The following is a 144,179-nucleotide window of genomic DNA, read 5'->3' as shown; positions in this document are numbered from 1 at the left end:
TCCTTAGAAACAGATCTTCCAGTCCCAGAATAGTTGTCAGCTGATGGCAACCTCCTAAGAGACCTCAAACCAAAACACACAACTGAACTGCTCTTGAATGCCTGATTTGGAGAAGCCTTGAGAGTTTTAGCCACTAAGTTTTGGAGCGATTTGTTACACAGCAATTGCTACTTAGTTGAGTGTTCTTCAACACCAGGAAAATATGCCAAAGTTGCCAGGGTGCTCCCAAAGCTAATACTATCTCTTTGGGCTTGGGAGCTCTGCATTGCAAAGATAAAATACAACCCTTCAGTTATTGAGCACCCACCAACCATGATCCCAAGAATAATGTACAATATTATAAGAATAGTATACAGGAGTAGAGAGAGGAATTTATGGAGGAACTTGGGAGAGACTGATACTAAGAAAATAGGAAAGTCATTGGAGTAAAGGGAAGAATGTGTTTTGAAGAGAAACAGATGTTGGGTGGTAGAATTTCATTATTTCTCCATAATGTCAGTGTCCATACTTGAATTTTAAAAAGCACTCTCTGGACAATAATGTCAGGCTGTGTACATAGCAAATGGTCATATTAATTAGGTAATAAGCCATTAGAAAGCAAGTCTTAGACTCAATTCTCATGCTTATGATTTAGAGAAGAGGGCTCAAGAAAAACCTATCCTTTTCCACTATCAAGCAATTGCAACAAATGTTTATTCAGTTTATTATGTGGTAGGCACTGAGGGATAAAGTTAAATGTACTGGTTCAGCTAAGATTTATTGAATTACGTCTCTATATCAAGCACTGTTCTAGGCACTAAGGATTCAATGATGAGCCAAACAAAACTTTTCCTTATGAAGTTAACATTCCCAAAAGAGGTTTGGTAAGGAAGATGCTAGAAAAGGGGAGGAGATCACAGGCAAAGAAATAAGGATTAAATAATATGTTTTCAGCCGAAACCTGGTTTGGCTCAGTGGATAGAGCATCGGCCTACAGACTGAAAGGTCCCAGGTCCGATTCCGGTCAAGGGTATGTACTTTGGTTGCAGGCACATCCCCAGTGGGGGGAGGAGGGGGTGCAGGAGGCAGCTGATCAATGTTTCTCTCTCATCATTGTTTCTAGCTCTCTGTCCCTCTCCCTTCCTCTCTGTAAAAAAAAACAATAAAATATATTTTTAAAATAATATATTTTCACATCATGAAACAAATGCAATAAAAATATAATAGGGCAATGAGGAAATGCACAGAAGGGGGCAACTTTTGCTGGAATGGTCAAGGAAAATTTCTTTGAAGAGGTGATATTTCAGTGATGAGAAGTCAACCACACAAGGAGATTTCAAGGTGGAAGAAACAGCAAGTGCAGAGCCCTATAAAGTGAGTGACCTTAAGTGTTTTAGCGCCTGAAGGAAGATCAATGTGGCTAGTTCATGGTGCTGAGGACAAGAATGGCAGGAGATGAGGTTTGAGGAGATGGACAAAGACAAAGCCAGAGAAGGAAAGGGTGAGTAAGGAATATGGACTTTATTCTGATTAGGAGGCGCTGGAGGGCTTTAGATCAAGGGAATAATTTATCCCTTTAACTAAGGGATTTGATTTATGTCTGTGAAGATCTTTTGGACTGTTGGGCAGGGAATGGACCCTGAGCACCAAGTAGAGAAGACCAGAGATGAGTTAGGTTATGGCATTTTGCAGAGAACCAGGACAAAAGTGGCAGTTGCTTGCATTGGCACCAAAGCAGTGGAGATGGTAAGAAGATTCGGAATTTTTTTGAAGGCAGATTCCTCAAAACTTGCTAATAGACGAGATCATTGAGAAAAAAAGAGAGCTCAAGATGTGTCCCTGGTCTGGGGCCTGAACTCTTTCATGAAAGGTGGTGTTAGTCTTTTATACTGTAAAAATTAGGAGAACAGTTTTCTAGGAAATCAAGAGTTCTGCTTTGGCCAATAGATATCCTAGACATATAGCTATCCCCACTTTTCAAAAGTTCACCTTACTCCTCTTGGCTCTTACAAAAGACCTACAGTAGTATCTGTTTTCACTAACAGAAATAAACTCAAAATGGATTTCACTTCTACGAAAAAAGCAAAAAGTGAAAACAGCTTTTGGCATTTGTTGTGCAGGGAGCTGTTAGAGAGGCATTACATATCCCAAGCAGTAAGAGTACCACCTAAAAGCTCCTTCCCTGGGAGCTACACTCATCACCAGCATACAAATCAATGTTAGTTTCTTCTTTGCTTTAAGCCAGTGATTCCCAACCTTTTATTGGCCATGCCCCACTTAAGCATCTCTAAAATCCTGATTGCCCCCTCCCCACCGTGACATATAATTCTATTCAAAAAGTGAACTCCTATTCATGTGGAGGAAACTTAAATGGCCATTAACTTGGTCTAAACAAGCTTCCAAAGAATGTGGCATCCTTGGAAGAGAAAAATAAAAGAATGAAAGGACAGTTGAAGTACTGAGGAGAAATCACTAAGAAATTGTTAATAATAATAATAATAATAATATGAAGTGATATAAAAATATAGCAAATGAAGTTTCAAAATATAATAGAGGACTGAAATACATAAATATGTCACAATATATATTTATATACTGTATATAAGGCCCCTAGAACCATAAGAAGTGCAAAAAAAAATCACTGTTAATAACTCATTCTCGATTGCCTCCCCCAACCCACCTCCCTGACTTAAAAATTAAATTGCTCCCTTGTGGGGCATGTGCCCAACATTGGGAGCCACTGCTTTAAGCCATAATGGCTTACAAAAGTTTCATAGGTATACTTTACTTTCGAATGGCGATGGAGTGAGGGTGGGGGTGGAAACCTGCATTAGATCATATGCTTTCTCCCCATCCTAGAGAAATTCAAAACTATTTACTCCTGAATATATTGTTAGGCACTGTTCTAGGTGCTAGAGCTGACAGTGATCAAAGCAGATTAAATTCCTGTCCTCATGAAACTTACATTCTAGTAATAAAGACCAAGAAACAAGTAAACAATTAAATATAATTCAGGTGGTGATAGATGCTATAAACAACAACAACAACAAAACTTATTAATTCATCCATACACTGAAAAAGAACCTTCTTTTTATAAGTTATCAGGCTAGGTGTGATTAACCAGATTTTAGCCTAAAAAGACCCTAGCATAAAATCTAGTACACAAACAACACAAAAAGAAGTGCTACATCCTGGCTGGTGTGGCTCTGTTGATTGCAGCATCTCCTAAGCACTGATAGGTCTTGAGTTCGAGTCCTGTCCAGGGCACATACCCAGGGTATGGGTTTGATCTCCAGTTGGGGTGCCTATGGGAGGCAACTGATCAATGTTTCTCTCTCACATCAGTGTCTCTCTCTCTCTCTATCTATCTATCTATCTCTATCTCTAACTCTATCTCTATCTCTCTCTCTCTTTCCTTCCCTTCCTCTCTATCTAAAATTGAAGGAAAACATGTCATCGGGTGAGGATTTTTTTAAAAGTGTCACAGAAAAATATTTATAAAGCACTAAGTTCAAAGTAGAATGAGATTATTTCTAATAAGAACATCAAATACAAAAAAAAAAAAAAAATTAATGAGGCCCGAAGCAGCAGCAGCCAGGTCCTGAGCGGCCGGGTCCAGAGCAGCCAGGTCGGAAGCAACCAGGCCCGGAGCAGCAGCAGCCAGGCCGGGAGCGGCGAGGCCCGGAGCGGCCGGGCCTGGAGCAGCCGGGCCCAGAGCATCCAGGTCGGGAGCAGCCAGGCCCGGAGCAGCAGCAGCCAGGCCAGGAGCGGCAGTGGCCAGACCCGGAGCAGCTGGTTGTGGAGCGGACCAGAACAACAGAGGCCAGGCCCGAAGCAACCAGGCCCGGAACAGCTCGCTCCTCGCCTGCCCCCGCCCCAGGGCTGCCTCTCAGACATGGCTGGAAACTTTTGGGGGAACCTGAGGGTCTGCTGAATCAAGTGATGAAGGCTTAGATCTGGATGTGTTGAGTTAGTATAGCGCTGGGGTGTTGATCTGTGAGTGCCTTGTGTGGGGCCTGGATGAGGTTGGTTGATCTATTTGGAAATGTCTTCTGTGCGAAGTGTATCCTTGAGCATATGGAGGTATTATTGATTTGAGAAAATGCTAAGTAACTGATTCACTATCCGAAAAACTTAAAGTTCTGAAAGTTTAAGGTCTCTTGCCAAAAAGAGGTTTTAAAGCTAACACCTTAATTTTAATGGAGAAAGGGGAGGACAAGCCCTTCCCACCCAGAACAGGTAATCCAATTCCAACCAGCAGCTATCTTTATTTATTTATTTATTTATTTATTTATTTATTTTTAAAATAAATTTTTATTGTTCATATTATTACAAATGTTCCTTCCCCCCCCCTCCATTGCTCTCCTCCACCAGGTTCCCACCCCACCCTGTACCCCCTCCCCACCCCATTGTCCTCATCCATAGGTGCACAGTTTATGTTGTCTCTTTCCACATCCCCTCTCCCCTTTTCCCCAAGAATCGTCAGTTCACTCCCCTTCCATACCTCTGATTCTATTATATTCAACAGTTAATATTGTTCAGCAGATTTTTTTTTAATTTCCTTGGTTTTTAGATTCACTTGTTGATAGTTACATATTTGTTGTTCATAATTTTTATCCTTATTTACTTTCTCTTCTGAAAGAACCCCATTCAGCAGTTTATATAATTCTGGTTTGGTGGTGATGAACTCCTTTTAATACAAAGAGGAATGTATATTATCTATGGCTAAGTAATAAACTAAGCCAAAACCTAGCAGCTTGAAACAACAAACATGTATTATCACTTTGTTCTGTGAGAGGGCTGGGCCCTCTTGCTAAGGTATCAGCTAAGGCTGCAGTCATCTTGAGGTTCAACCAAGCAAAGTCAGCTTCCAAGCTTAGTCATGTGATTATGGGCAACCTTCAGGTTCTCCCTGGCTGCTGCCAGACACATCAGTTCCAGGACACATGGCCCTCTCCATAGGACAGTCCAAAGATGGCAGCTTATTTCCCTCAAAGCAAACAAGGGAGAGAAGAGGGAGCAAGATGCAAGCCATTTTGTAATCTAGTCCTGGACGTGCCAAGCCATCACCTACGCTTAATAGAATATCACTAGGTTCAATCCTCATTCAAGGAGAGAGGATTAGAAATGTGCAGGAATATTAGGAGGTGAGATTCAAAGGAGCTATCTTAGAAGCTGGCTACCTTAGGGAATAATCAGTGGTAAAGATAGAAATATAGGCTAGGGCCAGATCAAAGAAAGTCAACCTGAGAACAAAACTATGCGGATGGAAATGGAAGGTAGAAAGAAGCAAATTTAGTCTTTAAGCCCAATTCAGGGAAATGGAGATGTTGGATAAATAGAATTTTAAGAATCATCTTAAAGATCAGCTGTTTAACAAGTTGGAACAGTCCACTGAACTCCATAGCCCTCAGGAAACAAAACCACTCTGTTTTATCAGGTGGTAACAGTCAAATAATTATACAGAAGATAACTATCGGCCTTCTAACCGTCTACCTTGACAATGCATTCCTGAAAATTCAGTGTTGACAACTAGTATTTGTGGCTACTTTTCCTGTCTTAGGATAGGTTTGCTCTTAGTAGCTTTCAAAATTCTTTGATAACAACCCATAGTGAGAAATACATTTTATGTCATAACTGAGAATATTTACATACTAGAGGCCCGGTGCATGACATTCATGCACTGGGGGGTCCCCGCCCCCCCTGGCCTGCCCCTGGGGAATAGTGGGCCTAAGCTGGCAGTCAGACATCCCCCAGGGGGTCCATAGTGCTGCAGCCGCTGGGCTCACCAATCATGAGCCAGGCTTCACCAACCATGAGTAGTGATCCCCACTGTGGGAGAACACTGACCACCAGGGGACAGCCACTGCATTGAGAGTCTGCCCCCTGGTGATCAGTGTGCGTCATAGCAACCAGTCGTACAGCCCGGTGGATTTGCACATTAGCCTTTTATTATAAAGGATGCATGCATGATCAAATTAAAGTTTTACAGAATAGTAATTAGCATCACCATATATGGCATACTGATTGTTTTTAATTCTATGCATTAAAGAATAAAAACTCATGGTAATCCATTGAATTCATCACTCTCTACCACTCGGTAGTTTGAAAACCGCTGCTCTTCTAAAACATTAGCTTGAACATAAAACAAAACCGTAACACTTCTTACCAATAAGCCTTTAGTGCACTGTCGCAAAAAGTGGGTAAGGGCCCTGTTTCCCATGCAATCTAGCCCAAAGCATAACAGCAAAACCCCAAGCACATCAGGCCTCAGTTGGAAGCCACTTGAATTAGATATGCCCCAGGTTGGCCTTCAAAAGCATGAATCAAACAACCATTACAAAAAGACAGTTCGACACCTCCCACTCCTGGCATTGAAAGCAAAAATTGTCGTCATACCCAACCATTTCCTCTGTGCCCTGCCCAATCCTCTCCTCTCCCAGGTCCACAAAAGGAAAGGAGCAGTAGGTCAAGCTCGTTTGTTGATTAATTCATTCAACAAACATTTATCTCTCCTAAGAGGCCTTTTATTTCCAGCAAAGGACGGATCCTGCCTTTCTGGCAGCACCCAGCATTCCACAGCGGAGGGGTCCTCGGAGATGCCTGGCTCAGCAAGACACACCATGACTGGGACAGAAGTCTCAGGCCAGCATCCCAACGGAGGCAGTGCCTTTTGTCAATTCAGGGAAAGAAAGGCGGGGAGGGCGAGAGGTGCTCTCAAATTGTGGGGACTCCTGCCACCTCTTTAGAATAGCTGCCCCTTCTCCCCCAACCGGGAGCCCCCTATCTAGGGATCTGGCTTGCTGTTCGGGATGTAGCTTTTCAACCCTTGTAGGGTTTTCCACGTTCATACCTAAAGGATATCCCCAAACAGAGTCGCCTCCCCAACTAATCGGGGATAGTGCTGAAGAGTGAAAGCAGGTCTAGACGAAGAGGAAAGGAGAACGGAACCTGACCACGGAAACAATCTTGCTGCCGGCGTTAGCCTAAATTTGGAAGAAAAAAAAACAAAACAAAAAAACCCATGGAAACCATAATAATAACAAGCAGGAAAGGGTTGCGTGCTGGGAATGGGTCCCCCAAAATGCCTTGAGTTTAGAAAGCAAACTGCTGGGAACACGGCCCGAGGGGAAATTGAAGAAGATTCCTTAGAGACAACCGCGTAGGTTGGCCACCAATCCCGGCAGACATGGACAGGGAACCCTGGGCGGAGGGGATCCCCCAGGCTGGCCGGGGACCCGGGGGGAGAGAGGGGGGTTTGGCATTCCGGGAGCGCGGGGGGCGCCGGCGGGAGGGCGGGAGGCGCGGGCGGGCAGGGGGCGGGCCCTGCGGCCGGGGGCGGGCCCAGGTGGGTGTTGATGCACAAAGAAAAGCACCCGGAGGCCGGGCGGCCCCGCCCACTGACGCGTCCTCGGGGTGGCCGCTATAACCCGCCGTTCCCCGGCCACTCCGGAGTCTCCATACCCGCTGTCCCGGCGCGCCTGGCCCCGCACCGCCCCCGCTGCCCGGCCACGCGTGCCCGCACACCCTCGCGCCTTTCCCCCGAGACGGCGGACGGACGCCGCACGATTAGGGAGGCAACTTGCCATTTCCCTTTCTTTTTTTTTTAATTAAAATTATTTTTCCTGCTTATTGTTAGGGGGGAGGAGAGATTTTTGTTTTGTTTACAATTTTTTGTTTGAGAAAAAAACCCCACTGGAGGAGTTTGCGTGACATCCGGGATCTAGAAGCGGAGACCACCGAGGTAACAGCGCGGGGGGGACGGCGCGGGGGGTCCCCGCAAAGGGCGCGAGGCCCCGGCGGGGGTGGGGGAGGGGGACGGGCCCGGCGGGAAGGCAGCTGCGAGGGTCGTTTCCTCCCCCGGAGAGAGGCGCTTATATGGTGATCGGGGCCGGCCTTGCCCCCGGCCTTACCCCCGGCCCACCAGCGGGATGGTGGGGGGAGAGGGTGGCCGCCCACCTTCGGGCCGGGGAGGGGTGCGCGGCGCGGGGGCCTCGTGCCCGCCCGGAGCGGAGCCGCATTCTCCCGTTAGGGGGAGGGGAGCCAGCCGGGCCCGCGTCTCCTCCGCTGCGGCAAGTCTTGTGACTGGTTTGCATGAATAAAAATCATCACATCCAGGGTGTTCTGGCATTTGGGGGGCGCGGAGGAGGTGGGTTTGGATTTCCAGGGTAGCCGAGGCGGCCACGGTTTGGGGAAGACGGGCGGGCTGGAGAGGACGTTTGACAATCGGAGATCGATATTGCATCAGTTGCCTTTCCGGGCATAGGAGGGGCCGGCGGCGCCAGCAGAGCCCGCTCGCCAGCCACATGCCGGCGGATGGGAGTGCGGACGGCAGTGCTCGAGGGCACGGGCGCGCGGTGTCAACACAGCCGCTGCGCTCCCGGGGACGGTCCCTCTCCCCGGCTCCACCGAGCCTCCGCCTGCCCTCCGCGCCCCCTCGGGGGGCTCGCGGCCGCAGTGGCATCCCCGCTCTGGGGGCTCCGGGAATGAGAGGACGGGTTCCGCGGCTCTGCTGTCCTAAATGCTGCGATCGGGGAGCTCCGGGTGCGCCCGCCCGGGCGGCATGCATGCACACGGAGCCAGCGCCTGGGTGGGCTGTGCGCCCGGCGAGTCTGAGCACGACCCGGGGAGGGTGGGGAGGGAAGCCACAGACCTCCTCCCCGCACCCCTTCCCCGGACTTGGGGTCACGGAGAGGCTGAAATACTAAGATCTGCTGCGGGGCTCGGGGGTCCGGGGGGCGCGGGACCCGAGCGGGCGCGGCGCCGCCGCGGTGGGACCATCTTTGTTCTCCGCGGCTCGCCCGCCGTCGGTACTTTTCCGCCCCTCGGCGCGCCCCCGCCCCGCGCGCGCGGCTGGTACTTTTCCACTCGCCGGGCGGGGGCCGGAGCGGGGCGTCACGTGACCCGGCGGGGCGGGCGCTGCGGGTCCTGACGCGCCGCCTCTACCTTCGCCCGCAGGCAGGCAGGCAGGCAGGAGGGCGGGCGGACTGACGCCGGCGGTGCACCGCGAAGGACAAAAGGAGTCCAGTGTTGCTCGAAGCATCGGATCCCTCCCGGCGCCCAGCATGAAGAAAGCCGAAGTGGGCAGGTTCAGTATTTCCCCGGATGAGGACAGCAGCAGCTACAGCTCCAACAGCGACTTCAACTACCCCTACCCCACCAAGCAAGCTGCCCTGAAAAGGTGGGAGAAGTTCTGTCCTTTAAAAAAAAAAAAAAATGCGGCTTGTGCTTCTGATTCTTTAAATTACTGTGGCATTTGGAGAGTGATCTGTAGCATTTGGAGAAGGATGTGTAGCATTTGGAGAGTGATCTCTGAAAGAGCTTGGGGCTGTCTTAATTGCAGTGACAGTATCTGGCGTGAAAGTCGACTCCTACTTAAAACTTAAGCATGTAAATAAAGGTGTGTGACAACGAAAGCGCTGTTTTGTGTTAAAGCATCCTCTTGTCTGTTTCGATCGAACTTAAGATTTTTTTTTTTCTTTCTTTCTTTTTTTGCAGCCATTATGTAGATGTAGATCCTGAAAACCAGAACTTTTTACTTGAATCGAATTTGGGGAAAAAGAAGTATGAAACAGACTTTGTAAGTTAAAAGTAATAAATAATGTGTGTGTCTGTGGCTTTAATGGAGTGAAAGAATAGTTTTTGCTTTTAGATTTCAAATCTAAGTTGCCCACAGCTGGTTTTCTCCATTTAATTATTGTTATATGTTTGGTTATCGTTTTCCCTCTATGTAGCATCCGGGTACTACTTCCTTTGGAATGTCAGTATTTAATCTGAGCAATGCGATTGTGGGCAGTGGAATCCTTGGGCTTTCTTATGCCATGGCTAATACTGGAATTGCTCTGTTTATGTAAGTATGTGTAAGTAGTGAGTCTGCCATGCAGGGCAGTTAATACGATGATACAATGCGTTTTGGTCCCAGAAACTAACTTGAAATTCATTTGCTTAAAATTTAAAATACGAGAAATAAAAAAATATGTATTTTATTCTGGTATATAATTGCATGATATCAAGAAAGCCAATTAGGGGAAACTAGGACAACAATTAAAACTGATAAGTTAAGTCTGAAGTCTTTAAGTCAATGGGAATAGTTAAGACAAAGTATTAACAGGTGGGTATTTTAAAGGAAGTATTAATAAATCCAGGGTAGTTAGAAATTTTACTTGGCAAAAATCTGAAGCAAAAAAATATATTAATAAGCATAGTACTTCGAAATCAGTTTGGTAAATTGGCATAGACTCCCCAAGGACCTGTGGCCCCTGCATGTTTAAGGAAAAACAAAAAATGTATTTATAATCTTATATATATATATAATTGTGGGCAATGGAATTTGCTAACCTGAAATAGGTTTGTTTTAAGAAAAGTGAGTCATAAAGTGGTTTTTAAATATTTATTCTAGATCTGATTGCCATATGCCATAGCAAAAAAAATTGTTTTAATAAGTACCTGCTTCTAAATGTTTTTTTTTTTTTTTCTTAGTTGTCAAGTTAGAATTAATTACTCGTGTGCTTTCCAGCGTGTATACCTAGAATAGAATTTTGGAGCTATAGAAGATTTTAGAGCAGTGGTTCTTCACCATAGTGGGGGTCATTGGCCCTTGGAGAATGTTGTAGAAAGTATGGACCTTAGTTCTAGGAAAAAAAGCACACAACAAAAAAATACAGTAAAGTTCAGCATGCATTTTCAATGATGTTTATGTCATAGGTACTAAACTTAAGTACCTTTGGGCTTCTGGCTAAGTCAATTTCTGAGGAAGATGTATGACTGATTTTGTTGTACAGATGAAGAAACATGGAATTTTGTCCCGTTGTGACAGATAGACATTTTGTTAGCTGACAGGTGTCTTCTCTTCAAGTTATTTTCCCAGCAGAGTAAAAAGTTCATGAAAAGAAAAGGAGACCTTTGCAAAGCTCTGCTTTTTGGTGAAATCCAAGCTGAAGTTAAGCACAGTTTGAGTTTTGGAAGCCAGAATTAATCTTAATCAACAGGAGGCTTTTGAGACCTCTTACTAAAGTGAAGGACCAGACATTTACACAGAAAGGCCCCTAGAGTTTCAAAGTTTTTTAGTGAGAGAATTGAATGGCATCATTATTAAATATAACTCCTACTATAAACACTGGAAGCCATTTTTAAGTAGGGTTCTAAGTGCAGTATTTTACATGGCATCTCAGTTTCATAAGTAAAACCACAATTCTGATATGTTAGCCTTGTGCTTGGGAAATTATATATATTTTAATAGGGTCTCTGTGTTTGATGATTATGGTTAAATAGTATCAGGAGTGCTAATGTGGTTTTTAATCCATCCGTATTTTACTCTGTAGCTCACCTTATCAAGTAGAGTCAATCTTGAGGTTGAAAGAGAACCTCAGAGGTTCTGAAGTCCATGCATGCCTCATTGTCATTTCATTGTAAAGAAAGGAGGACTGGATTTGTCAGCATGCTTTGAAAACCCATTTTTTATTAAACCAGCAGCTTTGACTACTTAAGAGGTTAGGCTGATGATGTCCTTGCCCACCTCAGATTAGACCCCATAAAACATTTGGCATTAGAGGAGCAGTTTGATGTCACCACCTATGTTTAACTAACAGACATGTAAGGTCTTTGCCAGACCTTATATGGTACTGTAGTCGGTTTGCTCTTACAGAATCAAAAAGAATTTGACTGTCTTCTTGTTTGTAGAGTTTAGAGTTTTCTATAAGAGTTTACCTGATTTTGATTTGTTGTTCCTTTTGCTAAAAAGAAATTTATATTTTCCTTGGCTTGCCCTGGGGAGGAAAATAAAGCTGGATGAGAGAGAACCTGTGCCCTAAAGGGAAACATGATGAAACCTTAGTCCCAGTTCTTTTTCCCCCACCCTATTCCAGGGAGGCCATAGCCTAGGCCCTAGACAGTTGGACTAATAAGTCTACATGTTCTAAATAGCACAGGCATTGTTTAACTTAGCGACAGTGCTGGGCCTATATCCCACACCATAGAGTGTCACATTCGCTGCTTCTCTGACATATGCTATCTCAGTTGGATCTCAAAAGTACCTTGTAGGCTGGGTTTCCTGGCAGGTATTATCACCATTTTACAGGTGAAATGAACTACTAAAGTGCAGACAGGTGGCAAGTATGCAGCCATGAATGGTGTCAGAGTCAAGTTTTAAGTCCCATAACTCCACCACTTTAAAGCTTGGTTTTCCATAACTCCCTGCATGCTTGGTTCAGTGGGTAAACTCCTGCCCTTGCTAGTGCTGTAGAGCTTATTCTATTACCTGAGACATGATGTAAGTTTCTTTAGGGCTAGGAAAGAGAATATGTTGACACTCTAGCCAGTAGCGTGTCATTGTTGAGGACATGCTATCTAGCACAAAAACATTAGGACAAGTTCCATATTTAGTGTTCACATAGCAACACTGAAGAATTGTCTTTAAATAGAGCTATGCTTGTTTGTAACCTTGTACCTTTTCTCTCTCTCTCTCATCAGAATTCTCTTGACATTTGTGTCAATATTTTCCCTGTATTCTGTTCATCTCCTTTTGAAGACTGCCAATGAAGGAGGTATGGTAGCATTCTTGGTATTTCGGAAACAATTATGCCTGTGTGATTTTTGCTCTCCCGTATAAAGTACTTGCCTCACGCTGCCGCGTTCTTTAAATTACAGGGTCTTTATCATATGAACAGTTGGGACACAAAGCATTTGGAATGGCTGGAAAGCTTGCAGCTTCTGGATCGATTACAATGCAAAATATTGGAGGTAAGAATTTTTTAAAAGATGATTTTGGGTAGACTTTGCTTTGTGTAGCAGAGTGGTGACACGCTACTTTTGGTGTCACGTGCCACATTTTGCACTTGTAATGGTATAATTTCTTTCCCTCCAGCTATGTCAAGCTACCTCTTCATAGTGAAATATGAGTTACCTTTGGTGATCAAGGCATTAATGAACATTGAAGATACAACTGGGTAGGTGCTAAGTAAGGTTACTCATAAGAAACAATTGTAGTCTAAAATAGTTAGATACATTTTATCAGAGTTAGGTACAAAATTATTATCAGTAAATTATTGTAAATGTTATTGTTGAAACGGAGAACTTTTGAGAATGAAAAGCCAAAGACGGTGGCTAGTCCTGTAACTCTGAATGACGTAAGTTCTAACCTACATGTAGAAACAGGTTTTCTAAACTTTCCTCTTTATAGTTAACTCTTTAGAAATTATAGCTGAGTAGCACCCCAACCTATGTCAGGACTACAACTTTGAATTGTGTTTAAAAACCAACTCCTATCTGCTTTTTCTAAATTAGAAATTCTTAAAACTTAAATCTTTTTTAACTTTGTAATACCAGAAATATATGACCATGATGTAGACATTTTATCCTTCTAGCAAAGTTACTCATCCCAGACTACTTACATGTTTTTATCTAAACTAAACATGGGGGAGATAATTTACTTCCCCACTTATATGCAGCCTTTGAGCTCAAAATCCAGATGTGTTGTGGTAATCTTCATGCTTTAGAAGTTTATCTTAGTAACCTGATCTATAGATACTAGTTTTCTGTTGGATCTTTGTTGCTGAAGCGAGTGGAGCAGAATTCACAGGGCAATTAGAATTTGAAATAGTGATTTAAAAGAGAGGGTATAGTTGATTAAGGAAAAAATATTGCTAGAACTCTTAGGACGCCTGGGTAGTATTTTCTCTTAACTTCAGAAGGGATCTTTTGATTATTTTTAGATTTAAGTTGGATCGAGTTATTAAAATATACTCTTGACAACCTGGAATATAAGTCCTGGTTTGGGGATTGGTTTTTGTCTGTTTTGTTTTTGCCTATGTGTTTTGTCTATGTATGAAAAAATTTCTTTGTTGAAGTATTTCATATGTACGTTTGCTAACAAATTTCTGAAAATAGCTTATTTTAAAATTTCCTTGTTTCTAGCATTACAAATTACAAGCCAAAGCTATGACAAAGTTTGGTGTACAGTTTTTCTAAAAATGCTTCAAGATAAGATTACTGGCTTAACAGTGCCTCTTTGTGTTCTCTATATTAGTAGCAAGCATTTAAGAAGTGTTTTATGTTATGAATCAACTGGCAGCCTTCCCAGAGCAAACAGTGGGACAAAAGTTATACTGTTTCATGCCCCATTCCTAACCTGAGTGAACATTCATCTAGCACCAAAGTTGGAGATATTTACTCCTGTTCATAGGCTTTTTGAATAAGCGATACTTCCAAACCTACCTTTTTTGTGTATGTTTTTATAGTACTTATATAAAATGAGTCCTGTGAGATGATGTGTATACTCTGAGAATATTTGTGGCTGGTTTTGACCTTGTTTTTCTTTTCGATTCAGACAGTGGTATCTGAACGGGGACTATTTGGTTCTCCTGGTGTCGTTGCTGCTCATTCTTCCTTTATCACTGCTGAAAAATTTAGGTGAGCAAACCCATCTCTACAAGCCAAAGAGGCTAGAAATGACCCTTTCACTAGCTAATTGGCTTTCTCTTACTAGACATTGAGAGATAAAAAGCTCTAAAAACATATCTTTAGGAGTTGTAGCATGCAAACCTCTTTAGGTCTTTCACAATCCTAGCATGATCACCACCAGGGCACTAAAATATGGTATTGACATTTTATAATATCTTGTACTTTGTAAATAATAATTATAGGAAACGAATGAAAGTTTCTGTTTTAGTTATTAGCAACTATTTTTAACTAATTCTGTGGCTTAGTATGTAAGAATTAGAAACTTAATATTGTGGCCATATTGAAGTCTTCCAAGCAGAATTGAGTTATTTTATTTAGTAGAAGAAATATATTTGCCCTAAACCTATTTCATTAAATTAACATTTATCTCCCCCTGCCAGGATATTTGGGATATACCAGTGGCCTTTCCTTGCTGTGTATGCTGTTCTTTCTGATTGTGGTAGGTATAACTTCTTTAAAGCTAGAAAAAAATTTTTATATGCCCTGTCACATCATTCAGTTTAACAAATGAAAAATAATATATTTTCAGGTGATTTGCAAGAAATTTGAGATTGCTTGTCCTTTTGAAGATACAATAAGCATAAACAGCACCTTCATAGATCCAACAGCTTTAGTACCTCATATGGCATTTAACACGACTGATGATGGTTCTTGCAGACCGCATTATTTTTTCTTCAACTCACAGGTAACTAAATATAATCTTCATTTTCTGAAAGGAAAATTTTAGGGAAGAAAAGGGGGAAACTTTAAAGTAACTCCCAGGGTAAAGGAAGAGGGTGAAGAGCTGCTCTTTAGGGGGGAAAAATGATTAGCTTATTACTGAGGACTGAGAAGAAAGCATTGGTTTTGTGTCTTAAAGTAGATTAAGAAATGAGCCCTAGCAGGTTTGGCTCAGTGGATAGAGTGTCAGCTTGCGGAGTAAAGGGTCCCGGTTTGATTCCAACCAAGGGCACAGGTCTGAGTGCAGGCTCAATCCCCTATAGTGGGCATGCAGGAAGCAGCCAATTATTGATTCTCTCTCATCATCAATGTTTCTATCTTTCTCTCTGAAATCAATAAAAAAAATTTTTTTTAATGAAATATGTTACATTAATAATTGAAACATTCAGAAATTAGGACGCTAATTACACATCGTGAACAAATTAGAAGATTGGAATTTAATTATGTAAGGAAAACTATTGTAGGTTTTGATTATAACATTAGTTGATATAAAATATAAGTTGCACAACTGATAAGACATGAGTTTGTTACATTGGGATATTGAGTGCATTTTTATATCTTTTTACAGACTGTGTATGCTGTCCCAATTCTGACTTTTTCATTTGTTTGTCATCCTGCTATTCTTCCCATTTATGAAGAGCTGAAAGAGTGAGTGCTATACCTATTTTAATGTAGGTTTATTGGGAAAAAATTATGTGATTACTGCTATAACTACTGCTAATAAATGTTTTTGTGTTTTCTTTGAATTTACATAGCCGCAGCCGTAGAAGGATGATGAATGTATCCAAGATTTCATTTTTTGCTATGTTTCTCATGTACCTGTTTGCTGCCCTTTTTGGATACTTGACATTTTATGGTAAATAATGTCGGTGTTTTTTTGTTTGTTTGTTTTTGAATCACATTGTGAGATGAAATTGATATTTTAATACCTATAATTCTATTTAAAATTCAACCTGTTTTAGTATATTTCATTTGTGATAAGAAATTAAATTTAGAGCTTAGAATTTCCTATGGTATATTTAATCAGTAATTTTTAGAATCCGAGTTCAAAAGTATACCATTAGTCATTTGATGCCATTTTTTATATGACATACTTCTATCAGCATTCATCCTACCTTTTTCTTCCCATCACTTTCAAATTATACAACACATGCAAACTGTAAGCCAGATCATGGGATTTAGCTGTTTAGCTCCTGTTGTTTTTAATGGGGGTCATGTGGCTAAATCTCTACTTGGTATTTAGAAAAATTTTCCTTCAATGTTATTTTAATTGCATTAACCCTAATTCTAAATTAATCTTATTAGCCTCTTAGTTGGTAGTTATTTTGTGAGTGACTAGTAATAACTTAGTAAATTTTTTTGCTACAAGTTAGATTTTTCTACCTAATCTCCAGAGAAAACAGCACACTTAAAGTTTTGCTTTTGTCTTTTTGTCTGTCTCCACAGATAAAGTTGAGTCCGAATTGCTTCATACATACTCGAAAGTCTTAGGAGCTGATATCCTTCTTCTCATTGTCCGTCTGGCTGTGTTAATGGCTGTCACCCTGACTGTTCCAGTGGTTATTTTCCCAGTAAGTAAATCACTTGCTCTTTTTTTCTGGAGGAATGAGTTTAAATGTGAAGATTTGTGAGATTTTTATCTTCTGGGAGAAGGGAAACTCCACTAGAGCAAAGTTGAATTGATGGTTGTATTGAGGGGTCTTTTTAAAATGCTTAGTAAATTTTTAAAACATTCCAGGGCATGTTTTTCATAATTGAAGGTGTTAAACGATCTTTCAATGTTCATAAAACAGCAGTAGAGGAAGGGGCACAATTTTATTTAAATAGCTGCTTGTTTTAAATAGGTTTTCTATTTTGGTTTTTATTAACTAAAGCTGAAACTTTATCTGTTTGTTTATTTTTGCAGATCCGGAGTTCCATAACTCAGTTGTTTTGTCCAAAAAAAGATTTCACTTGGTGGCGTCATGGTCTCATTACAGTATCGATCTTGGCATTTACCAATCTGCTTGTCATCTTTGTCCCAACTATTAGAGATATCTTTGGTTTCATTGGTAAGTTTTAGAAAATATCAAGCTTGATTTAAGTATCAGGAATTTAAGGTTTAAACAATGGGTGATAAGTGGCTTATTGATCTCTCAAGAAATGGTCAATGTTCTTTTGCAGGTGCATCTGCAGCTGCTATGTTGATTTTTATTCTTCCGTCTGCCTTCTATATCAAGTTAGTTAAGAAAGAGTCCATGAAGTCTGTGCAAAAGATTGGGGTGAGTAAGAGATTATGGTTCTAGAAACTAATAATCTTCCAATAACAAATTCCTCAACTGATTTTAATTTTAGTCTCTTAGCTATCATTCATTACAGTTTCACTTTTATGTTTCTAGTACATGTTCCTATAACAGTGTGCTTCACAGTTGAAAGATTCAGAGCAAGGAGGTGAAAGACAGTTTGCCTTCTAATACATGCTTAATTTAATTGCAAGAAAGTTATTAGATATTAGAGAGATGGAGTATAAAGTGTAAAGAGATTTAGCGTTCAGCACTTGTTGAACCAGTATGTGGGGGGCTGCCTGTTGTGTGACAGGCACTTAAATGGGCCTTGAGAATATGAAAGGGAAAAAGATGGGTTGTTTAGTCGAGCAAGAAAAACCATCTTCAAAGCAAAGTTTGGGGTGAGACTGTTTGTAATAACTAATTTTTCAAAGGGTATGATATAGTATTAAGTACCTTATTTCCTGGCGTATAAGACGACTTTTGAAACGAAAAAAAGCCTGCTCAGATTGGCCAGAGTCAAAGAGGTGGTCTATTAAAACAAGAACTGGTGTTGCCTCGGAAGTGGGGGGTAGTCTTATACAGCGAATATAGGCCTAAACCTATGTTTTAACTGTAAAATTAGGGGGTCGTCTTACACGTCGGAAAATACGGTAAATGATTCTAGTGGGTCTGTTTAGGAAAAAAAGACTGCTTTTCAATTTTTATTCTCTACTACCATTCTAATCTGATTAAAGGACTGGAATTGCTTGAGCCAACAACTGTCATCTTGTTTACCCCAAGTATATAGTGGCAGTGATTAAAGGTAGGATTAGAAGTCAACTTCTGTCCATCAGAAAGACCTGGCCTTGACTCGGGCTGCATTTTAGGATGACTTGGGTTTGTTTTCGTGACCTCAATTTTTGCTTTGAAAAGATCCAGCCCAGTGCTGCTTTATGAAGTAGTTTATTCAGCAAAGAAAATGATTTGTCTTTTCATTCGAGAGAAAGAAACTTAATGGTGAAATTTTGGAAGGTTTCAGAGAGAGTTATTTTAGAAGACTCTTGGATTACTTCAGACCATTTAAATATCTTCAGCGAGGGGGAACTGTAGTTGTGTAAAATATTGCCGTAATTTTAGTAACGACGAGCCCGTTTTTCAAAGTAGAAAGGGAATGTTGAACGGAACATGTTTTGATGCTTGCTGACCAGTGTTCTCTCTGCTCATTGCAGGCTTTGTTCTTCCTGTTGAGTGGCTTTGTGGTGATGATCGGAAGCATGGTGTTGATTATCCTGGATTGGGTACACAATGCCCATTAACTGGCACTACCAAAACTTCAGTTGTCCATTTGATGCCAGTGTTGAGTCAACTCTCAACTGCTATGAAATTTCACCTGATGTTTTCAGTTTCACTTCCTTTTGAAGTGCAGATTCCTCGCTGGTTCTTCTGAGTGCAGAATAAGTGAACTCTTTTTTTTGTTTGTTTGTTTTTTTATTTTTTATTTTTTTATTTTTTTAAAGGAACTATTCTGTATGATAGAAATGGACATTAACAACAAAACCACGAGTCTCGGGTTAATGGAAGTGACAATTTTATTCCATTCCAGAGAATGGACGAACTCTTAACTTTTATCAAGCCACATGTTTGGCTGTGTCATTGTTTAAACTTGGATATTTTATGGTTTTACTTGAATGTGCCTAATGGAACCATTTGATGTGAGAAACAATTCTTAATTTACAGCAAAGTATTGAAATAACCATTGAGAAAAACACTATTATTTTTTGTACCAAAAATATTTAAAGACCTCAGAAGCACTATTTTACTTTAAAAAAAAAAAAAAAATGCTTTTTTTGAACATTGTCCAAAAACAGTTGTCAGTAAATTCCGTAAAAAAAATTTTAATTGTTTAAAAACAAATGTAAGTATTATGAAATGAATTGCCTTTTTGTAGGCATAATAAGCCAAATATGTTTTTTATCCAAAATGATTTTTAGAAAAAAATGATGTAATGAAAAATTGTACTATGAGTAGGAGCATAGTTTTTTTCCATTCAGACTTCACCATTTAAGGATAATTGATTGCCTATTATACCAAATCAGATGAACCCTGTTCATCATTTTTCTTCTCTGTTCCCAAATAATTTAGTTCATTCAGATAAATATTTATGGCTTCAGTCTATTAGAATGGAAGATAATGCAGATATTTCTGTGGGGAGTAAAATAACTAATTTTGAGGTACCAAATAGTGCAATTGGGTAAAACAGGGTTTATTCAGTTGCATCTGTTTCCAGAGTTGGGTTGACAGCTCTGGGTTTTTTGGGCCAGCCCTTTTTTAACTGCTTCCAGCAGTGGAAAATGGGCATTTGATGGCAATAAGGCCAAAACTATTCTAACCAGAGTACAACTTTTCAAAAATGCTCATCTACTACTGGAAGTGTGAATTACTTGATACTGTATGGCTTAGTCATGTTCATGTTTCGTCTGCAGTTGAGGTCTAATCTACAGTTTACACCGGTATTTGGAATAATGTAAGTTCTCTTTAAATAGGCCACTGGGTTTCATGCAGTAAGCTTTCTAAAAAACTTACTTGCACTGGACTGTCATCTCATTCTTGTACAACACAGAATTATTTGTTTACATCCAACAAATGGTTAGCTAGGGGAAACAGTGCAACCTGGGTGTAAGTTAGTTGGTACAACTGCATGTTCACCCTTCCACATAAATTCCAGTTAGAACTGAAAACAAAACAAAACAAAAAAAAAACTAGTTGGCTTTTAAGAGCACATTTATTGTATGTTACGGTGTATGGTGAATATATTATTAAATAATGTGGTACTTTGCTCATCAGGCATAATGTCTAAAATCTATTATACATAATTCCATTAGTGGTTGAGGGAAGCAAATAATGGAATCATCGATTGGTCATCTGGCTGTTAAGGTTTTCTCTTGAACTAAACATTTTTTTAGTTCTAAGCAAGGGCCAGAAATGGGGCAGACATGGTTTTTGTTACACATTCTTGTATTATATGTGACTAGCTTATAGATCAGATATGTCTGTACTTAAAAAGACCCTTGTGGAACTGGAAGACGTCTTGTAGTGCTACTTTGGTGAAACCAATGGTCCATTTGTGTTTGTTTCTACAAAAATAACTGGGGACCGCCTAGAAAGGCAGTGAGAAGACAGATTCTACAGCACTGCTTTCATTTACGGTAATTGGGCTTTGGTACTCCCTTCGAATCCAGAACCTCGCCTTTATTTCAAGACCAAGAATTGGCACTTCTGCTGGAGTTCCTGAGAAAATACCAAGTAAAGGTTTATGTCCTTTCCTGGGAAGGAAATATAATCCATCAACCAGGAAAGAATGGGAAAAAAGTCCTCATAGCTAATCAGTGTGGGGAGACATCCACTCTTCTTTGTCTGTTGGAGGTTCAAAATCAGTTGCTGAGGATTAATTCCATTGCATGATCTTGGAGCTCTCTTGTCTGTCGTGAGGTTCCTGAACAGTGAATTCCCATTAATAAGCAGTCTTCAGTATTAAAACCACTGTCTTGTCACCTCATTTTGCATTACTGTCTTCCTTGGATGTTTCAGTTATAACTGTAATGTTATTTATAGAACAGCAGTAATCCATTAAAGCTAACCTATTTTTCAATATTTATGATAATCTATGTACATACATTGTCTGTCCATATGTATTTGTAAATAGTGTTGTATATAATTCCATGGGTCAGGTTTGGGTCTTGGGTTCAAATGTATATATTCCTGTAACTTTCTTAACTGCATTTTGATGAATTCACATTATGTATATCTAAGAATTGTCCCAAAATTACCTGTACAGAGATGTCAATATAAACAAATTGATAAATTGTGTAAACACTAAAAATTTTAAATATCATTTAAATTGTATTTGCAATAAACAGACTGGTTAACCATTTTTTTTTTTCATGAAAACTTGGTGCAAATTTAGATCTCTTATTTAAATTTTAAAAAGATCTAAATTTTCAAAATGCAGTAGTTATCAAAATGTGATCTAGTGTAATGAAATCAAATGTGATCTAGTATAAGGAAAGACCTTTGAGAACCTACATGTGTTAATCTTATGTATATAGTGTAAAAAACCCCTTGTACTGTTAGAGGCCAACAATTCCAGTATGACTTGTTGGCAAAGAGTGCTACACCGTTTCAATGAAACAATGTATGTTTTAACTGAACTAAAATAAATACATGCTTAATCCTGAGTAGCAGTGTTTTCTTTGGGTTAATGGGATCAACAGTGTCTGATGTATTTTGTAAGGACAACACCTAGCATATAGGTCCATATTTGATTATATGATTTGATCATAATTTGATTATGAAGGGGAAAAAAATGGTGAGGGAAAAAGGTCTGCTTTTTAAGTTCCTGAAAGATTGTAAATTGACAGTGAGTAGGAAACAAAAACAAAAAACAACACTGAAAGTCATCTCAAGGACCCAGGTTTGAACCTGCTGCAAGTAGGCCAATAGTGCATCAGGAGGAGCTTTAGAATAGCTTTCTGAAACAAATGCCTTTCAATAGGATTCCATAGGTCTGGAGGGCTTCCCACAATCCCTACCCCTGCCCCCCACTTCTCAGAAAGCTACCCAGGTGATACCTGATGCACAGTGTAAGGGGTGCTGAAACTACCTTGGAAGAAGTCAGATTAGTTCTACTTTGGTGAATTAGGAGAGGCAGTGCTGGGGAGGACTGAGAAAGACAAACTGGTGGGTATGTAGATGCACCTTAGTGACACCTAGTGAAGAGGCTTACAGCATAGTTTAGGACCTATTTAGGGCTCCTAAAGTGAGCTGTCCACAGTGGAAACAAAACCACAGACAGCAGGTGAGCTTGGGAGTGGTTCCAAAGGCGGGGGATTCTGTAAGAAACACCCCTGATTAACCTTGGTCAAGTGGGAGGAAACTTGTGGTTAGAAAGTGCAGCAGGATTTGAGCCACAAAGTTACTCATCTGAAAAACTGAAGACCTACCATGTGCAACTAAGATGCCCATGGGAGAGAGGGTAGGGTTATGTCAGACTTTTTTTCTTCTTCTTAATTTTATTTTTAATATGTTTTTTATTTTTAGAGAGAGAAAGGGTGGGATAGAGAGAAAAATCAATGAGAGAAGCACCATTGATTGGCTGCTTCCTGTACTCCCCTTCCTGGGGATCCAGCCCACAACCTGCCTGGGAATTGAACTGGTGACTCTTGGTGAATGGTGCTAGCCCAACCAATTGAGCCACATTGGCTGGGCCAGACTTGGGTTTTAATAGAATCTGTACACTTTCAATTAAACAATTTTTTAAAAATGATACCAAAATGAACCAGAAGGCCAGTTTATTAATCTAAACATAGAAATACATTTAATGAGTAAGTCCACTGAGAAGATCAAAATACAGTTCTATAGCCAGGCAGCCAGCTATACCCAAGAAATTTCAGTAAGCCTGAGGAATGATCTGGAAAGATTTCTAACTAAACCAGAGCTGTTTGTCTTGACTGGAAGTACTCTTACCTGGAAAATTGGCTTACTTAAATTTCTGGTAACAAAATAAAGAAAATCCATTTAAATTAGCTAATGCAAAAGTGGTGGCAGATGGAGAGAACTTCTTAGGAGATTGGGGTACTTCTGAGAAAAGTTAAACAGTCTTCCAAAAGATCAAACACTAGATGTGTTCTAGAAACTTCATTATAGAACTATACAGTTCGATTCTGAGCAATTTCCTCAGCCAACTTCTCAAAATAAATATTGGCTAATAATGAGTGTTGATTATTAATTAATTAATTAATTACTTTTTAATTCTCACCTGAGATTACGTTCTCCATTGATTTCTAGAAAGAATGTGAAAGGCAAGGAAGAGGGGAACAGAGAGAAACATTGACTTGAGATAGATATATCGATTGGTTGCCTCCCACTTGTGCCCAGGGAACCCACAACCAAGGTACGTGCCCTTGTCCAGGAATCAAACCTGAGACCCATCAGTCCTTGGGCTGATGCTCACTGAACAATTGGCCAGGGCAGGTGCTGATTTTCTATATAGCCAGGTGGACATGGCTGCTAGGACCTTCCCCAGAGATTGAGAGAAGAGTTCTCAGAGGAGGAGTGAAATAGTCATGGGCTGCAAATTTGGTCATCAGCCTTGGCCAGTGTAACTAGGTGGTTTAGAGTCATGGGTTTGATTCCCAGTCAAGGGCACATACTTGGGTGTTGGGTTTGAGTTCCAGCCCCAGTTGGCATGTGGGAGGTAACCAATGGATGTGTCTCTCTCCTCCGCCTCCCTCCCTCTCTTTTACTCTCTCTAAAAATCAATGGAAATGTCATCAGGTGAGGATTAACAACAATAAAAAATTGGGTCCCCAGCTATTGCAGTTTTAGCACTGGAAATGCATCCTGGGAAACCCTTAAATCCAACCAATCTCGGGTAGTTGGTCACCTCAGTTATGAAGGCACACACACAACAAGCCTAATGAAATAGCCTAGAGATAACAATACATTCAATTACTTTTGGATTTCCCTTTTCTAGACATCCAGGTAGAACACCAGTCTTCTTTCATGTTGCCCCAACTCAGTGGATTATAGCTTCCTCAAATCACTGTTTTTTCTGTTCCCCCTCGCCCTCACCAGAGTTGTAAGCTTTGCAAGAGCAGGCATCTGTCTTTTCACTAATTTATCCCCAACAGTCATAACAGTGTCTAGCAGAGAGTACATAAATCCTCAATGTCATTTGTTGAGTGAATAAATATGCCCTGCATTTCCTATAACATGGTTGAGAGGAGGCTCAACATTTTAAACAAGAATTTACTAAACGCTTACAAAAGAAATACAACAAATATCATGATCTTAGCACTGACTTATATTAGCACCAGAGGCCTACTACCTACAAGAGAGAGGCTTTCTTGCCCAGCTTCTGATCTGCCTCCAGGTGGCAGAAGCCATCTTTAGCCTCTACCATGCATGTACGTGATTTTATAGTTGTGAAATCCTTTTTCTAATCCTAGCCCCAGATTTGGTGTCCTCCACATATAGTGAGGACAAACACTGACACGGCAAGTCTGGTGGCTTACTACTTCTGTCTGCAAGGGAACCATGAGGGAAGCTTGGCACATTCCTGGGAATGTGGTCTTTAGAATGCTTTTCATGTTCGTGATTGACGGTTTTGTTATACACATCTGAAGCAACGGACCGTGCGAGGCTGGCTTTGGAGCTTGCCTTACACAAACGCCAAGATTAATGATGTGTACCTGGTTTCATTGTCTGGGTCCTTTGTTTTGGTTGCCAAGGCTGGCTCCAAAACAGAATGTGTCTATGTGACCGACCCCACTAAAAGCTTTGGACCTTACACCTCATTTAGCCTTCCCTGGGCAGACATTCCACAGGGGTCCACTGCTAGAAAAAGAACATACCTTTGTGGAAGCCTCCAGAAGCCTTGCTGGACCTCTCTGGACTCCATCATTGCATATCTTTTTCCTTTGTGCTCTGTCTCTTTGGCTGTAATAAATTTTAGCAGCACTTATTACCTGCTATTGAGTCTGGAGAGCCATTCTGGTGAAACATGTAATGTTTCTGTTTTACTTTACATCATCAGTTTGTAAACCTTACAAAAGAAATACAACAGCCAAAACCGGTTTGGCTCAGTGGATAGAGCATCTGCCTGCGGACTGAGAGGTCCCAGGTCGATTCCGGGCAAGGGCATGTACCTTGGTTGTGGGCACATTCCCAATAGGGGGTGTGCAAGAGGCAGCTGATCGGTGACTCTCTCTCATCGATGTTTCTAACTCTATATCCCTCTCTCTTCCTCTCTGTAAAAAAATCAATTAAAAATATATATATAAAGAAAGAAATATAACAAATACCATGCTTTCACCAGGAAGAATCTATTCATGACTAAAGTCCTTAAAGCATTACTGTATTGAGCACATTTTACTAAATATTGTCTTGGGTGTGAAGGTTAGAAGGGTTAAATAGCAACGATAATTTTTTTATACTGCACATCCCACAAGGTTCAACTTCATAAACTCTCATTTGGCTGTGCGGTGAACTAAGGAGTCCCACTGTCCCCCCTTCCATACCCTACACAGCCTATCCCCTATCTTCATGATTTAGTTCAACTCTGTCCTCACATCTGCCTGTCCTTCTTAAGTAAAAAAATGTAGTCAAGTCATCAGGTCTCACTTTCTTGAGATGGCATTTTACTGGCCATTTATTTCCACTTCATTGTTGCTTTTGAGGATCTCACGTCTACTCCCACTCTCCCAAAAGGACTTAATCTTAGTATTCTTTCTTACTACTTCCAGTACTTGCCCTGAAAAGAGTTCTGGAAAGTTCAGCTTTTTCATTTGATTATGTTAAAAATATCTGCCCCTAGAGCACAGTCTGTAAAGAAGATAGAAACAAAGCTTTGTGGTTAAAACGGTGAGGGGTGAGGTCTAGAGCTGAAGAGCTAATCCCCACAACCTCTCTCCACCTGCCTCATCTCCCCACCATGGCCCACGAGATGCTGCCTTAAACTAGGGCCCCCTGCATCATGGTTTGAATTCTTCCAGGAGATTAAGACCCCACGTTAACCACCATCCCGAGCCACCATTTTCTGGGAGCAGCCTCTTTCTCCCTCTATTGACAGAACAGTGTGCCCTTGATCCCCTGTCTCTGACCCAGTCACCTGTGGGCCAGTACAACCAAAAAACCTCAAGATTGGCACTCAGGTCACATAGAAGTAAAGTCTCCTTGCATGTGAATGTATTGGTAAGGAGATAATCAAGTCCTTCTGGGTATCTCTAAGGTAGAGTGGGTAAATACACACTCATATTGAAAAATTCATTTCTTGTCCCTTCATCAACAATGAAGTCATTGCTGAGAATTGCCTTCAGTTTCTGCTGAAAGAAAGTGTACTGTTTATAAATAGGTAGGGGAGTAAACCTTAAAAAAAAAGAATGACCTTTGGTTAAATCTGGTTCTGGGGGTCTTTACTTGGATCATTATTATTTTTTTAAAAGTTTATAGTTTATTAGTTCTCTCGCAAAAAAATCTGCACAACCATCACAGATAGTCACCGAAGAATCTTTACTCCTTCTGTTGTTCAATCTCCAGCTCACTTTTTGCCAGCACCAACATTGGCCTTAGCAATCCCCCTGACTTTCTTCAACCTGTTCTTGCGTTCCTTTCTATGTTTTCTTGAGGTCTTCTTCTTCTCATATAGGCCATGTCATGCAAGTCTGTGTTTGGGTTCATTTTTCTTTGTGTAATCCAAGGAATCATAAATTATGCCAAAGCCAGTGGTCTTGCCACCACCGAAGTGGGTTCTAAATCCAAACACAAAGATGACATCAGGTGTGGTCTTATACATTTTGGCTAGTTTTTCCCGAATTTCTGTCTTGGGTACTGTTGCCTTCCCAGGGTGAAGGACATCGATGACCATTTGCTTCCGCTGAAGTAGTCTGTTGGTCATGAACTTCCTGGTCCGGATGGTTACCGTGTCGTTCATGATGAAGGTTTAGCTTCCAGCAGCCAGGGAGGAAAAGCTTGGATTATTATTTTTAAAATATATATGTAGTTTTTATTTCAGAGATGAAGGAAGAGGGAGGGAGAGATAGAAACATAAAAGATAAGAGAGAATCATTGGTTGGCAGACTCCTATATGCACCCTACTGGGGATCAAGGCTGAAACCTGGGCATATGCCCTGAACAGGAATCAAACTGGGACTTCCTGGTTCATAGGTCAATGCTCAACCACTGAGCTACGCCGGCCAGGCTGGAGGTCTTTACTTTTAAAAGAACAAGTGATTGTAAATCAGGCGTCTTCAAACTACAGCCTGCAGGCCACATGCGGCCTGCAGAGGAGTCTGATCTGGCCCGCCAGATTTTTTGGGCAGTGAGCGCAGCCGAGGTGTTACAGTAGGAATTAGTAGTTTATATAGTCCGGCCCTCCAGCTCTCTGAGGGACCGTGATCTGGCCCCCACTTTAAAAAGTTTGAGGACCCCTGTATCAATCCTCTGAATCATGTATCCCAGGGAATTTGGGGAATTATTCCAATGTCCTAAATGTATATTTTTAAACTTCCAAAGTTACATACATTCTTTCTGAAAATTTGGCAAAATCACACATCAATATAGTTTTTTTAAGTGAGGTATCTGGTCAGTAGGCAATAAAAGGAACCAAATAATATTAAGATGTCTGTTTCAAAGATGCAATTCCAGCAGCCAGCTGTTTATTTTTCTGGAGGGGAAAAGCACTCTACAAGTTTTGGTAAATGATGGATTTTCTTCATTATCTCCAATCTACTGTAGCCTATCTTGGAATCATATTGTGTTCCAAGCCAAAAATAAGCTATATTTCTTTTTTTATTTCCTTTTGTTTTCTTTGTATTTCCTCTTTAAAGAGACTGACAGTCTCCAGAGACCTGGAACTTGTGGTTCACAACCCTTCTGCTCCAGATAGAGGGACTGTATTTTTAAGCCAATCCCTGAATAGAAAGAACCAAAGAAGGAAATATGTGGAGTATAAAAATCTCTTTTCAAAATGCATGAGAGCCTCATAAATTTGAAAACATTTTTCCTTCATAAATTGTCCCAAAAAGAAACATTTAGCACTTACCACCTGTATTGGAGGCAATTAAGCAAACCAGAGAACATTCCTTCTTTCTTGTGGGGGAGAGACTAGTGGATTGCACTTTCTTCTTAAAACACACACACACACACACACACACACACACACACACACACACTCATGAGACCGGCCAATAAGCCAGGACAAGTGGAATAGGGAAACTGAGATAGCTAATTGGCTAAGCAGTTTACAGCCATCTACCGGTAGTAAATATTCGATAGTAAAATCTTATCTTCCGTAACAAGGACATTTAAGAGTAAATGGTTTACACTTCTCTCCAACCAGAAAGTAAATAGCTTAAACCACCCCAATCAGGGAGATAGATAGCAGACATCCAATTAGTACCATTTGTGCCAACACACCCAAGGATGGATGAAAATTAAGGGAATTAATTAATCTCTTTTTGGTGAATCAGCATAAGGCTGATGAATATTCGATTAAGATCTTCCCCTAAGACCTCCCCTAAACTCAGCCTTTAAAACCCTCAAGACAAAGGACCCAGGGTGCGCTCTCCCTCCCGGGAGCAAGCCACGCCTTTCTTCCCTCTCAGAGGAGCATCTCCTGAACTCCAAGGATTCCCATGAGACTTGTAATTAGGAGAGCAATAGGCCGTGGCAGCTCCTCCTGGCCTACCCCCCAACCCTCCATCCTGTTCCGAGGCCTCCTTTTCTCTCACTTTCCAATGAGCCAAAGATGCTCAGCCTAAGCTCTCCTTTTGCTTCTAATTAGGCCTTTCCTTTTATTTCACTGTCCCCAGCTTTAATAAATGTGCTCTCAACATCACATAGCCTGGTATTGTGAAAACTTTCCTGCACAAAGTCAAGAACACACACACACGTGTGTACACACACACCCACACACACAGACCAGTTCTACCCTAGGCAGACCAGCTCTGGGTCCAGTTCCTTTCCAGTAACACAAGCAAACAGTATTACACTTAAAGGCTATCACAGGCTTTACTACAATATTTGCTGAAGAGGAATTAATAATCAACAGTTACCAGTAATTGCTCCACACCAGTTGTTACTATGCCACACTGTTTTTGGAAAGCTCTTCTCCTGGCCGAAGCCGGTTTGGCTCAGTGGTAGAGCGTTGGTCTGCAAACTGAAAGGTCCCAGGTTCGATTCCGGTCAAGGGCATGTACATTGGTTGTGGGCACATTCCCAGTAGCGAGTGAGCAAGAGGCAGCTGGTTGATGTTCCTCTCTCATTGACATTTCTAGCTCTATATCTCTCTCCCTTCCTCTCAGTAAAAAAAATCAATAAAATATTTTTTTTTAAAAAGAAAAGAAAGCTCTTCTGGTTGGAGGGGGAAAAGCATGACCTTGTAGTTGTGCAGAGATGGATTCAGGTTCTGGTTTGCCGTTACAGTCACATGCCACGCAACCTGGGATACCTCCTGAGAAATGCATGGTGAGGCAGTTTCATCTTTGTGTGAACATCACAGAGTGCACTTGTACAAACCTAGGTGGTATTGCCCACTACACACCTAAGCTATATGGTAGAGCTTATTGCTCTGCAGGGAGGACAAATAATTTTCCTTCTACCTTTCTGGACTCTTGGCCAAGACATCCCTGTAATAAAAGACAGATTAACAAGATTTAAAAAAACAACAACAAAATCCACAAGTTTAATAAGATGTGTATCTCCAGTATATATGAGAGCGACTGAATAACTCACCACAAAGGCTGAAGCCACCACGCTAAATACCATCTTCATTAAAGACAAAAAAAGATGTTGGGGTGGAAGGACAGTTATGGGAGGTTACCAAGAAAAGCCCAGGTAAGGTTGCTATGCAGATTTACCGTATTTTTCGGACCATAAGACGCTCCGGACCATAAGACGCACCAGTTTTTAGAGAAGGGAAATGAAGAAAAAAAGATTCTGAAACAAATAGTGTCCTAAAATATTTTATGTGCATTAAAACCAAACATCACAGTCATAAACACATGTAATCAACCCTGTAAAGTAAACAGCAGCATTTAGAACCATTTTAGAGCCGGGCAAGCACACAGAGACCACACAGAGCTGGGCAAGTAAAAAAACTTTTTTTTAAAAGTATATGTGTAGGCTATATTTGGACCATAAGACTCAGGGACTTTTTCCCCCCACTTCTGGGGGGAAAAAAGTGCGTCTTATGGTCCGAAAAATACGGTAAGTTGCTGTCTTCTGCACTGATAGGAGTTTCTAGAGATAAAGTTGGCCCCTCCCCGCCTCTTCCTGGTACAGCCGGGAAGACACCTTATGAATGGAGGTTCCCCTTTACAAATGCAAATGTCTCTCACAAAGGGTAACTTCTGCTTGGTTTTCAGATCTTCTTCCAAGTCTGTTGTTTCTTAAAATTCGCCAACCTAAAATAATCCTTATGTCAAATAGACGTATTTTGGGTTGACAATATCTGTTCACCTATAGCTTTTAGAATGCAAACCTGCATGGCATGTTACTGTACTGAATACTGTAGGCGATTGTTATGTCACCAACCCTTGCAGGACAAAGACCCCCAAATCGTGGTTGTTCTGTGGTGGGCAGTTAGACAGACATGAGCAAAACAAGGACAGTGGGCCAGGTACAGAAGGTCCCCAGGGTGGGAAGCCCCAGGTGCCTAGCAAAGAACAATTGTAGGGTGGGACCTTGCCCCCAGGGTGACCTTTCCTACCCTAGCATGTCCCTGATCTTTCTGTTCCTCTCCAGAGATAACTTTGAGGCCTCTGTTGTATTTCATCTCCAGGCCCAGGAAAGCAACAAAACCAGACAAGTGACACAAAGCTGACTTCAGGACCAGCTTCACTGGATAAGGACCCCCTTTCGCAGACCCATCAATCAGTGGAGACTACAAACCTGAAGGGACACACCTGGAAAGCCGCTGAATATTCTTTTGAGATTTTCCCGCTGGGACCTCCCCTAAAATCTTCACCCTAAAACCCTTAAGAGGAGAACCAGGACCCGGGAGCTCTCCCTCCTGGGAGCTCCCCTGAGCCTTTCCCATTCCCCTTGCCATCATCCATCTTCCCCCAGGAGAACTAACCTTTAGCTTCCTCCCTCCCAAGCTCCTTTACCTCTATAACTGCCTCCGTGATTTTATAAACACAGGTTCTCTTGCAGTTTGGGTCTGGCTCTGATTCCTTCCTTGCCAGAAATCAAGTCCCGAGAGGTTACTGAACCCAGGTTTGGTCTGACTACACCAGCCTAACACCTGGTGCCATTCCTGCCACCTACAATAGTTCTGCCTGGTGTCACCGCTATCAGTAAGATGGGACAGTATTTGAAAAAGCAAGTCAGAAACTTTATTTCCAGGGAATGGAGAAGAAAAATTGAATGCCTACTGATTCCTTCTCCCATTTCTGTGGGATTAGGAAAGAGTTACCGGACAGGGAGTGGGCCCAGTGAGGGTCTGCCTCAAGCCGCCAGGTAGTGTGTGGGTTCTTGACTCCGTTCAGGAAGCATTTCATATTAGGAGTCCAAGTACTTGTAACTTTGAAAGTGTGTTTCTTAAAGCTGGGGACAGTAATTCTCTTAGAAATAACCTATCTAACAAAAAGGAAATATGCAAATTGACTGTTATGTCATCACAAAGATGGTGGCACCCATAGCCATAAGATGCCAGAGTTCCACAGTCCTTTCAGCCCAGTTGGGGAGAAGAGGGAGAAGGGGAGAACAGCATGATGTGGCTGGACCTGTCCTCAGCACCCCCAGTCATCCAGAGCCGGCCTGAGGCATAGGCAAGCTTTGATGGTGGCTGCCCAGCTGCCCAGGGTTGCCCAAGGCTCAGGTAACTGTTATGGAGTGAGTCCCCAAGAGATGAACCACCGAAGCCAATTTGATTAAGCCAGTAAGAATTTATTACAGATTCGAATCCGGGCTCAAACCATGGCTGACGCAGCAGCCGGCAAACACCCAGGTAAGAGCCCCGATGGAGGGGCAGTCCCTCCAGAGCGCTCACACAAAAACACAGACAAACACACACCTACCGCGGCCAGTCAGGCTCTCTGGATCAGGGTCCCTCATGGTCCTGACTGGGGATCCCAGATGAATTCGTGATCCCCAAGGACCACCAGGGAGCCAAGTCCAATGCAGTAAACAAAAGAGCCTTTTCCATGCTAGCATGGGCTCTGTCCCACTCACTCGGGCAGCATGGCGGAAGAGAGCGAATTTCGCCCAGTCCAGGGGTTTTACTCCAGTCGCTGGTGATGTCACTGCCTCGGCCAACCCTGGTTGGCCCCTCAGGACAAAGGACTGGCAGTCCTTATCTGTTCCTAAATCCTAAAGACTAAATTCTAAAGACTGGGGACAGCCTGCAGGGTTGGCTCCCAGTCACACCCTGCTGGACATTGGAATGTGGCCCTATCTTGCCCATAATACAAAAGCAGAACTCAGAGGTTAATCTCTAAAGGTTATCTATAGTTTCTACCCCTGAAGCTACTGAGTCAGTGGAAGTCAATGTCCTGTAACTACCCTATTGTTTAAGCAAGTAATCGAAGGTCGAAGTCAGATAGCAAGGTTAAAATTCAAACATCAGTTTTTACCCAACTATGGTTGCTACCATATTTCAGTAACCAGAGCTGGCTGAGGCTTTTTCTACCAGCAGTGGCAGCAGCAGAGGTGCGATGAGGTTGTCACCTTCCCCTGATCACTGAATTGCCTCCCATTCCTGTGGGCTCCCAGACTGTGAGAGGGGGCAGGCCAGGCTGAGGGACTCCCCCTTCCAGTGTATGAATTTTCATGCACTGGGTCTCTAGTAATAGGAAAAGAGTGGGCCACACTGGGCTGCATGAACCCACCAAGAAGTGAAAATGACAGTGACAGAAGGGAGCCAAGGAGGGACTAGAAAATCAGAGAAAAAAAGGGGGGCCTCAGAGACAGGTTCAGGGGATCAGCCCAGGAGGAGCTGCTGCTTCCCATTGCTCTCCTGGTTGCAAGTCTTGTGGGGGCCCTTGGATTTTAGGAAAAAGAGAGCAGAGAGACACATCTAGGAGAGAAGGGCATGGGCATGCTCTAGGGAGAGTGAACACGGGGTCTTTTGTCTTGACACTTTTTATCTTTCTTTAGCCGGTGGGAATTTTAAGGGAGGTTTTGGGGAGGGTCTTAACAAAACATTCATTAACTTTTCAGGTGTGTCCTTTGATATGTTGATCCATCAAAATGTGTCCGTGAAGGGATAAGGGTTGTTTTCTGGGTAGTTTCACTTTTCAAGAACATAATGGAAGAGGGACCAGCACCGAGGCTGGTCTGCCTCAGGATGGTCTGGAATGTGGGAACCATTTGTACCTTGGTCAGGGAAGATAAAAACTTGTCATTCATTAGTTAGCTGTAAATTGCTCAACTTGCTTAATTATTTTGCCTCCGTTTCCTTATTCCGCTTGTCAGGGAATTTCCCTAGCTTCTTACTATTCTGTCTCATTTTCTTACTATCAAAAGCGTTACAGGGTTTGAGGGCAAGGGGAAGATGTGGGCCAGTTCAGGGGTGGGGATTCCCCAGGCAGAGTAGAGAGGTCTCAGGTTTCTAAGGGAGATGTGCAGTTCCCACACATGCTTGGAACGTACCCAGCCACACATGGCATGTTTCACTATCATGTTAAACTACTTTGATTTGCATACTAAGCGATAGGGAGACTTCTGAAGCCTACAAGACCTGGGGGACTCCTTCAACTAATATTTGTGTTAAGACCCACACATGATTATCAAATTAATGAGATAGCATGTGTACAGCTGTTAGCGTAGCACTGATGCATGGTGAGTCTTCAATAAGTTATCTTTGCTACCTTTATTATTTATCGATTACTTATTTTTTGCAGGAGCTGGGAATATAAAGACATGGGGTGCTTAAAGAACTCACACTCCGGTGAGGAAAATAGGTAAGTAAGTGGACCATCAATTACTACACAGTGTGACAGAATCTGCTTTGGAGGGAAGCATCGTGTTCTAAGTGTAGGTGAAAGAAGGGTACTAACTCAGCGGGAGGGTCTGGAGAGGTTTCTCACAAAGGTGTTTGTGTTGATAATCTAATGTGTTCTCGAAGCAACCCAAACACACTAAACTTTACAAATACTTTAAAATATATATATTTTATTGATTTTTTACAGAGAGGAAGGGAGAGGGCTAGAAATCAATCAGCCACCTCTCACACACCCCCTATTGGGAATGTGCCCACAACCAAGGTACGTGCCCTTGACTGGAATCAAACCTGGGACCCTTTAGTCCGCAGGCTGACGCACTATCCATTGAGCCAAACCAGTTAGGGCTACAAATACTTTTATAACTGAATTCCAAAATGCAAAATTCTGTACTTCTAATAAAACACATCTTGCTGAAATACTTAAAAAATCATCAAAAGTTTTTATTTTTAAAGGAAGCTGGTAAGCATATATTCATATTTAGAAAGGTCTCTCTATTTATTATTTATTTATTTATTTATTTATTTATTTATTGTTAATCCTCACCCGAGGATGTTTTTCCATTGATTTTTAGAGAGAGTGGAAAGGAGGGGGAGAGATACAGAGAAACATCAGTTCGTTGCCTCCCGCACATGCCCTGACCAGGCCCAGGAAGGTCTCAGTAGCAGCCCATATTATATGCTCTATAAACTTTTATTAAATGGAATTAATTCACTTCCAGAACTAAATGATAAAGCAACTAAATTGATACTTTGTTTATTCTTTCCACTTCCAAAAAATTACAATGCACAGATTAGTTCTGCAGACATTGGAGAAAATGGAAAAGAGAGTTGCTGGGTTACCCAAAGGCACAAGTAGCACAGGGCAGGACCATGAACAAACACTAAATGCCAGTGAGGGTCTTTTATGTGTATGAATGACCTTCTCTTTACTGGTTCAGCCTAGAGGAAAACTTAGATAATTGTGGTGAGACAAAATGAAAGCACTTCTCCTGAAAATGGCTTAATTACTGATATCTACTTAATACTATAGATCACAAATGGCAGCATGCAGTTTGCTTATCTAAGGCATTTGATTTTATTATGTGTTTCAGACAGAATGCACTCATTCTAAGGGAGACATTCTCACGGACAACATCCAACTTAAAGTCTCGGACTTCTGGCAGATGTGTGTGGTCTCTTCATTGGGCGTGGTGCTCCATTATGTCTACCTTAGACTAGATGGGATTCTTCTTGCTAAATACTAAATATATACTAATATATACTAAAGTCCCATATACTCACAAAGGTAAGTTATCAGCTCTCAATATACTTATTATACACCGGGGGTCAGGAGAGTGTTACATGTGGAAGTCTGGGTCTAAAATTTAGCTAGGTCAACCTGAGGAGGGCTTCCTACCTGGGTTGGGATAAGTTCTTTAATTAGCCTCCCAGTCTGTGCCCTTGAAGGGACTCCTCAAGCCACTTGTCTCCATAGCCCTGGAATGAACTCTTTGTAGGAGTCTTCCTTTTCTGATATCCTCCTGAGCCTCACCCAAAGTGGGGATTAATGAATACATCATCCTTAGAGATTAAGAAATTTTCTACCCCACTTCCTACTCATAGAACGTTGGGGCCAAGGGTTGTTTTAAATCCTGAGAAGTCAATTTTTTCTTTTTCTAAAATAGTGGTCCTTTTAACAGTTTAATTCCCTTAAAAAAAATTAGTAATATACTCATCTGATCTCTGTGAAGTAGTCATACCCACAGTTTCCTTTTCTGGACATACTCTTTTTAAAAAAATCTAAGTTTATTCTTTGATATGTCATTAATATTTCACACAATTAATATACAATTTAAAGTATACAGTTCAATGGATTTTAGTATATTCGCATAGTTGTACAGACATCACCACTAATTATGGAACATTTTTATCATCCTAAAAAAAGCTTCATACCCATTAATAGTTACTCCTTACTCACCCCACCCAACCACCCCATCTTCTCCCACCCCAACCCACTCTACTCCCAGCAATAAGCAAATACAAAATTCTGCTTTCTGCCTCTGTGGATTTGCCTATTATGGACATTTCATATAAATTGAATCATATAATATTAGGTCCTTTGTCACTGGCTTTTTTGAGGTTTATCCATGTTGGAGCAGGTATCTGTACTTAATTTCTTTTTATTGACAAATGATATTCTATTGTATGAATATACTATATTTTATTTATCCAATGACATTTGGGTTGTTTCCACATTTTGGCTATTATGACTAATGCTGCCATAAACATTTGTTTACACGTTTTTGAATAGACATGTTTTTATTTCTTTTTAATCAAGCTTCCTGATTTTTTTTACATTTCTTTATTCTCTCTCTCTCTCTCTCTCTCTCTCTCTCTCTCTCTCTCTCTCTCATCTTTCTTAAAAATAAAAATAAAAAGATATAGCAGGTGCCACCTTAACACATACAAAGATTTTACAATATGTCCAACGGTTTTGCCTTGATTTGACCCTTGCCACAGGGCTACTTTTTCACTGCCACTTTTTATTGTTTGAGGCTCAGAAATGGTTACTTTTTACAACCACTTCCCAAATTTTGGACACTCTCTAGTTCCTAGCCCACTTCCTACTCATAGAATGGCCATTTTTTTTCTGAGCTCATCTATTTCTTATAATACCTTGCCAAACAGTAATCAGCAAACAACACAGACTACAAATATTCCATTTTCCAAACTCTTATTCTAAGACTATAAAATATTAGGAACTTGATGTACCTTCCAAATGATCAGACGCCAATTTTGCTAACCGTTTTACCACTGCATAATATGCTGTACATCCTTCCATCCTCCAGCAATAACCATTGTCTGCCACCTGCTACCAGCCCCTAAGTCAGTACCTCATTTTATGAGAATTTAACTAAAACAAAAATTTCTATGCATCAAGGATAGCTCCGTCAATGGTTGGCAAACTGCAGCTTGCAAGGCACATGCCAGTCTTTGGCCCCTTAGGTGTGGCTCTTCCACAAAATACCACAGCCTGGACAAGTCTATTTTGAAGAAATGGCATTAGAAGAAGTTTAGGTTTAAAAAATTTGGCTCTCAAAAAAAATTTCAATCGTTGTACTGTTGATATTTGGCTCTGTTGACTAATGAGTTTACCAACAATTGGCCTAGGTTATGTTCTGTCAAACACATGCACACACACACACACACACACACACACAGCTTAAAATCCCTAGAATATCAGCAGTTCAATCTTAGACAAGTTTATTTCTTGCTCATGCTACATGTCCAGTGAAGTTTATCAAGGTAATGAGAAAGTAAAAATCGCTTGGACTGTGTAAATCTGTCCCCCCACTCATCAGATTGGAATAAAAGATACAGAGAAAGCCAGCTGCAAAGTTAACCGGAAACACTCTTTCCCCCAAGGACACACTGCAGCTGTAAAGTGTCATAACAACCCCCTTCCTGGGGCGGCTATTGCTTTCTACTCACAGAGAAACTGTTCTCTAAAATCAGAGACTATCATAAATTTAAGTAATTTGATTTAAACTACTGTTTAAAATGTGTCAATAAGAATGAAACAACCCACTGTTGCCTGCGGGGAGGTCTAAGTTGCTGTGACAGAGAAGCAATCTGGATCAGCAGCCAGGTGCAAAGCTTCAGGTAAGGAGTTTCTGCGCACAGCATTCCACATCAGTCTCCACTTCCTTTTTTTTTTTATTTTTTTTTTTTTATTCCTCACCTGAGGATATTTTTTCCATTGATCTTAGAGAGAGAGTGGAAGAGGGGGAGGAAAGGGAGAAAGAGAGAAACATTGGTGTCACATCAACTGGTTGCCTCCCACATTTGCCTGACTAGGAATTGAACCTGCAACTGAGGTATGTGTCCTAGACCAGGAATGGAATCCATGACCTTTCAGTCTGAGGACATTGGAGCCTATCATCATCTGGACAACAGTGGAAGAGGGGGAGGAAAGGGAGATATGAAAGAAGGGATTTTCTGACAGGAGTTAAGGGTGTAGAGCAATGAAGCTATTGCCAGGATCACAAGAAAGTGAGGGATGGGAGTAGGGGGTAGAAAAGAAGACAAGAAGAATAAGTATCCCAATCTCCTTACTTTTGTCTTCCAAACGAACTTCTTGTGCCTTTTATTGGCCAAACCCAACTGGACTCCAAAATGCAAGAGAACCCAGGAGATGCACTGGTGAAGGTCAACCTCCAGAACACAGTACAGGGTGGAAAAGAACAGACAGTGTGGGCTGAAGTTGAAGGTGGGGCAAATGAAGACTCACCAGCACAGGTGGGTTGAAAGAAACCAAGGAGAAGATGGACTTGGGCAAATACATGAGATAGGAGCTCCTGCCCATCACTGGCTTTTATATGTATGCAACCTCTACCCGGTCTGAGCTGGCACTTTTCGGGGTCATCCAGTCATGGTCTCAATTCATTCTTCTCAATGAACCAGGTGCTAGGGCTGAACAACGTTTTACCAGGAGTCTGGTATCTTTTTTTAAAATTGAGATATAATTCACCCACTATAAAATTTGTCCTTTTGAAGTATAAAAGTAAGTGACTCATAGTATATTTATAAGGTTATATAATCATCACCACTATCTGATTTTAGAATATTTTCATCACCCCCAAAAGAAACCTCAGGTCCATTAGTAGTCATTTCTCATTCCTTCCTCCCCCTAGCCCTAGGCAACTACTACCCTATTTCCTGTCAGACACTTCATATAAATGTGACTTGTTTCTTTCAAGGTTCATACATGTAGCATGCATCAGTACTCCGTTCCTTTTTATGGCTGCATAACATTCCACTGTACAGATATACTACATTCTGTTCATCCATTTGTCAGCTGATGGACATGTGGGTTGTTTCCATTTTTTGGCCCTTCACTTCCACTCTAGCCCTCAGCCATTGCTGGGCATGAAATTCTTTGCTGACATCAGTGGAAAAGAAAGCTGTTTAGGCTCAGGAAAGAGACATCTATTTGATTTTAAAGAGGTTGCAAAGGATGGAGTCTCTACTTCTCTTTTAATTTATTTTTGTTTTAGTCTCAAAGCTCTGTTCGTAGGGGAGCCAGTAGTGGATTAATTTATTAAATAAATATTATAGATAAGTTCTGATAATAATACTGGTTGACAGGGTAGGTAGGGAGATTTGTGTGGCCATTTCTAATCTGCTTTATAGATTAGAATTTGTTTTTTTATCAATTAGTACAATTAAGTGTATGATCCAAATAAGCTCTGGATCTGATTACATAATGTATTATTTTCTGTGTAGAAATTTTTCTATTGAGAAATGACCCCTAGCCCTGAAATATCAGTTGTTGCACCTACAAGATTAAAAACATTGCATAACATAAAACCTGTAATATTATTTCAATCTAATTCCTTACTTTAGCATATCTATGGCATTGTTCATTTTAATTCTTAAAAGGGGATCAAATGGAAAAGAAATTAAAAAAAAAAACCCTCAAGTTTGTTTTTAGAATGTACTTTATCTTTGCTTACTGGTTTCTCAATTTCTGGAAGAAATTCATTGCTTAAATAAATTGGGCAAGGAGAGAACAGTGGTAGAATTTAGAAGTGGCCTCGCTAGAACTTCATTAGTCATTCTCTTTAATTCTTCATGTCAAATGAGCATGCTGTTTTAGAATCACTCTTAATAATAAGAATTCTTCTGCCTTTTCAGGAAGCTTTAAATGTTCAGAAAACAAACATTGCCTCAGAAGCTTCAACTGCTGAATGTGAATAGAGAGTGCAAATATTTCCATAATCCTGCAAGAGGGTTTGAGCAAATTTGCTATTAATGTTCCCTGCTTTTTCTGGGAAACTCTGATTTCCAAAGAAAAGATGTTTTCAGAAAAAGTTGGCTTTATGAAAACAAACTTCAAGTTATTTATGAAAATGCTATAACTCTGCTGTGGTGAAATTATATATAGATGTAGTAAAACAACTATAATAGTTCTATCGGTACCTAGTCATGCTCCCCCCCCCCCAATTCCTTTTTAGCAGCTTTATTGAGATATAATCCACATAACATACAATTCACCCTTATAAAACATACAACTCAGAGTATTTTAAGTACGAAACAGAGTTGAACATACTAATTATAAATACATCTACATAAATATATATTTCATTGCATGGATACACCACATTTTATTTATTCATCAGGAGATGGACATTTGGGTGGTGCCAACTTTTTTATCCATCTATATATATAAAAGGCTAAACCACCAGCTGACCAGCCCATAGGTATGACAGGCACCGACCACCAGGGGGAAGATGCTCAATGCAGGAGCTGCCCAGCAACAGCAACTTTGCAGAGTGCCCCCTCACACTGTGGGACCCCTTGGGGGATGTTGCACTCCTGGTTTCGGCCTGATCCCCACAGGCTAGGCTGAGGGACCCCACTCACTCCACAGATGTCCTTTGAACCCTGGCTTTGCTCCCTTATGGTCGGCTGGGGGAGGGACCACGGGAGGATGGATCCAGGCTGTGTTGTGCCCATCTCACCCAGTCCCACCCCGCCAGCCACATTCTAAGTAATTTCCTTTCAATGTGCATGAATCTGTGCACTGGGCCTCTAGTTATGAATAATGTTGCTATGAACATTCATGTACAAGTCTTTGGACATACGTTTTCCATCCCAGTCATGTTTTAAATATGTATATAGCTTATTGACATGTGCTTTTTCCTTCTGTATGCTTTCTTCTGCAAGAAACTTTATAATCAAGTACATCCTCCCATTCTCTCTCTCTCTCTCTTTTTTTTTTTAAAATATATTTTATTGATTTTTTACAGAGAGGAAGGGAGAGAGATAGAGAGCTAGAAACGTCGATGAGAGAGAAACATCAACCAGCTGCCTCTTGCACACCCCCTACTGGGGATGTGCCTGCAACCTAGGTACATGCCCTTGACCGGAATCGAACCTGGGACCTTTCAATCCGCAGACCGATGCTTTACCGCTGAGCCAAACCGGTTTCGGCCCTCCCATTCTCTTTAAGCCTGAGTGGGATGAGAGTAGATGAGAGACGTAAAAGGAAGAGTGACCTGGAACCCTAAAATCCCCTTTCCTAATGCAAAATGAAGGGGTATGTTCACCAAGGTTTCTTGCCACTTCATGTTTCTTTCTTTTTTCTTTTCTTTTTCTTTTTTCTTTTTTTGTAATAAAAAATAAAAGTAAGCAAACCAAGAAAACACACAAACACATTTACATAAGCATAAACCTATGAATGTGTTGTGTGTATGTGTGTATAAAGCTTCCTTCATCCAATAGGTAAATAAAAAGTAATTGAGAAGGAAGACTTTCAAATGAAAATATTAATGTTGTTTAAAAAGTGTCTCTTTTAAGCCTAGCCAGTATGGCTCAGTGATTGAGCCTTGACCTATGAACCAGGAGGTCATGGTTCTGTTCTTGGTCAAGGCACATGTCCAGGTTGCAGGCTCAATCCCCAGTGGAGGCGTACAGGAGGTAGCCAATTGACTCTCTTTCATCATTGATGTTTCCATCTCTCTCTCTCCCTTCCTTTTTGAAGTCAATAAAATATATATATATATATTAAAAAGTATCTCTTTTGAATACCGAATCTCTAGGTCTGTTATGGAAAACTAAATTCACCTAGCATAATATCCTTAAGGTTCATCCATGCTGCTGAATTTCTTTGTTTAAGGATGAATGAAGTCAGTTGTGTGTATGTGTCACATTCTGCTTATCCATCATTCCTCTATCAATAGACACTTGGTTTGCTTCCATGTTTTAGCTATTGTGAATAATGCTGCTCTAAACATGTGTGTAGAAATAACCCCCCAAGACTCGGCTTTCAACTTTTTTGGGAGTGTATACACTCAGAAATGGGGTTTGCTGGGTCATATTGAAACTTTATTTTTAATTTTTTGAGAAACAGCCATACTATGTTCCACAGTAGCTGTACCATTTTAGCATTCTCACTACCATGCACAAAGTGTCCAGTTTTTCCACATCCTCACCAACATTTGCTATTTTCTGTTGTTTTTTAAATAGTAGCCAGCATAATGGATGTGAGGTGGTATCTCATTGTAATTTGGATTTGCATTTCCATAATGGTTAGTGATGTTTGTTGGCCATTTGAATATATTTTTTGGAGAAATGTTTATTCAGGTCCTTTGCCCATTTTTTAATTAGGTTGTTATTTTCTTTGTGGTTGCCATGAGGATTATATTTACCATCCTAAAGTTATAGCACTATAATTTGGGTTTATATCACCTTAACTTCAATAACAAACAAAAATTGTGCTCCTTACTATTTCTGTCTCAGCCCTTTCAGTTGTCATAAAATTGCATCTTTATACATTGTGTGTCCAAAAACATGAATTAATAATTTTTAAATGCATTAGTCTCTTAAATCATGTAGAAAACAAAATGTCAATCTATAAGCCAAAGTTGCAATAATACTAGCTATTAGACAAATAATTGTTTTAAATATATTAGTCTCTTAAATCATGTAGAGAACAAAAAGTAGAATTATAAACCATGGTTACAATAATGCTATATTCTATAATTGCCCATATATTTATCTCTATTGAGCTTTTTATTTATTCATTTGATTTTGAGTTACTGTCTACTGTCCTTTCATTTCAAACTGCAGGACTCACTTCTTGCAGGAAAGGCAATAAACTCCCTTAGTTAATTCCTTTAACTGGGAATTACTTCATTTTCCTCTCACTTCTGACAGACACTTTTGCTGTATAGAAACCATAAAATGTTCATGAACACAGTTATTCCATTACATTATGTATAGCCTCAAAAGAGAATCTAAAATGTGGCAAGTTCCATGCCCCGCTTTATTTATAGTGCTGACAAATTATAAGAAAATGAATGGTCAACAATAAAGATATTAGAGTTCTTTTATCTGGTGAAATTTTATATCAATATTAAAATAATTAGTACAGGATAGGGCTATAGTAAGTTTACAGTTGATTGTATGGAAAATAATACAACAATTAATAAATAGAATAAATTCTGTTTTGCATACTCACAACTGTAAACCTATTTTTGCCCCACCCTATACTGTCTATGGAACGATATATCAATAAGCTACCATGTACTAAATGCTTACTATGTCCCAGGCCATATATCAGCCATGCCTTGAATATAACTTCATTTCTGTCTCACAATAATTCTGTGAAGTAGGCATTGCCCCACTTAACGTTTTCTTTTTTAAAAAAATTTTGATTTCTGAGAGGAAAGGAGAAGGAGAGAGAGATAGAAACATCAATGATGAGACAGAATCATTGATTGGCTACCTCTTGCATGCCCCCTATTGGGGAAAGAGCCTACAACCTGGGCATGTGCCCTGACCAGAATTGAACCCAGGACCCAGGCTCCATCCACTGGGCAAAACTGGCTAGGGATTAATATTCTTTTGAAGATTTTTCTTTCAGCAAGCTCCTCCCTCACCCCCAGCCCTCTCCCTCTCCTACTTATAAGAAGAGGACTCCTTAAAGAGGACTCAAGAGCAAAAAAACATTACCCTAAACCAAACATGTCAAGCTCAAAGGATAACGCAGGCCAAATAAACAAGTTTTAAGTTTACGTGGGCTGCAAAAAAACAAAACTCAATTTTCATAGAAACATAGGTTTATTTCAAAAAGTATCCTATATAATAAAACCCTAATATGCAAATCTACCAAACGGTGGAACAACTGGCAGAATGACTGGTCACTATGACGTACACTGACCACCAGGGGCCAGACGCTTAATGCAGGAGATGCCCCTGGTGCTCAGTCCGCTCTCACAGGGGGAGCACTGCTCAGCCAGAAGCTGGGCTCATGACTGGTGGGTGGTAAGGAGCGAGAGGTCCCAGACTGTGAGAGCCCCCACAGCGAGAGGGATGTCTGACTGCTGCCTTGATCTCCAGGGGGATCGGGCCTAAGCTGGAAGGCGGACATCCCCCACAAGAGGCTTGGCTGATGGACCCCCCCTCCTCCCCAGCACAAATTTCGTGTGCTGGGCCTCTAGTAGTATATATTAAAAAAAAGAACAAGAGCAATGAATGCAACACGATTATAGTAATCAGTCATTAGCAAACATTGTAGTTCGTTATTAATAATTATGTATGCAGAATAATGTAAAAATTGTTACAAAATTTTTATTAAACTGTTTCTTACATACCATTATATTGGCTGGGCCACAAAAATATCCATTGTGGGCTGCATGTGGCCCTATGGCCGAGAGTTTGGCATGCTTGCTCTAAACTGTCTCCTATTATATACTAGAAGTCCAGTGCACAAAATTCATGCACTGGGGGAGGGGGTGTCCCTCAGCCCAACCTGCACCCTCTCCAATGTGCGACCCCTCAAGGGATGTCTGAAACTGGCAGTTTCACAATCCATGACTGCTGGGTCCTAACTGCTTGCCTGCCTGCCAGCCTGATCACCCCCTAATTACTCCCCTGCCAGCCTGGTCATCCCTAACTGCCCTCCCCTGCAGACCTGGTCCCAACTGCCCTCCCCTGCAGACCCAGTCACCCCCAACTACCCTCCCTTGCTGTCCCGGTTGCCCCCAATTGCCCTCCTCTGCTGGACTGGTTGCCCCTAATTGCCCTCCCTTGAAGGCCTGGTCCCTCTCAACTGCTCTCCCCTATAGACCTGGTCACCCCCCAACTGCCCTCTCCTGCTGGCCCAATCACCCCAACTGCCCTCTCCTGCTGGCCATCTTGTGGTGGTCATCTTGTGATTATCTGGGGATGTCCATCCTGTGACCACATGGATGTGGCCATCTTGTGACCACATGGGGGTGGCCATCTTGAACTAGGGCATGATGGTCAATTTGCATATTACCTCTTTATTATATAAGATTGTGTTAAACAGAAAAGAAAAAGGAAATCAGATTTTTAATATTATTATATTCACTACCATTTAAAACAAAGATTTGCCTCTGGAAGAAACTTGGAAGAGAATACACAGGATTGATGACAGTTTTCTTAGGGTAGTGGAATTTTAGTGTTGATATTTTCCCCAAAAATGTAATTTAATTATTCTTACAATATAAGCATAACATTTTAAAGTCCCCAAATGGAAATAATTGGGTTCTTGAATGATGGATCATTGTCTTGTTGTTCTAAAGCATTCTTTATGGTCATTGTATTATTGTTTCAGGAATTATAAACTATGCTGAGCAATAAAAAAAATGTTGTTGGCTTTGTTCATGAAAGTAATGATGATTAAGCTTTAAAGTTTTGGAGCTTAAGGAGAGAAATACAATCTCACACAAACACAACAACGTAGTGCTTTGTGGATTTCAATTTTATGCACATTGGCTTACTTGATTTTTCTGACACCTGGATGATTAGAACTTCAACTTCCTGAATAGTGCCAGAAAGCCCATTCCTTAGAGTTTCTGTGTAGCCATTGCTCTACCATATTTACTGTGAGTCTACATGCTCCGGAAGAGGCCACCAGGGCCCCTGACATAAGCACCATCCAGCGCGCCCCCACCCCCCTGCCAGGCACAGCTGGATACACAGCTGCAGGCTGCAGCTGTCTGCTTCCCTGAAGCAGTCATCACTGAAAAATGCTGAAGAGGAAGGAAGGCTCTGTGGCAGGCTCTTCCTCACCACCACCCCCTCCTCTGTCCCTCTAGGCTGACTTTCCCACTTCATAGGAAGAGCGAGTCTACTTAGTGCTGTTAAACAACGGACAGGTGCTGAAGGATGAGGAGCCTCACCTCTTCCCTGCACCTAAGGCTCTTGCAAACATACCAGCAACAGGGCACCTGCAGAAATCTGAGGGACTAATACTGCCCTCACCTGGCAAAACACTAAGCAGAAACTACAACTTTAATTCAGATTTTAGTGCCTAACCAACCAACCAACCAACCAAACAAACAAACAAAAAAACAAAAAGCATAAACTCTAAATGTCGCTTTCCTTTTTTAAATGTCTAGTATTCTTTTAATGATAAAATTAGTATGTACTCAGTGTAGAAAATTGGAAGTAAATTTAAAGAATAAAAGAAATGCACCCAAATCTTTTCACTCACAATAACCACTAATGATGTTTCTTTTAAATAAATTCCTGGATTTTGAAAAGATGTGATATACTCGTACATATATAAAACATACATTCTATACCCTTGTTAAGTGTCATCATTCCAGAATTATACTGAATGTATTACTCAGTTTTCTATCTTATTTTCAGTTGATGTTACTTGCATCTTCCCATTTTCTTAAATGTGCTGCAAAAATATGTTTAAATGCTTTACGCATAATGTCATAACTTGAGGAAGCGTTCTGCCGCTTTGTTGTGTTAGCACCATCTGACTCCTCTTCCTGTAACCCTTCCCTCCGCCGAATCCTCCTGGGCATCTAACACGCTCCGGCTTCAGTGAGAATTAAGCACAGGAAGAGGAAAAGCAGGCCATCTGTGCAGGAAGGTAAACCCAGTGTAAATTAAATGGAGTGTGAAAGAAATCCACTTATGCTCTTTAAATATGTGCTACTTGAGAGAAATGCTCACCTATGTACAGAGCTAATCACTGAACACATGGCTCCAGGTGCATGACCAGTTGGTTCTGAGTGTTCTTTGTTCACAAAGCAAAAACAATCCTATTTTTTAAAAATAATTTTTTTTTATGGCTCCAACACGATTCAAGCAATTGGTCAAACCTTTCCAGGATGGTAAGTCAGAAATCAGAAACAAACCAAGCCTCTGGTCAGTGCCTTTCCTCCCAGCGCTGTTATTTTGGACTTTGCCTATTATCCACTGCTATTTGCTTACACACTGCCACCTCTGCCTTGTAGATGGGCTTTTGCTCCTTCCTTTCTTTTCTACTTTTTAAAAAAATATATATTTTATTTCAGAGAGGAAGGGAGAGGGAGAGATAGAAACATCAATGATATAAGAGAGACACATTGATCGGCTGCTTCCTGCAAGCCCCCTACTGAGGACTGAACCCACAATCTGGGCCTGTGCCCTGACCAGAATGGAGCTGTGACCTCCTGGTTCATAGGAGGATGCTCAACTACTGAGCCACACAGGCTGGGATCCTCCCTTTCTTTTCTATTCTTCTCCTGTTTTCCTGGGATGCCTGCAGTGGGATAGCCTGGTGGCGGAGAGCACCAGATTTGAAGTCACGTGTGCATTTGAATCCTGTCGGAGGCCATTTATGCGAGTCCCTCAGTGTCTGACAAATGGGGATAATGAGGACAGGTGTTACTTTCTGTAAGGTGCTTTTAGAACAGTGCCCAGCACACAGTGAGCCCCGATCACTATTTCTATTACGATGGCCACTGGAGGAGCTTTCCAGATGCTTTCTCCATTTTCAGTCTCTCAGGCCCCACACAAGAATACTTAAGCTCCCTCTGTGTCAATTGAGTGCTTCCTATATATGTGCTGACCCTGGTCTAAGCTCTTTGTGTGGTTTAATTTTTTTTTTTTTTTTTTTTTTTTTTTGGTGAATTTAATTTAATTTTTATTTTTTAAAAGTAAACCTTTATTGTAGAAAGTATTACATATGTCCCCCTCTCCACCCCTTTGGCTCCTCCAGTTGGCCCCACCCCAGGCTTTCACCTCCCTATTGTCTGTGTCCTACAAGGCTTACTTTTATTCCTTACAACAAGATGCACACTAGAAATGACACTTTATTTCACAGATGGGAAAACCGAAGCTTGAAAAAGTTCCAGTCCATCCTTTACAACTTCTTTTAAAAATGGCAACATCCTTGGTAGCCACACTTCCTAGCTCAACTGTCCACAAGATATTCTGAAAACTGTGCTCACATTACTTGAGCTTTCCAGTCATGAGTATTGGGGTGTGGCTGTTCACGCATTCTCACTGCAATCAGTCTGGCCATTCCAAGTTTATCTGTCTTATTGGCTCAAGTCCTGAAATTACTTTTTATTCTGCTTATGCCCCTTCCTTTTCTTTATTACCTTTTAAATCTCAAGGCAAAGATTTATATCTCCATCTTCTCCTAAAAGTACAGTGAAGTACTCTATCCCTGGACTTGAAGAACATCAATCACATCTTGAACATCCCTAAGTTTAACTCACCTTTTATAAAAAATAAAAATAAAAATAAAAACTTCATGCATCCAGTAAAGGATAAAATGATTGATATATGTTGGTAGAATTTTGGAACAAAGCATTTTTACTTTAAGATTTTTCCACCCATTGACAAAGAAGCATGGTGTATTTGCAGGTGGCTGTGATGGTTGAACACAGTGCTTCTCAGAGTGCTCATAGTCACCTAGGGATGTGTTTCAAAGCAGATTCTGATTCAGTAGGTCTGAAGTAGGGACTTAGATTCTGCATTTCTAACAAGCTCCCATGTGATGCGGACACTGCTGGTTTTTGAGCAGCAAGGGTTGAGTAGATATTCTCAAGAAAGAAATTGAAGAATTAATGGAGGACCATAAAAAGGTTAATTAATAAAGAGTTGGAAAAACAAAATCTACTGAAGACAAATACTTATCGAGAAACAGAAAGACCCAAAGTTTTAAGGGATGTCAGGTATAAATTTGACTGGATAAATCTTTCTTCTTTTATATTAATTTTAGTCTCTAACTCTGCACTCCCTTTCACCACGTAAGATTTATTGCTTGTATCATCTTTTAACACAATCTGGTCACTCCTGTATTCCATGTCTATCAGCACCTTAGGGTAGGGGTGTCGAACTCAATCAGAGAAGGGGCCAAAATCTAAAATCCAGCCTAAATAGCGGGCCGAATGGTTTACTGAACAGTCATAAACTGTCATTGTGATGGAAACGCAGTGGAGTGCAGTGATGACAGCGCAGTGCGGGCCACATTGCAAGGCCTGGCGGGATGGATTTGGCCCGCGGGCCTTGTGTTTGACACATGTGCCTTAGGGTAATGTTTAGAGTTATTTAGAGGTCAGCAACTTTTACAGACACCTCTGGAAAGTATTTAGGAAGCTGTAATGGGCTGAAGGGAGAGGAAGAAAGCAACATCAGGGGTTAGAATCGAAGAATTCGAATGTATAGCCTGGTGGTTCACAGCAACAACTTCTCTAAACAAAATCTGGGATATACCTACTCTGACAGTGGAATAGTCAAAGGGAGCACAAATCACATATGTGAAAATTTTAAGTGCAGGACATAATGTCGATACATATATAGGGAATGATCAAGGGAACTAGAAATACGCTGAGGAAGAGAAGATGAGACAGATTGCAGTGGTGGAAGGCAGTGGTGGCTACAGAGAGAATTCTCTGTAGCTTCTCCCAAATACCGTGTTTCCCTGAAAATAAAACATCCTCTGAAAATAAGACCTACTTATAGGTTTCCTTCTGAGTGAAATATAAGGCATCCCCCTGAAAATAAGCCCCCCCCCCCCCAGGCTCTGTCTCAGAATGCTATTACTAAACATGAGAGATTTGGTCCACTTATTCTGAAAGAAATGGAGTCACAAGAAATTCACCAGGAAATTCAGGAATTGGATTGTTATGATGCTGTTCCAGAAGACAACATGTTTGTCATTGAATAAATGAGTAAATTTTTGATACTGTAGGATTCACAGTTTGTCTGGTTTGTGTTGACAACTACTGTTCCGTATACAGGTAATAAATTTCCTTTATTTTCATTTAACAATAAATGTGTACTGTATTCTTCTTCATGGAAAAATAAGACATCCCCTGAAAATAAGACCTAGCGCATCTTTAGGAGCAAAAATTAATATAAGACACTGTCTTATTTTCGGGGAAACTGGGTAGCTGGAGTGTCTGTCACGTGGCAGAGGGAAGGGGAAGGTACCTTCTGTAGTGAAGGACAGAGCAAGGATAAGCAGAATAACCTGAAAACAAAATAAATAGCCCCAAGAGGCTAGAAGACCACTTATCAGGGACTTTTAGCTTCCCTGTCTTGGAATGCTGTGTTTCAATCATGCTTTTAGGATCTATCTGCTCATTCTTTTAGCTGACACCTTCATTGACACTGGCTCACTCAAGGCATGCCTAGTCTTTTCAGGGGCCTTGTCAAAGCCTTCTCTTAAACTTTTTCTCCCTCTTTGCAATGTGGCTCCCTTCTTTTTTCTGCAACTAAAAGTGCAAAAGTTTCTTGTGGAAGAAAAGTCAAAGAGACTGGCCGGATACATGGAGACAACACTTCCTAAAATGAAAATGGAACCCTTGATTTGTTTGACTCAGTCTGGGAAGGGATCAGTACAGCTGAAGTGTCCAGCACACCTTGCACATATACCCTAGCACCTCCAGAGGAGCAGCAGGTAGAGGAGATGGGTCCCAGTGCTCCACTGATGTGGACTCTCGCCATACCCTCCGACCCCTTCTGACAGATATGAAGGAGAAGGGGGAGGCATGAAGAGTGGAAGCAACAAAGCAGGCATTGACCTTTCCTCCTGTAAAAAATGAGAGGTTTCATGCCTGAGGTTATCAGCAAATACCTTAATTAGAGTTCATACTTTAGCTGGCTCACTGGTAAAAATCACTGAAATCTGGGACCGGGCACAGGAGAGGCCCTGGGGGCAGAGTTGGATGGGAGTAGCAGAAGGAAGAAATATAAGCTGATAAGGGAGGTGAGGAGGGCACCGGAGTTGCCCTTTGGCCTCAGGGTGGCTGTGCCCCAGCAGTTCAGTCCTCCTTATCTTGCCCTTAGATTTGGTTACAGAAATCCACTCCCCTCCCCAGGGAAGCTCAGCAGGGGAAGAATGCATTGCTGGTCTCCCTAGGTCTGCAGCAGCTTGGATTGTTTGTAGCTGGTGTGTGTGTGTGTGTACATACCAGTGTGTTGTGTAATATCTGAGGACTTGTGTGTTTTGCTATGTGAATGGATCTAGAGGAGCACATGTCTAATAATCTGAGCCATTGATGCTGATGATGGCGATGATGATGATGATGATAATGATGTTAGCTAACAGTCTCATGGTTCTTCCTATATGGTGATGCTCTGGAGGCTTTACTTACACAAACTCAATCTTCACAACAACACCATTAGTAGTAGTTAACATCTCAACTCTGCAGAAGGAAACTGAGGGATGATGTGGTTAAGTAACCTGTCCAAAGTCAGGCAGTCAGCACACGGCAGAGCCTGGGTTTGAACTCAGACTGCCTGAGTTCCAGAGACTATTTTTAAAATAACCAGACTTTACTGTCTCCCATATTAAATATAAAACAGAGTTAAATAAGTGTTCAAGCAAAGAATACTAAGTTCTTAACAGAACTAATCATGCTAAGCACTGTCAGGCCCTGTTTAAGCTTGTATCTCATGGAGTCCACACAACAATCCGATGAGTTAGGTTACTATTTTTATCCCTGTTTTGCAATGAAAGATACTCAATGAAATATGGTAGCAATCATAGTTGGGTAAAAACTGCTGTTTGAATTTTAACCTCGCTATCTGACTTTGACATTCGATTACTTGCTTAAACAATAGGGTAGTTACAGGACATTGACTCCCACTGACTCAGTAGCTTCAGGAGTAGAAACTATAGATAACCTTTAGAGATTAACCTCTGAGTTCTGCTTTTGTATTATGGGCAAGATAGGGCCACATTCCAATGTCCAGCAGGGTGTGACTGGGAGCCAACCCTGCAGGCTGTCCCCAGTCTTTAGAATTTAGTCTTTAGGATTTAGGAACAGATAAGGACTGCCAGTCCTTTGTCCTGAGGGGCCAATCAGGGTTAGCCGAGGCAGTGACATCACCACCGACTGGAGTAAAACCCCTGGACTGGGCGAAATTCGCTTTCTTCTGCCATGCTGCCGGTGTGAGTGGGACAGAACCCATGTTAGCATGGAAAAGGCTCTTTTGTTTACTGCATCGGACTCGGTTCCCTGGTGGTCCTTGGGGATCACGAATTCGTCTGGGATCTCCAGCCAGGACCATGAGGGACCCTGATCCGGAGAGTCTGACTGGCCGTGGTAGGTGTGTGTTTGTCTGTGTTTTTGTGTGAGCGCTCTGGAGGGACTGCCCCTCCATCGGGGCTCTTACCTGGGTGTTTGCCGGCTGCTGCGTCAGCCACGGTTTGAGCCCGAATTCTAATCTGTAATAAATTCTTGCTGGCTTAATCAAATTGGCTTCGGTGGTCCATCTCTTAGGGACTCGCTCCGTAACACTCAAGAGTAAGGAAGCTAAGTCACTGCCCCCAAATGCATCTTGCATGTAGACAAACTAAAATTGGGTATATTCAGTAGCAAAGTCCATGCTTGTAACTAGGATCCTATACCAAATGAAAACAAAACAAAACAAAAAAAAACAACGAATGGCATCTAACTTGCAATTTTAGGTTCTTCATTAAAATCAACAAACAATTCAGGAATGCCCCTCTTACTGCACATTTTCACTCCCCTAAAACCACATTCTTTCATTTGCCTCCATTAGAAAAACTGGTTGCCAGTTCTTGACAACATAACCCCCTTTTATCTCCAGAAATCCATCTCAGGGTACATCCTCTGTTTCTGGTGCCAGCTTGACATGCACTGAGATAACTTGGTGAAGGATATCAAAGAAATTAATTGGATAACTATTCCAGTTACTCTGACACTTGTAAAGGAGCAAATGGTAAAACCAACACCCTAATAATTAATGGGACTGATAAGCTCGGTGAATCTTCATGACTGCAACTCATGTCTTTTTAATCCCCCACAACTAGTAAAGTGCCTGGTAAGCACTCAGTAAATTTTCATTAAACCACTGAGTGATAGAGTTATGCTCACATGCAGGAATGATTTCTGATTGTTTTGTCCCATTCTATCCCTCATATGTATAGCACATGATAGAAACAGTTATTGGGAGCAGACAGATCTAAGTTTGAAATCCAGCCTGTGAAACCTTGACTAAGTCACATCTCTCTGCCCTTCATATCCTCCCTCTGAAATTTTAGGATAATAGTATCTGTCTCAAAGATTGTTGTGAAGCCGAAACAGGCAACATGCAAACACATGACCCAGAGATGGGCATAAAGAGGTATTCAGTCATTTTTCTTCTGTCCCCCTCCCCTGTAATCTTCCTCAGCAGGCACACCTCCGATGCTCCCCATTCTCCCCTCTACCTCTGCCTGCTTTGTCTCCTCATCCCTTAACCTCACATCATAAAGGTGAGAACATTTAGCTACTTTTATTTATATGGATAGGTTACTATGAACTCTTCCCTGTTCAAGAATGTATGGTGACCTTGGTCTCTTGTTACCTCCCCCGTCTCCCCCCCCCCCACACACCCCCCCCTGCCCAACTTCTTTTAATTGTGCTGCTTCACTAAAGAAGGGAATGGAAAGCAAAGGAAATGAGATTCAAATTCTTCCATTCTAGTTTTTCATGTTCAGGAGTCAGAGAAGTCAGGACAAAGAGAACCCTGGAATCTTTTCTATTTATCTGTCTTTATGACATGAGAACACTAGGTTGTGTGTGTATAGAAAGAATCTTCTTAAAAATTTCTTGCATTTACATGTATATTTACTTTTATTGAGTATTCAGTGCTATATGATGCGGAAATTATAAGGGGTACTTGAAGTACATACGACAAGAACACCGAGGGACAGTCCATGTCCCCTAGGACTGCTGTGAGAATTGCTGCTGGCAGATGCTCTTACTCCTCTTCCCTCTTATGGAGTGTCTCAGGCCCAGAAAGTTGATCTGCCAAAGGCCATACTCTCCTCCCATAGCAGGCAGCATCCAATATGGGGGTAAAGTATCTGCCCCCTCAGCCTTACTCAAGACAGCTCCAAAGGGCCTCACAGGCTTGGAACTCCCAGTGGGGTTGGCCAAGGCCTTCACTGAGACTATGTCATAGCCCAGCTTCGCTCTCTTTCCTGGTAGAGCTTCTCTTTCTCCCTTCCTCAAGTGTGGGTTCCAACAGCACTCCCTCATAAACTTTCTGCCCATTAAGCTCAGTCTCAGGCTGTTTCCCAGAGAACCCCATTTGTGACAGATACCTGATTGGTTGCTTTTCTAAAGCAACTTTGACCAAGATTCTCTTTTCACTCAGCATGAGTTGTGTCTTTTATTTTTATTTTATAGAATAAGAATGTCAACAACTATATTGTGAATAGTTAACACATACGCACACAGGCATTTTTATTTTTGCTTTCTTAATGTAGAAATGTCATTTACCTAAAAGTGACTGCCTTGGCTGAGAATGGTTAGCATGATACATTTTTTTATTTTTTAAAAAGGATTTCATGTGCAGTTAATTTTGTGTAAATTAATTTAGGAAAAATTGCTATCTTCCAACTGAATAGTATATTTTTCAATGTATTCAGATCTTCACTTACATATTAGCCACTTTTTATATTTTAAAAATTGTGGAGCCCTAGCTGGTTTGGCTCAGAGGATAGAGTGTTGGCCTGCAGACTGAAGGCTCCCAGGCTTGATTCCGGTTAAGGGCATGTACCTTGGTTGCAGGCTTCTCTCCAATGAGGGCCCTTCCTCTGGGTGCGTGCAGGAGGCAAACAATCGATGTGTTTCTCTCACATCGATGTTCCTCTCTGTCTTTCCCTCTCTCTTTCACTCTCTCTAAAAATCAATAGAAAATCCTTTGGTGAAGGCAATAAAAAATATGAAAAGAGAGCCTACACATTTTTTGTCAAGGGAATTCTTAGATATTTGGTGTTTCTGTTGTAAATGTTTTATGCATGTGTTTAAGTTGATTTACAAGTATAAAAAAAAAACAAACCTCTAATTCTAGTGTTTTTGTTTTATTTGTTTAGTAATGATCCAAAAATTCACCTGGAGTAATAAACAGATACAGTAACTAAGAAAAATACCAATAGACTTGTGCCCTAGTAGATATTAAAACACACAAGAAGGGTCTAAGTAATAGATTACAAAAGCATGGAAAGATCAGTGGACAGAATAGTTAGATCATTAGTAGAACCTTATCTCTATCATAAAAACCCTGTGGTCGTGATACCATCACGGTGGAATGACCAAAGACTGGTCACCAAGAGGCTAAGTGCACCGGCGCTGGTGGGGACTTGAAGCCTGTGTGGGTGGGCGGGGCTGTGAGCACAGCAAGGCCATATAAGGGGGCAGGGCCATGCAATTTCACGGGCTGGGCTTCTATTGGGTCGGCAAGTAAGTAATTGCGGGTTTCACACATATATGGCTTCAGTTGAATTTTTAGGTTTGCAGACGTAGTAAAAATGTAAAACACATTTTGTTATTTGATAGTTGGCTATTCAGCTGTTAATCAGTAAAAAAAGTTTTTTGATCTGTTTTGTAGTTTTCGTTTGGCGTTCGTTGAAAAATGGAAAATCAAAAGGAACATTTTCGTCATATTTTGATTTTTTATTTCCACAAAGGGAAAAACGCATCGCAAGCTCATAAAAAGTTATGTGCTGTTTATGGTGACGAAGCCTTAAAAGAACGGCAGTGTCAAAATTGGTTTGCCAAATTTCGTTCTGGTGATTTTTCACTCAAAGATGAAAAATGCTCTGGTTGTCCAGTTGAAGTTGATGACGCCCTAATCAAAGCAATAATCAATTCGGACTGTCACAGTACAACACGTGAGATTGCAGAGAAGCTTCATGTATCACATACATGCATTGAAAATCACTTAAAACAACTTGGCTATGTTCAAAAACTCGATACATGGGTTCCTCACGAACTGAAAGAATCACAGTTAACGCAACGCATTAGCAGCTGCGATTTGCTAAAGAAACGTAATGAAAATGATCCATTTTTAAAACGACTGATAACTGGGGATGAAAAATGGGTTGTTTACAACAATATCAAGCGGAAAAGATCGTGGAGCAGGCCAGGTGAACCAACTCAAACAACATCAAAAGCTGATATTCATCAAAAGAAGGTTTTGTTATCAGTTTGGTGGGATTACAAAGGAATTGTCTACTTTGAACTCTTACCACCCAACCGAACGATCAATTCTGATGTCTACATTGAACAACTAATAAAATTAAACAATGCAGTTGAAGAAAAGCGGCCCAAATTGACAAATCGAAAAGGTGTTGTATTCCATCGTGACAATGCAAGGCCACACACATCTTTGGTCACTCGGCAAAAATTAATGGAGCTTGGTTGGGATGTTTTGCCACATCCACCATATAGTCCTGACCTTGCACCATCTGATTACTTTTTGTTTCGATCTTTACAAAACTCCTTGAATGGTAAAAATTTCAATAATGATGATGATGTCAAATCGTACCTGATTCAGTTTTTTGCTAATAAAAACCAGAAGTTTTTTGAACGTGGGATTATGATGCTGCCTGAAAGATGGCAAAAGGTCATTGATCAAAATGGGCAATACATTACAGAATAAAGTTATTTAGTTCCATGAAAAAATTGTCTTTGATTTTCTTTAAAAAATCCGCAATTACTTACCTGCCGACCCAATAGTATATATATATTTTTCCTATATAATAGAAGTGTAATATGCAAATCGACTGAACAGTGGAACTATATATCCGTGGGGTTTTGGGCCCACAAGCAGGAGGCACCAGGCCAGGCAAGTTACATGCCAGTGGGCAGAGGGAGAAGATGGCGATGGGGGGAGCGAGATTGGGAGGAGGGGCTGGTCACTCGCCAGCTAGCACTGTGCCCTGATCAGCCTGCCCAGTCACCTCCTACAGAGGGAGTACTGGTGGCAGCAGTGGTGGGGTGATAAGGGGTGGGACCGGCCACTCACTGGCCAGCTCTGTCCCCAAATTGACCTGCCTGAGTTGCATCCCACAGAAGGAGGCCAGACTGCAGTTTAGGAGCTGGCCTAAGCTGTCAGTTGGACATCCCCTACGGGCTCCTGGACTGTGAGAGGGTGCAGACCAGACTGAGGGACTCCCCTCCTCCCCCAGCCTCCGCCCAGTGCATGAATTTTTGTGACTCAGACCTCTAGTATAGTATATATTTAAATGTAATAACATTGGATAAAGGAGACACCACAATTAAGGAGGAATTTTAACGATGGGCACTTAAATACGATATAACTGACTAGTGATTTGAACAAATCAATTTAAATTCTTAACTCTCACTAGATGGATCGAAGAATTAAATGGGCCCTGGCAGAGTACCTCAGTTAGTTAGAGTGTCATCTCCATAGCCAAGGTTGTGGGATTCAACCCCTTGGTCAGGGAACATACAGGACTCAACCAGTGGGTGCATGAATGGGTGGAACAACAAATCAATGTTCCTCTTTCTCTGTCTCTAAAATCAATCAATTAAAAAAAAAACATTTAAAGAATAAAAGAGAATTCCTTTTTGCTGTGGCTGTTTAACTCTTAATATCAAAATATTGTCATCTGGCAGGTGTGAATCAAGGTGTGAATCATCCTATATACCAAAGGATGGTGGGCTCCATTCTCCGTCAGGGCACATACACAGGTTTCAGGTTCAACACCCGGTCGATGTATATACAGGAGGCAACTGATTGGTGTTTCTTATTCACAACAATGTTTCTCTCTCTCTCTCTCTCTCTCTCTCTCTCTCTCTCTCTCTCTCTCTCTTTCTCTCTCTCTCTACCTTCCTCTCTCTCTCTCTCTTCAATAATAAATATATATATATATTTTAAATATATTTTATTGATTTTGTACAGAGAGGAAGGGAGATAGAAAGTTAGAAACATCGATGAGAGAGAGTCATCGATCAGCTGCCTCTTGCACACCCCCTAATGGGGATATGCCTGCAACCAAGGTACATGCCCTTGACCGGAATCGAACCCGGGACCCTTCAGTCCCCAAGCCAACGCTCTATCCATTGAGCCAAACCGGTCTTGGCAATAAAATATAGTTTTAAACAAAAAATAATAATAATTAAATGGGGGGGGGGGGAACCTAAGCCATAAGAAACTAAGGCCAAATCCTGGTGGGTATTATATCTGTATGATAAATTAATTTGTAAGTCTAAAAAAAACCCCAATTTTTTTTCCAAAAAAATTTATGAATATAAAAATAGAAGACAAACCAAAAAAATAAATCAAGAAAAAATAGCTATAATTATGATTTTTGAAACACCACCTGTCTCCTCATTCCCACAGTGAGAGGAAGTGGAATAGAGGCGAGAGCTTGATAGCTGCTCCAGTATGGGGTTAGTTTAATAAAATACTTTGTGCCTATCAACTTGTGCTTTGAACATTCATTGCCCAGAGCTCATTTCTGCAAAGTGTGCAAACTATTAACAGATACCATTTGTTGAGCACCTATTATGTGCTAGTATTCTGTAGACACGGAGCCGCTTGATCATCAGATGGGTATCATTACCCAATGTGGCAACCAGCTAGGAAGATACACACACAGTTGAGCTGCATAATGATGTATAAATTAATGTCAGGTAAATTAGACATTAAGCGTCAGGACTGATCCCTGGCCCTGGCTCTTAGTTTGGCTTGGATGAATAAGATTGTATTGTCGACGAGTTATAATACCTAACGAACCTTATTCCCCACTCTCCCAAGAGATAAAATATAAGTGACCCTACAAAACTGATCGGACCAAAATCAGAGACAATCGGCACATTTAAAGAGGCCCGTGCTAGGATTTTAATTTAAATTCGGTTTATTATCCATGGGAGCCAGAGCCAATTACAAATCTGGTGAGGTGGAATGTTCACCAGGAAGCTGGAAAGAGGTGCCAGTAGGTCCTTCCACAGAGCTACCAAGGGGGTTAGGACCCAGTGCCATGTATCTGCAGAAAGATGACCAAATTCCTTTTTGCTGTGGCTGTTTAACTCCTCATATCAAAATATTGTCATCTGTGGGTGAGATCCAAGGAACATGGTAAAAAAAAAAAAAAAAAAAAAAAAAAAAAAAAAAAAAAAAAAAAAAAAAAAAAAGTTACTCAGACAAGGAAATGCCAAAAGAGAACCCAATAATTTGGAAGACCATTTGTTGTTTCAGGGTAGACCCTATCAATAGAAATAGAAGGCTAACTTCAAAATAAATAACTTACTTCCTAACAAGGTAAGATTTGTTCATGGATGGTTTTATTGCTTCTGTTACAAGTTTTTTCTACTTATTCAGAAGATAGTTTTGATCCTATTATGGAAACTCATACACAAGAGGTCTGCTAGTATCAGACCAGATTATTTGGAAAGCTTTGAAAACCACAACACTTATTCTTTTTTTCCGTTAGAGCGCTGCTGGAGGCAATGCTTCAGCTTGCCCTACTGGGTAACTCAGGCAGGGAGCCAGTGCAAGCCCGGTGACTACAGCGTGAAGCTGGGTTGGCAGCAGGTGTGGCTGAAGCGTAGGCTGCATCCTCTTTGGGATGTGATTGGTCTTTGTTCACAAAGCTGTCCCTCCTTCCTGGAACCACACAAGGGCCTATGGGACTCCTGGAAACTTCCGGGTGATCTGAGGTGATTCAATTCTCCTTTTACAGTACCAATTCCTTCTCCAGCCTTACTTTCAGAGCAGAGACAGAATTTTTATTTTTTGCCGAAACCGGTTTGGCTCAGTGGATAGAGTGTCGGCCTTCGGACTGAAGGGTCCGGGGTTCAATTCCAGTTAAGGGCATGTACCTTGGTTGTGGGCATATCCCCAGTAGGGAGTGTGCAAGAGGCAGCTGATCAATGACTCTCTCTCATCGATGTTTCTAGCTCTCTGTCTCTATCCCTTCTGCTCTGTACAAAATCAATAAAATATATATTTTTTTTAAAAAAGAATTTTTATTTTCTCAGTTCCACAGGGCAGGTTACAATACAACCTGTTAATGTGTCCCGACTATCTCAGTACCATTTTGGGTACATTCAATCTATCAACAGCGCCCTTGGAGCTCACAAACCTATTAAAGAGTAATTCCCTGGACTCTATAAACACAGGGCAGTGGTTCACATCTGAAGGCAGAGTGGTCTGGGACCTGTCCCACCTCCTAGCCTTCCAAAGGAGGAGAACATTTTATTTTTCAATTACAGATTGCATTCAATATTATTTTGTATCAGTTTCATGTGTACAGCATAGTGGTTGGGCAATCATATAGTTCACAAAGTAATCTCCCTATTATCCAGGTACCCGCCTGGCATCACACACTGTTACCACAATATTATTGACTATATTCCCTATGCTGTACTTTACATCCCCGTGACTACATTGTAATTACCAATTTGTACTTAATCCCTTCACCTCTTTCACCCAGCGTCGGGGAACAGATTAGAGTCAGGCATAGGGAATCAGCTTTGGAGTCAGCTCTGGATTCAAGCCCTAGAGGTGCCAATTAGAACTGTGTGAACTTGGGCTATGTTCCTTAATCTCCGAATCAGGGATTAGAATGGTCTGCACTTCTTAGGAATGCTGTGAGGATTAAATGGACAGACCATCTGCCACTGGTATGTCCTTCTTTGAGAAGTGTCTATTCAAGTCTTTTGCCCATTTTTAATTGGATTGTTTTTGGGGTATTTTGGTGTTGAGTTTTATAAATTCTTTATAACTTTTGGATATTAACCGTTTATCAGATGTATCAGTAAATATGTTCTCTCATTAAGTAGGTTGTCTTTTGTTGATGGTTTCCTTTGCTGTGCAAAAACTTCGTAGTTTGATGTAGTTTTATTTTTCTTTTGTTTCCCTTTCCCAAGGAGATACATCAGATAAAAGAAAATGTTGCCGTGATCAACATTCTACTGCCTATGTTTTCTTCTAGAACTTTTATGATTTTGAATCTAACATTTTTTTAAATATATATTTTATTGATTTTTCACAGAGAGGAAGAGAGAGGGATAGAGAGTTAGAAACATCGATGAGAGAGAATCATCGATTAGCTGCCTCTTGCACACCCCCTACTGGGGATGTGCCTGCAACCAAGGTACTTGCCCTTGCCCGGAATCAAACCTGGGACCTTTCAGTCCGCAGGCTGACGCTCTATCCACTGAGCCAAATTGGTCCCGGCTTGAATCTAACATTTAAGTCTTTAGTCAATTTTGAGTTTATTTTTTGTGTATGGTTTAGTCCTCCCCCATTTTTTTAAAAATACATTTTATTGAATAATTGATTGACAGAGAGGAAGGAAGAGAGATAGAGTTAGAAACAACGATGAGTCATCGATCAGCTGCCTCCTGCACACCCCCCACTGGGGATATGCCCGCAACCAAGGTACATGCCCCCGACCGGAATCGAACCCGGGACCCTTCAGTCCCCAAGCCGACCTGACGCACTATCCATTGAGCCAAACCGGTCCCGGAAGTCCTCCCCCATTTTTGCATGTATCTGTCCAACTTTCCCAACACCATTTATTAATTAGTCCATCTTTACCCCATTGCGGGTTCTTGTCTCCTTGGTCAAATATTAATTGACCATAAAGGCATAGTGAACACACACACACACAATATACAGATGATGTATTATTGAATTGTCCACCTTAAATGTGTATAATTTTATTAGCCAATGTAACCCCAATAAATTCAATAAAAAACAAATAGGAAACTATCTGGAAAGTGCTTATTCTATTACCCATCTCTCAATAAGCACAAAGTGGACAGTTTTCATCGTGGCATTCTTTTCCCCATTTGAGACCAAAGCAATTGGATTTAAGAGCTGAGCTACTTACTCTGAAAAGAAGTTTCACCTACAAGTAATCAAGGAGAAAAATGCACGTGAAAGTTGTAGAGAGCACCTGGGAAGGCACATGAGCATTTCTTTAATTATTGTCAGCTGAATCCAGTGGCCACATCCTGGAAACACACCTTGCCAGAGGCAGGTGTGTCGTCAGCTTGACCTTCAGCTCAGGCTCCAGTCCAGGGGATGCGTTTCATTCTCTAAATCCAGCCGAGCACCAGGAACAAAAGTGATTATCCGGGCCCACCTAGAAGTGAAGATTACAAAGAAGCCACAAGAATGCACATAATCTCCTTTGTCTTGGGCTTTAGTAAAACTTCCTGGTTTTTGCTGTACAAAATAAATGAGCTGTCGCGGCTCTGGGTCACTGTCTCTCCATCAGAGGACAGCTGTCCCACGGGTCTCAGCTTTTTCCTTCTATCTCTGTTTCTGTTTCTTGCTTTCATTTTCTCAATCCCCAGCAGCCCCTACTCAGGAACCAGACCACTCTCTAGTCACGCTGGACTCAGAGAAGAGAGAGATATTTATAGGAAGTTACTTGCCGGAAACACTGCCTCTTCCCTCCTTACCTGATTCTCCACATAGTGACAGATCTTCATTTCAGCCTCCAGGCTGACGTGTACACTGCAGTTACAGGTTGTCAACTAAATGGGGGTGGAGATCCTTGTAAATTCTAGGCCCAAGAATGTCTATTGATAGATGCAGATGGTTATAGCATCGTGGTTAAGGCTAAGCACGGACTTTTTGAACTGAAACCTGAACAGGAATCACTCCCCTCACTTCCCCTTTCACCACTTAGTCTTAAGTGATATGGCCAATTTAGCCACTTAGAACTTGCTTTCTTGTTTATACAAAGAGGATAGTACTTAATTGAGTGGTTACAAGGATTAAATGAGAGAATATTTATATCTAACGTGCTTAGCTGGCAAAGAGTAGAAGCTCAATTCATCACTATTGAATCCAATTCAAAAAATGCCAGGTAACTGCGGTTTTTTTGTGCTCTGAAACTAGCAAGTAAGTAAAAACTATAATCAAAAGATAGTTTTGTGGGTTTTTTTTGCAAACCAACATTAGTGAATATACATTCTGCTTAATAAGGTGAACATTTCAACAGGCTTATGGACCTGTGCCCATAGTTTACCTACTTTGCCTATTCAGACTTCCTAGTTTTTTCATAAGAATTATGGTGCCATTCAGGCAAGATGCATACTACTTAAAATGAGTAATTTTATACTAAATGAGCTGCTTGTAGGACGGAAATGGGAGACGGGGAGAATCAACTTCTTGATAACCTGTAGAATATTACTATGATGTGGGTCCTATTAACCTCCCCCCCCCCTTTTTTTTTTTTAACAAAGTGGGGAAACAGGATAAGGACAAAAGTGGGTGAAAAAAGCAATAACTGTCAGACAGAATTTGATGGCAGGTCTGTCTAAGATAGGCTGTCCATCATTTTACCCCCTCTGTTGGCAATGACTGTTCAGTTTCTCAGGTTTATTCAAAAGTATTCCTCCTAAATGGGGTTCTCAGGAAGCCGTTGTTGAACTAAAGAAGATAATTTACTGCCATTCCACGGCAACAGGATTTTAGTTATGAGGGTTGTGAAATTTGGCTGTCTTCTCGCTTTTCCAGTGGTGCTAAAAAAATAAAATAAAACAAAAAATAAAAATAAAAAAGCATTAGCCACTCCATTACAGACTACTGTCTGCCCGCCTGAAACACCCAGGTGGATTAATTTATGATTCACCTTCCCTTTCCTGTTTTGATGGAACAGGGAGACTGAACCATTCCTGTCAATAAAAAGCTCTATGATGACAGCCTAATTGGTGGCTGACGCGCAGGTGGGATTTCCTGTCGCCATTTTACGGAAACAAAAACTCCCCTGCCAGGAAGGGCCCAGTCAATGAAAAGGTGCTTAAACAAAGAGGAAGCAAAGGGGAACCGGCCCGGTGGTCCAGTCTCCGCCATCCTGCTCCCTGGCTCTCACCGCCCCGCGGATGGGAAGCGCCTCTGCCCAGGTCCCTCCGGCGCGTCCAGCGCGGGGCAGCGTCACGTGGGCGGCCAGGCGGGGGCTCGCGCCCCTGCGCGCCCAGGCAGGTGCGCGCTGCAAGCTCAGCAAACCCTTTTATTTTTTTTCCGGTCTAGTCACACACAGTCCCCAAAGCGAAGCTTCAAAGCTCCGATCTCCGAGGGGTGCCGCGGCCCACGCTGCAGGTCCCGGAAGAGGGCAGGCCCCTCCCACTGCGGGCTAGAGACAAAGGCTTTCCCAAGGTGCCCCGCTGCCCGGACCCATCGCCCCTCTTCGCGCCCACCGAGGCGGGCTCGGTGCGGTCCCCGGAGCCATCGCACCGCTGCAGAGCCGTCCGCAGCTCCGGGGCTGTCCGCCGCCCGCGGCTGTCCTCCCCTCGGCGCCCTTCCCACAATGCAACTCCATCCCTGCGGCCCGGTGGCCGGACTCCCGCGGACCCCAAAGGGCGCCCTCCTCTCCTCCTCCCGCGCCCACCTGGCCTCCCCACTCTCATACCCAAGGGTTCCACCCAGTCTCCGCAGCCACCGCCACCGCCACCGCCCGGTTGTGGACCGGCTGCCGGGCTCCAGGGGGGCGTGGGGCAGGTGTCCAGCCTGCGCGCAGCCCCTGCTCCCTCGGCTTGCGTCGATGCGCCGGGCCTAGGCGCACCCCGCCACCCCATCCCTCACCCCTTTCCCGATGCTCCCTCTCCGCCCGCCGCGGCCGCCGCATCCTCCGCGAGCGGCGGGAGGGAGGCGTCGGGTTCGGCCACCAGCAGACACCCTGCTCCCCGGTGCTCCGCTCTGGCTAAGGAGCGGGCGCGCGGGAGGGGAGGTGGCGGCGCGCCGGGCCGGGCGGATCGGCTTAACTTTCCACGTTCCACCCCTTCCCCGGCCGTGGGGGAGCGCGGGCGCCGCGGCTCCGGGTAAGAGGATGACGGCGATAGGAGACCCTGCGCTCCCGAGCGTGTCGCAGTGAGTGCGGGGCGGGCGGGCGGGCAGTGAGTGTGTGTGAGTGAGTGTAGGGGGGGCGGGAAGGAGGGGGAGGCTCTGATGCAATCCGCCCCTAAAGGAGGAGGGGAGCTGGGGGAGCGCGGGCTGAGGCGGCCTCGCTGCTGGCTGAAGGTCGCCGGGAACCGCCGCCCTTCACCTTCTTCCTCGGAAACCTGCCAGACCTCCCCGCCCGGCCCTCGTGGACAGAGGCCCCGTTTCCCCGGCTGGGGCGGCTAGACCCCGGCACAAAGGACATCACCCCGCCGCCGGGGAGGACATCCGGAAGGGAGGAGGACACCTTGACGTCTTACCCCTGTGCGACACTTTGTCCCTTTTTTTGCCCAAGGTAGGGTCATTTTTCCTGGCTCCAGAGAGAGGGAGCCCAGGGAAGGGATGTTGGAGAGAGAGGTGCGGGGAGGAGGCGGGAACAGAGAGGTCCTCCGTGCGGGGCCAGGGAGGAAGGGGTGCGCGGTTGTGCCGGATGCATTTGGGTGTGTGGTGGTTTTTTTGTTTTTTGTTTTTTTGCTTTTGGAAAAGGAAAAGTCCGGGTCTCCTGTTGTTCCCCCATGCACGTGGCAGCGGGAGGAGGCCCGGAGGTTCCTGCTTTCACCTTTCCCTGGCGGCTGCTTACTTTTTTTTTGGTTCCGTTTTCAAGGCGGGAGCACATGGCACCCGACCTGGTTCAGTTACCCGAGGCCGGGGACCTCTCGGATCTGCTGGGAGAGCACTGCCGATGTGAGGAGCGTTTGCATCCCGGGCACCTGCGCAGGGGGAGCGTGTGGGATGCCCTGAGGGTGTGCGTGCGGCCGGCGGGGTTCCCAGGGCTGGCCCCGGGTCCCATGTGCCGCCCTGGCTCCAGCTCTGCGGGTCTGGGTAACGGAGAGGAGCAGGAGGATGCCTGGGGGAGATCACAAGGATGCTAGCTAACACTGACCACTGTCCTTGCCCTCCCTGAAGAGGTTCTTTCCAAAATCAAGGAGGGGATGGGGGAGGAGAAAAGTGCTGTTCTGGGAGTCAGGGTCGCTGGAGCTGACGAACAAAAGGCCGCCGCTTGCGCGTGGCCTGGGTCCGGAGTGTCTCTCTTCCCCTCCGGATCCCTGCCCCGTCCCTAAAAATGTTGCCACAAAAGGCCTTTAACCTGGCCGCGGGGCCGGGAGGCAGGCGCTCCGCTGCCCTAGCGTGCGTCCCGCCCTCCCCATCCTTATTCTATCAGATTGTCGGGCTCCTCAGCTCCCACTGGGACCCCACACCATCCGGGGCTGCCTGGGCGCTGCTCCCCTGCGGAGTCTCCCGCCCCTGGGTTCTGGCAGGACTGTAGTCAGAGAAGGTGGAAGTGCATATGGCGGCGGCAAAAAGAATTTCGCGGTTAACAGCGTCCGGGCGTTTCTGGTGCCTTTTACAGGCTGCCTTGAGCTGGGGAGGGTGGTGCTACCGTCGCGAGTCCTTTGTGTCTCGCTCTGCTGCGGCACAGACCCAGTTTTCATCGTACCTATGGGTTTGACATCTCTGCGGCGGGTTAAAAAAAATTTTTTTTTAATATAAGGGGGAGGAGAGACTGCATCTACGGTTTGCAGACTACAGGGCCCAGCAAGGCTGTAATTTGTCACCTTGGTGGAAGGAATTGTGCAGTAACTCGTGCTTGTTCTGACGTCAGAAAGACAACGGAAAGAAAACCTGAGCTAGGTGGCTGGCTGCCCTCATTGTTACCGAACGTCTCACGCAGGGCTGAGACCCTTCAAATCTATGTGAAGCAGTCTGTCCCTTGTGGGCCCCCCTGGATTTTGGTTCAACCCCAGCCTCAAAGGGCTTTGCTCTTGTCACTTCAGTTCTCAGTGTGTCCCTTAGCCATCTGGAAACCCACCTAGTTTGGTTGGAGGTCATAACCTTGATGAGGTTTATTACCTTTAAAAACACACGCTACATATTCAATTGATACTTGCGGGGGTGGGGGGAAGAGGGTGGGCTGGGCTTGTTTTGTGGTTGGCAGCAACTAATAAGACTCAGTTCCTGTGAGGCTTCTGTTCTGGGGCAGGAAGGAGATAGGCAATATGTGCGTGTATAAACTACTTTCAGATATGTGGAAGTGCACTGGAGAAGTAAAACAGGGTCACGTGGTAGGGAGGGTGCTCACGGTAGATGACCCTCCTCCGATCCTCAAGGAGTGCCTGTGTGAGAGGGTGACATTTGTCCTGAGACTCAGAGGCCTGGCATCTTAGTCTATTGCTAGTCCTGTCTTTTCCTCACTCTGGATGCTACTTGAGGCCAATCTTTTTTTTTTTTTTTTTTAAATACATTTTATTGATTTTTTTACAGAGAGGAAGAGAGAGGGATAGAGAGTTAGAAACATCGATGAGAGAGAATCATCAATCAGCTGCCTCTTGCACACCCCCTACTGGGGACGTGCCCACAACCAAGGTACATGCCCTTGACCGGAATCGAACCCAGGACCTTTTAGTCCACAGGCCGACGCTCTATCCACTGAGCCAAACCGGTTTTGGCCCTAAACCAATCTTACTCATCATTGTTCCTGTAATGACTAGCAGAGTAGCTGCTTAATAAAATGCCCGTTGGATTGAGATCTTGGCCAGTCTTCATCTCATGCACCTCTTTATGCTAGTGTTGATCACCCATTCTTTTCTACGTCTCATTGTTGGTTTTCCTTTTCCTAGGTTGAAACATTAATCTTTTTCTAGTCTGCTTCTCTCGTTCTCTCTTTTCCTCTCTTCACTTTTGAGCAGCCGCCAGGCCCTTGCAAATGCCCCTCAAACCTGTTTTCTCATCCCCAGTCCCAATGTCCAAGTTCAAGTTCTCTGTCACCTGACCTAGACATGGCGATTCAAGTAGGGTGTTGGGATACAAGAATCATGAAAAAGACATGGAGGTGCCCTGAAGAGACCAGGAAATCCTTCCTCCAGGGAGGAAGATGGAAGCACAACACGTGGTTAAAAAATAAAGTGGCTAATTAATGAGGTATAACAGCTTTCTAGTTGGTCTTCTCCATATCAAGCTCCCTTAATTCAATCTCCACACTTCCAGGAGATCTGTATTTCTAAAACAATTTGCACTTTTTACAGGTAACTTTAATATATTATATATACTTAAAAGTTATAAATACATAAATCAACACACACCACACACACACACACACACACACACACACATATATATATATATATATATATATATATATATATATATATATTGATTTTAGAGAGAAAGGGAGAGATAGAAATATCAATGATGAGAGAGAATCATTGATTGACTGCTTCCTGCAGGCCCCACACTGGAGATTGAGCCCACAACTCAAGCATGTACCTTGACCAGGAATCCAACCACCACCTCCTGGTTCATAGGTCCACGCTCAACCACTGAGCCACACCAGCCAGGCTCAGTTTGCACTTTTTAATGACCTTGCTTCTAAAATCTCCAGTGGGTTCCCATTGCCCACAATTAAAGTATAATTGACCCTCCTCCGAGGCACTCAGGACCCTCCACAATCTGACTTCTCACCTGTCTTCACCTCTTTGTCCCTGTTCACCTTGTACCCTCCCTGCCTCGTTTCCACCTCATTATCAGTTTTGATTCCAGACTGGAATGCCTACTGAAATTCTACATATTTGTGATGGCCTAGTCCAAGTGGTTCTCAACTTTTCTAATGCTGCGATCCTTTAATATAGTTGTGGTGACTCCCAACCATAAAATTATTTTCGTTCTACTTCATAACTGTAATTTTGCTACTGTTATAAATCGTAAGGTAAATATTTGTGTTTTCCGATGGTCTTAGGCGCCCTAAGAAAACACAGATATTTACAGTATGATTCATAACAGTAGCAAAATTACAGTTATGAAGTAGCAACGAAAATAATTTTATGGTTAGGGGTCACCACAACATGAGGAACTGTATTAAAGGGTCGAGGCATTAGAAAGGGGTATTAAAGGTATTGTTTTTTTGATTGTTTAATGAAATAATGATCATAATACTGATGGTGGCAGTAGTGGTACCCATCTTATTAAGGTATCCTGAAGACTTAATTAAGATAATGGATGTGAAGTGCTTGGCATGGTGTTAGCATTCTATATATATTGAATTTAAAGGAAATTTGGGTTTCTCACTTATCACAGGGAGAGGGGAAAGTTGATCAGTCAAGTTCCCCTTACCTCTGATATTCTATGACTCTATAATAATTTAAAAATGCTTTTCAGAAAATAATACCTGAGGGAAACTACCTGAATCCTTTCAGTCTCTGGGAGAAGATGCATCTGTGAAGGGTGGTGTGGGGGTGGGGAAAGCATGTGTGTGGAAGTAAGCACATTCAAAATCACATCATAGATCTCCAAAAAACAGCTTGAAGCACTGACCCTAAACTGAGTCATTGTTATACTTACTTTTGAAATTTAAACACTTTATATTAATTGGTTTTCTAGGGACCACCTATGTGTTAGGAATTTAGTGATTACAAATGCCCCCTAGTTTGGGAAACTGCAGGCACTGGGGTTGCAATCAAGGGACTGTGCCTCAAGTGAAGTTACAATGTGTCTTTGCCAATAATTAACTGGGTACACTTGGGCAATTCATTTTACGTTTTAATGCCTCATTTATCATCTGTCTAAGGCTAATAATAGCATCTGAGCTGCCTCACCCCCAGAATTGTGAAGACACAATGAGAATGCAATCTAGAAAATCCTTGAGCAAGCTAAAGGAACTATAATCATCTGAGGTTAAACACGCTGCTAATGTTTAGAAGATGGGTTTAGATTAGTGACTTTCAACTCGGCCTTCACATTGGTCTTACCTGGGGTCTTTTTAAAGCTTTGAATGCCCAGACTCCATTTCCAGAGATTCAGATTTAGTTGGCCTGGGTTAGAACCAAGACATGAGAATTAAAACACACACACACACACACAACAAACACCAGGGGTAATTCTAATATGCAGTGTTTTGGAGTTAAAAGCAGACAAAACAGAATGAGAAATTACATGAAGACCTCCATATGTTATTTGACAAAAATCTTAGTAATGTGAAATCATGATGACCTTTCCCTCGACTCAACTAAACCAACCAGTTGTTGACATCATGGAGCCACAGCCTCAGGTTACAATTTATAACCTGAATTTCTCCAGGTATAGAAGCCTGTCCAGTGAGCGATACAGCCACAGCAGCATAAAGATTTAATGTGTGGGATCTCAGTTTCCATCTCCTAGGAGTGACAAAGACGATTGGGAAAGAAGGAGACAATGGAAAGCAAAAGGAAAGGGATAGCCTAGGCCCTAGGGCCCAAGGTATTGGGGAGGCGGGGGGGGGGGGGGGGGGGGGGAGAGGGAGGAGGAGAAGGGGAGAGGGAAGGAGGATGGCTCTGAGTGGGAGAGAGACAGGACAGAGTACAGGGAAAAAGTTGTGTTTGCTTTATTGAACTGGTTTTGTTAAGGTTATAAACTGGTGGCTATGGAACCAAATGAAGCCTGTGGGTGTGTTTTGTGTGACCTACCATTTCTTTTAAAATTGTGTGGAATTAGTTGTCAACATTTAACTGGCAGAATTTCATTTAAAATCTGGATCTCTTGCATTTCTTTAAAAAAGAAAAAAAATACCTGGCTTTTTCTCTGGTTGTTTATGCCCGATCTGCTTTGCTCACTTATTTTGCCTGGGCCCTGGCTGCATTTGTTTTTAACCCTGAGTCTAAATCTATAGGTCTTAGTGCACATTAGAATCTTCAGGAGAGCATTTGAAATATCCGTGCTTGGATGCGATCCTTGGTCAATTAAATCAGAAACTGGTGTGTGTTGGAAGGGAGCTTATCACTATTAATATTTTAAATCTTTTTTGTTTTTAACTTTTTAAATTTTATTGAATTCTTTGGAGTGACATTGGTTAATCAAATTATATAGGTTTCAAGTATACAATTTCATAATACACCATCTGTACATTGTAGTGTGTGTTCACCACTCCACGTCTACTTCTGTCACCATTTATCCCCCTTTACCCTCTTCCACCTGCCCCACCCCCTTACCTCTAGGAAACACCATACTGTCTGTCTATGAGGTTTGTTGTTTTGTTTTGTTTTGCTTAACTTTTCGCCCAGCCCTTACAACTCCCTTCTCTTCTAACAGCTGTCCGTCTATTTTCTATATCTGTTCTATTTTATTTATTTTGTTCATTAGATTCCACATATAAGTGAGATGTTACTTGTTTTTCTCTGACTGACTTAATTAACTTAGCATAATACCTGCCAGATTTATACGTGTTGTTGCAAAAGGTAAGGTTTCCTTCTCTCTCTCTTTTTTTTGTTTTGACGAAAAATGTAGTATTCCATTGTCTAAAGGTACCACAGCTTGTTTAATCCACTCATCTCCTGATGGGCACCTGGGCTGCTTCCAAATCCTGGCTATTTTAAAGAATGCTGCAATGAGCATAGGGGTTCATTCTTTTGAATTAATGTTTTGGGTTTCTTTGGATATAGTCCCAGAACTGGGTCATAAGGCAGTTCCATTTTTAATTTTTGAGATAACTTCATACTGTTTTCCACAGTGGCTGCATCCATTTTTATTCCCACCAAAAGTGCACCTGGACAGGGTTCCCTTTTCTCCACATCCTTGCCAACACTTGTTGTTTGTTGATATCTATGCTAATAAAGGGAAATATGCTAATTAGACCGGGTTGACTGGCCATCTTCTGGACATCCGGCTTCCTTCCACACAAAGCCATGGTGGTGGGGGGAAAGGCAGAAGCAGTTAGGGGCAATTAGGCCAGCAGGATAGAGCACTTATGGGCGAGATCAGGCTGGCAGGGGGTTAGGGGCCATCAGGCTCCAGGGGAGGGCAGTTGGGGGCAATCAGGTTGTCAGTGGAGGGCAGTTGGGGGCAAACTGGCCTACAGGGGAGAGCAGTTGGGGATGACCAGTCCTCCAGGGATCGGACCTAAACCAGCAGTCTGATATCCCTCTCACAATCCAGGACCACTGGCTCCTAACCACTCACCTGCCTGTCTGCCTAATGTCCCCAACTGCCCTCCACGGTAGGCTAGTTTGCCCCCAACTGCCCTCCCCTACTGGCCTGATTTCACCCCCAAGTGCCCTCCCCTGCCAGCCAGTTTGCAGTCAGACATCCCCTGAAGGGTCCTGGGTTAGAGAGGGAGCAGGTCAGGCTGAGGGACACTCTCCTGGCCCTCCCTCCGTGCACGAATTTCGTGCACCAGGCCTCTAGTCCTATGTAATGATAGAGGGATATGCTAATTGGTCCAGACACCTTAGCAGTCACAACAGGAGCAGCCCCTGGTGGAAGTGGCCACTGGCAGGGCCTGTGTGGGCCCGCGGCACCACCCAGCCTGGAGGCTGCCCGGCGGGAGATCACGAGCAGGCCCACAGTGTCCCTGCCCTGTGTTGAGGTTGAGTGGCCTCCGGCAGAAGTGACCACCAGCAGAGGCATGTGCAGGCCCATTTGCCACCAGCCTGGAGGCTGCCTGGCCAGGGGGCATAAGCAGGCACACTGTGTTGCCCAGCCTGGAGGCCACCTGACCTGGGAGGGGCTCCTGGCAGAAGTGGCCACCTGTGGAGGCATGCACAGGCCCATGGCACTGCCCAATCCAGAGGCCTCCCGGCTGAAAGAGTCACTAGAGATTTTGGTTAAATTCAATAGTTAAAATCACTATGCTCTGTGAGAGCTGACATCCTCAAACACTCCAGACCCTCAATCGTACAAATTAATAGAAAACAATTGCATAATGCTTTGACCTAATTGTACACACTTTAGTATCATTTAAAAATTACTCTACATCCTTCAAGTAAATTCAGCAGCTGACTGAGAAGAACCAGTGCTGAAGAGCGTGCAGCCCTGGCTCTGCTATCTTGAGTTTGTGGTTTCCAAGGAAACAGCCAGAAGGGATGATAAACCCTCCACAAACAGCTCAGCCAGCACCTATCTAAGCAGCAGCAAGTAGCAGCTTGGTTTAAATGGAGCCGTTTTGGCAGAGAATGACCCTAACCCTACCTGGATCAGGCAGGTTCCTGTGGAGGGCAATCTCTACCCAATACAATGGGGGCCCCAGTTTCGTCCCTGGCGATCTCATTCACCTTAGCTTGGGGCATCAGGGAAGGAAGGGAAAAGGCATCACATGGGCAGCTCTGGCGAGCAAGCAGAAGGAAACCATGTCTGGTAGACACTCCTTGCCACCCCCTTCAAAATGTAAGAAGAATCAAATAAACCAGTGCAAACACCCTCCCCGTCCTGGGAGAGATCTGGGACTGAGGGGCATCCCACTCAGGCATTGGTACCTGTTTCCCACCCCCTCTCACAGGAAGGCGATTCCCTGGAACTGCATCCCTGCCCTCTGGACCTGATCTCACAGGGCCTGACCCCGCCCCCAGCAGATTTGCATATCCCAGACCCTCTGGTGTTTCCAGGCACTGGGCATTCCCACGTCTTTCCTGCCTCCCAGCCACTGACCCTCACTGTCTCCTACCCCAGAAGCACTCTGTCCTCCCCAGCTTTCAGTCTTTATAACCTCAATGCATGGTGGGCATAGTTGCTTCTCCATGGATTTTATTTGATAAGAACCCAGCGAAGTCACTGAGCAACTGAGCTGCTCAGACTTCATCAGGGACCACAAATGACACACCTTACTTGGCTTTGATAGCAAAGCAATCTTATTCATTTTTTAAAATAGATTTTTATTGATTTCAGAGAGAAAGGGAGAGGGAGAGAGATAGAAACAGCAATGATGAGAGAGAATCATTGATTAGCTGCCTCCTGCACATGCTCTATTAGGGATCGAGCCCGCAACCCAGGCATGTGCCCTTGACCAGAACTGAACCTGGGATCCTTCAGTCCTCAGGCTGAAGCTCTAGCCACTGAGCCAAACCAGCTAGGGGAAGCAATCCTATTCTTAAAGATTTGATTTTGTCATAAACAAGTGGTTTGAATCATATCAAACCAATATTTTTAAATGAAATGTCTCTTAATTTCTACTAATGCAATTCTACCTTAAAGCTCATGTTGTATAATCTATACTAATAAAAGGGTAATATGCTAATTAGACCAGACATCTTCCGGACATCCATCCGGATGTCCTTCCGCACAAAGCCAATTTGGCAGGGGCCAAGGCAGCAGCAGTTAGGGGTGACCAGGCTGGCAGGAGAGGGCAATTAGTGGCAATCAGGCCAGCAGGCAGGTGAGCAGTTAGGAGCAGTTAGGAGACAGCAGTCCTAGATAACAAGAAGGATGTCCGACTGCCTGTTTAGGCCCAATTGTTTGTGTGGATTGGATTGTTTGTTTTTTTGTGTTGAGTTGTATAAGTTCTTTATAAATTTTGGGTATTAACCCCTTACCAGATATAACAGCAGATATGGTCTCCCGTTCAGTGGGTTGTCTTTTCATGTTGTTGATGATTGGTTTCCTTGCTGTGTAAAAGCTTTTTAGTTTGATGTAGTCCCATTTATTTTTATTTTGTTTCCCTTGCCCAAGGAAATATATCAGAAAATATGTTGCTATAAGAAGTATCCAAGATTTTACTGCCTATGTTTTCTTTTAGGATTTTTATGGTTTCAGGTCTTACATTTAATTCTTTAATCTTATTTGAGTTTAATTTTGTGTGTTGTATAAGAAGGTGGTCTAGTTTCTTTTCTTTTCTTTTTTTCCACTTTTCTGTCCAACACAATTTTTCAATATCATTTATTTAACAGACTATCTTTTTTTTTTAAATATATTTTATTGATTTTATACAGAGAGGAAGGGAGAGAGACAGAGAGTTTGAAACATCGATGAGAGAGAGTCATCGACCACCCGCCTCCTGCACACCCCCCACCGGGGATATGCCCGTAGCCAAGGCACATGCCCTTGACTAGAATCGAACCCGGGACCCTTCAGTCCCCAAGCCGACGCTCTATCCACTGAGCCAAACCGGTCCGGGCTTAACAGACTATCTTAACCCCATTGTATATTCTTGCCTTCTTTGTTGAATGACCATAAATATATGAGTTTATTTCTGGGCTGACTAATCTGTTCCATTAATCCATGTGTATGTTTTTATGACAGTATCAGGCTTGATTATTATGGGCTGGTAGTATAGTTCAATATTATTTGCATGATTATTCCAACTTTGCTCTTCTTTCTCAAGATTGTTGTGGCTATTCAGGATCTTTTGTGGTTCCATATAAGTTTTTAGAATATTTGTTCTAGTTCCGTTAAATACATCATTGATATCTTGATAGGAATTAGGTTGAATCTATAGATTGTTTTGGGTAGTATGGACATTTTAATTATATCAATTCTTTCTATTCATGAACATGGTATATGCTTCCATGTAGTTGTATCTATTTCATTTATTTCTTCAGTGTCTTAGTATAGTCTTTTACATCCTTGGTTAAACTTATTCCAAGGTATTTTATTTTTTGATGCAGTTTTAAATGGGATTAATTTCTAAGTTTCCCTTTCTAATAGTTCATATAGTTTCTTATAGTTCCCTTATTGTTGTATGTATAAAAATGCAACTGAATTATACTCCCACTACTTTACTGAATTTATCAATTCTAGTAATTTTTTGGTGTAATCTTTAGTGTTCTCTCTCATATAATATCATCTCACCTGCAAATATTGGACAGTTTTACTTCTTCCTTTTCAATTTGGTTGCCTTTCATTTCTTCTTGTCTGATTGTTGTGGCTAGGACTTCCAGTACTTTGTTGAATAAGACTTGTGAAATTGGACATCTCTGTCTTGTTCCTGATTTTAAGGGACACACTTTTCATTTTGCTCGTTGAGTATGACATTGGATGTGGGTTTTTCATATATGGTCTTTATTATGTTGAACTAGAGGCCCGGTGCACAAATTTGTGCACCAGTGTGGTCCCTCGGCCTGGCCTGTGGGATCGGGCCAAAACCAGTCCTCTGACATCCCCTGAAGGGTCCCAGACTGCAAGAGGGTGCAGGCCAGGCTGAGGGAGTCCACCAGTGCAAGATCGGGGTCGGGGCAGGAAGTGATCATCTCACTCAATCCTGATCGCCAGACCCCAGCAGCAAGCTAACCTACTGGTGGGAGCATCTGCCCCCTGGTGGTCAGTGTACATCATAGCAACTGGTTGTGTGTTTAGCTGTCTGCCCCCTGTTGGTCAGTGTACATCATAGCGAGTGGTTGAGTGTCTTAAGCATATCATTAGCATATTACACTTTGATTGGTTGAATGGCCGAGCAGACAACCAAACATTAGCAAATTATTATGGTAATGGCTTTTATCCTGTAGGATTATGTTCCCTCTATTCCCACTTTGCTGAGATATTTTATCATAAATGGGTACTGTGTAAATATACCATAGTTTTCAAATCCACTCATCTGCTAATGGGCATTTAGGCTGTTTCCAAATCCCAGCTATTGTAAACAGTGCTGCTATGAACATAGGGGTGCATATATCCTTTCTGATAGGTGTTGCTTCTTGGGATATATTCTTAAAAGTGGTATTACCGGGTCAAATGGCAGTTCCAGTTTTAAATTTTTGGCCTTTTATACACCAATAATGAACTCTCAGAAAGAAAAGAAAAAAATCCCATTTACCATTGCAGCAAAAAAAAATTAAGATATCTAGAAATAACCTTAACTAAGAATGTAAAAGACCTGTACTCAGAAAACTACAGGACATTGAAAAATGAGATAGAGGAAGACATAAACAAATGGAAGAACATACTATGTTCATGGATTGGTAGAATCAACATAATGAAGATGTCCATATTACCTAAAGCAATCTATAGATTCAATGCAATACCTATTAAAATATCAATGAAGTATTTTAAAGATGTAGAACAAGCTCTTCAAAAATCCATCTGGAACAAAAAAAGACCCTGATTAGCCATAGCTATCCTGAGAAAGAAGCACAAAATTGGAGGGATCACAATGCCAGACATCAAACTATATTACCAAGCCACTGTTCTCAAAACTGCCTGTTACTGGCACAAGAACAGACATATAGACCAATGGAACAGAAAAGAGACCCAGAAATTGATCTAAACCATTATACTCAATTAATATTTGACAAAGGAGGCAAGAGCATACCATGGAGCCAAAATGGTGCTTGGAAATTTGGTCAGATACATGCAAAAAAATGAAACTAGATCACCAACATACACCATACACAAAAACAAACTCAAAATGGCTAAAGGACTTGAATGTAAGATGGGAAACTATAAAAATCCTACAAGACTCCATAGATAGCAAAATTTCAGACATGTTATAGCAATATCTTAACAGACACAGCTCCTAGGGCAAGAGAGACTAAGGAGAAAATAAACAAATGGGACTACATCAAAATAAAAAGCTTCTGCACAGCAAAAGAAACCACCAACAAAACAACAAGAAAGCCACCTCATACCTCTCAGAATGGCTATCATCAACAAATCAACAAATGACAAGTGCTGGAGAGGATGTGGAGAAAAAGGAACCCTCGTGCACTGCTGGTGGGAATGCAGACTGGTGCAGCCATTGTGGAAAATAGTATGGCGTTTCCTCAAAAATTTAAAACTGGAACTGCCATTTGACCTGGTAATACCACCTTTAGGAATATATCCCAAGAAGACAGCAACACCTATCAGAAAGGATATATGCACCCCTATGTTCATAGCAGCACAATTTACAATAGCTTGGATTTGGAAACAGCCTAAATGCCCATCAGCAGATGAGTGGATTTGAAAACTATGGTACATCTACATAGTGGAAGACTACACTGCTATAAAAAAGAAGGAATTCTTACCATTTGCAGCAGCATAGATGGAACTGGAGAGCATTATGCTGAGTGAAATAAGCCCAGGCATTGAAAGAAAAATACCACATGATCTCACTCATTTATGGATAATAAAGAACATCATAACCTTATGAATAAAAAGATAGATATAGATAGAGAGGCAGAGAAGTATCGAACAGACTGTCAGATTACATCAGGAAGGCTGGGGAGTTTTTTTTTGGGGGAGGGGTTTTGAGGGGGAGAGGTAAGAGATCAACCAAAGGACTTGAATACATGCATATAAGCATAACCAATGGACACAAGACACTGGGGAAATGGGGGAGGGAAGGGGAGGGCATATCCTGGGGTAGTAGGAGAGGTTGGGAAGGCCAATGGGGGGGGGGGGGAGGAGACATAATTACTAGTATTTGTAATACTTTAATCAATAAAATAAAATAAAATAAAATAAAATAAAATAAAATAAAATAAAATGAGAGCAGCCACCATAGTCACCATAGCTTACCAGGCCAGGCATTGCTGTAAGTGCTGCACATGGACCCAATCGTGGAATCAGTATAACGACGTATGAGGTGGGTATTACTTTATCTCCATTTTACAGAAGAGGAAACTGAGGCGAAGAGGCGTTAACCTACTTGCCCAGGGTCACACAGCTCCTAAATGGCAGGGCCAGAGTTTGCCAGTTGGGCGTGGTTTGAGGGGAATGATGAGGCCAGGAGCAAGTTGTTTGGTTTGTTGGCTGTAAAGAGAGGAGGGGCAGGTGGTAGTTCAAGGTTCTAGACACAGTTACTTTCCAGATGTAGAGCTGAGAGTGACTGACAGAGGTTGGGGAAGCCAGCAGAGATGAAATGGTGATACAGGGTCCTAGCACACCTGCGATCACTAGCCCTGGGTACGTTGTGAGGTTTGAGTGGGGATAGAGAAAACACCTTTTCCTCTTCGATTGCTGACTGGCTCCCAGCCTGTTCACCACCAAAGGCCATTTTTATTATTCCCCACCTCCTAAGAGCCTCAGGTTTTCAAAGATTTTGAGTATCCACTTTAAGCTTTTATTTTAATTGAAGTATAATTGATATGTAGTGCAACATCCAGGTCTTAACTATACTGTTTAATGAGTCTTGACTACAGTGTTAATGTATTAATTCATTTTCCGATTTTACTCCTTGAAGATATATAAAATTACCAGTTAGAACCTAGGATTATCACATCAAATTAATGCAATCTGCAAAGGCAAGCATTTTAGTTAACCTGTTTAGCCTGTTTGAGGTTTTCCAAAACACAGAAAAGCAGCTCTTAGATCCATTCCATTACCATCCAAGAACCTGTTGATTCAAAGACCGCACGTGGGTAAGGAGGCTCAGTCAGTTACTGGGAGAGATGGCAGCAAGAACGGGACCCTGCGGCCCTTACAACCACCGCCCTTGCTGTCAGGATTGCTTCTCAGAAGTTGAGCTCAGAGAGCTGTGATTTTATTGGTTCTTCAGAATTAAAAAAACAACAACATACAAACTGATTCATAATAATTAAAAAACTAAGTGAATGTGACTGGATACTTAGTGATATTAAGGAATTCTTGTCATTTTTTTTTTTAGGTTTGATAGTGATATGGCAATATTTGAAAAAATAGTTTTTCCCTTTTAGAAATATGTGTGCTGAAATATTTACAGAGATAAGGATATCTGGAATCTGCTTTAAAATAAATCTATGTCAGTGTTTTCCAAACTTTTGACATATGTGTACCCCTTCTATAATTTTCGTAATGCTGAGTACCCCCTGTACTCATGAGAACGTAGAATTAGGCGCAGCTAAGCATGGTGCAGTGCATATCCCCACCAAACTCCAGTGCAATGCGTACCCCAACCAAACTCTTCCAGTACCCCTGGGGGTATGCGTACCACACTTTGGGAAACACGGTTCTATGTGATGGTGGGGGTAAAATTTCAACCAGTCTGGCCTGAATTGATAATAGTTGAATTTGGTACATGGGGATTCATTATTCTATTCTGTTCACATTTACATTTGTTTAAAAGTTCCCATAATAAAAAATTTAAAAGGGAAGAAAAAGAAAATTATGAATATTAGTCAGGGTTTAGTGTAACAGGCATCGTTCTATGTGTGTTAAACAAAAGGGATTTATAAGCACAGGGAATTAAGTGCCTGTAAAACTGTTAGAAGAAATGACACAGCAGGTCTTAGGTCAGGCCTCTTGGAATAATGACCAGAATACCAACTGACCTGCTAAGGAAACTGCTACCTGTGCCTCCATCAGGAAGCTGGGAAACCAGGAAGCTGGTTCCTCATTGTCTCAACTGCCTGTTCCAGGAACACATCACTCCAGCCCATCTGATTATCAGGAATCCATAGACACAGTTGTTGGCTCCAGTGCTGACTGCTTCACCTGATGGAATTGGACCAGCCAAATATTGGGTAGATGCCTTGTCCCCAGCACCTTGCTCTCTGATTGGTGGAATCTAAGTCAGATCTAAAACCCAAGCTGCAAAGGGATGTGGGAAATAATAGTTTTCAATTCCCCATCCTCTGTAGTACTGGATTACAACGAAGTGGGAGCAAATATTTGAGCAGACCAATCCACCACAAAGTATATGAGCAATGGAAATTGTATTTCAGCTTATTTATCCCCAAAAGTAATTTTGGACAATGTTTAAGTTACACTACATTTGTTGGTTTGGTTTTCCCTGTAGAATCTTTAAATCATCTCCTATCAACTATAAACCTATTCCTCAAGGAATATGTACAGTACTTTGCTCTCCTTACTCTAGTTGGGCTCGTCCGAATGGTCTCACAAGGCTGTTCTGTGCACATTTGGTCTCTGTGTCTTTGCCTATGTTGTTCCCAGTACTGTACAAGAAATGCCTTTCCACCCTCGCTGGTTTGCTCAGTGGACAGAGCATTGGCCTGTGGACTAATGGGTCAAGGGCATCAACCCAGGCTGCAGGCGTGAGCCCCAATAGAGGGCATGCAGGAAGCAGCTGATCAATGATTCTCATCATTGATGTTTTTTTAAAAAATATATAATTTTTTTTATTGATTTTTTTACAGAGAGGAAGGGAGAGAGATAGAAACATCGATGAGAGAGAAACATTGACCAGCTGCCTCCTGCACACCTCCTACTGGGGATGTGACCACAACCAAGGTACATGCCCTTGACCTGAATCAAATCTAGGACCTTTCAGTCTGCAGGCCTACGCTGTATCCACTGAGCCAAACCGGTTAGGGCTCATCATTGGTGTTGCTATCTCTCTCCCTCTCCCTCTCCCTTCCTTTCTGAAATCAATAAAAATATATTTTAAAAAAGAGAAAAATAAATGCCTTTCCTATCCCCCAGTCTAAATCCTCCCTATTTTTTAGACACTGCAAAACCTTACTTGATTTCTCAAGGCCCCATTTACTTTCCTTCCTTTCCTGCCTCCCTCTTTCCACCCACCCCTCCTTCCGTTGTTCCTTCCTGTAAGTACATATGTCTGTCTGTCTGTCTCTGAAATCCGTCTGGACTTATTCTTTGTTCTGCCATATAGTATGGTTCCATCATGCAAATGTTTTATGGAATATTGTCACGTTATGTGGGATGGTGTTGCTTGTTTAAATAGGCTGTAAGCCATGTAAATCCAGACAAGTTTGCATATCCTCTCCTTTGCTACTTAACACCATGAAGAGCAGAGACTAAGTTTATGTATTTTACACTGGTCGTATTAATAACATGTACCAATAAGCAAACTAACATCATAATGTAGTGAAGGATCAGACATGTCTGTGCTGAGTAAATTGTAATTTGTTCCCTAATATAAATGTCGAGAGAGTAATTATGGTTGTGTTAACATCAAGATCTTCACATAATGGCCCCATTCAGCTTTTTAATTAATTTTATAGTCTGATAATTGCTTTGATCTTTCAATGACACTATAATTCTTTGTTTCCTGAACTCCACCTGTACCTCCTGCCTCCGTGCTGTTATCTTCTCTTTCACTGAGAAGTATCAGCTCAGGCCTCAGCTCTGCCTGTCAATCTTCTGTCTACCAAGCAGTGTAACCGTCCAGTAGTAACATGTTGGCTGTTAATTTATGGTATAGTCATGCGGCTAAACCATCATTAGTAGTAATTGTGTAGACCTGTGTTTACTGACATAAGTCAGTGGAGGAGACCGTATCTTGTTAAGTGAGAAATATGTTTTTAAACTCTGTGGTATGATTTCCATTTTTAGAAATGTATACGTATTTTTCATTTGTATTCATTCTTTTCATTTAACAGGTATTTATTGAGTGCCCACTGTGTACCAGGCCCTATCTCTATGTGCATACAAAAACCCTGGAAGGTCGTACTCCAATATACATACAGTGATCGTCTCTGCTTGCTAAGATAACAGGTGATTTTTTTCTTTTTATTTGTTTTCTCTTCATTTGCAAACTTGCTTTTTACAATTTTTATACAAAACCTGTATTTATTACTAAGGAACTGATCTGTTTTTATTAAAGATATATATATATATATATATATATATATATAGATCCTGTTTCCCCGAAAATAAGACAGTGTTTTATATTAATTTTTGCTCCCAAAGATGCACTAGGTCTTATTTTCAGGAGATGTCTTATTTTTCCATGAAGAAGAATACGGTACACATTTATTGTTAAATGAAAATAAAGGAAATTTATTACCTGTATACGGTACGGTAGTACAGTAGTTATCAACACAAACCAGACAAACTGTCAATCCTACAGTATCAAGAATTTACTCATTTATTCAATGACAATCATGTCATCATCTTCTGGAACATCATCATAACAATCCAATTCCTGAATTTCCTGGTGAATTTCTTGTGACTCCATTTCTTTCAGAATCAGTGGACCAAATCTCTCATGTTTAGCCTTAGGGGGCCTTATTTTAGGGAGATGCCTTATATTTCACTCAGAAGGAAACCTGTAAGTAGGTCTTATTTTCGGGGAAACAGTATATATATATATATATATATATATATATATATATATATATATATAATATATGCTATTTAAATATTATAAATGGTAGTACATATGTCTCTTTCCCCCCCCCCCATTGACCTTCCCCAGGCCTCCCCTACCATTCCTTCCCTCCCCAACAACCCTCCTCCCTCAGTTGATATGTTTTTTAAAAGCACTTCCACAAAATGCTTACAATATAAAGCTATATAAAAATAGGTTTAAAAAGTCTAAAATCCTAATTATAAATAAGAGAAAGAAAGAGAGAGAGAGAGAGAGAGAGAGAGAGAGAGAGAGAAAAGAAGAAGAAGAAGACGAAGGAGGAGGAGGAGGAGGAGGAGGAGGAGGAGGAGGAGGAGGAGGGAGGAGGAGGAAGGGAGGGAGGAGGAGGGAGGGGAGGGAGGGAGGGAGGGAGGGAAAAAAAGAAAAGGAAGAAAAGAGGAAAAACATGAAAATTCCACAGTGGCCATTTTTGGATGGTGGGATTCTCTTACAATATTTATTCTAAATACTCCACAGTGAACCTCTATTAGTGTTAAAATCAGAAAAAATATTTTTTTCTTTTTCAAGACCCAGTGCAAATGTGACATTTCTGTGATGCTGCCTCAGACCCATGAATCTGTCTTTTCCCAAACCTTCACATCCCTTCCTCGTCTGGTGCTCAATAAATATGTACAGTGAGTGGATTGTATTTTCTGCATGTGGCCTCAACCTTAGTGACAGGTGTCACTAACTTTGTTAATTTTCCCCATTTTTCAGTCTTCATTTTCAAGAACAATTAGATTTCAGATAGGTTACTTCACAACAATAAATATTTATTCTAAAAGAAAAAAGATTAGGGCCCACACTATACATGGACAGAAGAAAGACCATGTGAGAACATAGTAAGGAGGCAGCTGCTATCTGCAAAACAAAGAGTGGGGCCTCAGAAGGAGGTGTGGATTTGATCATGGACTGCTAGCTTCCAGAGTGAGAAAAAAAAAAAAAATGTCTCTTTAAGCCAAAGGGGGGAAAAAGTATATATGATTAACTTAGTACTGTATTTGCCCAATATTGACATAATTTTAGTGGCCAGGACTTTCTGTATTCTTTTTATTCTTTTCTCTTTTTGTCCATTTTTAAATAACTGGTTTTATGTATGTATGTTTACATACATATATATTAGAGGCCCAGTGCACGAAATTCAAGCACTGGGGAGGGGTGGTCCCTCAGCCTGGTCTGTGCCCTCTCGCAGTCTGGGAACCATCTGGGGATGTCCAACTGATGGCTAAGGTGGGGAGTGGGCCTAAGCTCACAGTTGTATATCCTTAGAGCTATAGTGGAAGTGGGAGATGCTCCTGCATTGAGGGTCTGCTCCCTGGTGGTCAGTGCACATCATAGTGATCATTCGATTTGCATATTAGCCTTTTATTATATAGGATATATATATTCATGTGTGTGTGTGTGATTTGTATAAACACACACATACACTGAGTGGCCAGATTATTATGATCTCTGAACACATAATAATCTGGCCACTCAATAGATAGATAGATAGATAGCACTCAATATATATATATATATATATATATATATATATATATATATATATTAGAGGCCCGGTGTATGAATTCGTGCATGGGTGGGGTCCAGTCGGCCTGCCTGCTGGTTGAACTCCTGGTTGAGGGGACAATTTGCATATTAGCCTTTTATTATATAGGGTGGCCAGATTATTATGATCTCTGAAAGCATAATAATCTGGCCACTCAGTGTATATTGATATAACAGTTTAAATTCAAACAGTAGACTCCTGATTTATGGTCAGTTAATCTTTCCTATCCTCAGAAAGCTTTTGTCTGGTGCCCTGCTTCCCCTGAGTTTATGGAGAGGTAAGGGCTCCTTAATCCAGACTGAAACACCATCCACTGAATCAACTTCCTACCAGCCCTGTAGCATCACTTCAGTAGCTTCTGAGCGAGCCATATAGGAGACAGCCAGTGCATTTGTGCAGCTCTCATTAAGGGGGCCCAAGGGATCAGGTGGTGTTCAGTTGTCTTAATGCAGTTCATCTTCAGCAAAGTAAAGACAGGGGTAAACCTTGCTACTGTGTGAAGGCACTAAGAGCAATTAGAAGTGGCCCATCTCTACCCTGGCTAGAAGAGGCAGCCCCACACTGCCAAGTGGGGCTTAGACCAGGAGTTCACGCAACTCCCATCTCCCTGCCCCAGCTTCCCGCTTTCCAGGAGAGACCCTCCTGCAGGAAGGTGAAGCTCCTGGCACCCGAGGTGTTAGAAAGGATGTATGTTGTGGAAGTTGTAAAGGATCCCGGAACCGGGGAGGTTTCATTCTAGATAGGAGTCTGTGTGAATGAAGAGGAGTCACGTGTGCCTGGCTGTGTGAGGAGGAGAAGAAAATCCGGGGTAGACATCCTTCTAGGGTACTTCCTATGGGTCCTGCACATACTATCAATTAGCCAAATGCTTCTTGAGATATGCAGGATGTTAGATGGGCACCTTGGTGTTTTGACACTGAACTGCAATCATCTTAATGAAATTCGGGATCAGAAAAATACAAAAGGATCATCCAATTACCATTGGAGGTAAAAAATATATATATATATTCATTGACATTCTGCTTCATTCCATGGTCCCCATCACCTCACTGAGATTCTCCCGGTGAGGCTCCTGCACATGTGGAAGCCTTACTTTTGAAACTGCATTCGCCATTCTTGACACCTATTTTTTTTTTTTTTAATAAATTCTCACCTGAGGATATTTTTTTAATTGATTTTCAGAGTGGAAGGGAGGGATGGGGGCAGAGAGAGAGAAACGTTAATGTGAGAGAGACACATCGATCGGTTGCCTCCCAACACCCACCCCGCCAGCAACCAAGATATTTGCTCTTGACTGGGAACTGAACTGGCAACGCTTTGATATGTTGGCCTACGCTCTAACCACTGAGCAAACCCAAGCCGGGCACCACCTGCTTTTTGATTTGTGATGCTATGTGTTTGAAACTTGGTTCCCTCCTAGTATACTATTGGTGACCCCTCAGAAATTTAAATCCCAGTCATCCACGTTGGGGGGGAAATGTGAGCTCTGCAAGTCTTTTGTTTCTGATGAGGAAATGTAGTTTCAGAAGGATTAACCTAAATCCCCTGAGTATGAATTTTTAAATCTCTAATTCCCTGACATGGAGTGCTTTCATTGCAGAGATTGAATTAATCTCTTGCGGTTGATGGATAAACTGCTGAATTTCAAAACACAGATTTGTCCTTTGCTATTTGACCTCTGGGTTGGGTGGTTGATCCCTCATGATGCCACTTATTGCATTTTTATTCAACTGGGAATGCTAAACCAGAGGTGCATTTGTGGCTCTGTGGTCTGTACCCAGCTGATGCATTCAAGTAACCAACTCGCTTTCATTTTAAACACACTGTTTTATAAATCAGTATCTATATTGCCTGCAGCTGACATGGTATTCCTATAAATGTGAGCATAAAGATTGTGGGGCATAACTCATTTTATAGTTAAAAATGGAGGGAGATTTATGAAAGGCATAAAATATAGAGCCTTTGTAACTTGATGTACAAAGATTACTTTTAATGCACTGAGTAGCAAAATGTAAAAGTTGCATTAACTGTTTACTTCAACCATCTTAATCATATGTTGATTATATTCATATGTTTAACTATATTTCACCGTGTTATATTTTAGGGGTGTCAAGCTTATATGTTTGCTGCTATCCACTTGTAAATACGCTCAAAACAGGAGAGTTTGGACGAAGTTTTTGACGACAGGTACTTGATAAACATGATGCATTTCAAAAGTGGACTCGAATTAACCGAGTTGCAAAACATGACAGTGCCCGAGGATGACAACATCAGCAATGATTCTAATGACTTCACTGAAGTAGAAAATGGTCAAATAAATAGGTGAGTATTTTCCTAGCACTTTATCCAGTAAAAGAAATGTCTCTGAAATATTCTGATTTTCAGTTACTCTCTTGAATTATTCATTACCAAAGTTATGCTCCATTTGAGGATGTAATATGAATTTCTCATGTGACATCTGTTGGGCATAGTCTGCAATAGCAGATGAATCAAATAGGAAAGCATTTTATTCATCCTTTCCCATCTTTCAATTGAGTCTAATAAACGTGTATAATACACTGGACCCCAACTAGCCCTCACTTCTCAGAAGCTCTGTGCTTGTGAATTAGACGGACTATTGGCCTTTCATGGCAACCCACATCTGAATGTGTCCTGTCGTCGTCTGACCTTGCCCACGTTTTTAACCAGGAAATGGTCAAAGTCCCATTTGCCAACGTTCCCGTATTAAAACTACAAATGCACCATTCCAAGCATCGTTTGCAACATGGATTTTAAATAATAATAACTGCAGTTGAGCCCAGATGGCTCTATGAGAAACTGTAGTAGAGAAATAGCACACGTAGCAGAAAAAAAAGAAAAGATGCCACAGCCCTAACTGGTTTGGCTCAGTGGATAGAGCGTCGGCCTGTGGACTGAAAGGTCCCAGGTCAAGGGCATGTACCTTGGTTGTGGGTACATCCCCAGTGGGGAGTGTGCAGAAGGCAGCTGATCGATGTTTCTAGCTCTTTATCCCTCTCCCTTCCTCTCTGTAGAAAATCAATAAAATTTATTTTAAAAAGAAAAGAAAAGATGCCACGAGTGAGAGGAGGTGGAGAGGCAGGTGGGAAGAGTGCTGGCCTGGAAGCATTTGGCCTCAGCATGTCTTTCTAAATCTTGGGTTCTGAGTTTCTTAGTTTCTGAGAGTAGGGCCCAATGTCTTTATGTTTTTGGTGATGTGGGCATTCTCTGACCTACTGAATTATAGTCCGCTCCTGTGGATCCCATAGCAGGAAGGTCTCCAGCGTGGGAGCTAGTGGTGCGGCTTGTTTGAAGCATGATGCCTCTTAAAAGGCTTGGAGAAGTGAGGGAGTATACAGTACTCCTTACTAGAACAGTAACGATGCTACACTATTGTTCTTGCTGTGGAGGGGTTGTCAGAAGGAAATTGGAGTTGAGGGAGATGACAACATTACATCACCTGACCAGGCGTCGTATTAGGAAGAGTGTCCAATAGTCTGTTCTCTGTTCGAATGGAGTGTGGACATAAGTAAGTGGAAGTCCAGCAGAGGAGGTAGCTGCCGTCATTCACACATACTCAGAAGTTTCAGCCCTGCCTCTTCTTCTTTTTCTCTTCCTTAAATGTTCTTAGAGGTTAAGTCTCTATCCAGACACTTCCTCATTATAATCCCAAGTATCACTTACTGTTTTGTGATATTTCTTATTGTTGGACTCAACTTCTCTTCTTTTACCTTTTCTGATTCAGATTATTAATAATAATGATCATTTCTTTTTCTTTTTTTAAAAAATATATCGTTATTGACTTCAGAGAGAAAAGGAAAGGGAGAGAGAGATAGAAGCATCAGTGATGAGAATCATTAATTGGCTGCCTCCTGCACGCCCCCTACTGGGGATCGAGCCCGCAACCCCAAGCATGTGCCCTTGGCCAGAATCCAACCTGGTACTCTTTGGTCCACAGGCCGACGCTCTATCCCCGGAGCCTAACCAGCCAGGGCATAATGAACATTTCTTGACTGCCAGCTGTGTTTACATATATTGCCATTTATCCTTATAACAACATCATGCAAAGCATTCTTTTGCAAATAGGGAAATTTTTTAAATTTCCATCTACAAGTAAGAAAAGTGAGGTCCAGAGAAATAAAATAACTTGCTCAAGGGCATACACAGGTTCATCTGAAGTTCTAGTCTTTCAACTCTATCCACCTGCCTCTGATTATAATGCTCAGGCGTTAGCTAGTTCACTTAAACTCTGCCATCGCTAATTTACGCTCTGTACTCCTGGACTGTCCTGCAGTCACTGCTGGCCTCCACTTAATGGCGCATGGGATCCCATCCATTTCACAAGCAGGACACTTTGGTTTTATAACACAGCTTCCATCCCAAAGCAACGCAGACCTTGGAGACCTTAAAATGGGAGTCAGTTTAATACTCAGTTTAGAGACTGGATTTGATTTTAAAGAGTTTTCTTTACTAACAGTATCCCGTTTGTTGAGGTGATGACCATCCTCACCCCTGACGTGGGCACCTGGGCACCATGCCCAGTGAACTCACCTCTTCTGGGACTGGGACCCAGACAGTGAGCTGGTCCAGCAGGTTTGCTGTTGGTGTTGACTCCTTGTTTTGTAGAATTTGGTTCATTTGCTGCCTGTGCGGTGTGATGCATTTATTTCCTCTTTTATCTAACCTCCCCTCTTTCACTGGCACAGTTCATGAGCCTTTCTTTAGTTTGGCTCTAGGACAAGTAAAATTAGAAACAACATATTATGCCAAGAAGCCAAAAAAGATAAATAAAAATCAGAAATGATCTCCACCATGATTGCTGCAAAAGCTATACCTAAATATCTCTCATTTTTATTTATTTATGTTTTAAAATATATTTTATTGATATTTTACAGAGAGGAAGGGAGAGTGATAGAGAGTTGGAAACATCGACGAGAGAGAAACATCGATCAGCTGCCTCCTGCACACCTCCCACCCCCACTGGGCATGTGTCCACAACCAAGGTACATGCCCTGGACTGGAATCAACCTAGGACCCTTTGGTCCTCAGGCTGATGCTCTATCCACTGAGCAAACTGGTTAGGGCTTATTTATTTATTTTTAATATATGTTTATTGATTTCAGAGTGGAGGGGAGAGGGAGAGGAAGAGGGAGACAGAAACATCATTGTTGCCTTCTGCACACCCCACACTAGGGATTGAGCCTGAAACCCGGGCATGTGTCCTGACCGGGAATCGAACCATGACCTTCTAGTTCATAGGTGATGCTCAATTTCTGAGCCACGCCATCTGGGCAATACCTCTCATTCTTCCTGTAGCTTTTTCACATTGATGGGAGGAAGGTAAGCTCAATTGTATGCACCTAAGGGAACCAGCCCCTGAAACAAGGAACTTCTGTGTAACAGTTCCTCTTTTTGAGGAAGCTAGAGAAAATGTTGAAAACAAATGTTGATCTCTGGTCACCTGGCATCTAGCTTACAGCTTTGCCTGGAAACTCCCCTATTCTTAGAATAATGTTTTAAGTTTAGGCAAAAATAGAGCCATTTGGGCACTAGAACACCTGCCCCTATTCCAGTTCGGTAGGTTTATTTCATGCCATAAGTTTTGGATTATAGTCACAGAAATCTATACCTGGAACAGCAAAACCTTTCAAAAAGTCCACTTAGACCAGTTCTGCTAACATTTTTGTTTGCTTATTTGTGGTGTGGTTGGAGTGGTGGCGGTGATGGCGGAAGTGGTGGAGTAGTGAGAGTTCTGCTAACATGTTAGTGTGCGTAGGAAGTATCTGGAAAAACTTGCTAAAATGCAGATTCTGGTTCAGTAGGTCTGGGAGGGGGCCTGAGGTTCTAATTTCTAGCAAGCTTCCAGGTAATACCCACACTGCTGGCCCCTGGACCGCACTTTTTTGAGTAGCAAGCTCTAGACTCTTCCCTGAGGAGTGAGCTTCCTTAGAGGAGGAATCATCTTCACATCTCATGCACCTTGAAATGATAGATGACAGTGCCTGATACAGAGTGGAAGTTATAAAATACTTGTTAAACGAGAGAGGAAAACAGAGCCAGACACAGAAGAGAGAGCCAGTAGTTAAGTGGTGTGATTTTGGACTTGTATTGAATCCCGGCTCTATCGATTAGGTCTTGTGTGATCTTGTCCTTTGAGCTTCAGTTCCATCCCTGTGAGAACCGGGATGGTAAAAAAATACCTTACTTCCTGGGAGTGTTGGAGAATAGTAGATGTGTTACTGTTTGTAGGTTAAGAACTCAGGCTCTGCCATCAGCCAGTTTGGGTTCAAATCCTGGCTCAGGGGTTTTGTTATTAGTAACGTTACTTTGGTCAAGTTACTTAATTTCTCTAAAATGGGGCTCATGATAGTACTGACCAATACAATTATTGTGAAAATAGATGAGAAGATCCATGGAAGGTGCTTGGCAAGTGTCTGGTAATAGTAAGCCTTCTAGTGTGAGATGAGTCTTTATCAATAAAAATGCATCTTCTTTCTTTGGCAGGCACTTCTTTCTTGTCTACACCAAGGAATAATAATGTTTTAGGTCTGGATGATTGCTGATGGTTGTTACGTTAAAGCTGTTGGAATATTAGTAGATTATCCTAACTGTATCTAAGCAAATATTCACATATTTTCATATTTATTTACTCTTCTCATCTGTCTGTGTGGTTATTGTTGCTGTGGCCCAGGCAGCATCTAATGAAGTTTGAGAGTCCTTCGTTAAAATTGTTCTTAAAAGGATGTGGGGCAATTCTTGTCACTACTCCCCTCTCCCCCTCTCCCCGCCTCCCCCCCCTCCCCCGCATCAGTCTTTATTTATTTATTTTTGTCCCTGTATATGCTTCAAAGTTCATGTGCTAAATTTATATCACTTGGGAGAATCCTTAAGAAGATTCCATCACCTTCTGATGATCAGTTCTTATGTCAAAAAATTATTTCCTTGCTTTCAGAGCTCCTGTTACAACCTGGATTTCTCCTGTTTTCAGTAGAGTTTATCCAACCAGAAAGGCTTTGCTTACCTCTCAGTCTTCCCTTTAAATGCCTGCTGTTTCTTTAAATCTTACGTGTTCTCCAGCCTCTTTGTTACTTGCTTCTTTCCTCCTGTTCTCTTTTCGTTTTTTTATAGAATGTTAGAATTTCAGGAAAAGAACTGGGATAGGTCCTCTAAGTACAACCATTGATCTTTTCTGTGTGAGGCAACCTCAAATAGAACACTATAATCTAGTAAGAATCTGATTGGTGGGGATTAAAATAGGAAGAATAGCTTTCTGTTGTACCGCCAATGCTTGTTCAATGGTTGTTGATGTTGATTTATTTTTGGTTTTAAATAACTGCTCTGTATTGCTCAGCCTTCCTTCACATCATTTCAGTAAAACACCTACTCCTTTTGAAGGCTTTGTCTGTTGAAGGTCACCATGACCGCCACTGTCAGTTTTTGTTTGGTTTTGTTCTCAGAACAATTGACTACCTAATAGTTGATTGGATGATTCTTTGTGGATACAGACCAACCCAGTGAAAACTCTTTTTTTTTTTTTTATAATACTTTCATCATCCCGAGACCACATGTCAAAGACATCTTCCATAGCCCATTTTTAAGTGAATAAAGATAAATTTAACTCAATTTCTTTGCCAGAAGTCCGTGGTTTTTATCACACAACTGCATTTTTTAAATGGTAAGATAGCAGAAACTGTGATAAGCTGCTTGACCTACTTATTTTGAATGGACTTTTCCATTACTAAAAAGGTTGGTTTTATTTTGTTTAAAAAAAAGTTTTCAGAAATACAAAGCAGAGATTTAAAGACTAAAGAGAAGAAAAAGTGGGTGGAGATATCATAAAGAGAATGAAGAGGATTTCTTTATTCGTTCTGTTTCCTTCTTACTGAGCCTGACTTCCCTGCAGCCTAAGCTACTCCCTAATTCCTAAATAGAAGGTGTGTATTCGGTTTATGAAAGGTTCCTCTGAGTTGCTAATCATGGGTAGGTACATTTAAGAAGGAGCTGAGGGGCTGAGAGCACTATACAGCAACTCTGGGTGGGAGATGAGTTTAGTAGCACAGTATGTGCCACAGAAAAAGTAATAAGTAGGTCGGAGTCAGGAAATTCAGCTCAAACCAGAGTATCAGAAGGCTCATGGATGAAGCTTCGAACTGGCAGGAAGGTGCTGGCTCGGAAAAGGATACAGGGTCTCTCTCCCCAGGGGCCGTGGATTCCCACTGCTGCCTCATTTTCCGGTCTCCAGGAATGCTATGATCTTGTCCCAGTCCTCACCCCCTCTTGGGAAGATCATTTTGAGTGGTGGGAGCTGAGATCGAGACATTAAGGCAAAGTCAGATTCAGCAGCATCAAGGAATTGCAGGGTGAGGGATTTACACTTGAAAAAGTCTCAGTAGGGGAGCCAGTGAAGACTTTTGGGAAAACCTATTCGGTCTTGCTGCAGAAAGTGCACTGGAAGAGGCAGAATCAGGCAGACTCTTGAGATATAACATATTTTATTTTATTTTATTTTATTTATTTTATTTTATTTTTATTTAATTTTTACAGAGAGGAAGGGAGAGGGACAGAGAGCTAGAAACATCGATGAGAGAGAATCATTGACCAGCTGTCTCCTGCACACCCCCAGTGGGGACTAGCCCGCAACCAAGGTACATGCCCTTGACCGGACTCGAACCCAGGACCTTTCAGTCCGAAGGCCGACGCCCTATCCACTGAGCCAAACCGGTTTCGGCGAGATATAACATATTTTAATGTGCTTTTTGATAGTTCCTCATTTCAACAGCCCTGTGAGTCAGTTTCATCAGTCCATCCTGCAGAAGTTCTGCAGGGAGGAGCCGGCAATCACGTAGCGGCCTTATTCTTCCTCCCTTCCCCTCCCTTTCCTTTATCTTTTTTTTTCTCTCCCTTTCTATTTTATTCCAACTCCATGCACTAGATGCTACTTTAAAAACAAACATGTCTTGCCGATACCGGTTTGGCTCAGTGGATAGAGCGTCGGCTTGTGGACTGGATTATAAGGTCCCGGGTTCGATTCCGGTCAAGGACATGTACCTTGGTTGTGGGCACAAACCCAGTAGGGGACACCACAAGAGGCAGCTGATCGATGATTCTCTCTCATCAATGTTTCTGAGTAGAGAGTCCCTCTCTCTTCCTCTCTGTGAAAAATCGATAAAATATATTAAAAAAAATAAAAAGACCTATGTCTTAATGCGCCACCATTACTCTGTTTGATTCTTTCCTCTTCCTCCCCTTTCGATGCACAGTGACACTGTTTGACCCTTCTGAGTGCCTGTCGCGTTACAATGGCGATACCTCTTTCTTCTCTGCCCACCAGTCTTCTGCCACCAATCCTGAGGCATGGGGCCAGGCAGGGGGCTTACATCTGCTCCAGGCGGTTTGCTAGTGTTTGGTTCAGATTGCTTGAAAATGTTTAGGCTATTCCATTAATTTAAAAATAATAGAAATTCTCTATGGAAAAGAAGTCCCTCCACAAGAAAGGCAAATGGGGGACTTTCTGAATAAATATTTGATTGACTTGAGTTGATTATTAAAATTAGCCTGATTAAGTACAGTCTTTTATTTAATAGCTTTTAAAAATATATATATAAATCCTCACCTGAGTATATTTTTTCCATTGATTTCGAGAGAGTGTGGGAGGAAGGAGGGGGAAAGAGAGAGAAACATTGATTGGTTGCCTCATGTATGCGCTCCTGCCAGGTCTGAGGCACGTGCCCTTGACTGGGAATCGAACCCACAACCTTAGGTCCGATAGCTGATATTCTACTGAGCAAAACTGGCCAAGGCCCAAGTGTATTTTTATTTTGGAAATCGATTTCATTTTGGTAAGTCCAGCAGCTGCATTACCTTGGGCTGCTTGTGTGAAAAGGAAGGCTGCTTTTCCTTGCCTCTCTCTAGTCAGGCCTGTGACCCTCAATTCTGTGTTAAGGGCAAGAAAAGGGCCAAACACTCTATAACTGCCAGATTGGCCTCCAAAATATTGTTTTCATCATGTCCTTCCCTGTAATCCTACTTATCAGGCCACTGGCCTTAAGTGTCTTCTGGCTAATCCCTTCCAATAATGGTTTTCCCTTCTCTGGATTCCTTATCTCATCTCAATTTTGTGCAGCCTGGCATTCCTGTTCTGGTGTTAGCCAGTGTGGTCTCTCCTTCAGAGACCAAGGTGTTTTTCCTTCATCTTCCTTTTGGTCTCTCACAGTGAGTGGCCAGGTGCTAGGCAAAGGCAGATGCTGAAGGAGTAAACCACAGATTGTGCTGCTTATACCAGGTGATGGTCTCAGGAAGTTTGCCTGTTTTGGGTTTATTTTGGCAAAATAATGCAAACTTAGAAAGGTAATGCCAGGAAGAAGCCAGATCCCTTTAGATTAAAAATGAAAAAGATAGGTAAATTAAGCCAATATTGATGACGTTTTCACTGAAAATGGTTTCTTATGAAACATAGCATTATTCAAAAAAAAAAAAGCATGTGAAAATATAATGTATAGTTTAAAGATGAATGCTTCTTTAAAATAGTTCAGCTCAAGTGGCTTTACATTGATTAGTGAAACACTTATTGTGATTAGTTCGTACTAAGACCAAATAATTAACTTTCTGGAAGAGGAAACAGCATGCCTAACATGTTTTACAATACAAGCAGCCAACAAAGGGACTTTGACAATACCACTAATTTTTTTTTATTGGTGAATTTAAAAAATATATAGTTTTGCCCTAACTGTTTGGGTCAATGGATAGAGCATCGGCCTGTGGACTGAAAGGTTCCAGGTTTGATTCCTGTCAAGGGCATGTACCTTGGTTGCGGGCATATCCCCAGTAGGAGGTGTGCAAGAGGAAGCTGATCGATGTTTCTCTCCCATCAATGCTTCTGACCCTCTATCCCTCTCCCTTCCTCTCTGTAAAAAAATCAGTAAGATATATTTAAAAACAAAACAAACACACACACACACACACACACACACACACACACACACACATATATATATATATATATATATAATTTTATTGATTTCAAAGAGGAAGGGAAAGAGAGAAACATCAATGATGAGAGAGGATCATTGATCGGCTGCCTACTGCACGCCCCACACTGGAGATTGAGCCCAAAACCCAGGCATGTGCCCTTGTCTAGGAATTGAGAGCCTGGGGCCTTTTAGTCTAAAGGTCAACGCTCTGTCCACTGAGCCAAGCCACCTAGGGTTTAATGGAGAATTTTTTTTTTTAAACTAAAGATTTAGGCCATAAAGTTCTGATGTTAATGCTAAATATGGTTCTGAGAGCATTCTGAATTCCTTCTTCTATGTATTTGTAGACAATTTACTCCACTTAGCCTGCCTGAATCTTTCGCATCCCAGCTCAAGTCCCACGCCCCCCCATGTTGCTCCTACTCTGTGTCTGGAGCTGTAGTGATGATTTTATTTTCCCAAGAGCACCATGCAATAATGTAATGGTGTTACTCTCCTTTCACAGAGGAAACTGAGGTGGCCTAGGGCCTTGTAGCTAGGTAGTGAGGATTCAAACTCGCCTTCTAACTCCCTCCTTTTCTTAAAGCCCTAGCTCTGCCCCTACCCATGGCCTAATGCCCTGCCCCACCACCATAGTTTCTTCTGCTGAACTCCTATAGCTCAGTGGCTGCATCCCATAGTACATACCCTCCTGTCTCTCATCACCTTGTCTGGTGACTTGCCTATGGCAGGTGCTGAAGCAATATTTGATGGAGCAAGGGTCATTTCCTTTTTTTCAGGGGAGAGGATATTCCCATTTAATAACTTTGTACTCCAGGAATGGGAGCTCAGAAGGAATCCTGCTTCTGCTGTTCTTTTACATGACAGCATTAGAGTGTTTTTGACATTATCTGATTTGTAGTTAGAAAAAAAATCTACGTAAACGTTAACTTACATTGCATACAATGTTTTAATGTCTTCTGATTGAAATGATTTGAATGAGATTGATAAGTTTTCATGTGTAATATGTTTTGGTAAGTAATGAATCACTCAGATAAAACGTTCTTCAATCACTACCATGATGTTAAATGTATTACACGTGTCTTTACAGCAAGTTTATTTCCGACCGCGAAAGCAGAAGAAGTCTCACAAACAGCCACTTGGAAAAAAAGAAGTGTGACGAATACGTAAGTGTCATTATAATAAGTATGCTTATTTTTTAATCACATAAATTGGGGCAGGTGTTTTTAATTCATGGAGCATAGTACCAAAGGCATAGCTATCTAGAGTCACCAGAATGTTCCTCAGATGCTATGCATTTTCTCTGGAAACCCATTAAAAATCAACTAAACCACTAAGGAAGGTTTTCTTGAATTTAATTTGTGTTGGTTACTAATAGTGCTTTAAAAGGCTTTGGTGTGATTAACATATTTGGGGACTGTTTTGCTTAGTGTGAATGTTTGTCTCTTTGTTCAGATTCCAGGAACAACCTCATTAGGCATGTCTGTGTTTAACCTAAGCAACGCCATTATGGGCAGTGGGATTCTGGGACTCGCCTTTGCCCTGGCAAACACCGGAATCCTCCTTTTTCTGTGAGTGTTGACATGGCAGCATTTTTCAGTTTTAAACTGTGTTTTCTGTATGTTTCTGTTCAAGCATAGAAGAAATTGGAAATATTTTTAAGTAGTTTTTATTTCTTTTTATGTCTTTACTAACTTTGCTAAGTTACCAGTATATACTTTTGTATTTTTATTTGAATGATTTTCCAAGATGCACCCAATGTTTAAAAGAAAGTGAAAGAAGACAATCTTATTAATTACAAATACTAAAATAGGCATTAATAAAAATAATTAAAAGCATTTTATGTAATTTTGAACTTTTCATCTGTCACCTTAAATCTGCTAAATGGTCAAAATATTAAGAGGTGTTTAATCCAACTAGTCCACCACTGTAGTATGTGGATTGCTTTGGAACATTTACCATATCCAAAACCAATTAGACATGGAATAAATATTCAAGAAGCATAGAAGCTGACAGTGTTTTAAAGAAGAGAAAATAGCATGTACTTTTCTTCTGCAATTCAGTGAAAAGTAAATGGGCAATTTTCTTTTAAAATAAGTTCATCTCAAACTGTTACGTGTGACTTTGTGCCAATGTACAGAGGGCTTATTTTCAGTTGGAACGAGATGAAGACATACCATAGAATTCCTACCAGGAAAATTCTCACCCTCTCAAACCTCAAAGGAGTCTCAGTGGTGCTTTGCCTGATAAGACACAGAAGGAATTCTCTTCTCCCAGGATCTTGCCTTTTCTCCCCTGACCATACTCACGCTCTTCATTGCCTTGCTCAGTAGTCTTCATTGCCAGATCATTCTGATGAGAGCATCATTACTTGGGTAGCAGTGGCCAAAAAGACTACTATTCCTAAAAATGGTGGGTATTCCTTTAGAAAGGCTTAGAAAACTGTGAGGGATGTGCATTGCTTCCCATCCCTGTACTCATGGATCAGCAATGCTCATCCATGCTGCCTCAGATTGGTTCAGAGCATTAGGGATTAATATTCTCACTTTTGTGGGTAAAGCCACCAGAGGTGTCCTTCCTGAGCAATGAATTCAATACTTTTCTTCCTTAATGTCAACCTAACTCAGTAGCTTCCTTTCTTTTTTGCCCCGAATGGCTCTCTCTATGTGGCCTTTCTGCTTATGTATATTTGAGCTCAGTGCCTGGTTCTAGGATATAATCACTGAACTGGACAAACTATTTCTGTGGTGATTTTGTTTGTATGTGTGACCCCCTGAGGCTAGCTGCACTTCTGATTTTTTAGTGCGATGACATGGAAACATAAATGCCTGTGTAGTCTGAAGCAGGTTAGCTACTCTGAACTTCGATTTTCTACACTTTAAAACAAGAATAGTACACTAGAAAAATCTCAGAACCCTGCCAGCCTCCTAAACCCAATGGTTCTGTGACTCTTTTTAGTCATTCCAAAGCTGGAAGTATGTTCAGTTCAGAAATGTGTTTTACATTGATTTCTTTCTTTCTTTTTTAAAATTATTATAATATGTTAAGTAGTTATATGTTAACATAGAGTAGAGTCAACTCTTTAATAATGATGATACCCAGTAGCTCTTACTTTGTGCCAGGTACCACTCTGGAGTGTTTTTGTTTTTTAAAAAAAATATATTTTATTGATTTTTCACAGAGAGGAAGGGAGAACTAGAAATGTTGATGAGAGAAACATCGACCAGCTGCCTCTTGCACACCCCCTACCGGGGATGTGCCTGCAACTAATGTACATGCCCTTGACTGGAATGGAACCTGGGACCTTTCAGTCCGCAGACCGATGCTCTACCACTGAGCCAAACCAGCTTCGGCCACTCTGAGTGTTTTAGGCTGAATCCTTACAAGTCTGAGACAGGAACTATTGTTAGCTCCCTGTTCCACAGACAAGGGAACTGAGTTATAGATAGTAACTTTTATTTTGAAATCTTTATTTGTCACTATTCTGGGAATTCCCTTCACCTCTCTTCTCTGCTAGATCCTTTATTTCCTATATTTCATTTCTTCCTCTTTCTGTATTTACTTCCTTGCCTTTGTGTTGAGAAAAAGGATGAATAGAAACTAAATGTTTGAGGTCTTCATATATGAAAATGTTTTTATTTTACCTTCATCTTTAATTGGTAGTTCAGTTGGATATAGAAATTATAGATTGGCAATAATTTTCCTTCCGACATTTGAAAGTATTGCTTCATTGTTTTCTAGTATTTTTCTGTTGTGAAGTCCTATATACTAGTACTTCTGATTCCCGATCTTTCAAATATAGCCAGAGTTTTTGTTTTTCTTTTTTCTGAAAACTTGTCAAGTCTCTACTCCCAATGTTTTGCAGTTAACAGTTTCTTAGTATCATCAAACATCCAACCAATATTTAAGTTGCTCTGGTTATCTCTTTTTTTAAAAAAACCACTTGGATTGTTCAAGTCAATACTCAAATAGGGTCCATATAGCATAAGTGGTGGATATGTGTTGCAAATCTATTTCAATCTATAGTTCCCCTTATTTCTCTCTCCTTTTTTTTTTTTAATGCACTTTATTTGTTGAAGAATCCAGGCCATTTGTCATATAGAGTTTTCATCAATTTGAATTCTGATTGTATTCCTGTGGTACAAATTGACATTGTAGTTTGTTTTGGATTCTGTCTTTCCTTTTAGAATCTTTCCTCCGATGTCATGTCATCCTTCTTTGTTATATTCAATAGTGGAGAGGGAGGGCAAAGTTAATTTGAGTCTGATATACACTGATGGAGCTTGTTGGCACTTGTTGGAGGTGCTGTTAATGGCTCTTTACTTGTGGGACCACCAGTGTCCATTTCTCTCTGGCTGTTCAAATCACCCAGAGAGCTTCCGGTCACCTGCTGGGAGAGTCTGGGCATTGCTGCCATCTTTCTGGAAACCAAGTGGTGGCAAAGGGTTGGGGTGACAATCTCAGCCTGCATGTGTTGACCCAATCCTAGTGTTCTTTATAGTTCCCCCTCCCCCACAAGTTGTGCTGAGTCTCTCACCCGGAGACTTACATTTTATACTTTCCAGAGAACGTATCTTGGGATCCGTATCTTTTGCCAGGACGGGAGAGGTGTAGTAACACAGCTTTTCAGAGTAGGTGCCTGGTCTGGGGAATCTAGCCATTTCTTAAAAGAAGCTAAACAGATCCTCTTTTATTTTAGCCCTGCCATTGTTACCTACTTCCAGTAATGCCCCCAGGGTCTATTGGGAATTCTGTGGTATAAATTGGATTAGTCTTGGCTTTCTCCACTGCCAATTTAAGATTCAGCTCTGCTACTTTTCAGCTGTTGAAATTTTGTTATTATTGTCTTCTCTCAAGTTTTACTCCCGTATAGGCTTTATATCTTAAAAAAAAAAATCTCTACTAATATATCTATGATTCCTGGAATTCAGTTGATTATTAATTATGCTGGTGCAGGGATAATTGATTTCTTATCTCGTGTCTCTTTAATTTCTGATTGAAAGCAAATAATTGGATAAATTTGACTTTCATAATTGCAGGAAGATTTCCCCTGGATAAATCTATTGTAGATCCATTGGTTATTTGCAAAACATGCAAATAGCAAGCACAACACACTCAACCTTCAGGTTATAGTTCTTGAAGGTAGTTGTATATAAAGACCCAAACTTCTAAGTTTCTCACCACAGGTAGGACCCTCCTCCTTCAGCACAAGGACTCACTCTGTGTGTTGTAAAGCCAGCTGCTCCCACAGCTGTTCAAAGCCAAGAAGCAGTTGGCAGGATCAAGACACTTCATCTGGTGCAGGGCCCAATTCCAGACTCCTATTGGCCAACAAGGAAAGGGAGTCCAAGCCTGTCCGGGCTCCTTTAGAAAAGCAGCTGGGAAGGCTCCTCTGTGTCTCTCGGAGCCTGGCTGTGGGCTCCTCCCGGGGCTCCTGTGAAAATTAGCTGGGGCGAGTTCTTTTCTTTGGATGACTTTGGGGCTCATTTTTTTCAGCCTGACCATAATGGCTGTCAGCCCTGTTCAGCACACATCTGATTCAAATAGGGCAGATTCAGGGAATTCTGCCCTGCCGTAAGAATGCTGTGAGGTTTTGTGTTTTCCTGAACTCTGAGGCCTCATCATTCTGAGGAACAGGAAGTGTAGGAGTGGGGAATCCCAGTTTACATTTGATCTGGAGGTATATGTTCTCTTTTGGAAACAAAATGGGGCTGGATCCTGAAGCAGCAATTTGGGAATATGCCGAGGCACAAATTCCGCAGGGTGATATGCACCTGTTGGGTTGAGTTCCCCCCGAGAATGGAGATCCAAGGAAAAGGCAGTGGGAAGGAAGAAGTTCCTCCCACTGGGGCTGCCTCTTCTATCGCTAATCTTCTGACTCAGCTTTCCCATAATTCCATCAAAGCAAAAGTAGAGATTGGCATGGAAGTAAATATTGGCATGGAAGTATGGTGGGTTTAGGTTTGTCTTGTTTTTTATTTACAATACTATCTCCTTTACCCCAGCCCGCAATAGGGAAGTTACATTATCTAAAGATTTCTATAACAGGCATATATTTTATAGAAAATGGATCTCTTTATAATATGTCAACTCCTCATAGTGCTAGGTAAAGGAGAGGTTTATTGCACCATACAGAATCTGTTAAGCAATAAATACTTAATATTTTTCCATAACTTCTTAATATTATTATTTTTTTTTAAATAATGTAGCCCTTAAGTTTAAAATCACACACACTAAAAAGAATGTAACTCATTACATTTTTGAGAGCTTGAAGAGATAGCATAGTTATTTGTAAACACTGGGTTTGTGAGCACTCTGTTTGAAATGCTCATTGTGAAACAACATCTGAATAAAACAATAGTTTAGATTTTATTTTGGTTCATTATAACACCAGCCTTTTGTGGGTCTTGTTTTCCATTTTTTGTCTTACTTGGGTAGTGTTTGTGAGAATAAAAAAGATAATGTATCTAAAAACACACTTTGAAAAGCAGTATGCAAGAAGACCTTTGTTAATTAATAACCCATAGCGCTGCTATGTATGAGAAGTTAACGGGGCCCTAGCTAGTTTGGCTTAATAATGGAGCATTGGCCTGCAGACTGAAGAGTCCCGGGTTCGATTCTGGTCAAGGGCACATGCCAGGGTTGCGGGCTCAATCCACAGTTGGTGGGACAAGGTGCAGGAGGCAGCCAATCAGTGATTCTCATCATTGATGTTTCTCTCTCATTCCCTCTCCCTCCCTCTCTGAAATCAATAAAAATATATTAGAAAAAGAAAAAGAAGTTAATGTGTGTGTGTGTGTGTGTGTGTGTGTGTGTGTGAGAGAGAGAGAGAGAGAGAGGGAGAGAGAGAGAGAGAGAGAGAGAGAGAGAGAGAGCGCGCACGCACCAGTAGTGCCTATATATTAACATTATATGGTAAATGCTTGTTAAAATATTCATTAGGTAGTCACTCTAATTAAAATTTATAGAATGGTACTTGTACAAGGTGGAGCAAAAGTAGGTTTACAGTTGTAAGTATGTGAAACAGATTATTGTATTATAATTTATTAATTATTGTATTATTTTCCATATGAACCTACTTTTGCCCCAGCCATTTAGTCTCCACCAGCAGCACTGTAAATATCAGTGCCATTTTACAGATGAAGTAACTGAGGCTTGATAATGACTTAGAAAGTAGGGGAGCCAAGATTCCACCCAGACTCTAGAACCTGGGTGCTCTAAGACACTACTCTCTTTTAGTGATGCCTTCTTCAGAAACCAAACTTACATTATTTATGTACATCCTGAGGGGAATTTTATTCTTATCAGTGGAAACTCGCTAGTTGATACTTTAGCTTTTAAATCATCTAGTATAACCAGTTACTATTCCTGAATTATTATACTACTGTTCCACCAACCACCATCACCTTTATTGTAATGAAAGGATTTCACAATATTGAATATACCAAATGGTAGACAAAAATGGGGAGTGCGGGGGGGGGGGGGGGGGGGGGGTGCGGCGGGGGTTTGAGGAGGATGGTGTTTACGTGCCCGGTCATGGCAAGTAGCATATGTGCCTAAAGTATATTGCAAAACCAGTGAACCTCCTGATCTGCTTCCCATGTGTCACAGCTGTGCCTGACTTTGTCTCATGTGCTATTTACAATTTCCCACTGACTTCAGGAGCCCTTGGACTTAATTTCTTCTAAGGATTTAACTAAACTTCTGTATTTAAGAATTAAAAACCAAGTAACACCAAAGTCAAATAAAGCCAAGTTTATTATTAAGGAATAACCATAGTAGTTCCATAAACTAGAAATTTAAGAGAGTAAAATAGATTTTTTCTGTGCTGGTAGGGAAAAAATTTCCCCATAATTTTATGATTGAAAACAAACTGAATGTTGGGTGAAGTGAGCGTGAGGTGAGGTAGTGTCCGTACATATGCAGAAATTGCAGACTCTCTGGGTAGAGAACCCAAGAAAACTGTTGACAGTGATTACTTTTGAAAAGTGATTCAGGGTCTGGGGATGGACTGGAAGTGGAAAGTTTATAGTCTTTAAATTACCTTTTTAACCTTGTGCTATTAGGGGGGGGAAAATCAAAAACAAAAAATTGAAAACAGCTTTTTTTTTATTTAGAGAACATAAAAGCAGCTGTATCTTAGGGAACATAAAACGAGTGCAACGTTTCCCTTTTCCTCTGACTTACAGAAAGCTTGAGGAAAAAATATTTTCCGTGTCGATATTCAGACCGTGCGTGAGAGCTAGAATGAGAAATGGGTGCCGCACGACCTGTCTGAACCACCTTACCTCCCTTCAGATTGCCTCTGCATCAGCCGCTCTTGACCTTCCTCTTTTCTGCAGGGGCCCTGCACCAGGCCTCTCAGCGCGGCCTTCCCACCTCCCCGTCCCATGCCGAGGGGATGTGCAGTCCCCTGGTGCATCCCGAAGGTCCCGGAAGGCCTGGGTCAGGGGCCATCTCCAAAAACGTTTCTCTGATTCCTCTAGAGATGATAGGCGTTATTTAGGTACATAGTTAACCTTCCCTATTAAATTGTGAGCCCTACTAAGAAAGGATTAATATATAATTCTTCCTTGTTGAATTCAATCCTCTCCCCCACAACAAGATCTGGAACAGTGCTTATAATGTAGCTGAGTCTCAAGAATGTTTCACTGAAAAGAATGACTAAGTAAGAAGAATTCAACTTTGCAAAAACGGAAAACAAGGCTTTGGGGCAAAACAGGGGCTCTCATCCTTGTGGCAAACTTATCAGAAGAAAAAAAAAATGAACTGAAAGGTTTAGTTCACCCTCAAATTTTAAGTAGGCTGTGGAGGTGTAATGATATAAAAATCACAAGGATATTATGGGTATTCTCCTGAGAATGCCTCCTTCATCTGAAAATTCAAAATAGTTCAGGGTATTTCTGTTAAGAAATACTGTTTGAGATTAGTATTGCATTGCTATGGGGGCATTTGTTGTCAAATTGCTTTTTGCAAAAAAGGATACTAGTTGTCATTGTCAGTTTATAGCAATCACCTTCACTTTGTTGACTGTTTGTTTGTAGGTGAATTCATTCTGTCCCTGTTTCTCTCTCACAGTATTTACCTTTGTGGACCACTTATCGTTATTCTACCACCAAAAATATACAACATTGTGTTGTCTATAATTACATTGTTTACAAAACAAGCCAGTGAATAGCCATGCCGGTAAGGGTAAACCTAAAAAATAAGCTCAGACTCTCTGGTGCCTTCATGCTTTAAGTTCAGTGTTTTACCGTTGGGCCTACACAAGGGATAGACAAAAATGGAATTGGAGCTGTAGATCCATCAGCACTGCTCTAAGTGCTGTTCGTTTATTATGGGTATTTGATCATTACTGTTGGGTTGCAGAAATGGGCTTCTCATTATTAGGAGGTTTGTTTTCTGCGTCAATATAGCTTTCTAAAGCCAGCAAATTCTACTAAATGGGAGTGAAATTGCAGTACCTGTGAAAATGCTCTACAATAGTCCTGAGCTATGATTGCTTTATTACTATATATATATGTATATATATATATATTCCAGAAAGTTAGAATTACACCCACCAAGATGATAATTTTGCTCTTAATGTCGCAAAGATGATCTGGGTGATATTTCTCAAGTTATTCCCTGTAAATGTTACATTGTTTTTTCTGTGCATTCCTAAGCCAGAAGTTCTTTGCCTTCCAAGGAGAGACCGCACTGTCATAAAAACGGGGCAAAAGAGGAAAGCGGTAAGGAAACCCTGCTCTTCCGGATGATCCTAGGAGGTCCATGGGTTGGGTGCATTCATCTTCTGTCTTGTCCATCAGTTACTTGTTTTTAAAATTCTTTGAGTTATGGTCACTGCTCCCTAGAAATGATCTGAAGAGAAAATTGTCCTTCAGCTGGCAGCAAAAACCATGGGCATCAGAGCCTCTTGTTTGGGGATAATCATACTGGGAGGGGAGAAGTGGCACATTCAGGCTTGCCAGCATTTGGAATACATGTAAAAAGGACAGTGACAGTGCCACTGAACTCTATTGAAATGCCCCAGGATAAGAAGCTTTTCAGAAACAGGCAAGTGAGAAAGTGGTGAGCAAGCACACTAAACAAAACGAGTGCCTATTTTGTAAACAGAAAGGGTTGGCAATCATAGGCGATGAGCCCCACTCATTGTTTTTAAAAAGTGAGCAGCGTTGCCTAGTTGGTGAGTCATCTAAGATGTCCCGATAAGAGGTTCCAAGAAGTCAATTCTCTTGGCCCCAGAGAGGTAGGAGCCTGTGTCTGCACGCACATGCGCACGAGAGTGTCCCCAGCGCAGTCCTCTCGGTGGGGAGGTGCATCCGGTACATTTTGGAGCTGCGTTTTTCTTCGCTTGCAAGAAGCACCTTAACTATACTGAGGTCTTACTAGGATGATTCACCTCCACCAGGCATAGGAAGCCTTTTCCGTTCCCTGTTCTGGGTGATAGGAGGCCAGTTCTGGGTGATAACTATCAGCTCAATAGGTCAGCAGAGTCCAGAAGTTTGGGTTTTCAAGGTTAACTTGAACTTTATTACTCCCGGCGTGGTAGTTGGTCTAGTACACATGTGTCAAACACAAGGCCCGCGGGCCAAATCCGTCCCGCCAGGCCTTGCAATGTGGCCCGCACCGCGCTGTCATCACTGCACTCCGCTGCGTTTCCATCACAATGACAGTTTATGACTGTTCAGTAAACCATTCGGCCCGCGATTTAGGCTGGATTTTAGATTTTGGCCCCTTCTCTGATTGAGTTCGACACCCCTAGTTTAGTAGGTCGGGAAAGCTGGCCCTGCGTGGGCCAGTTCGTTTTTGCTTTGCTCCATGGCCACAGGCTTCACCTTACATCAGACACAGAGCATCACTGACCCACATCTGTATCAGCCAACGGCAGCCTATGGGCCAACACCACCCGCAGCCTCTTTTTGTATGACTTGCTAGCTGAGAATGGCTTTTATTCATTTCTTTTAATATATGTGTTTTAAAAGATAGTTATAAAGTACACATTATTTTATGGGATCTTTAAAAACAATCCTATGTATTATCCTCGTTTTGTAGATAAAGTAAGATTCGTAGAGGCTAAGTAATTTGCCCTGGGAGACACTACCTGGTGGTGGGCAAGGGAAGACACAACAAACCCATGGAGTCTTCCTCTTAATATGCCCATCTCTCCTTAAATGTGCACCGTTACCATGGAAACAGGAGGAAAGTATGAAGGAAGACCAAACCCATCATTCCTAATGGAGTGAAAGTCCAAAATATTCACCAAGCAGAGCACATTCCTTTATTTAATGATGAGTATTGTGCTAAGAATGAGTGCCTATTTTGTAAACCGGAAGAGTTGGCAATTGTAGGAGATGGGTCCCACCCATTGTTTTTAAAAATTGAGCAGTTTGTGTTTACTTGGTGAATCATCTAAGATGTGCCTGATAAGTCAACTCTCTCCACCCCAGAGAGGTAAGAGTGTGTGTTATCTGCGCACACATGCGGAAAAAAAAACAAAAAACCCCACATGGAGTTTTTCTGTCACTGAAGGGGCACATGTTTACAGTATGATAAAGGGGGCATCATTTTAAAATGATGGAAAGGTTCTAGATTCGAGAGAAGGGAAACTGGTTATCCTTGGGAATGGAAGAAGAGGAAGGATACGTCAAGAGTTATAAATGGAGAGCCCACAAAACCACGCAGCTCTACTAAGGACTACAGGCAAAACAGGAAGTGGTGGGAGCAAACTTCCTCACTGAAACTCAGGCCTCCTCCTAACTTGTTTAACTTCACAAAGTGTCAACTACACTGAGAAATTATATTTCCATCTGCATACTTCTTTTATTTTTTATTATTTTTTTAAAATATATTTTATTGATTTTTGTACAGAGAGGAAAGGGAGAGAGATAGAGAGTTAGAAACATCGATGAGAGTCATCGATCAGCTGCCTCTTGCACACCCCCTACTGGGGACATGCCCGCAACCAAGGTACATGCCCTTGACCGGAATCGAACCCGGGACCTTTCAGTCTCCAAGCCGACGCTCTATCCATTGAGCCAAACCGGTTCTGGCTGCATACTTCTTTTAAATACTTATTTCTTTTTAGGAACAAATATGTTGATATTATTTGATTTGGTCATCAGCAATGCTTGATGATATTTCTTTCTCTAGACAAAATAAAATATCTAACCAACAGTGAGGGTATTTTTAGAGCAGCCTTGCACCAAAGAATTTAGATTTATCTACAAGGAAACACATAGAATAAATTATACAAATAATTGACCATTGCTTGTTCCCTGTACAACCTTTAAAACCATCCTTTCTTCCCTAGTTCAATTGGTAAATATTATAAATAGTCACATGCTATCAGATCCCAGGGTGCTGGGCCTCTGACCCTCACAGTGTTGAAATTTAGTCAGAATTTAATGACTAAGAAGTCCACTTCAACACTGAATGGTTATATGTGTCTGCTTCTTTCCGTATTTTGTGAGCTCTTTAAATGAAATAGGGGCTATATTAATGTGCTTAGGATTTAACCACCCTCTCCAAAAGGGTTTGGAACAATAATATATCATTTGAAAGGCTACTTATAGTTTTTGTTTCAATACTTATTGTAAAGGTAAGATCATTAAAGACTTTTTTGAAAATGCAAGAAATTAATTTAAAAAGTATAAAGAAATTATCCCCGAGTGTCACTGTTAAAACTTGAGCTCTGTTAATAGTTTGATTTATTTTAATCTAAGTTTTTGTCTTCCGCTGTCATTTCCACACATTCTCTGCACATTGCCCTGGGCAGACAACACAGCGTGGTGGTGGCAGGACTTTGGAGTCTGATTCCCAGGCCTGAGGACTGTGATATGGACCTAATATAACGAATACCCCTATATTTAATTTTAGTAAAGATCAAAACAAGTGTTTTATTGGTTATACTGAATTTCCCATTAAAGTAAACCAAAGCTCCAGGAAATGCATTTGTATGGAAAAGGTAATTCTGAAATTTCACATGAATCAGAGACCCGGAACACCTTATCTCCTTCCACTTGAGCTCTCAAGAAATGCACCATTCTTCCCCTGTGTCCTCTTTCCTCTCCACGTACGCTTCCCGCCTGTCCGGCTTCCCCGGGGCCAGGAACCACGCTGCACCACCCTCTCTGCAATTACCCAACTTCTGGCCACAATCTCTTCTACTCCCAGCATCCAGCCTTGCCTCCGTACTCCCACTGTCTCTGTCCCTGAATGTCCCTGAGAACTGCTGGCCTGCGTTGCCTTCCCTGCTCGGGCCCTCACCGAAAGCCGTCTCTTTCCCCCACCCGCTGACTTTCCTTTCCCACTGGCCGGCCAGCACCCTAGCCCGGGAAACCCCCACATCTGACCATTCTCAGTTGGGTTCTCCAGGGCACCCAGAGCTCCCTTCTTCCCCAGCTAGCACTGTGCCCCGCTCAGCAGTGCTTTTAAATCTTTACTCACTTCATACAGAAGTTTCCCTTGGAAGGAACCGGAGGTGGAGTTAGTGGCAATAAAAGAAGAATGAAAAGGTGCAGGAGGAGGAGTTTGGAAATGTAGAAGAAAGGTAAGAGGTAGAAGAGACTGAAGGAGAGGTCACAGCAGGAGGAAGGACTGGAGGATGGTTGGCCGGTAAACAATATGTCTCCTTGTACATTTTTGTGTAGATATTTTGCCTCAACCAGCATATATGTCCTTGAGTTGTGGAGTGCAGGCCTGGGCACATCCCCGGTCGGGGGTGTACAGAAGGCAGCTGATCGATGTTTCTCTTCATTGATGTTTCTAGCTCTCTATCCATCTCCCTTCCTCTCTGCAAAAAATCAATAAAATATATACATACACACACACACACACACACATATATATATATTTTTTATTTTTGTAAAGTAGGATGGTGCTAAAGATCACTTTTCCTCCAGTGCAGGGAATTTTTATGCGGACTTTCTGCTCATTGGGTGGAGGGTGGTAAACGTTTTATACCTTTGACCAGGTTTAGAAGAGGAAGAGTTATATAGGGCGCTGAGCCTCACAACATGGCTGGCGGAGGAGCGGTGTGGAGTTGAAAATAAGAAAAATATACCTTGGAGGACATGTATTTTATTTCTAAGTACGGAGCCAGATACTACTAAGGCTATGAAAAACTGGCCCGAGGCCATGAGGACAAAAGGAAGACTCGTTGGTCTGGTGCCTTGGGAGTGGACAGCGGGAGGCAGCAGCACAGGACTCCAGCTGCTGTGTATGTGAGGGAGGCCAACCTGCCAGCCCCAGCAGAGGGCCCAGCTCTCCGCCCCGGAGCCTCCCAGGACTGGGGACTGGGGACTGAGGTTACTCCAGGCCTTTGGCGTCCCTGGCTGTCTGGCCCAGAGAGCCACGGGAAAGGAACAGGCTGGATGAGGCAGACAGGAGTGGGTGGGAAAATAAACCTTGGTGAATATATACCTCAAGGCCCTAATGCCCCAAGGAAGTCAACCAAAGGAGGCAGATAAGACCTTGCCTTCACCCTGAGGGCAGGTCAGTGACTCAGGGAATGATGATCATTCAGCTCTCAACGCAGTCTCACCCGCCCGCGCAGCTGTGGGCCCACGTTACGGGTAATCACGCTGGCACACTGGCCTGGCACCCACCTGCAGACGGTGTGGCGGGCAGTTTGGCCCTACGTCAGTGGTTGTGAGGATCAGAAACACTGAGATGTACAAACCACGGGGCCAAAGCTCAAGAGAGAGGGGCCCATGGACCGGCATCACTGCATCACCTGGGAGCCTGTTAAAACGTCCCACCCGAGACCTCAATCGGAATCCTCACTGACAAGATCCTGACATCATTCACTCACACACTGAACTGAGAAAAGCTGCTTTACCCATCACTGGCTGGGAGAGGTCAGGGAGAGGCGTGCTGGGACGGCCGGCGAGGGTTCTGGACTTTGAGAGGAGTGGGTCCTGGGAGAGTTGAAAGCACTCACTCACCTGCGTGGCAGCCTCATCCGAGCTGTTTCTGGATCCGCAGGGGTGACTGCCGCTTCACCTCCACCTCTTCCAGGGGCTCTGCTGCCAGGGCGGGAGCACCTCATATGATCTCATCTTATAGGTAGGCATGTGTGTGCGTGTGCGTGCAGGTGTGTTAATTTATGTGGGTGACATTGGTTAATAAAATTATATAGGTTTCAGGTGTACAATTCTGTGATACTTCATTTGTTTATTGCATTGTGTGCTCACCACCCAAAGTCTAGTCGCCCTCCTTCACAATATATTAGACCCCCGTTACCTTCTTCACCCTCCCCTACCCCACTTTCACCCTCCTGTTGTCTGTGTCTTTGAGGTGACTTGCATTTAGATGTCACAATTTCTGTGTCTCTGACATCTCTGACTGGACCCTCAAACTTTTCTAGGATCCATTATAGCCCACTAGACAACATATTGGTCCTTTCTAAGAACCTACTCTTTAAAAACAGAATCCCATTAATGCTAGAGTCTGTTATAGCCTAAAGCAGTCTTAGAATCTTACATGTAGAATTTGGATCCGCAGGGGTGACCTGATAGAAAAATATTTTTGTTCTTATTTTAATCTTTGGAGGGAAGATCTGTATTTTGGGAGAGAAGAGAGGCGAGTCCTCAGAGATTGGGTGACCAAAGGCAGAGGCTGTCATACTCGCATTGCGCAGGTCCTGTTGTCTGGGGTGTAGGGTTACAGGGTTATGTCTCTTAGGCACATGAACAGGGAATTGTTCTCAACACTGCGGGAGGACTTCATTCGGCTGTTAAGTATGGGGAACAGGATAGGTGAACTCCCTGCTAAAATATTCCCTGATCAACCCTTCTCTTACCTGAAAAGGAAAATGAAGCGCCTTGGCTGGTATGCTCAGGGGTTAGCCTGTCGTCCCCCACACCGAAGGGTTGCGGGTTTGATTCCCAGTCAGGGCATATGCCCAAGTTGAGGGTTCAATCCCGGGTTGGGGCTCGTGTGTGAGGCAATGGATTGATGTTTCTCTCTCTCCTCCTCTCTCTCTTCCTCTCTGTCTGGAATCAATGAAAAACTTATCCTTGGGTGCAGATGAAAAAACACACACCCATCATTTAAAAAAAAAAAAAAAAAAAAGAAGAAGAAGCAATAGTTCATGAAGAAATTCTTTATCTCTTGCCAAGGGCCATAGGCCAGCTGAGCATCATGTACAAAGAGACTCAACCAAATAGAATGTGTGAAAGGGGACCAAGAGCAGTTTCCAAGAAGCTTCCTTAGAATATTTCTTTTGCTAATAAGTAACCCATTTGCCCAGATGTAGGGCCTTTGGTTAATCATTACGTAGCTCTTAGTAATCATCCCTTCTGCTGGGCACATGGCTCCTACAAGGTCATGCTCTTTGCTCATTAGCTTGGGGCCCAGTGTAAGTCTCCTCTTCAGGTCAGTCCCAGGAGAATTGACTCAGCAGGGTACATGGTCACTCCAGCGTAGCACATGGCTTATCCTAAATTGCCTCCATCCTACCTCCAACTGGGGTTCGGTGGCCTGTCACATGCACATGTCCAAGTTGCCACTTACTGTGCAGTGCCCCTAAAATCAGGTGTGAACTCTGAATGAAGCTCAAATCTTACTTCTTCCACATAAATACTGTTTATCTTAAAAGATGAAAGAAACATCAGACCACAGCCGTCTCCTATGTCTTCCTCTCTGGCAGAGCATATCACATCATGTTCCCTTCCATATTCGAAACTACTGGAGTGGTTAATAAAACATGCTTGCTCTCAGTTTCTTGTGTCCCTCAGCCAGAATAGATAATAAGGGACTTACCCTCTTGATCACCCTCCTGTTCAAGGATCTTCCCTAACTCGGTCCCTATATGAAGGCACTTCCTCAAGGCCATATCTTTATTTAAATTCTCCGTTATTTATTAACCTCCATCCTAAGGACTGGGGTTTCTATTCTTTCTCCCAGTGTTTGTTTTACTTCTGCTGAGCTCTGTTCTTCTGGTGTGTTCTGGCCAGCTCTGGCAGCCCACCTACTCTGCAGTTGATCATTTTGTACCCCCGGTGGATATGGGGGAAACAAAGTGCCATAAAACCCGAGCAAGCTAAGGACAGTCTTTCTGTCTGGGGCAAGGGAAGGCACCCAAAGAGGTGACATCCGAGCTGGGCCGACGGCACAGGTTCAGCAGGTGTGAGAGGGTTTGGGAAGGAGGCAGCCCATGCAGAGAGAACTGCAGGTTGTGCCAAGGACCTGTCAATAGTACTCGCTAGAAAAATAATTGCCTTAATTACTCAGACAGAGAATCAATTACAGTAATGTATTATGCTGGGGATGTATTTCCCTACACCAGGACGTGAGTGGTTTCATTGGGGGGGGGGGGGGGGATTGGAAATGTTTTCTTTTTAATAAATAGGCTCTCGTTTCCATGATGATGTCTGTTTTAACCAAATGATAAGGAAATAAATCTATGTAATCTGCCACATCCTTTTAACTGCTCTTTTTCTTGAGGAGGATTTGATAATGAGCCAGAAGTACTAAAACAAAAACACGAGTTCATCATCCAAAAAAGTATTTTCATTGTGCTTGGTTGTCAAAAATTCCCCCCATCGGTTAAAAGAGGTGCTTATTCTTTCAAGAGGAACCAGGTGCAAAGAAAGTGAACTATCTCAATGGTCCAATCTACAGACTCATAAATAGCCATAGGACAATTGGATGAAAAGAATGCTAGGTATTATTTGGCTTGTGTCTTTGTATTCTAGGTGAGGGATCTAGAGGTGGGAGAAATCGGGCCAGTTGCCCAAAGTCACAAGGTCACTGACCTAAGTAGGGTCATAGCAAGCCTTCCCCCAGCCTCCCCAACCCCCCCCTCACCCCCCTCCCATTCCTTACTCAGAGGGAACAGGGCAAAATCTTTCTCTCATAATGTTGTTTTAGAGTCATCCCAACCGAAATGACCTCAGATTACTATTTAGGCTTTGAATTACGTAAAGGATTTGAACTGTTCGTTACTCAGATTCTAATGGGCAGTTCTTTATTTGGTGGAACATTTTGATCAAGGATTTTAGAGAAGGTATGACTAATAGGTTCCACAATCCGGATACCATCTACAAATAGTGTTAACCGTATAAACAAGCCTCTGACCTTCTAAAACATAAGGTCAGAGTATGTTCTTTTACAGTTATGACAACGACTTCTTTGCTTTGCTTCAGGGTACTTTTGTCTTCGGTGACACTGCTGTCTATATATTCAATAAACCTTCTGTTGATCTGTTCGAAGGAAACAGGTAAGCTACCGTTAGGTCTACTTTTGTTAAAGCCAGGAGCAATGATTTTGACGGTGATGGAATTGTAAACAAATGATGCTCTCCCTGCTCAGAAACTTGATTATTAAAGTAAAAGAGTACTTTGACCAACAATCCCTGGAAGACCTATAGTAGTATTTACCCGGAGAAATAGATACAGCAATTAAATTGTCATGAAGAATGCACAATGGTGTCGTCATTTAAAGTTAACCCTCAATTATACCTCTTTTTTTTTCTTTTTTCTAGTTTAAGATGACTTCATTCTAAAGGCTTTGGTTCCCCCCCCTCCCCCCCAGATCTTTATAAATGCAGAACAAGGATCCCATGTTTTTTATATTATAGCCTTCAAGTTCTAAAAGTAAACAGAGCTTTCATTCTCTTCCGTGCCTATTTCAAGGAGAAAAACGTTGCTCCGGAGGGACGATGGGAGTGAATGTGCTAGGGAAAGGTTTCAAGTACTCTGGGCAGTGTAATACCTGAAGTGTTTATTTTCTATTCCTGGGATCCTGGGTTGTGTTTGTAATACTTTGACTGCATTCGCTAAAACTAGCTTGGCCGACTGTTATTGTAAATAGACGACTCCATTTAACTGGAACATTCTGTAATAAATTGAGGGTCTAACCATTGTCTAGTTTAAACACCAGTCTTATGAGAGATTAAACAAAAGATTAATTTAGCCTGACCCATATTACTTTCTGCGAACCTTTTAAAAATGTGAGCTGAGTTGTCATAAAGAAATAGAAACACTTTAAAAAAAATGAGTGGCTTTGAATCTTTAGTATTTCTTGAGAAAGGCTAGTTGAATACTTTAGAACTTTGCTCTAGCCAAATTATTGTTTAGGGTAGACTTCTCGACTGCTCTCCTAGGTGAGTTGCTTATTTTTGAACTAAATTTTACAAACAATCAGAATTCTGATGGCATGACTAGTACATGTTTCTGAACTTGTTATTCTATTTAGAATACAGGAGACATTGATGGGAAATGATTAAGATAGTTCTTTGTTAGCCTACACATTCAGGTTATTAATTCAAAAAGAGCCTTTTATCCCAACTCCCAGGATTTTTATTTTTTAATCAAATCTTTATTTTAATGATACTCACCAGACCTGACAACACCTCAGAGTGGGGATTTCCCCCCAGTCAAGTGTAAGGACTATTTAAGGTAGTCAACAATACGCATTATGACCTAATGGTTGAATTATAATGCTTTGGTAGCCAACCTGAAAAAAGGAGAATTTGTGGTCATGTCTGACATTTAAAAATGTCGAGGTTGTTTTTTTAGTTTTTTTAATTTAAATTCTTTATTGCTTCAAGTATTATGTAAGTGTCCCTTTTCCACCATTGACCTCTCCCCAGCCACTCCCACCCTCCAAGTGAAATAAGCCAGTCAGGGAAAGATAAATATCACATGATCTCACTCATTTGTGGAATATAATGAACAACATAAACTGATGAACAAAAATAGAACCAGAATCATAGAAGTATCAAATAGACTTCCCACCTATGAGGGAAGGCGGGGTGGGGGGTTAGGGAGGCGGTGAAGGGATAAGAGATCAACCACAGGACTTGTGTGCATGCATATGAGCATCACCAATGGCCAAGGTTGTTTTATAACGAGAATGCCTTAGTCCTTGCAAAGTCAAGAAGGCCTTCTGTGTGGTTTTGAGAAAGACATGAAATAATTTGGGGAATAGTCGGTAGCATGATGAATCTTGGCTAGTTTTTCCTTTTAGAGTCCTGACATTTCTTGTGTTCTCAAATGTGACGTCTAAATAGGTTGCATGGTTTATGAGAAGCTGGGAGAGCAGGTCTTCGGCACCACAGGGAAGTTTGTCATCTTTGGAGCTACCTCTCTACAGAACACAGGAGGTAAAAACAAGCACAAATGTGCTTTTATGCTTAACACTAAGTGGGTGGCCCTGCTGGTGTGGCTCAGTGGTGGAGTGTCGACCTGAGTCAGGCGGTCACGGTTTAATTTCTAGTCAGGGCACATGTCCAATCCCCAGTGTGGTACATGCAGGAGGCAGCGACTATCTCTCTCTCATCATTGATATTTCTCTCTCTCCCCCACCTTTCCTCTCTCTGAAATCAATAAAAATATATTTAAATAAAAAACATTATGATGTTTTCTAATTCTGGTGGTTGGGTGGTCACATGAATTTTAACGTAATTCCAGGAGTTATCATTCCCATTGCTAAAATGGAACATGGAAAGTAAAGCGGAGACAGCAGGCACTTATTTAAAACCAAGGAAACTGAGAGTATCTAACGCTGTCTTTGTGTCTTACTGAAGGTTAGTCTAAGAACAGGCTGGTAACCTTTTATAGGGCTTGCAACATGAACCTCGGTATCTTCTTTCTAAAATGTTCTCATTTTCCTCTAGCAATGCTGAGCTACCTCTTCATAGTCAAAAATGAGCTACCCTCTGCCATAAAGTTCCTAATGGGAAAGGAAGAGACATTTTCGTAAGTCATAGACCCTTTTATTGTAAGATAATTAAAATGTTTTTAATCGAAATGTGAGCTAACCAAAGTTTCTGTTTTATGAAAATTGCTGAAGCAGAGTTTTCCCCAGGCTGATTTTTTTTTTTTCTGTTTGTTGTTTCAACACTTTTCTCTGGAGTTATCTAAATAAAAGAAGCAGAGAGAATCCCTTGAATATGAGCATTTCCAAGGCAGATTCATCAGTCAGGCTGCAAAACGGTAGATGCTGCATTTTCTCAAGAGCCTAAAATCTATGTCTAGTTTCTGTGAAATGGAACAGAAACAGAGTATTTTTTAACACAGATGTAGAACATGCAAAAACAACAACAACAAAAACCAAAAACAAAACAAAACTGAGACCATTTTTTAAAGAAGGGATGTAGCATTTTGGAAGCAAAACTTACATGAGCCACCTTCATTAAAGATGCAGTTAACCCTGGAAAACTTTGCATCTGTATTTGGTCCAGCCATTATGTTTTGACTCCCTCTTGTTTAATAGTCTTTGTGGGTCTTAGTTTCTCTGTTTTCTTTCAAAAGGGAATCATCGAAGCCATAGTCCCTCGTGTTCTATAATCAGGATTTTAGGTCAAATACAAGAGATAAGGGAGAGAGCCTGTGGTGACTTGTTTTTCGAGGATATTAGGGAAGCAAAACAAAAAGGAACTTTCTCGTTAAATAATTGATGATACAAGCTGTAATCTGACAGAAAGCAATGTGTGCATTCAACTTTGAAGCCACATAAATAATTCAGAGGAATGCCACGTTGGCCAATAGAGGAGGAAAAGAAAACATTATCCCTTCTTCCGTCACCCGGGGAAAGACGGCAGTGAAGGAGGAGTGGTTGTGTTAAAGTGTTTGGGTAAAACCTGAATAATTGTAATTTAATAACAATAAAACATTATTAAAAACATATTGTGAAATTTTACTCTTAAAGGGAAGAAAGTCATTTTTCTAAGGAAATATGACCTCCCCGCTGAAATGTCTTTCAGAGCCTGGTACGTGGATGGCCGTGTCCTGGTGGTGATCGTCACCTTCAGCATAATTCTCCCTCTGTGTCTCCTGAAGAACTTAGGTAAGAAAAGATCTTGCTTTTGTCGTAGTCTCTCCTGTGCCCAGATAAATCAGAAGCCTAGTAAAATGAGCAACTTTGCCCTCAACTTTCACTTGTACAGTAAAGATTAAGTAAATGATAAATTATAAGTATTAATCAGTCTCAACTTTAATATGGGATAAAACCACTGGCCAGTGTGGCTCAGTTGGTTGGGCCGTCATCCTGTGCACCAAAAGGCTGCCAGTTCGAGTCCTGATCAGGGAGTGTGCCTGGGCTGTGGGCTCAATCCCTGATAGAAAGTGTGCAGGAGGCAGCCGATTGATTTTTCACTCTCTGATATCTCTCTCTCTCCCCACCTCTACCCCTTCTCCCTTTCTCTCTCTAAAACCAATAAAAAGGCTTTTAAAAACAAAACAAAACACCTGTCAGTGTGTGACTTCCTAAGCAATTATTCTAGAGAGCGATGGAGGCATCTTCCCAGTAGCTCACACTTAGAGGCTATTCCGAGAAAAAATCCAAAAAATGGAATTCTCCTGATTATTTAGAAAATTCAATTTTAAAAAAATCTAATATCACGACCAAAAGTTGCTTCTGTTTATTCCCAAGAGTATAGCGAATTACTCTTAAATGCTCAAAGTCTAACCAACCTCAGTTATTTGCCTCATTAAAGAGAGAGAGAAAAGTGAGCAGTCGAAAGTGGAAAACAACCACTAGGTCATATCCATTTGGTGTTTCCAGGTGTGCTTACGATCAGAGACTAGTGTGTCTGATCTTATGGGAGCGTCACCCATCGAACCACGTGGCCACACTGCCATCCAGCCCACACCTTCTAAAACACATGTCCTTTCATTCTGGGCTAATTCCAGGCGGACATTTAAAGTTCTTCCCAAAATGATTGCTAACCATGGTTTTTAAATTTTGTTTTGTATGAAAAATACCCAGCCTCTGTAGCTGTTCTGTATCATCTATAAGTAGACGTTTAAAAAAGACACACCCACACACATACAAAGCACCACACCCAAACTACTTAATGTTCTGGTTTCTGGGTCTGTGTGTAGGCTTTTGTATGTTTATACCCATACGTCTTTTCAGTTTAAGTAGAGAAGGACTTTTCTCCCCCCAGGAATAAGAATAGTGAAACCCCCATAGGCCACTTAAGTCTGCCTCTCTGGAGGTCACGGTAGTTAGAGATCTGCCAGACAATCTAAGGGTAAAGATCCCCATATGCTCCCTAGAAAAGGTTATTCCTAGAAATCACCCCCTCTCTGTGCATGCCTCTCATTTGGGAAGAGAAGTATTGTGGCTGATAGCATTACATATACAATAGGTGCATAATGAAGAGGAGTGGGTTTGGCCACAGGTTTCCATCAGAGGACAGCAGCAGAATTCCATCACTAAATTTGGAAGGCTCTTTTCCCCTGAATTCTGGGAAGCTGCTTTCCAGTGTGTCAGGGAGAACTGGAATCAAAACTCATAATAATGTTTTTTTTACCTAAAGTCACATTTTTGCCAAATAAAGTAGCACTAACAAGGAATAAATCTTATATGCACATTGGCATGTATATATACTATTTGAACTACAAACTGAGCTTGAGAAAATGCATTCCCTGGGCTGGGGTGGCTCAGTGGTTGAGTATCATCCCGTGTCCAGAAAGGTTGCCGGTTCCCAGGTTGCAGGTTTAGTTCCCAGGATGCAACCAATTGATATTTCTCTTGCACATTGATGTTTCTCTCTCTCTCTCTCTCTCTCTCTCTCTCTCTCTCGCTCTCGCTCTCGCTCTCGCTCTCGCTCTCGCTCTCGCTCTCTCTCTCTTTCTCCTCTCCCCCTTCCTCCCTCTCTAAAATCAATAAAAACATTTTAAAAAAATCATTGAAAGAAATAACTGATTGATGAAATAACAATAATTTTAATTTTTTAAAACTTTTTTTAGGGTACCTGGGCTATACTAGTGGATTTTCCTTGAGCTGTATGGTTTTTTTCCTAATAGTGGTAAGTGTTTGTTGGAATGGTTGGTTTGGTTTTGCCATAGTACAATGCAGTGTAATAATTATTCCTTAGTTGGCTCTATTTGATATAAAGTCTATATTGTTTCTCCTATGTTTTTTAATATCAGGTCATCTACAAGAAATTTCAGATTCCCTGCATTGTCCCAGGGCTAAATGCAACAAGTGCTAATTCAACAAATGCTGACATGTGTACGCCAAAATATGTTACCTTCAATTCAAAGGTAAGTTTTTGTATCCTTTAAATATAAAAAGGAGCATTTTTGTTAAGGGCATTATATTTCTTTCTTTTCTTTTTTTAAAAATATATTCCATTGATTTTTCACAGAGAGGAAGGGAGAGAGATAGAGAGCTAGAAACATCGATGAGAGAGAAACATCGACCAGCTGCCTCCTGCACATCCCCTATGGGGATATGCCCGCAACCCAGGTACATGCCCTTGACCGGAATCGAACCTGGGACCCTTCAGTCCGCAGACCAACGCTCTACCACTGAGCCAAACTGGTTTCAGCAAGGGCATTATATTTCTTATTCTTGTAGTATGTAAGCTGTTTTGAATGTATTCAATCTCAAAAGGACAGAGTCCGCTGCTTCCAAATTCCACAATCCATTTAGAGACCTTTGAGAAATATGCAAATATTATAGTTCATGCTCCCTCTTAATCCCGTTTACATGTAGGACAACTTGAAGCATTTTCTGTGAAAATGTCTTTCTCTCTCTCTCTCTCTTTCTCTCTCTCCCCCTTCCCTCCCTCCCTCCCTTCCTCCCTCCCTCCCTCTCTCTCCCTTCCTCTCTGAAATAAAAATATATATTTTTAAAAAGAAGTTATTACTTTTTTTTTTTTTAAAGAGTTATGTTTGGAAGTTTTAAAAAGTCATATCTAAGAAAACAGATCTGTCTATTGCTCTCTGCCTCTCTTTTAAGTCTTAAGAATGAAGCCAAAGTAGTGAATGTGGAACTAATTTTGTTTTCGAAGCCACCTTTTAAGTCTGATTAGATGCAGCCTCTATATATATAGTAAAGAGCAGTCAAATAGGAGTAGAAGTCCTGGGCATGTTGCCTGACCTGCTGGAGGGAGTCTGGAGAACAGCAGCAGCCTGCCTGCTGCTCAGGGGTGTTATAGAATTCCGAGAGACAGTGTAGGGAGAGTACACTGTAACTGGTTAGCGCCATATAAAAATGGGTTATGCTGTGTCTGGAGGGTGTAAAATACGCTGTAGGTTAGCTGTGTCTCAAACCCCTCTGAGCCAAGGGGCTGATGTCTCAAGCTAGATAAACTCTCTTTGGAAAGCTGTTCCTATTTTAGATATCAAAGCCCTCCTAATACCCAAATAATCCAGGATTCAGAAGAGCTGTCAGACAAAACTACAGCTTAGAAATACTGGAACTGAATAATTTTATGACAAAAATACCTTTTTTTTTTTAATGTTTATCTTTCTTCTTTCAAATAGACTGTGTATGCTCTACCTACTATTGCATTTGCATTTGTCTGCCATCCGTCAGTCCTGCCAATCTACAGCGAGCTTAAAGAGTAAGAGTTTTGTTTTTTTATTTACCTTGGTCATTTTATAGCCCCTCATTAATAGGCAAGCCCTGTAGTAAAATAAACAGACTCATGTAATGAACCCCACGAACTCCACCCAGTTTTAACATTTACTTTCTACCATTCTTGAGTAAGTTCTGCATTTTAAGAAAGAAAAAAAATAAAAGAGGAACTGAAACCAGAAACTTGAAATATATTTGGATGTAAATATATAAAGTGGTACACTATGTAGGCTTTTTGTTGTTGTTGTTAAACTGGTTTTTCAAATACTGTATTCTTAGGAGAGTTCAAGTATATGGGTTGCTTTATGTTACTAATATTTCCTTGGCAGGTAGAATATAATGATCTTCAGATTCAATATCTGTATACTGCCAAACACCTGATTATTAATTTCTCTACAATGAAAGAGACAAACACAGAGACAGGAGGGAAAGCTGGGACCCGGTGGGACAGCTGTGCTCTGATGGAGAGATAGTGACCCAGAGCTGGTGCAGCGTGTTTATTATGTACAGCAGGGTTCCAGGAAGTTTTACTAAAGTGTAAAACAAAGGAACTTATGAGAAATCATGGTTAAAGATCCAGCTATAATTTTTCATTCCTGTGGCTTCTTCGTAATCATCGCTCCTGGCTAAGCCCGGATAATTGTGCCTGTTCTTTGCGCCTGGCTGCACTTAGATAGTGAAACACACACCCCACCCCACCCCCCCACCCCCGGGCACCTGAGCTAAGGGTCAGGCTGACAACGTACCTGCCTCTGGCACGGTGCATCTCCAGGACGAGGCTCTGCCAACACCACTGGATTCAGCCGACAATAATTAAAGAAGTGCTCATGTGCCTTCCCAGGCACTCTCTTCACGTGATATCTGGTTTGCCTGTTGGTTTAGACAGAAAAGGCTGGTAAACCTTTTTCATCTAAAGGCAGAGAGAATTTAATGCTAAGACCACAAACTAAACAAAAGAATTTTGTTGGTCATTTTAAATTATTAATGATTCTATGGTAAATGATAAATGATTCTATGGATTCATTTTTTATTGCTCTTCTGGAGAAAGCTAAAGGCCTACTTATTCATTGCCTCATTGGTTCTCTTTATAGCTTACTGTTACCGACTTCATACGAAAAGTCATTATGGCATAGTCTTAAGCTCAGAAAAGATATACAATATAGCTATTTTGTATATTTAAAATATACCATTTTGAAACAAAAATAAAGTGGATGTCACTCAGCATTGGATTCACTCATGATTCTTCCTCTTTCCTATTTAATCGAATAAGTAAATTTTGAAATATTTACATGTACCAATATCAATGATAACTTCATGATCCTGTATTTAGGGTATTTAATTATGTCTTTGGCATCTTTTAAATTTTATAGCCCAGCTTTTAGTTTGTAATTTTCTCGTGTGTACATCTCATTGTTTCTTGTCTTCCATACTCCCTGTTGTGACACAACCAAATCTGACTATTGGTAGTCTGTTATTGAGAGCAAGTCTTGTAGACTAATTATCCAGGCAGTTAAAACCACTTAAAGGTGCATGCAAACCCTCAGAGTAAACTTGACCTCAGAGACAGCCCTTCATCATCACCTTCTGTGATCGTTTGGGTACTTCCTGCTGTGGAGACATTCAGACTTCTAGGTGCACCTCTGGGGCCACTCAGTGGGAACACTGGAACCCAAGTAACAGCATTAGCAGCAGCACCCCTGAGGTCAGGTTCCAGCTCCGCCCTTCTTTCCTGTGAACGCTCACTGTGGAGAAAATATCAGACACAAGTATTTTTAAAAATGCCCTTTGCCCTTCAGATGAGAACTCATTCTTTCAAAAGAATGGGTCAGAGCACTCAAGGAATTGCTAGTACCCTGGGTTGCTCTCACTCAACACCCATTGGGTGTAAATTCTAAACCGGCATACTTGCCTGGGATGATTTCAGCTGGTCAGATCTGCCCTACCCTGATAGACAGTGAAGTTCCCATAAACACTTTCGTGTTAACACTGGTCTTTAAACTCAGTAACATGGTTTTTAATTTTTCACATGCTTTTATCTTTGTTTTTAGTCGATCCCAGAAAAGGATGCAGATGGTTTCGAATATCTCCTTTTTTGCCATGTTTGTGATGTACTTCTTGACCGCCATTTTTGGCTACTTGACATTCTATGGTAAGAAACTTCCGTCAGTACATAAATGTAGGTCATTGTAAGTGAATCGTAAAAATCATGATTAAAACAACTTTCAGCATGCCAGTTAAAAAAGCAACGCATCTATCCATTGATTGTGCTGTCTCTTCTTCTACGTAAACCAAATGACACTGGCTGCTTTCCGTATTCACGCGGACTGCACAATGGAATAATTACCGAAACAATATACTGTAATGTTTTTCCCCTCATACTGGCCTTAAAAGGAAGAGCATTTTATAAGCACACCACCTGCACTGAGGAAAGTGAAAACTATATCAGAGAATTTCCTAATTGCTGTTGCGAATGGGGTCAGGTTCCATTAATAGAGAGAAAGAGACAGATGCTGAACGGGAGAAAGAGCTGAGTGCCACACTCACGAAACTTCACATGAATTAAAAATAAAGTGCCTGATTTGTCACCGGAGGTTGGAGCCTTGCAAGGGGGTGAAGGGATGGCACAGAAAACTAAAGGGACTGACATCCGAGGGGCAGCGAGAAGCCCTGGAAAGGAGACTGCAGGGAGCACGCTTGCTCTCAGCAGCTGCCATGCTAGCTTTGGTTGTCTTTGAAATAACATTTCCTGAGGTATAGACTTGAGAAAAATTTAAAGTGGTACATAAGCAAAATTCTCTCTCTCTCTTCTTTTTTTAATAAGAAAAAAATTCACCAAAGAGAAGAATTATTTCTTTTATTTGCTTGTTTTTCTTTTTTTAGTTGTTGTTTTGTTTTGTTTTTGTAGAAAACCAAGCAAGCATTTATTGACTGCAGCAAAAATATTCTTAGAAGAGTGAAGCAAGGGCATAGAAGAAGCGACAGGAAAGCCTGGGGCGGGGGGACGGGGAAGGCTTCTGAGCTCACTGGGAAGTCAGAAAAAAGGGGCCCTGGAAGATAGGTTCAGGGGATTGACCTGGGACAAGCTGCTGCTGCTCATTGCTAGCCTGGTTGCAAGTCTCGTGGGGTCCCTTAGATGTTAGGGGGATATATGGTGGGGGACGGGGGAAGAAGAGAGGGGAAAGAGAATGGCTTGGGTGTGCCTCCTGGAGGAGAGAGTGCTGAGAAGAATTTTTTTATTTTCTCTTTTTTAAAGATTTATTTCTTGATGGTGATTAAGTCCCATTGGCACCCCTGCTGCTTGGCCCCTAAAAGTTGAGCAGTAAGAGGAAAGTTTGAAAGAGTCTCTGAGTGGCCTGCAGTCCACCCATCCACTCAGGATGAGCGGCACCAAGTGGGAGAAAATCTAAATTAAGAATAGCTTTGTGCTTCAACCTGTGCTATTTTTAATCCCAGAGTACTCCTAGGATTAATTTATCCAATAGTATAAATTGAATGTAGCCACTCTGTGTAGCATCTTCTCATGATGAGAATAAATTCCTTTGGTTAAAGGTGTGATGGATGGTGGGGCACGCCTCACTCGGGCATTTCTCTTTTCACCGCCATACGCTGCTTTTCCCGACCACCCAGACCCTCCTTGCCTTGCCCGTCAGCCGGCACATTCGTTGTTCGGAAAGCTGTTGTTCAGAGTGTGCTTGGCTTCCTCTCCATACCCTCTCTCCCTCACTTCAGAGAACGTCCGCTCGGATCTCCTTCACAAGTACCAGAGCAAGGACGACATCCTCATCCTGACGGTGCGGGTGGCGGTCATCGTGGCTGTCATCCTCACGGTGCCGGTGTTGTTTTTCACGGTGAGTGAAGCCGCGGTGTCATCTGAGGAATGCGGAGGTCTCACCTTCCCCCCTTCGGTCTCAGGAGCCCGTTCCAGAGAGAGCCCGTAGCAGGTAGCTTTCCTGTGTCATTGGAACTGCCTCGGGGAAGGAGCCCAAGACTCCGTGCAGATTCTGCAGGAAGAAAGTGGGATCTGCAATGTGGGGTGGACTCCAGTGGAAGGAATCTTAATTCTAATTGATCTGTCCCTCATTTTTTTTTTTTAAATAGAGAAATGTAGATAGAATGGTTGAATCTCGATCATACACAATCAGAGTATGTGGGAGGACCAGGAGAGAACCCTTAGCCACGGAAAAAACAAAAACAGAAGTTATTCCCCCTGAGAGAAAACAATCTATTGTCCGGCCGGCGTGGCTCAGTGGTTGAGCATTGACTCATGAACCAGAAGGTCACTGTTCAATTCCTGGTCAGGGCATCTGCCCAGGTTGTGGGCTCGATCTCCAGTAGGGGGTGTGCAGGAGTCCGCCAATCAGAGATTCTCATCGTTGATGTTTCTATCTCTTTCCATCTCCCTTCCTCTCTCTGTAAAATCAATAAAAAACGTATTTTAAAAAGGAAAATCTATAATAATAATAAAATGTGTAATATGCTAATTAGACCAGACGACCTTCAGGATGAAGCCAGGGCAGCGAGGGAAGCCTGGGTCCCGAGCGCCAGAGGGGAGCTGGCGTCGGCCGCCGGGGTAAAGGAAGGCCTTCTCTCGCTCGAATTTTGTGCATCCGGCCTCTAGTCTATTTATAAATAAAAAGCACGTTCCCACCTTCACTCAAGCCCCCTGCTTCCCAAACTGTTATGCTATCAATAAATTACAGAACATTTCACAAATCCCTGTGCACCGATGTGGGAGTTGCTGCTGAGAGCGTGAGTTTGGCGAGCTGCAGGCCCTTACGGAGTCTTCGTCTTCTTTTCCCGCAGGTTCGTTCGTCTTTATTCGAACTGGCTAAGAAAACAAAGTTTAATCTGTGTCGTCACATCTTCGTGACCATCGTACTCTTGGTCATTATCAACTTGTTGGTGATCTTCATCCCCTCCATGAAGGATATCTTCGGGGTTGTAGGTATGGCTCTAGGACTTCACACTTCCTCTGCAGCGGCGAGTGAAGAAGCTGGCATTTCACAGCAGCGACTTCAAACTTTTTTCTTTCTTATTTTACAGGAGTTACATCTGCTAATATGCTTATTTTCATTCTTCCTTCATCTCTTTATTTAAAAATCACAAACCAGGATGAGGATAAAGGAACTCAAAGAATTTGGGTAAGTCTTATTGCCAGCCACCCCAATTTTTCTGATCAGTTTTTTTGTTGTTGTTTAAATGTGCCAAATATCAAATAGTCCATCTCTGCCATCTAAGACTGCCTGTAGCAGCCTCAAAGGGAGGCAGCAGTTGTGTGGTTCTCCCCTGTGGGAGATTTAAAATACCTTATCAGAAGCCTCTCTACTTCCTCCCAATACCGGCTCAGGTATTAAACTCTTGCTGTGCCTTTGCGCTTGCTCTGAGCGGGGGCGGGGCCAGCTGGAAGGCTGGCTGTTTGTCGCCCTGTCTCTCTGAGGGGATGGCCTACCTTTAGCTCAGGGAGCATGTGATGCTCACTCTAAACGGCTGAGTTAGCGCAAAGAGTCCTTTTAGGATTTGACAGAAATGCTTTGGAGCCACAGACCTGGATTCAGAAACTACCTTTCTGTATCGGGATTCTTGTTTCCAGGTCTGGTGAAGTTCAAGGGCATCTTCAAGGTGCTGCACTTGGAGACAGTGAGGGAGCAGGGTGGAGTGGCTGCTGCCTGGGTACCTTCTGGAGCACCATTTTGTTTGGCTTCTCCGCTGCCCTCCCAGATAGTGTAAGACTCCAATCGCACCTATCGCCCGAGTCCACAGGCCCGGTTAGGAGGCGGAGGCAGGAGGGATCATCCTTGTGCGCTGGTGCATCTTCTGTCCCCCTCAGGGTGACCCCTGAAGCCGCAAATCCCATGCCCTTCTAGTCCTTACCAGTAGTTGCTTCACTAGGTGAGAGAGGAAGGAGCCTCTACCATTTTCAGATCTTTCATGAAGATCTTTCAGGAATGCTCTGGGCTCCCCCCAACCCAGCTCCCATGATAAAATGGCAGTAGGAACTACTGAATAGCGTTAGGCAAGGGCTCCTGTCCATCTGAGGACCCACTGGGAGTTAGACCAACGCCGTGGTGGTGAGCCCAGATGCATCCCTCTGAACCCCACCCCCACTCCCCCCCTGCCCTCAGCCCTTCCTCCAGGCTCCAGGGCAGCCCCGTGGCTCTCATGATGCTCCCTCCCTCTCCCCGTGGAGCTCTCATTGGGTAGTCTCAAGGCCACACAATTTATAACCTGTGTTCTCCAGATTCTGTATTTAATGATCTGTCTGCCCCCCTGAAGTAATTTAGATGTTTTCTTTTTTACCTTCAGTATTAGTTTGTATTAGTTTCACATGTACAGCGTAGTGGTTAGACACTCACATACTTTACAAAGTGCACGCCGCACCCCCCCGCCCCCCCAATATTTTCAGTACTCACTCGGCCCCCTACATAATTATTACTTACGTCACTTAGTTTTTGACACTGCTTCTTAAATCACTTGATCAAATTTACTTTGCTTTTTTATATCTCTTTCCACGTTTCAAACAGAAATGTTTGCCTACCAGCGATAACTTAGGTTGGTTGATAGAGATGAAAGGACCTGTATGTTTGCCAAAGCCATTTTTTTTTTTTTAAAGTCGTAATCTTAGTCGGAAAGAAACTGTCGAGGAACGAGTGTGTCAGAGAATCTTTCTCCACTGCCCTCTCACCCACGCAATGCAGAGGTGCCAAGCCTCTCCCATGTGGCTTACAAAGTTCAAAACCGAATCTCAGGGCAAGTGCGTCCAGTTCAAAAAAAACAGAACGTCGAGGAGGCTCTGTGTAGTTTGTTTCTTACTTTCCCGCCCTTGGAAAATTAGACTTACACGCAGTTTCAGAAAGATCCTCACAGTCCCACCGTGATTGTCACAGACTCCAAATACACGGGTGCTCAGAGGAGAGGGGAAGCATGGATGCTTCTTTCTGAGGTGCGTGTGGGAAACGTGTGCTTCGCTGGAATAACCCGTGCCTCTCTGTTGCTGCAGGCGGCCCTCTTCCTGGGCCTGGGGGTGTTGTTCTCCCTGGTCAGCATCCCCCTGGTCATCTACGACTGGGCCTGCTCGTCGGGGAGCGACGAAGGCCACTGAGACCGGCTGGGAGCCAGCAATCTTCCCGCCCGCTGCTCAGTCCAGTCACCGACCACACATCCGCAACCCTCGTCCCTCCCTTTGCAAGTTTACAGAAGCAAACAGAAATTTACAGGATACTTCAAATGGAATCCCACTTTGGTCGCAAAACAGAAACCTGTTTCTATACTGGTTCGTGTCCCTCTGAGATCTAGGATCAATCTAAGGATCATGGATTATTTTTCCCCCCTTCAAATTTCATGGAATCAGATTTCCTAGTAGTTTCCACAGTCAGTTACTTTTCCACTCTCCTAACTCGGTGTTTTGTGACTTCATGGTCTCTTAGAACTTTGAAAACATGATCACCAATCATGTTTATTTATGATAGATCAGATTCTGAAGTAATTTTCCTACTGATGTTCAGCTCACACTATCTGTATCTTTTTAGAAGAGAAAATAATCTTGAATTGTATATATTTATTTTGCTTTACAGAAGAAAAAAAAAGGTTTCATAAATAATTTGCCTATTTTGGTTAACATAGCACACGGGGGTCATCGTAGTCCGGGAGTCGCAGGTGCATGCATTGCCGGGATTGGAGGTGGTTCTGATCTCCGGCAGGCAGACCAGTGGTCTCCCCGGGACTCTTCTCCATTTCATACAAAGATAAGGTGATCAGACGTCCCGCTTTTGGCGGGACAGTCCCGATTTTTAACAATTTGTGCTGGAGCGTTTTAAAAAAGTCCCGATTTCCAAAAAATCAGGACTTTTTTTTAAAATGCCGCGGGACACGGGACAAATGGTTAAAAATCAGGACGTCTGGTCACCTTATACAAAGACATTCCCTGGTGCAGTGTCCTGTCAGCTGGAAAGGAGTGGAAATGATTCTTACCTTGGTAAACACATTAAGCTACACAGGTGGGGAATCTAGCAAGTTACGTTTTGTTTCCCTCTTGGCAACTTGTGTCAAAGTTACTCTGACCTGAGTCCATTTCTACTGGGGGAGTCTCATAACACCTTTGTCATAAAAGGAGGAGCAAGATTGCTGCAGAAAGTTTCTCCAAAATGCCTAAGAGAAGATTCCTCTGATGCAGATAGATACCTTCAACCCTACACCGGGTTGTTGAAGGGAGAAACGTTTTCTGGCTAGTAAATCATACCCCAGCAGCTTTTTGCACAGGGAAGAAGTTGTATCTAACTGAGGATGATCTAAGTAATTCCTGTTTTATATTGGGTACTTTAGGGGGAGGGAGGGTGTCTTTAAAAGACTTGTTTTTTACCTATAAATTTAGGTTATTATAAATACAAGATTTTTGTATCTTAAATAAGCCTCATTCCTATTTCTTCTCCATTAACAGTCCATCCAGAGTGTTAGAAAAAGAAAGAACCCCCAGAGATAGTCTTTGAGGAGAACTTGGGACAAAAATCACGGAGTACCTTCCTTTCCCCCAGGAGGACCTCGGTATCCATGCTGTTCCTCCTCGCTTCTAGCTAAGGCTGGGCTGTTCCTGCCTGCCCCACGTACCCCATACAGGGTGGAGCTGCCCCACACTCATACCCCAGCCCCTCTTCTAAAGGGGGCGGGAGGAAGGAGAGGAGAGCGTTTGGGACAGGTAGTTGGAAAGGAATGAAGACCAGAACCCCAGAACTGGGCCATCCCCTGTGGTCGGCTTGTCCATGTCACAGTAAGAAATGTGTGTGCTCCGTGAGCTGGTCTCTTGGCAAAGGCCTTGTGTTTTCATCTAGATTCTGGTTGAATTTCTCAAACACAGAAGGTCACCAAGCACGGATTTCTTATCCTGTGATAAGTAGACACTAGCCGTAGACTCTTGGCAAGGCTTCCAGGCACTGAGCTCTGGCTTCTGTTCCTCTCTCATTCACATTCCCAGAAGCCTCCACACGCCCTGGGAGCTCCCTGGAATGGTACCCAACCCCCATACACACACACACACACACACACACACACACACACACCTCTGTCCCATGGCAGAGGCACCATGTTCCAATCCTCTTTGGGAGAAGGGAGGGTCATCATAGCTTTAATCACATTCACATTAGGTCAGAGTTCAGGCACTTAGACATGAATACCTAACCCAGTAAGGTGGAAGACACTGATGAAAGGAATGTCTTAGGTAAGGTGACCAGACGTCCCGTTTTTGGCGGGACAGTCCCGATTTCTAACAATTTGTCCCGCGTCCCGTTTAAGAAAATCGGGACTTTTTAAAAATGCTGTGGGACGTGGGACAAATTGTTAAAAATCGAGACATCTGGTCACCTTAGTCTTAGGTGAGCAGGGAGAGAAACTGAGCAAAACAAGTCAAGTCAGTTGGCCCTTGGAGGCTTGTCTAGAGCACCAAGTAATAAAATATCAGATAGTGGGATGGCCCTCCACTGAAACATAACAACGACAATAATAATACTTCCATTTCCAGCCATATTTTTCTGCTTCCTATTTTCCTCATTAAGTTACAATTCATCTTACACCCCCAAAGTCAATTTAGAAAATTATCATTAACTCTTGAGGGAGAAAGGATGTGTAATGCTATTTTTGGATCTCCGGATTTTATGGGTCAGTAAAGGAATAATTATTATTTAAAAGGTATTTATTTAGAGGAGGCACATTCGTGTAGATGTCTAGGATACCACAGGTTTTTAAAATACTCCTTGTATGTTTATCTAAGTTTGCTGTTGACTGAATACAATAGACCCTACTGTAGTTTGTCAAATACCACGGGTTATGTCATTTGTGTGGGAATAGCTATACAGTATAGTGCTCTTAATCTTGTTCAGAATAGTGAACTGGTAGCCAAAAATACACGTATCACAGATGTTAGATAGAATTTAAATAACACAGTCAAGTGCTGTAGACGTTTTTCTGCTCAGTTAGTAGACTAAAGAATAGTACAGCTTAAGCCACCGGGAGCAGCATGTTTTCCTTTGGAAGCCAGATCTCAGGACTAGCGAGCAGTGCCAGTTTTATACTTTGGATTGAGAACTGTTCTCTGGTTATTACGATACAGATTGATGTAAATCCCTGACTTCCTTAGTGCTACCCAATGGACGTGGGGGTAGGAATGTGTGAATAGGAAAGAAGTCTAGTCTTGTTAAGCAGAGGCAGTCCCAATTTACAAGCTGATCATACTGGGAAACTTTCAGATGATTATTTGCAACCTGGAATGTATTTCCTGTTATACATGGTGGTTAGGCCCCCAGACCAGCTAGAAAAAGTGATTAAACCCATAGTTCAGCTGAAATTGGGTAATACAATAAGGTTGTTAAAAGAAACTAACCACTACACATATATTGTTTCTAGGGGTATTCGTTCAGTGTTGCCAAGAATATGTCATTCCTGTTGTTAGTGGACTCTGGGTCGCCCACCGCAGTGACACATACCTGCTGGATGAATGGGTGGAGGGTAAGGTGACCAGACGTCCCGCTTTGGGCGGGACAGTCCCGATTTTTAACAATTTGTCCCTCATCCTGCAGTGTTTTAAAACAGTCCCGATTTTTGGAAAGAATTGGGACTTTTTTTAATATATTTTTTTATTGATTTTTTTTTAACAGAGAGGAAGAGAGAGGGATAGAGAGCTAGAAACATCGATGAGAGAGAATCATCCATCAGCTGCCTCTTGCACACCCCCTTTCGGGGATGTGCCCGCAACCAAGGTACATGCCCTTGACCGGAATCGAACCCGGGACCTTTCAGTCCACAGGCTGACGCTCTATCCACTGAGCCAAACCGATTTCGGCAGAATCGGGACTTTTTTGAAATGCCGCGGGACGCGGGACAAATTGTTAGAAATCAGGACTGTCCCGCCAAAAGCGGGAAGATCTGGTCACCTTAGTGTAGGGGCACCCCCATCTGGAGGTGACCAGAGTGGCCTGAAGCAGGGTCTCCAGCAGAGGAGGGGGAGAGTAAGCCCGGGGCCACCAGAGAACCCAGTGTAGGCAGAGTGAGGAGGAGGATGAGGGGCCTCTTGTGAGTTGTAACCCACAGGGACCTTCCTCAGCTGATACCTTCCTTTCTCTGGAGGTCACAGGTTTGGCCTGTCTGCTTCCGTTATAGGACCTTGTGCTCCTATAGTTCATCTCCTTCCCTGCCCCCTGCACACACACACACACACACACAGGATGTTGCTGCATAGTCTCTCCCACATGCCAGTCATTGGAGTCATCAGACAGCACTTGTAACGGGTTCCATGCTAGCGAATCGCAGGTTCCCTGCCCGGCCATCAGCTGGGGGTGGAAAAGCTTTCTACCACTTCCCTTTTCTATATTTGTATGTTCTGTTGAGAACGGCGAGCCTGGGTGATGTGATGGTTATGGCTTGAGGTGGACAAAGGCCTGTGGTAGGATTCCCTGGTATTTCAGAGGACACCACAGGCAGTTACCCCAGAACCCAGAACGGGAGTGTGGACTGAGCCTCTAGGCTAGTGGTTCTCAAAGTGTGGCCTTCAGAGCAGCCGCACCTGGAACTTGTTGGAATGCAAACTCTCAGGCCCCACCCCAGGCCCAGTGAAACCGGAAGCTGGGGGGTTGGAGGAGCTGAGAAGCCCTCCTGGGGATCAGTGTAGCACTGAGCCAGTCTGTCTGCCCTTTGTTCTCCCATTAGTCCTACCCAGAGGATGGTTCAGAGGACTCCTGGGACAAGAAATGGGAAGCAGGACTTGGGGGCAGGGACAGGCCCCAGCCCCAGCCTCCTCCCCTCCCACTGGCACGGCTGCTGCAGGTGCTCCGTTGTATGGCAGCTGCTTGCACGCTTGTAAGACGTTGGGCCGAGGCATAATAAGGCCACATTTTTTAGAGCTGTGAAAAGAGTGAGGAGTTCCTGTGTGTTTGTGTGTTTGTTTGTTTTTAGTGGAATTGAAAGAACAGGCCCCTTGTAAACGCAGCCTTAGAGGAATTTCTGAGTGCACATCAGGAGTAAGTTCTGCAGAATGTTGAGTCATTGGGTGGTGATCAGTCCTGTCCTCTTGGTAAAGTGAATTCCTTGCCGAAAGGCCTGCACTGAACACGGAGCTGCAAACTGCTTTGAAAAGCACACGGAGCTCAGAGTGTCAGAATGCTGGGCGGCACCGCGGAGTGGGCTGGGGAGGAGGTCAGTCTGTGATCAGATACTTCATTTTATGCCTTCGAACCAAAGCCATTAGTTCCTCTCAGTTTGTCAATGTAAACAGCTTGAGGCTTAGAAAGGGCACGAGGATATAATTCCTCCACTCCAGTTCGTAGTAAACTTCCAGCTACTTTCAAAACAAAGGAGATACGGACTCTAGCATTCAGCAATGCTAACAAATGATTTCCTTTGGGATAGCAGATCTGAGAATCCTTCAGCAACAGAACATACTTCTTTTAAAATACAGTTAATTACAGGTATTTATTGATACAAAGCTTACAGGTACAACTTGTGGGTACGGTGGCTAGCAACTAAAATAATATCACCATATCTAAAAGGGAACGTTCTCGAAAAATATGTCAAATTCTCTTTTTGGGTTTTCTCAGAGAAAAATCTGTGAAATGGGGCCCATCTGTGTACAGACAGAATTTGTGTGTTTAAAAAAGTATCTATGCAGCTGAGGCTTGTAGGAAATGCTTCATTTGTATGTAAATATACTGTAAATAAATAGGAGGCTGTATATTTTTGCAATTATTGATTCACACTGAAATAGAAGTCTCTATTGTCTGCATATCAAGAATAAAAGTTTTCATAGATATTAGTGGGGTTTGGGGGGAATTAGAAAAATTTACATCCTCCGCCAGGTAACATAGTTCTCTCAATGTAAACTTGGATTCTAAAAATCTTTAATTGTTTAGAAAGAAGTGTCTAAGAAATAGTTGTGTTGATTTCATTAAGATCAATCATTTAAATGATATTAAGATCAATTATTTAAAAGCTAGTCCTCTGAGCTACAACTAAGGAATATTTAGACCAAGTTATTGTCTATAGAAATAGATTTACCCAAAATGACACACTATTCTTCCTAATACACTGTATTTATAAAAACAGAAGTTTGGGAAGGAGAATGTTTTTATTTTTTTCAAAATTGAATTGCTACATTTCCCATTCTTTGGGATCTTGGGAAAGGGGAAAGAATTTGAACATTAACTAAGAGCACAAATTTGAAGGAGGGAAAAAAAACACAACACTTTATCAAGCTTTTGAAAGTCTTGCATGTTTGCCTTATATTTTCAATGTTGACCCGAACATAGACTGTCTTAAGTCATCTTTTCCCCAAACATGTCACTCGTCATCATTGGGATGTAATCCACTCTCGAGTCCAGTGTATTTCAGACTTCATGTAAGTCCAGTACATGCAGCACACCACTCTTCAGTCATGTAAAAACCTTGTAAGTGGATTTCAGAGCCATGACTTAAGTGAGTCATAGGTCACCAAACTGCTATCCATGCTTAATCAAATAGAGGTCTTTTCCCCCCCCAGGATGTGGTGTAAATAAAGAAATGTAAGAGGTTCTGTTCTATAATTGCTCTATTAACATAGTTTTTAAACATTAAAAACATGAACTAAAAGTATTTATGAATTTTGTGTTTATTTTGGGGGGAGATACCATACTACAAGAGAGGGCTATGGAGTACTTACTATACACACTGTTCAGAGTTATTACAGACAGATTTGCACACATTTGTCAGCATTCTGGAACACTGGGAGCTCCTGAAAGCTTATATTTAAAAAATACTTCTGATAGTGATTTATCTGGTCTGAAACATATTACATATTTCTCCATAACCAGAGTAGGTTGACCATAACATTTTAAACTCATGCTCAACTTGACAGGTATCACACTTTGTGCTATGTGGTAGGAGGGACTCCAGTCTTCCTCTCCCTGCATGAAAGCCAACCATAAAACAGGAAATTCTACCCCTGTTGCTATTTATCGGGGAACCATTGAGGGGAAAGCTGCAGCCTGGCCTGTTCTGGTCCATCACTAGCTCCACTCTGTGATCTTGGGAAAGTTTTGTCAGACCAGCAAGGTGGCCAGAGTCTGCTATCCAGAGTCCTTCTGTGCACAGCTGGTGCATGAACAACTGGGCCTTCGTGGCATGACAGTGTGTGGCCCATGTTGGCTCTCCCCGACCTGCCCTTGGAGACAGTCCATTCTGCAGAGCTACACGGGTGCATACACGGATCTCGGGTAAGAATTTGGGGCACCGGAATCCAAGGAGTGTACTCTAACCTAGCGTCATTAGCAACACAGCTGGCATTTTTTATCCTTATGTGTCTCCTGTTTGTATTTCCTAATTGACCAAAACTCCAGGGCCGAAGGGTGCAATTATCACTTTCAAACCCAAGCATACATCCAAAAGGCTACTGCAGGCTTTGCTCTAAATCAAAGGCCCCCAGTCCTCCTGTGCTTTTGATGGCTCTGACTTCTCCCATTATGGCTCCTTGAGTGTCTGCTAACACTGTTCTCCTCGGCCCGTTTTACACATAATTGTCTGGGTACAGTTCTCCTCCTCCCCTATGAGACAAACCAGGGACTTACTGATAACTTTGCATCTCTGTTACTTTTAGAGTTATAATTGTGTTCTGCCTGGTTAGGATAGTCAGAGGGGTGGATGAGGCACAAATAATGAGGCCAATTTGTTGTATACCAACGTTCTACCTTTTCATTTTAGACTAATTCAAATTGGCAGGACAATGTTATTTTTCAGTAGGGTCAGTGCAATGTCAAAATAACCTGTCAAATTATCAAAGTGTATAGCACTTAAAATGGATTTATATAAATGTGGAAATAAAAAGAAAAATATCAATAGAACATAATAGAGAACACATACATAAAGGATCCAAATAACACCAGAATAGTGGTCTTTCAAGTCAACAGGGAAAATAAAGGCTACTGAATGAATGGTGAAAAAATGACTAGCTTTTTGAAGAAAATGAAGTGAGATCTCTATATTGTCCCTTCTATCCAGAGAGAGTCCAAACATTACAGACGTTAATCATGACCCACAGGTAAATATGTATTTCTTTTACAAATGTAAAGCTATTACTCTCATACAAAGTCATCATGAGACAAAAGTTTAATTTAGCTAATAATTAATGAAGGAACAAGAAAGATGTTTAAAAATGGTTCAAAGGAGAATTCAAAAAACAGGCACATGTATGAGCAGTCGGGAAGTGAAGTGAATTTGCTAATATTAGGTCTAGTAATAATTAATGTCGTTTTCTAATACTTTTTTAAATCGAATTTATTTAAACAATACAACAAAATTTAATCAACAATATAGTTGCTGTTGTTTTCTACTACTTGTGCCCAATGCTCAGGAAGCATTTTAATCCCTCTGTTGTAAAATTCTTGTGATTTTGATGCAAAAAATTCGGTCAATGCATTTTTGAGGCATTCTTCATTATTAAATTTTTTTCCAAGAAGAAAGTTTTGCAAAGAACGAAACAAATGGTAATCAGAAGGGGCAATATCAGGAGAATATGCAGGTTGAGGGAGAACTTCCCATTCCAACTGGTGCAGTTTTTCAGCAGTGATACTTGCAGTATGCGGTCGTGCGTTATCGTGGTGAAGAATTACGCCCTTCCGATTAATCAGCGCGGGTTCTTTTTCTCTTAAAGCTTGGGCTAACCTTTCCAATTGGGCACTATACACTGCACTTGTAATGGTTTGGTTAGATGGTAAAAGTTCATAATGAAGAATTCCTTTAAAATTCCACCAAACACACAACATCACTTTTTTCGCATGCAAGTCAGGTTTTGGCGTGGGCTGCGGAGCCTCATTTTTGTCCAACCATTGAGGCCGCCTTTTCAAATTAACATACAGCACCCATTGTTCATCTCCGGTAACAATTTGCTCTAAAGACGGCAAACGGTTTTGACGAGAGAGGAGCGAACTGCAAATTGTGACTCTTTGATTACGGTTGTTGTCGGTCAACTCATGAGGAACCCATTTTCCAAACTTTTGGACTTTGCCAAGTGCACGCAATTGATTGGAAATTGTATTTTGTGAACAATTTAAAGTTGTCGCAAGCTCTTGTTGGGTAATTTGAGGATTTTGCACCAAAAGAGCTTGAAGAGCTTCTTGATCAAAATTGGACACACGGCCTCGACCACTCTTGTCATCTAACGAAAAATTTCCCTCGCGAAATTTCTCAAACCAACTACTGGCATTTTCTGGCGCTAACTGCATCTTGACCAAGAGCACTACAGATGTTTTTTGCAGCCTCACTTGCTTTTCTTCCTAATTGGAACTTGTAAAGCATGCAGTGCCGAATATGCTCTTCATCTGCCATCTTCTTAGCCCTAGTTTTGCAACAAAAACCAAACCAAACAAATTTTTTCAAGCAAAACTTGTTAATTGCACTTCACACATTCTGTAGATACGTGTTTGAAGGTTATGTCAATATAAGTCAATGCCAAGCAAGATTTTAAACGAATGTTTAAAAACGACATTAATTATTACTAGACCCGATAGATGCCCCCTGGCCTGCCTCACAGCGGGTAATTAATTGCATCTCACCAGACAGACTCCATTTGCTTCTCTGGGCAATAATAATTTCTATCTCCATCATTTTTCTACAATTTACCGAATTATAAAATAACTCAAAAAACAAAAACGGACAGAGATGTGGAGTAGCAAAATTTGTATAGAATCAGGTAACCCAGAAGGAGAAATTCACCCAGTAACCTTTTTTACCTTTCAAAATGTTTTCCATTCTCTCACCCCTTCATGAAAATAAAGTCTCTAAGATTATTCTCAATCATAAAAAAAAAATTTTTTAATATATATTTTATTGATTTTTTACAGAGAGGAAAGGAGAGAGATAGAGAGCTAGAATCGTCGATGAGAAACATCAACCAGCTGCCTCTTGCACACCCCCCACTGGGGATGTGCCCGCAACCAATGTATATGCCCTTGACCAGAATCGAACCTGGGACCTTTCAGTCTGCAGACCGATACTCTACCACTGAGCCAAACCAGTTTCGGCCATAAAAAAAATTTTTTTTTAAAGACTTTAGGTCTGGCCTGATTATTGGCATAAGCTCAACAAGTTTTAATTAACTTATAGGCTTCCTTGAATATTTTTAAAATATATATACTGGTAGAAATAAAAGTTCTTGTTGAACCTATGCAAATAATAATATTGCTGGAATGAAACAAAGGTTTTTAATGGGGGGGGGGGCGGTAAAGGGAAATTCAGTGAGGAGCAGAAAAAAAATGTTTAACTTCACTTTACAAATGTAGAGTCCACTGAATTGTTGTAGGTTACAGACAGATTAGGAAAAAAGAGAAATGACCTCCTATACATCCAGAAAAGAGAGCATTAACACAGCCTCAACACAACAACAGTAAAATTTCCTTCATCAGCACACTTCCTTTTGTGCAGTTCCGTTGGGTTAGCGTTCTGCTTTCATAAAGTTGCGTGGACTAAGAAGAGTCTTGGGAATCCACACTCACTCCACAAGTACAGCCTGAAAGGTGTCTAATGTCAGCTCAGAAGCTTGTACCCAAGACACTATTCTTTGAAATGTCAGTAGTTTAATATACTTGGCACAGTCTTTTTCCATGAGAATCTGGGGCTGTGTGTCTTTGCTAAAGAATCAGAATTTGGCCAGGCCAGTGTGGCTCAGTGGCTAAGCATCAATCAATGAACCAGGAGGCGGTAGTTCTGATTCCCAGTCAAGGCACTTGCCTGGGTTTCAGTCTCAACCCCCATCGGGGAGTGCAGGAAGCAGCCGATCAGTGATTCTCTCTCATCGTTAGTGTTTCTATCTCTCTCTCCCTCTCCCTTCCTCTCTGAAATCAACAAAAATATATTTAAAACAACAACAACAATAAAAACAGAATTTGGCCTGTAGCTTATAACATAGCATCAGCCAAGTTTCAGGAAGCAGAAACCTATTTATTAATAATAAAACTGGCAGGCTGTGGTTAATTTATTCTGGTGATTAAAGGTTACTGGAATACATTCTAGCATAGGCATCCTTCTCTATCATAAAAACCCCATGGTCATGACGCCATCATGGCAGAACGACCAAAGACTGGTCACCAGGAGGCTGAGTGTGCGAGCGCCAGCAGAGACTTGACACAGGTATGGGTGGGCGGGGCTGCGCGATTTCTTGCGCTGGGCTTCTAGTTCTCTCATAAGTTGCGTTCTATCCTAGGTCTCTTTCCAGATAACCTGGAGGTGTAGTGTCACCCAGTAGCCTTCTTTGCCCATTTCAAAGTCTTTCACAATTTCCCTGTCATTCTCTGTATACTAGTACCTATATCTTACATATTTATTGTCTTGGAAAAGGGGAAGACTTTCTTGGTATAAACCACAGGAGTCACAAAGGAAGTAACTGGTCAACAAATATTTTAAAATGCCACGACTTACAAAAGTGCCAAAATGCAAAAAAATAAATACATACATAAATAAAAATCCAAAACTCCCAAGAGAAACAAAACTAATATTTGCCACATATATGTTGCAAATGGTATAACCTGACTCCAAGTTTTAGGTCAAAATTATTCAAAATATTCCTGCGTCAGCCGAAACTGGTTTGGCTCAATGGTAGAGCGGCGGTCTGCGGACTGAAAGGTCCCAGGTTCGATTCCGGTCAAGGGCATGTACCTTGGTTGCGGGCATATCCCAGGTAGGGGGTGTGCAAGATGTTTCTCTCTCATCGATGTTTCTAGCTCTCTATCTCTCTCCCTTCCTCTCTGTAAAAATCAATAAAATATATATTTAAAAAAATATTCTTGCGTCAAATTACTAAGATGTCCAACTCCAAATTGCCCATGAACCCTTGGGGCATGTGACTCCAGAGGTGCCTGCTTCCGAGCTGCAGGCAAAGGGAACCAACTGGTGAGTTGAATCAGCCCACAGTGGGCTTCTCTCCCCGCGCAGTGAAGCATCTGTGGTGCCTGCTGCGCAGTGTCACTGATGAACTCTGACTCTGCATAATGTGCTACCTCCGTGTCTACTGCTGCAGTCCTGCCCTCCCAGGCCCACAACCCTACCACTGCGGTGAAGGAGGAAAAATGACCCTCAGCCATGCAGTGCTGTGGTGGCTGTCACCTTAGGACCCCGAGCAAGGAGTAAGTTAGCTTGCTGCAAGTTTGCTCCCAACTCATGCCCTCCAGGCTGTCTGGCTCAGGAAGGGCTCCCATGACAGCTGCCCACTGGATCTGAGCCAACTCTCTCTCTTTCCCCTTCCCAGTTGTGGGCTTTAGACGTCCCTCATTCCAAGTTCCTCTTTGCGTCTCTTAAGACTGTTCCTGCCCCCCTCTGAGATCACCTCCCTAGGTTCTAAAACTAGTAAAACACAAAAGGGAAGGAACTAATGGGAGACTTAATACTATGTTCCCTGGTGCCCCTGAAAATTTGCCCTCTCAACAGTCATTGTTTCAATACATCAAAGGCTGTTTGGCTTTGCACAGTCATTAATTAAACCACCAAAGTGTTCTAGTTTCGTCCTTCAACTTGGGGTGGTGCCTCACTTTTGTCTCTTATTTAGAACTTTGTCTCCAAGTTAGAGGGGACCTTTGATGGACTTCTCCTTGTTTAAAAGTTACCAAATTGCTTTTTCAAAGAAGGTTTAGAAGTTTCTTAAAGTTCTGCCTATACAGCCCTTGGCTACATATCTCAGACTAATCTCCTAACATATTAAGAGCTTTTAAAAAACCACTAAGGAAAAAAAAAAATAGAAAAATGGGTTCCAAAAACATAAAGGGATCTACCAGAGAAAGAAACAGAGACATAGGAAGATGTTCAAGCTAACAAAAATCTAACTCATAAATAAATAACTGGAAATTAGAACATCGATGTATACCTTGAAAATTTTTTCCTTTCATATTGGCAAAGATTATAGTTCTGGTAAAAATGTAAGAGATAGTCATTTTCATATGCAGCTGATAAGAGTAGAAATTTGGCAATATTTATTAATATTATAAATGCTCTTTGGTTCCATCAATTCCATATCTGTGAATTTTTATAACTCACAAGAAGGTACAAAAACATATGAATAATATACTGTCAGATTCTCTTATCTCCTCATCTCAATTCAGATTCAGGTCTCCCTTCTTTTACTGTTTATTTTCCTTTGTGCTGTTTTCTCCTTTCTTAATAAGCTCTTGAACAGTCTTTATGTTAACACTCCTACCAACTCCAGTCCCTATTTCCCACATACAGGCCCCCAGTTAGCCTAGCTCTATATCACAGATAGAAACTACAGACATTTCTTGATCATATGCATCAGAAAATTTTAATTGTTAGATCCCTGTTCAACGACAACTTGATTCTTCATAATTAGTTCCATAATGGTGGTAGGTAGATTTTATATATTTTATGAATTTATTATAGCTTTGAAAAATAATCATGCCAGGTTCCTTCTTCAGACCAATTAATTGTAATCGATCATAGCATAGCCAGAGATGTTTTAAAAATTATCCAAAACTCCCCTGGCAGGTGTTCTCAATGGTTAGAGCATCAGCCCACACACTGGAGAGTCATGGGCTCCATTTCCGGTCAAGGGCACGTATCTGGGTTGCAGGTTTGATCCCTGGCCTTAGTCTGGGTGTGTGCTAGAGGTAACCAATAGATGTGTTTCTCTCACATTGATATTTCTCTCTCTCTCTCTCTCTCTCTCTCTCTCTCTCTCTCTCTCTCTCTCTCTCTCTCTCTCTCTCTCCCCTACCCCTCCCTTCCAATCTCTCTAAAAATCAATGGAAAAATAACCTCAGGTGAGAATTAACAACAACATATTGGACGGGGACATTATCAATGCAGCCATGGATTACTTAATCATCAGGAATAGACTTTTGTTTGATGTGCTGCTTACAATTTAGTAAAGGCCCAGATCCCAGATTTTGTAATAAATCTAAAAGTTGTAATATGTAAATATTATAATATTTAAATGTTATATGTAATTACACATTTATACATGTAATTTGTAATATGTGATGCATAATTACTTTATGTACTGCATATAGTATATAAATATATTACATATTATAAAATGTAAACATTATATGTTCACCTATAGATATTTGTCTGGTTGAAATGCAAATTATTCCTGTTTAGTAGAAATATAACTTCAAAAACTTTGTATATATTTTATCAGTCTTATTCTATCCTTTCTTTTTAAATATCAGTAAACAATCAGTTCTTCAAAATTCCCTTTACACTGGTTTTACCATTTTACTTCAGATTCATTGCGTGTTATTTTTGGCTTATTATTCTTATTAAGAAAAATAAAATTTTAAAATGTGAAATCTTATCTCTGCTATGATATCTTATGTTGCTATATTCACTGTCCTAACATATGCTATTATTTTTTATATTTGATTCTCAGCCTTTTATTCATAATATGAACACTCTGGACACATAATAATTTTTGATACATTCTTTGTGGGCAAAATATCTCTTATTTGCAGACAAATATTGCAATTTTGATTTTTAAAAATGTTATGCAGGCTAAAGAAAACATGCCTGAGAGCAGGATGGGTCCCTGGCCTCAGGCTGGACCCTTTTTCTCAGTCAGGCAGGTGGAAGCAAACTAGGTCTCCCGTGACGGCTCAGTGCTTAGAAACTGGGCATCAGAGAAAATATTATGTGCTGTCTCCACCTTTTGAAAAGATGTCTCTTCTAAGTAGTTTAAAACCAGGCCTTCCCCTTTGGCTGGGGAAGCAGCTTGCTTTCACTTTTCAAACATCGAAGTTTATATTTGAGGTAAAGAATTATTTTCCTAGGGAGCAGCATGATGATCTGAAAGAGTACAAAGCAAAGTGTGTGATCTATTTCCCATTATAGTTTTCAAAGACCCCTTTGGCAGCCAAACGATGTCCTTATTCCTGGGTCTTTCCTCTGAGACTTTCCACTCTGTCACCTATGCCTGCGGACTTCGCGTTCCCACCCCCTGCTCACAGCCCTGCACCAGGAACTGACAGGGGTGACGAGGAGATAGCCCCGCAGCCTTCCCTGATACTGGCGAGGGCCCAGCGACTGCAGAGCTCCCTGTGGATGGAGCGTTTCCCTCGGACTTCCTCGATAACTGCACAATTCCTTCCAAGTCCCTCTCCCTGACCCTTTGTGGATTCTTCTTAGAAACACTTCCTAGTAAGTCGCTTTCACAGAAATTCTGTCTCAGGATTTGCTCTGGGGAATCCAACCTAAGACACTAAGTTTGGGTAGGCCCGCAATGGGTACAATGTATGTTAAATGGTCTAAACTTTGAGTGTTCTTGACAAGTCAAAATCCTGTGGGGGAGGAGGCTATTTTTTGTTTTGTTTTGTTCCCCTCACTTAAAAATCAAACAAACATGCCCTAATCCGTTTGGCTCAGTGGATAGAGTGTTGGCCTATGGTCTGAAAGTTTCCAGGTTCGATTCCGGTCAAGGGCATGTACCTTGGTTGCGGGCACATCCCCAGTAGGAGGTGTGTAGGAGGCAGCAATCGATGTTTCTCTTTCATCGATGTTTCTAAGTCTCTATCCCTCTTCCTTCCCCTCTGTAAAAAAATAAAAAATATATAGTTATTTTTTAAAGATCAAGCAAACATTACTACTTCTGGAATAAAATATCCTTATCAGTTTCCCAAGGTTCTTTCTCTGGGTGGGAGAGCCACAAAACTAACCACATAGAATAGCATCTCTGTCAGCCGGGTCCACTCAAATGTGGCTGAAACTTCCAAATACTCTCCATCGTCCCACTCAGCCCCCCTCTCAGCCTGCTCTGAAACTCTCCCCAAGTATTTTCAAATAATGTTCTGGGGGACACCCATTACAGTGTTTATGTGTCTTCTGTGCAGTGAATGGCAAACACTGCACTACTTTCATATTTGAAATGGTCAACTCAATATTCTTCAAGTCATAGGTTAAGTCATAGCATGTCACTGTCTATTCAGGATCTTCCATTGGCTTCCCACTTGACTCCCGCAAAAGCTAAAGTCTTTCTCTACGTGGTCTTCCCATGATCTCATCCTCTTAACCCATCCACTCACATGGGCCTGCTTGTTCCTTGAACATACCAAGTGTACTCTGACCACAGGGCCTTTGCACTTGCTATTTCTTCTGCTGTTACACTCTTCCCACAATTATCCGCATGGAAGTTATCCTCATTGCCTGGAGGTCTCTTCTCAAAGGCCACCTTCTCACTAAGACCTTTTCTGACCATTCTATAAAAATAGCAATTCATCTTCCCATAACACTCAGACTTCAGTCCCTTACATCCCTTCGCTTGCTTGATTTTTTATGGCTAGAACCCATATCTCCATCTGAAATTTTTCAGTTGGCGTGTTTATGGTCTGTCTATCTCTATCTAGAATATAACTCCATGAAGACTGGTTCTATGTCTATTTTGTTCACTGCTGTATCTCCCAGCACTGGGGACAGGGTAGGCACTCACCAAATACCTGTTAAATGAGTGAAGGAATAAATTAAAGAGTTTACATTAAGTCCTTTTCTCTTCTGAAATGTAATAATCAGACCCAGTATTCAATATCATGTTCCCAGCTTCATGTTCTCCCCCTTTGCACTTTTAAAAATATTTTCTTTATAGTTGTTTTAAAAATTATAAGTCCCTCCTTGCAACAATTCTGATATTACAGAGTTACATTAACAAACGGTTAATAATACCCTGGTCAGTGTTCTCAGTGGTTAGAACATCTGCCTCCACACTGAAGGGTTATGGGTTCAAATCCCAGTTAAAGGCATGTACCTGGGTTGCAGGTTCAATCCTGGGCTTTGTTGGGACGTGTGTAGGAGGCAACCACTTGCTATGTCTCTCTCAAATCAGTTTCCCCTCTCTTTTCCTCTGTCTTTTCCCCTTTCTCCTCCTCCCTCCCTCCCTTCCATTCTCTCTCTCTCAAAAAAAAAAAAAAAAAAAAATCAATGGAGAGGATTAACAACAACAACAACAAAAAATGGTTACTAATCTCTTATAATCCAACACCCTGAAATAGTCACATTGAACACCTTTTTTTTTCTTATGTGCATACAGATCTACAAAGATGTAGGGCTGACTCTGGTGTTTTTTTTTTTGTTTGTTTGTTTTTAATTACTAGACCAATACTAAACATCAGAAATGTAAGTTTCAGCCTGGAGGGTATACACATGGATTCTAAAGTTAGACTGTCTGGATTCAAATTTATAGGCTCTGCAAGCTCAGACATGTTACTTAATATCTGGTTGCCTGGTTTGGCTTTGTAAAATGGAAGTAATAACTGGACCTTTTCATAGATTTGCTGTAAGGATTAAG

At 42.0% G+C, this 144,179-nt stretch overlaps 2 protein-coding genes, 2 long non-coding RNA genes and 1 pseudogene across 13 annotated transcripts; 3 read left to right on the top strand and 2 right to left on the bottom strand.

The window, feature by feature from the left end:
* The first annotated feature begins 7,421 nt into the window (after positions 1 to 7,421).
* Positions 7,422 to 21,637, top strand: SLC38A2 (solute carrier family 38 member 2). Of its 6 annotated transcripts, XM_036455156.2 has the most exons (16): positions 7,424 to 7,723; positions 8,938 to 9,160; positions 9,478 to 9,559; positions 9,714 to 9,829; positions 12,448 to 12,521; positions 12,625 to 12,717; positions 12,842 to 12,923; positions 14,303 to 14,385; positions 14,817 to 14,875; positions 14,966 to 15,121; positions 15,725 to 15,804; positions 15,912 to 16,012; positions 16,603 to 16,727; positions 17,063 to 17,207; positions 17,320 to 17,417; positions 18,632 to 21,637. In XM_036455156.2, exons 2-16 carry the CDS (start codon positions 9,045 to 9,047, stop codon positions 18,716 to 18,718), a joined length of 1,497 nt encoding a protein of 498 aa, XP_036311049.1. In that variant the 5' UTR covers positions 7,424 to 7,723; positions 8,938 to 9,044; the 3' UTR covers positions 18,719 to 21,637. The 6 variants fall into 6 exon arrangements, with proteins under 6 accessions (XP_036311048.1, XP_036311046.1, XP_036311049.1 ...); XM_036455155.2 differs by lacking the exon at positions 17,320 to 17,417 and having other exon boundaries at positions 7,422 to 7,723; positions 8,942 to 9,160; XM_036455153.2 differs by lacking the exon at positions 17,320 to 17,417 and having other exon boundaries at positions 7,422 to 7,723.
* Positions 21,638 to 26,392: 4,755 nt separating this feature from the next.
* Positions 26,393 to 26,949, bottom strand: LOC118728552 (annotated as a pseudogene).
* A 31,470-nt stretch (positions 26,950 to 58,419) lies between these two features.
* LOC123653182 lies at positions 58,420 to 63,495 on the bottom strand. Of its 2 annotated transcripts, XR_006742831.1 has the most exons (4): positions 63,077 to 63,495; positions 61,899 to 62,966; positions 61,322 to 61,576; positions 58,420 to 58,535 (listed from the first exon to the last, which is right to left on the bottom strand). It is a non-coding gene; the product is annotated as an uncharacterized LOC123653182 (long non-coding RNA). The 2 variants fall into 2 exon arrangements; XR_006742832.1 differs by lacking the exon at positions 58,420 to 58,535 and having other exon boundaries at positions 61,129 to 61,576.
* Positions 63,496 to 64,065: 570 nt separating this feature from the next.
* On the top strand, positions 64,066 to 127,429 carry SLC38A1 (solute carrier family 38 member 1). Of its 4 annotated transcripts, none has more exons than XM_036456537.2 (17): positions 64,066 to 64,311; positions 81,309 to 81,423; positions 85,711 to 85,928; positions 95,664 to 95,739; positions 96,029 to 96,144; positions 112,726 to 112,799; positions 114,594 to 114,686; positions 115,200 to 115,281; positions 116,289 to 116,371; positions 118,282 to 118,340; positions 118,465 to 118,578; positions 119,806 to 119,885; positions 121,948 to 122,048; positions 123,629 to 123,747; positions 124,703 to 124,844; positions 124,943 to 125,040; positions 126,897 to 127,429. In XM_036456537.2, the coding sequence occupies exons 3-17, from the start codon at positions 85,807 to 85,809 to the stop codon at positions 126,996 to 126,998; spliced, it is 1,461 nt and encodes a 486-aa protein (XP_036312430.1). In that variant the 5' UTR covers positions 64,066 to 64,311; positions 81,309 to 81,423; positions 85,711 to 85,806; the 3' UTR covers positions 126,999 to 127,429. The 4 variants fall into 4 exon arrangements, with proteins under 4 accessions (XP_036312430.1, XP_036312431.1, XP_036312432.1 ...); XM_036456539.2 differs by lacking the exon at positions 64,066 to 64,311 and adding an exon at positions 64,417 to 64,675; XM_045587938.1 differs by lacking the exon at positions 64,066 to 64,311 and adding an exon at positions 77,573 to 77,614.
* Positions 127,430 to 127,803: 374 nt separating this feature from the next.
* Positions 127,804 to 133,504, top strand: LOC118729195. Its single transcript, XR_004991148.2, has 3 exons — positions 127,804 to 129,107; positions 129,262 to 130,383; positions 130,821 to 133,504. It is a non-coding gene; the product is annotated as an uncharacterized LOC118729195 (long non-coding RNA).
* Positions 133,505 to 144,179: the final 10,675 nt, after the last annotated feature.

The sequence above is a fragment of the Pipistrellus kuhlii genome, unplaced genomic scaffold (assembly GCF_014108245.1).
Source record: "Pipistrellus kuhlii isolate mPipKuh1 unplaced genomic scaffold, mPipKuh1.p scaffold_m20_p_3, whole genome shotgun sequence".
In the NCBI taxonomy this organism is placed as follows: domain Eukaryota; kingdom Metazoa; phylum Chordata; class Mammalia; order Chiroptera; family Vespertilionidae; genus Pipistrellus; species Pipistrellus kuhlii.
This window is presented reverse-complemented; position numbering and strand designations above follow the sequence as displayed.

Coding starts and splice junctions, on each gene's coding strand:
- SLC38A1 (XM_036456538.2), top strand. CDS start 85,807: ATGATGCATTTCAAAAGTGGACTCGAATTAACCGAGTTGCAAAACATG. Junction 95,740..96,028: donor AAAAGAAGTGTGACGAATAC/GTAAGTGTCATT, acceptor CTCTTTGTTCAG/ATTCCAGGAACAACCTCATT. Junction 118,579..119,805: donor ATGTTACCTTCAATTCAAAG/GTAAGTTTTTGT, acceptor TCTTTCAAATAG/ACTGTGTATGCTCTACCTAC.
- SLC38A2 (XM_036455155.2), top strand. CDS start 9,045: ATGAAGAAAGCCGAAGTGGGCAGGTTCAGTATTTCCCCGGATGAGGAC. Junction 9,560..9,713: donor AGAAGTATGAAACAGACTTT/GTAAGTTAAAAG, acceptor CCCTCTATGTAG/CATCCGGGTACTACTTCCTT. Junction 12,718..12,841: donor TACAATGCAAAATATTGGAG/GTAAGAATTTTT, acceptor CTTTCCCTCCAG/CTATGTCAAGCTACCTCTTC.